The 137,719-nt window shown below is 36.0% G+C and overlaps 3 protein-coding genes, 2 long non-coding RNA genes and 2 pseudogenes across 5 annotated transcripts; 3 read left to right on the forward strand and 4 right to left on the reverse strand.

Annotated features, from left to right (window-relative positions):
• Nucleotides 1–3,483: 3,483 nt before the first annotated feature.
• Nucleotides 3,484–3,849, forward strand: LOC126705061 (secreted RxLR effector protein 161-like). Its single transcript, XM_050404017.1, has one exon. The coding sequence runs from the start codon at nt 3,484–3,486 to the stop codon at nt 3,847–3,849; it is 366 nt and encodes a 121-aa protein (XP_050259974.1).
• A 17,716-nt stretch (nt 3,850–21,565) lies between these two features.
• On the reverse strand, nt 21,566–32,826 carry LOC126705062 (ruvB-like helicase 2). The gene is made up of 16 exons (XM_050404018.1): nt 32,557–32,826; nt 32,142–32,263; nt 31,915–32,005; nt 31,437–31,743; nt 30,110–30,271; nt 28,963–29,035; nt 28,792–28,858; nt 28,346–28,495; nt 27,292–27,447; nt 26,347–26,481; nt 25,849–25,914; nt 25,651–25,757; nt 22,501–22,600; nt 22,303–22,394; nt 22,152–22,221; nt 21,566–22,032 (listed from the first exon to the last, which is right to left on the reverse strand). Exons 1-16 carry the CDS (start codon nt 32,824–32,826, stop codon nt 21,943–21,945), a joined length of 2,058 nt encoding a protein of 685 aa, XP_050259975.1. The 3' UTR covers nt 21,566–21,942.
• A 15-nt stretch (nt 32,827–32,841) lies between these two features.
• On the forward strand, nt 32,842–37,022 carry LOC126705063 (SART-1 family protein DOT2-like). Its single transcript, XM_050404020.1, has 9 exons — nt 32,842–32,852; nt 33,909–34,050; nt 34,145–34,199; nt 34,562–34,675; nt 34,769–34,865; nt 34,957–35,023; nt 35,164–35,223; nt 35,543–36,158; nt 36,514–37,022. Exons 1-9 carry the CDS (start codon nt 32,842–32,844, stop codon nt 37,005–37,007), a joined length of 1,656 nt encoding a protein of 551 aa, XP_050259977.1. The 3' UTR covers nt 37,008–37,022.
• Nucleotides 37,023–39,786: 2,764 nt separating this feature from the next.
• LOC126705064 (transcription termination factor MTEF1, chloroplastic-like) lies at nt 39,787–42,800 on the forward strand (annotated as a pseudogene).
• A 6,137-nt stretch (nt 42,801–48,937) lies between these two features.
• LOC126705065 (uncharacterized) lies at nt 48,938–112,381 on the reverse strand (annotated as a pseudogene).
• LOC126706528 (uncharacterized) lies at nt 55,209–62,163 on the reverse strand. Its single transcript, XR_007648637.1, has 3 exons — nt 62,100–62,163; nt 56,078–56,166; nt 55,209–55,282 (listed from the first exon to the last, which is right to left on the reverse strand). It is a non-coding gene; the product is annotated as an uncharacterized LOC126706528 (long non-coding RNA).
• On the reverse strand, nt 101,648–108,488 carry LOC126706527 (uncharacterized). The gene is made up of 4 exons (XR_007648636.1): nt 108,425–108,488; nt 104,016–104,085; nt 102,797–102,947; nt 101,648–101,795 (listed from the first exon to the last, which is right to left on the reverse strand). It is a non-coding gene; the product is annotated as an uncharacterized LOC126706527 (long non-coding RNA).
• Nucleotides 112,382–137,719: the final 25,338 nt, after the last annotated feature.

The raw sequence follows: 137,719 nt of genomic DNA on the forward strand, positions 1-137,719 counted from the left end.
TTTCAGAATTCAAATATGATTTTCTTGGGATCCGTGAATATGTCTTTGGGCCTTCTTTTCTCCTAACCCTAGACATATAAAAGGATTGTTTTAAGAGCCGTCAAACAGTTCACAAGTTGCACAAGTTTTGAGCAAACTCTGTTCAAGAAAATTGTGACTGGAGACAAAGTTCTTGCCCTAGTTCATCTCTTTCTCTTGAAGAAATTGTTGTGTATGTGCACCATAGGGTTTTGTGACCAAGCATCTTCTTGATCTTCATCGTGTGGATGAACTGAAGAACTTTGCAACCAACAACCTTCTTAGTTGGTGATTGAAGTCGCATACTGGGATCCGTGCAATTGGTTAGTCACGTACTTGGGAATCGTGCATCTGAAAGGGGAACTGTCACTACAGAACAAGTCCAATTGGGTAGTAGGGTAAGGGTTCAACTGTAGGTTGGTAAGGTACTTGAGATTCCTTTACTTGTAACCACTTGTTGTGATAATAGTGGAGTTTCGGGAGTGGTGACCTGAAAATCACCCAGTGGGGTTTTGTCATTAGGTTTTCTCCATTCGTAAACAAATCACCGTGTTATTTATTTTTCATTGCATTATTAGTTTATTGGTAATTTGTTTGTACTGCCAGGCGTTTGCATGATAAATTGATTAATTAATAAGTTGGCTAATTAATTAATTAATTTCTATCACAAGGGGTCATTCAGTTTTGTGGCCTATCAAGTGGTATCAGAGTAGGCACACTCTGATTAGGGTTTAATCTTTGCTGTGTTGATCCATTGACCCCTGTTGTCATGGCTGTAACCAGCTTGAAGAGATCTTTGTTTTCAAATACATCTTGTTTTTCTAATTTCTTTTTGATTGAGTGTTTCAGAAAATACAAGTCTAAAAGTTATTTGAATTCTCTTATGATGACTATTGAAAAAGATCTCAGTTTGGCTAAGAAGAAACTAGACTGTCTTAGAATGAAAATGTGCAAAGGAGTTCGTTTGAGAAGAGTAAAAGTTAAAGGCTTAGCTTGAAAAAGGCAGATGAGAGAAAGCACCATTCCCACTGATCTGTCATCTAAACATGAAGTGTGTTTTATGATGAATTTCGCATTTAAAGTTATGGACACATGTTTGTGGTACCTCGACAACGGTTGCTCAAGACACATGACTGGAGACATATCTCTCTTCAAGACTTTTGAGTCTAAAAAAGGGTGGCAATGTCACTTTTGGTGATGGGAGCAAATCTCAAATTAAAGGAAATGGAATTATTTCTCTACTTGGACTGCCAGACATTGCAAATGTCCTCTATGTAGAAGGTCTAAGGGTGAACCTGTTAAGCATAAGTCAGATATGTGATCAAGACTTCATGGTACTATTCTCAAAGGGAAAATGTCTTTTTATGGATGAGTCTGGAAAGAACCTTATAAGTGGTGTTCGCACTTTAGACAACTATTATGGATTGGTTCCTGATGCTGATATTGTGTGCAACAACATTCATTTGACAGATGAAGATTTATGGCATCAACGGATGGGACATACTAGTTACAAACATTTTTCTAGTGTATCTAGGCATGAATCAGTCTTGGGAATACCAAAGTTTAGTAGAATGAACAATGTGGTGTGTGGACCATGTCAGCTTGGGAAATAGACAAAAGCTAAGCATCCAAGCACTCAGACATTAGCAACATCTAGGCCATTGGAGCTTCTACATTTGGATCTTATGGGTCCAACTAGAATCGAGTCTCTTGGTGGTAAGAGATACATCATAGTTGTGGTAGACAACTTCACTAGGTATACTTGGGTCATTCTCTTACGATCCAAGTCTGATGCTCTTGAGCACATTGAAGCCTTATGCACAAGATTGCAGAATGAGAAGAACCTGAAGATTGATCAAATTTGAAGTGACCATGGTAAAGAATTCGAGAACTCATATATGGAGTCCTTTTGCCAAAGATCAGACATATCTCAAGAATTCTCCGCTCCTATTACTCCTCAGCAAAAAAGTGTGGTAGAAAGAAAGAACAGAGTTATTTAGGAGATGGCTAGAGCCATGTTGTACAACAAGGATTTGGCTAGAAACTTGTGGGGAGAAGCTGTTAACACTTCTTGTCATACAGTTAATAGGGTGTACTTCAAACCCAATACCAAGAAGACTCCATATGAGTTATGGAAAGGAAGGAAGCCGAATGTGAAGTACTTCAAGATCTTTGGAAGCACCTGTTTCATCCTCAAGGTTAGAGAGAATGTTGGAAAGTTTGACTCTGATGAAGGTATATTTTTGGGCTACTCCTCTACAAGCAAGGCCTATCGGGTATACAACAAGAGAACTATGAAGGTAATGGAGACAGTGAATGTTGTTATTGATGAGTCTTCAGATTCTGGTTCTCAGAAAGGAATTGAGGAGTTACCCAAAGAAATTCTTCCTCCTGAGCCTAATGAAGTTCAAGAACTTATTGAACAAGAACCTGCATCTCCAAATGCTCCTAGTACTCCAGTGTTTTGGAAGATTCTATAGACATACCCACTTCACCAAATTCTGAATCTCATGAAGAGAAAAGACCTTCATCCAGGGTTAAATTAAATCATCCTCTAGAAGTTATTGTGGGAAATATGAATGAACTTATATTGAGGAAATGAACTGTTGATAAATGCGTTGCTAACTTTGCGTCTTACTCTTGTTATCTATCTCAAGTTGAACCCACAAAAGTTGAGGAAGCTTTTCAGGGTGAAAGTTGGGTCGAAGCAATGCATGATGAACTTCTTCAGTTTCAGAGGAATGATGTTTGGACCTTGGTACCTAGACCGGAGGGTAAACACATCATTGGTACAAAGTGGATATTTCGCAATAAGATTAATGAGGAGGGCAATGTGATCCGCAACAAGGCTCGGCTTGTAGCTCAAGGATACTCGCAAATGGAAGGAGTAGACTATGATGAAACATTTGCTCCGGTTGCCGTATGGAGTCCATCAGAATTCTCCTTGCACTAGCTTGTCAATTAAAGTTCAAGTATTATCAGATGGATGTGAAGACTGCTTTCTTAAATGGATTGCTTAAAGAAGACATTTATGTGGCTCAACCAAAAGGATTTATTGATCCACACTTTCCAGATCATGTACTGTACCTTAAGAAGGCACTCTATGGGTTAAAGCAAGCTTCCAGAGCTTGGTATGACCGGCTTACACAATACTTGGTGTCACATGGATTCATAAGAGGAAAGGTTGATCAGACTCTTTTCATCAAAAGAGAAGATAGTGAGCTGATAGTTGCCCAAGTCTATGTTGATGACATCATCTTTGGATAGACTAAGGATGAACTTGCTCATGGTTTCTCAAAACTCATGCAGGCCGAGTTTGAGATGAGCATGATTGTAGAGCTGACTCACTTCCTTGGATTGTAGATTCGTTAACAAGATTCAGGTATATTCCTATCTCAATCTAAATATGCTAAGAATCTTGTGAAAAAGTTTGGTTTAGAATCTGCTAGTTCTGTCAAAACCCCTATGAGCCCAAATGTTAAACTCACTGTTGACTTGTTAGGTAAAAGTGTTGATCCTTCTCTATATAGAAGCATGATAGATAGTCTTCTTTACCTTACTGCTAGCAGACCTGACATTAGTTACAGTGTTGGAGTGTGTGTTAGATATCAGGCTAATCCCAAAGAGTCTCATATGACTGCTTTAAAGAGAATCATAAAGTATGTTAAAACCATTGCTGAGTTTGGTGTGTGGTACAGCAAGGACACAAGTGATGTCCTAGCTGGGTACTTTGATGCTGATTGGGCTGGGAATGCTGATGATAGAAAGAGTACTTCAGGGGGTTGTTTCTATGTGGGTAATAATCTTGTCTTTTGGATGAGTAAAAAGTAGAACTCCATCTCATTATCCACTGCAAAAGCTGAGTACATTGCTACTGGTAGCTGTTGCATCCAACTCCTATGTATGCAAAAACTCCTCCATGATTATGGTATCTATCAAGATCATCTCACTATCTATTGTAACAATACCAGTGCCATTAACATCTCTAAGAATCCAGTTCAACATTCTAGAACCAAACACATAAAGATTCGACATCACTTCATTAGGGAGCTTGTCGAAGATGGTACTCTCAATCTTAAGTTTATTCACACTGATGATCAGAAGGCTGACCTGTTTACCAAACCTCTTAACAGTAAACGCTTTGAATTCCTTCGTCAAAACATTGGTGTTATCTCCATGGGATGATTTTCCTCTCTTTTTCTTTCTTCCTCATGCATCTGCATCTAGTTTTTATGCTTTGGTTGTTTAACATGTTTTTGTTTGGTTATTTTTTTTTTTCAGTTTTGCTTTGTTTTTTTTTTTCAATAAAAATAAAAATAAAAAATTGAAAAATCAGAAAAATACAAAAAACAGTGTGTGTTTTGTGTACATTGGTACTTATGTACCTTGGATGGCCATTGAAACAAAATCTTCTAAACTTTGTATCTTTTGTAGCTTAGATGAGCATCTCTATGCACAACTAAGCAAGTGAGCTTTGTGGCTCTTGTTAGTGATAAGTAAGATTAAGTTATCTCTTATACTTAATACTCGTATCACTCTTTTTGACAGGAAGGACTAAAAAATCCTAAGAAAAAGACATTAATAACCATCTCACTACTGTTGCCCGCCAATCATAATATGACACCTGTATGCTTCGGCATAGCAAAAGTGCAGTGTCAATGACATTTGTGTGCTTATGCATAGCAAAATTGAAATGTCAAATATGATTGGGTATTTCTTTTCTCTCTCTAATATGCCCATGCATGATATGCTTAAAAGAAAAATATGCAAAAAAAAAATCAAAAGCAAAAAGATCAAAAATGCTTTAAAAATGATTGCAAGGGTGTATTCTAGAAGATGTGAGAGTTATAGGATGTATCTCGAAGATGATAGTCTCCATCAAACAGTTATGATTGTGTGTGAGTTAAAGCGATTTTCTCATATCTCAAATCGTCATAACATGTATACACTTATACAATCTTGCGATATTTTTCACACACAACACGCAATATTCTTTGCTATTCTTGATACATGTGTAGGTACAATGTGATTTGGTCATCACAAGGTTTTACATGTGTTAATGTATGCTCACTAAACTGTTGTGACTTGTTTTTGAAATATAAAATTGGTTAGACTTGTTTAGTGTGTGTGTGTGTGTTTTTCTTTTTGGAGATCCATGTGCTTAAAATTATTATTGAGAGATGATTTTGAGAGCTTAATATATTGAGTGGATCATTGGTTGAGTTGCTTGTTGGATTGCATTCATGTCTGTGTTTTTCACATCTCAAAAAACTGATTTTAAATGCTGGCTCGACACCTCCTCGATACCTCCTCGATACCTTGTTGTCTGTCGAGCTTGTTCAGCTTTTTCTAATCGCAACCCCGACAGCTTCTCGATACTTGGTGGATCGATCGAGAATGGTTCTGCATCCTCGATAGCTTCGCGATACCTGGTGGATCGATCGAGCCTCTGTTCTTGGTTCTGTTGGATTGTTCCTCGACACCTCCTTGGTTGTCGACGACCATTTTTCTCGACACCTCCTCGACAGATATCTCGATACCTTTCGATACCTGCATCTGTTGAGATTTACTACCGGTACTATTTAAATATCCTGTGCGATCCGTCTCTCGTTTCACTCGATCTCTCTTTCGATACTTCTCTGATTTCACTCCCAAATTCTCTCATCTCACTCCCATAATTGTTCCTCAAGGTTTCTTCAAGCTTTTTCAAGTTTTTCTTCACTTGGTAAGCTTCTAATCCTTTCACATTCATGCATTTCATGTTTTGAAACCTAGGTTTTAGGGTTTTTTGAAAAAATTTTGGGGTTTTTCAAAATTGATGAGTTTTTATTGAAATTTTGGGATGGGTTTTCACTTAAATGAGTTTAAAACCTCATACATTGCATCACATTAGCATTATAATGGTATTGTCATGCATTTAGATGTGTGTTATCTATTTGTGTGCTGATAGGTTTAGATTGGGCTGAGCCCATGATGCAATTTCTTTTGCATGTCACATGTTCATGCATTTCCTATGCATACATTCTCTTTTTCAATATACTTGTTATACTTGAAATTGCTTGGGAATTTTCTGATTGTCTTTCTTTCTCTCCTTCTCCTTCTGTTTATGTTAGTCGTGTCTATGGCATCTAAGCATAAATCCACTCCAACCCAAACCCTCTTCGTTCTGAAGCTTCTTCATCGTCTGATCCTACTCTATCTCATATTTGGTTCTGTGATGATGATGCCTTTAAGGCGTTTTCAGAGAGCTTTTCTAGACGAGGCATTCATTCGGAATGCCAAGTCATTCTGTCGGACTTTGCAGACACTGACCTTCCCACTGTCATTCACAGTAGGTGATGGGAGTCACTGTGTGACGTCCCAGTCACCTATCCTCTTGTGCTTATCCAGGAGTTTTACTCCAACATGCACGGGATTGATCGTTCAGTACCTATTTTCTTCACTCGCGTTCGAGGTACGTGCATTCCTATCACACCGCAACTTGTTGCGAATGTGCTTCGGGTCCTTAGGATAGAGTTTCCTGACTATCCTAGTTGTGAGCATCTGAGGACTGTGTCCAGGGATGAGCTTATGTCTGCTTTTTGTGAGCGCCCTTCTGCTTGGGGTGAGCGTTTGTTTACACCATGTTGACCTTTTGCTAAAGGTCCTATATTCATGAACATGGTGATGACCTTTGTTTTGCATCCACTCTCTCACTATAACTCCATTATTGAGCCTCGTGCTCGATTTTTGTTGTTGCTTCTCAGGCATTTTACTATAGATTTCCCTTCTCATTTCATTCTATCTATTATAGATGTTCATCTAGATTCGGCGTCTCGTGATAAGCTCATCTTTCCTTCCGCTATCACGAGGATCTTACGCCATTTTTCTATTCCTTTTCCCCCTTCCGACCATTTCACCGTCATGTGTGCAATAGATTACACTACTATTAAACATAGCGAGGCCCAGCTTTGGTCGCAGTAGTCGGGTTCAGCAGCTCCTCCCTCTCGTTCAGCTCCATCCCATTTTGCTCCATCCACATCCGCTCCTCCCTCTTCTTTGGGCGATGTGACTTTAGGAGACATCATGGCGCAGCTGTAGTGCATGGATGCTCGCCTAGATACACTCTCTACGGAGTTGTATCAGGTGATTGTTCGTGTCGGTCGTATTGCACGGCGATAGGCCTCCATGGGTGGTTTTGCTCCTGAGGCTACTCCTTCACCACCTTCTCCCGTGGCTTCTGATTCTGAGGATGGGGATGATGCTGATGGTGATGACGATGATGCTTCGGATGATGCTGATGGAGATGCTAGCTCTACCGATGAGATGTCTACTTGACACTCTTACCCTTTGTCACTCGTGACAAAAAGGGGGAGTAGTTTAGATATGAGAGTAGTCAGTCTTAGGGAGAGAGTTAGTATATGACCATTTTGATAGGGGGAGTGTTGATACATTTTGAGGGATGTAGTGAGAATAGTATGTATCTTCTCTTTTCTTTCATTTTAGATACATTACTCTTGTACATGAGGTCTTGTGACCATTTATAGACATACATTGTACTTATCTCTTTCTTGTTATTGATGTATGTTTTTATTTCACCTACCCCTTTATGTGTTGTTTCTTTTCTCCCTTAATACACATGTTTCTTATACTTGTATGCAATCTATTATTTTTGTTTCACACAAAGATGCCTTGATGAGTTTTGTTTTAAAGTGTTTCAGAAATACAGGTTGTCAAAGTCTACTTGCCATAAAGTCTCTTCTTGCAAAATTTTTCAAGAGTTTGTGTTAGGATAGATTTTATTGTATTTAACAAGTGAATATGAGTTGAGTGATTTATGACTTCTCTCATATGTTCATTTGTTTATTGTGGTTTTGTCACGGATTGCTAAAGGGGGAGATTGTTAGGACATATGTGTTTCACATGTTAAGAACCTATGTCATGATTTTATGTAATTGACTTATCCTTTGACAAAACACACTTTACTTGTATTTGGGTAGATTTAGGATGTGTTTAAATACTTCAAGAAACCATATTTCAAGATCAAGTGTTGAAGTCTTCAAGTCTGTCCAAGAAAACAAGTTGATAGTGCAAATTCATTAAAACTCGACAGTTGTATCTATCGAGCTTAAGAAAGCTATTCAAAGTTTGGTGTGCTCGACACTTGCTCGACAGTTGCTCAACACCTCCTATTTGTCGAGGTTTAAGATTTTCAGATTTCAAATATGATTTTCTTGGGATATGTGAATATGTCTTTGGGCCTTCTTTTCTCATAACCCTAGACATATAAAAGGATTGTTTTAAGGGCCGTCAAATAGTTCACAAGTTGCACAAGCTTTGAGTAAACTCTGCTCAAACAAATTGTGACCGAAGACGAAGTTCTTACCTTAGTTAATCTCTTTCTCTGGAAGAAGATGTTGTGTATGTGCACCATAGGGTTTTGTGATCAAGCATCTTCTCGATCTTCATCGTGTGGATGAACTGAAGAACTTTGCAACCAACAACCTTCTTAGTTGGTGATTGAATTCGCATACTGGGATTCACGCAATTGGTTAGTCACGTACTTGGGAGTTGTGCATCTGAAAGGGGAACTATCACTACAGAACAAGTCCAATTAGGAATTGGGAAAAGGGTTCAACTGTAGGTTGGTAAGGTACTTGGGATTCCTTTACTTGTAACCGTTTTTTGTGATAATAATGAAGTTTCGAGAGTGGTGACCTGAAAATTACCCGGTGGGGTTTTTGCCGTTAGATTTTCCCCATTCGTAAACAAATCACCGTGTTATTTATTTTCCGTTGCATTATTAGTTTATTGGTGATTTGTTTGTGCTACCACGCATTTGCATGATAAATTGATTAATTAATAACTTGGCAAATTAATTAATTAATTTCTATCACAAGGGGTCATTCAGTTTGTGGCCTATCAGATCGGTCGATATATCCACGTGAAGTGGAACCGGTTGCTTCATCCCAAAATGACGAAAGACCCACTCGGGATGATGCCTCTCCACAATCCAAAAGTATATCAATGGCACCTCGGCCATCCAAATATGCTACCTGGCGGTGCAATAAGCAGGCAGGGAGTCCAGTGTATGCGTGTACGGCTCCTATACAATCTGCATAAGTGGATTATGTTTGTGATAGTGAGACATTATACTAATTTAAGATTATGTTTGTGATATTTAATATGGAAAGCATAGAATTTCTTACTTCTATTCGTACACAAAATCTTCAGGAATTGTTGGGAAGAAAGTCAAATAACGGCATTAAAGAGTATGATGAGAGACTAAAGAGTTCTAGTTTATTTCTTAATAATAATGCTAAAAGGAATCCAAACCAATACTGAAGTTTTTGGTGGATCAAATAGAAGAGGTTTGCGACGGTCTTTATTCACTATGGCCAGATTTTTTTTTTTTTTTTTTTTTTTTTTTTTTGGGGCTAAGTTTTGGGATAGATTTTTGGGGAATTCCTCTATAGCCAAACAAAGAATTTTAAAAATGATGGGGATGTAAATCCCATCATTTTAAACTTCTTAGTATTTAATTAATTCTTCATCCAAACATACACTTAAGGAGCTTGTTATCAAAAATTTTAAAATCACCCATAAAATCATGTAAAACATCATCACAAGCATGAGAATAATCATAAATAGAGTCAATAGAATCACAATATGCAAAAAAGCACATAAAACTTTATCCATGACAAATAGGAGGCTAAGGATCACACGAAGGAATTTAATCCACAAAACTAAGCCCACCATGCTTTAATTCAAATTGTGAGATAAACCTAATCCAGCCTAGATATTGATTTACACCCCAAATTGTAAGTTACAACTTATTCAATTTTAGACTTATCTAACAATTTGCACCAAAGTATAAGTTATTAGTAAGTTGAAGGACTACTCCAAGAAATTAAAAACACAATAATGAGGATAATATCGGATGTGTTATCAAAGAGAAAATCCAAGAACAAGTTGAAAAACGGATCTCTCTACAGCAAACCATCCAAGTCTAGTGCTATCTATATACTCAAGCCCTCCAAGCTATCGCTATCAACCAATTTCACCGAGTCCTTTCTTCAATCTAGTTGTCAAATCTACAATTGAGCTCCAATTATCCAATTACAATTTCCAAGTCTCATTGGCTGAATTGTTGTGGCTCCAATGGTTCCCTTGTCTTAAACAACACAAAATCTTTGAAGTATGTTTTCTGTGTGAAGGATCCAATCTCCGCTCAAAGTGTAAGGCTTAAAAGGAGGGAGAAAGCAGAGAAAAAATGGGTATATACGCTAGGGTTTTTCTTGACTATTTAACACTTCAATTCAGAATTTTTGGGAGTCAAATTTTGAATAAAATGAAGCTTGAATAGATGGGTAAAAGGCTGGCATAGCAGGTAACAAATTTCCCATAGGTTCTAACACTTTCACTTGACAAAGTTGAAAAGCATTCTCTTTTTAACTACAACTTGAACCCAATACAAAAATACAACTCATTCAAGAATTAAAATACAAATCAATTGATTAAAAATTACATAGAAATTTGTCATGGAACTAGCCAACAATTTAAAGATACTAGTGTCTACATTCAAAGCAATCCAAATTAAAGACGACAATGGGGCAAGGCGGGATCGAAGGATGGGGTCTTCACATCTGTCCCGCATGGTTTTTTCTTGCCCCATCTTTGCCCCTTAAGGCCCTACAAAGCCCCACCCCACCCCTTAAAACTCTGTTTCTTATTAATTTACCCCACAATTATTACAAATTTTTTTAATAAAAATCTGTTTTTCATTATAAAAATTTATTTGAAATCACAATTAAATTTATCTTATCAAATCAAACTAATTTCACCAAAAACTAAATAATATTATCTAAGTGTTTAACAAAACAATATCACAATAAAAACAAAAATCTCATAGTATAACACATAAGAAAATAATCGAAACTCCTAATACATAACAAAATAAAAATTATCTAGTTCTTCAGAAATAATTTCCACAGATAAAGTAAGTTAAAATTCATATATTTGTTTTAATAATAGAATTTAGGTTATGAAAAAATTACAATTATAACCCTATCAATGTGGGGTGAGTGGGTCTAAAAAGCATAAACTCATCCCAACCCTGTCTTATGGTGCGAGTTTAAAATTTCACTACATCTCTACCTCATCACCTTTGCATAATAGGAAAAACCCATGCACAATTGTTATCCATAGTGCACACGAAAATGAGAAAACACAATATAAGAACTAATTGCGCAATAACTGCAAAAGCTGCTCTGAGCATGGGCCTGGGCCTACGCCTGGGTGTAGGAGGAGACGTGGCAGTCTCGGGTCTTGGGCCAGCTGGGCGTTTGGGAATGGACTTTTGAGAATTTGGGTCCAAATCTTTTGCTTCTTTTCCCTCTGATCCAATTCCATATAGAGGAACTAACTTGTGTTCCTCAATGATAGCCTCACAAACTGGGCATCCCCGGAATTTCGTGTGAAAATGTAGCCATCTGTATAGACAAGGCCAGCAATATAGGAGGCCACACTGTGTGACAATGGGGTCTTTAGCTAATTGCCAGCAAATGTTGCAATTAAACAAATTGCTAGCTCTTTCTCTTTCAGTGCTATTTTTTGAACAAGAGCTGGACTCACTCTCAATATCCATATCCAATTAGGAATACCACCAAGTTCCTGCATATCATGTTAATATCAAATTACCAATTATCAAACATAACAATATCGATCCAATATGGCTAATGCAAAATTATATAACCGAGCTATAGACTCCACAATGTAAACATAAAGATCAGGAATATATGAAAGGCAGGATATATGAATATATTGAAGAAAAAAACTCAAAATCAAGCCAGAAATACGATTCACGAACGTACATACAGTACTATAGTGTACTATATATATATATATATATATAATTAAGTGCATTTTCAAATGAAACACTAGGGGCTATTCAGCCAAAAAGAAACACTGTTGAATTTAATTGAATTGAAGAATACGAAAAAAAAATGAGAGAGAGAGAGAGAGAGAGAGAGAGAGAGAGAGAGAGCAATAACTCATCTTTAGGAAAAAATTGAAGCTTGGATGACCATTTGTGATGGTATAAGGAGAAGTGTTAATCATGTTTGCACTATAGCCACTAATCTATTCATCACAATTAAGATTCTTTATAGTTGTTTATAAATTTAGGACTTAGAAGTTTTTTATGAAAAAAGAAAAAAGCAATTAATTGTTTTGACAGTTTTTTATTTTTCACATAAAAGTGATATCAAATTTTTTTAAAATTTATTTTAATAATTACCTTAAGGGTACCCAGGACCCTATATTATTATTCTATACATTGAACGGAAAAGTCAAGAAAAAATTCTAAAAATACAAAAACACGAAATTAAAAATTAAAAAAAAAAAAAAAAATTCATGATTGTGCATACAAATTATATTTATGTATGTATAATATATTTGTGGGGCTAGAACCAGTACCCCCGCTTGTAAGTCCACACAGCGAGTTAGATAGGGTCTAAGACTTAGCCAAAAAAGTGGAGGGGGGGGGGGGGATCTAAGGGCGTCTAAGAACATAATCTGATAGACTTGGCTTTTGAAATCAATCAATCAATCAATATATATATAAAAGAAGAGACCTCATGTGGAAAAGCATGAAGTTCTGTCAAGTGGCATATTGTATGACATTTTTTTCATTTAGGTTTTCATCTTATCTAAATTTAGCATTTATGTCAAACTATTAAATAATGGCAAATGCATTTATTTCAATGTATTAATAAAATTCAAAGAATTAGTATACATTTATAACTTTACATGCTTTGAATTGATAGGATGGATCTAAAAAGTCATGAGAAAAGTAAAAATAAAAAAAATAAAAAAACTTTTCAATTTTCTATATAAGACTAACTTCAATATAGAATTGCAAGAGTCGGATTCAATGAATTGGATAAATACTATTTGTCTCCACATTTGTCCAATATAAATCCTCATTTCCATTGGACTTAAAAATTAAACTTCCATAATATTCTCACAATATCTTTGTTTTTCCTTCTGAGAGGTATGTTAATTTTCAAAATATTACATTCGTCTTAAATATTTTGTTTAGATTTTATGTATACGTTTTTATTTATGTAGCATTGTAATTTATTTAGTCTTGTTTTTTCATATTATGTGCCAATTTATTTTTTTGGTTTTCTGTATGATGTGTATACTTGATAAGGATCTATTTTTGGCTACTTTTAGTTCAATTAAAATTTGGAGGTTAAATTGTGATATTATTGCATCACTATGACATTATTTTTTCTGTTGTTGTATCATGAAATTCTAGAAGTTTTAATAACTAATTGATATATAAAATATAAATAATACAAGAAAGACACCTAGGAACCAACAGGTTTATAGGTGACAATATGAACTATGATTTGGTAACATTTCTTGGTTGCATAAATTAGAAGAATTTTCCTCCTAATGTATTTAGTTTGAATTTAGTTTTAGTAGAAAACCTCATAAATTAAGTGTGACTAACAATAATAGCATTCATGAAATCAATGGATCATAAATAATTTCTTACAAATTTATCAAAATGCACTGCACATTGCGCGGAATATCGGCTAGTTGATTACAAAAACACAGAGAGGAGAGAGTTGGCAAACCTTTTGATCAATCACTTGGTGGGGTTGAACGCGCGATACTTCTTTTGCTCTCTTTATAAAAATGCTGTCTTCGGTTGAAATTAGTCAAGGAATTCCATAATTTATAGCAGCCAAGTATTTTAATCAAATTAGTATTGTAGTAGTGTGTTGACTCCCACTCCAAATCAGTATACTATTTTATCCAAATCAGTATCTTATGTTAATCAAACTAGTAAGTTGCCCGTGCGATGCACGGATAATGTTGTAATGGTTTATGCAATTTTTTATGAAGAATATTGTACATATATTATGACATATTTGTTATAAAACTTTGTTAGTACTGAGTTTATCATAAAAAGTAACAATTATAAATTGCAGACACATATTCATTATAATTATTTTTTTGAAGTAATTACGAAAAAAGAATCAGCTTTAGAGTAATATTGTGTTGATCATTGATGAAATGGCACTGGAAGATTCTTGGCTGGATCTTAAAAAACTTTCTGCTAGTAGATTTGTTGTCGCTAAGATTTTGCATAGGTATCTGCATTCATATTAAATTTGAGCATGTTATTTACATCAGTATAGTGTAGCAAAAGAAATAATATAACATACTGGCTTGTGTTTTTTTTTTCTTCTATACCTTTTTCTCATTTGAAGGTGCATCAAAAATCTTAGCAACTGTGTAATTTTCAAAACCATCCTTCAGATTGAATTCATTCAAGCGAAGTAGAAAAATGTATTTTCTTCCAAAAATTTTCTTAAGATCACGTGGGATTCCTTCTTCAATATCAATTTGCATATTAGGAATTTTAATTTATATTATAATCAATAGTTTCACAATAAATTTAATAATTTAAATAAGTTGTACCCCAGTTTGTTTTTTAGCAAGGTCTCTTGTAGATTTATTTAGGATTTTCTCAGCATCTCAATCAAATATGACAAAAGTTGTCTTGTTAGTTGAATCAAAAACTTCAATTTGAATCTAGTATTTTGCAATTGTATAGTAATTATAGTAAGATGAATATGTTTATAAAAAAAAATTGCAAACTTTGTAGTTAATGTGTGTGCCACTAACCTTGGGATAGGCAGATTTGTTTTTGTTTCACATTTTGTGCACCAAAACGATCCTGATTACGATTTGACCTTCTTTCCACATAACACACATGAAATATAATACCAACCCATTGTTGTATCAATGCTGCTTATTGTTGCAACACAATAGCAGTTAACATCCTACAATGAACTTTGAAGTTAATATGCTTTTTTTTTTTTTTTTTTTTTTAACTAAATGATGTATTATTATATTTTCATGTAAATGATGAGTCTACTTTGAAATGATTAACAAACCTATTTCGTAGGATCTCATTCAATGCATTTGAGCTCTGGTATTGTCTTCATATTGTTTGAAGATAAATCCTCCTTTGAAAACTGTTTTGCATGTATTTTTGGTATTTCTTATATAGGATCATGTTTTTTAACATTCCTATCATTGAATTTTTAAAAAGGAAAAGAGAATGTAAATGGTATTTTGTGAGATAAAAAATGTTGTTTATCATATTTTTTTTTTTTTTGTTATTAATAATTTAAAAAATATGCACCTGTCAATTATTTCAGCAATCTCGAGAATCTCAAGATTTAGATATACTTTTGTTGCACTGGTCGATGACAAAGAGGATTTGCCTGCAAAAATTGCAAAATACATTATAATAACCAAAATCGTATTGAATTGAAATTGAGAAAAAAGAAGACATGTTTTAATGAGAATGAGATTCTCTAAAAGTATCATTAGATTGATTTGAAAATGAATAAGTTTGAGTACAAAAAATTTATAATTAGTGATTACATTTCTCAATGTAAAATTTATGGCCTAAGATTAGTAACCAATATACTTATTAACTTGATAGCAGTACTAAGTACATTAAAATTGATAGTTGGAAACATTATTTAGTTATACTTACCTCCAAATGATTTGACAATAGTCGGAGTTGCAATTAAGACAAAAGGTCTTGGATTGTTCTTATATACATCTTCATCGATTTGCCAGACACTTGTTCCCCATAATGAAAGCCTAATTTCTTTTCCCATGGTATAGTTTAAATCATTGAGGATATTTTTTGTTATTAGTAATTTTTTTTTATTTATAATTTATTTTTCTATATAAACATATAATGACATCAATATCACATCAAAAATTGTCTTACTCTTTCAAAAGCAATTTTAGGTTGCGCAATTTTCTTGGTGTGCCATTAACTTGAGGCTCTACACACAAAACTCTTAGCATTTTAATTCACTATTTTCACCTCTTGCATTTCTAAAAGTAGTTCCAAACTATTGATTGGCTTTTGTTCACTAATATTAATATGTGAGATTGAAATTGTATAGTTCTTAAGCATTTCTAGGAGACCATACCATATTATAAATTTAATATTAAAAATAATATGTAGAAAAATTGGAACTAAATCGCAATTACAGTATGCAAAATAAGGTATAATGAAAATACTTACTTTCCAAATTGATGGTATACCATTCTCTTTAATTAGCTTTGTTAGAGTATCCGTGCAATTATCCTCAATGTTCATATTCAAAATATTTTTAGTATTTAATAGATTTGTGAAGCAAGCTCCCAACTATTCAAATATAGTATAAGGAAATTCAGCCAAAAAAAAACATATAGTATAAGGAAAATTGCAAAAGAAAAAAGAAAAAAAATCTAAAAGATTTCGTACGATTTTTTAAATTCATATAAAATAACTTAATGTTAACTATTAACATATTTTCTCAAATCTATTAAATTATAAACCTCATCCATAATTTTAAATACAATTCAAATAGTACACACTAATAAGGGAAAAAAAAATTATTTCATTTATGCGTATGCAATAAAACTAAAAAAATACAAAAAAAAAAAAAAAAAGACTAACATAGAGAATAAGGTTTTTTTTTTTTTTTTTTTTTAAGTGAAATAAGGGTTGAAGGTTGACAGAATAGTTTACAGTGACATATATATCTATCAAATCAAAAGTCTCAAAGCCCATAAAACATTCTTTGTGGCTTCAGCCTGTTACCAAAAATCCAGTCACACATCATCGTAAACCCAATACAAAAGCTCTAACACTAAAAATCTCAAACAACCAAAGACCCATATCCAATCACAACCCTCACAAAACCCACAATGACCTTTGACCTCTGCATCAAAATCACAAGTTGTTTACATCATTTCTAGTTTGGAGAATCTCATATGTGCATTTGAGGTGTTAAGGAACCTCATGGTTTTTGAAAAGGAATTTGAAATTAATTGTAAATACTTCCTTTGATTTGTTTTATTTGTGTTTTCTTTTTTTTGGTTCAACAAACAAATCAATATTGTTTCTGTGGGTTAACAACTATTGAATTATAAATAGTTTTCAAAGATGGCTAAACTAAATAAACAACAAATCAATAAACAAACTATTGAACATAAACATGAAATTAACAATGAATGTGAAATGAGATGTAAGATTATAGTGGCATAACAACGAACATAGTATTTTGGGAGTCAAAAAAAATTAATAAACGAACTATTTAAGAGGAACATAAAATTAAGAAAGTAAACATACCTCTCTGAAATGAATTGTGAGAAATTATAGTGGCATAAGTTTTGAGGCATAAGGAGACGGAGATATATAAAAGAACAAATTTTACAACATGCAAAGCAAACATTAAATGAAACTAACTCTTTAATTTCATAAATCAGGTGGCATTTACCTGGTGTTAATTGCATTGTATAATTGGTTGGAAGTGGCTGCATTGAAGCCCAAAATACTAAACGCTGAAATCTTTTAAGCTAGCTCCTTCATTTATGTCTTCAAATAATCACCGAGTCAGAGTGGAAACCGTTGTTTTTTTTTAGAAGTTGAAGAGTGTTTGTACAGATAATCATTGAGTTGGAATGGAAATCGTTGTTTTCTTAGAAGTTGAAGAGTTTTTTAGAGAGAAACAGAGGTTGAAAGTGGCTGAATTTCTTGGCTGGGCTTCATCTACAGGTGGGAGGAAGAAGAGGGTTTGTGTGTAAAAATTTAGGCTTTCATCTACTAAACTGTGGGGTGGGTCAGCCTTGGTGTGGGTTAGCCTTTGAGCTACACGTTGGTGGGGAATTCAAATGGTAGCCATTGAGCTACACGTTGGTGGGGTGTTTAGACTTGGCATGGGTTAGCCTTTGAGGTACACGTTGGTGGGGAATTCAGATTGTAGCCTTTGAGCTACACATTGGTGGGGGTTCAAAGTTGGGGTGGGTCAAAAATTGTAGCCTTTCAGCTACATGTTGGTGGGGAATTCATATTTGGGTCAATATTTATGTGCTTGGGCTTTTCATCTACTTTGAGAATGTAGTTATTTTTTTAAAAGATTACAATTGTTTGATCATTGTCAACCTCAGCCCATATATGTGACAGTAAAAATAAGTTACTATAAATTATTGGGTTACAGTGAAAAAATTTAATGTGGAAAAAGGTTAAAAAGACTAAATGGAAGCTTAGAGTGCCACATGGCAAGACCTCATGCATTCCCGCATGAGGTCTCTGCTTTTATATATATATTGATTAGTATTTTTGTACATTGTTCACTTTCACTCCAAAGCAGTATTCTATTTTATCCAAATCAGTATTCTATTTTATTCAAATTAGTATTCTAGTAAATTGCTGATTCCGACCCCCAAATCAATATTGTAGCGTATTTTAACTACCATGCTTAACCAGTTAAGTTAAGTTACAACATATAACTTCTAAGAATTGTATTTGTATCTACAAATTTTTTTTTTTTTAATGAGTTGTATCTACAACTTTTTACATTCTTTTAGAACATGAAAATGTGACTTAAAAAAAGTTTCTGTTGTATGAGAATATGATAACTCTTATCTCCATTAAAAAATTAAAAATAAAATAATAATAAATAAAATAAATAAATAAATAACGTATTCAAATTTGCACTGACCATTGTTTCGAGTATGGCCCCACCAATCATCTTCCATATCCTCCTCAAAACAGAAGGACAACCACAAAACACAAAGTCCTTTCCTTTCGAGGGAATGGGCAGACTAACATTGTTCAGCTTTTCTATGTAGTAAGTTAGGCAACGTTTGAAAGAATAAAGGAAAATAGCACCTCGAGTTTTAGAAAATCGAGATCCACTTTAAAACTCGACCATAAAACACTTGCTTTCCATTATTTTCTATTGGGTGAGGTGGACAAAATTGCCACCTGGATCTCGAGTCTTTAAGACTCGAGATCCTTGTATTTTTAACCAAATTTATTTTGTGCACATGAAGTCGGTTTTATTTATTTTATGGATCCCAAGTCTTAAAGTCTCGAGATCCACAAAATAAAAATAGACAACTTCACGTGCACAAAATAAATTTGGTTAAAAATACAAGGATCTCGAGTCTTAAAGACTTGAGATCCTCAAAATAAGATCAACAAAATAAAGATACAGGACTTCACGTGCACAAAATAAATTTGGTTAAAAATACAAGTAACTCGAGTCTTATAGACTCGAGTTCCATTGGGGAAAATTATAAAAACATAACACTCTTAACACTCAGCCCGCATAACACAAGTGCTAACGCTCTACATAGCCTTCTCACCCAAAAACAGAGCATCCTCACTAAGTCTCTCAGCCTCACTAACTCTTACCCTCACTAACTCTCACTCACCCATAACTCCTACACCACATTGCCTCTCACTCTCACTCATCACACTGCCTCTCTCACTGCTCTTCCCTCTCAACAAATTGATATCTCAGTAAGGGTTTGCATAATTTGATTGTCATTGTAGTTGGGTATTAGTTGTCTATGGGTGTGGGTTAAAGAGTTTGACTAATTATTTTGTACATAGTTGACATAACTTAGTTAATTTATGTGAGTTGTAGAAGTTTGTTTTGTTAGTGTTAATTTTTTGAGTATTTATTTGCCCATTTTGTTATGAAAATTTTATTCATCATTTCTAGGCTTTTATTTTTATCATGATCTTACAAGTTTTTTTGACTTTATTCATCATTATTTTGGGTATGAAATGATTAGTGATTGAATGGAATGAATGGGTATCATAATCATACTCCTGAAAGTAATTCTTAAAATGTAGTAACCTACAATATATGACTGTATAAGGAATTGATCATTATAAAAAAAAAAAAAAAAAAAAAAAAAAAAAAAAAAAAGTATAAGAATTGGTCATTTTGGAAACAATTTGGAATTTGGTAATGACATTTAAGCCTTAAGGATATGGAATACTCTGGTCTTGTTAGTTTATATGTTTTGTTAATGCTACATCATCTTTGTAAAGTCTCCTCTCGTTCTATCTATTCTTTAAATATATATATTTTCCTTACCTTTTATTTTTCGGGGTTGCTCCACTGGATATGTTTCAAATTTGCTTCTGAAGCCAAACTTAGGACCATGGGTACCACAAGTTACATAATGGCTATAAAACTAGTAATTACCTATGAAAATTCTGACTTGAATATGTTCAGCCTTAAGATCGCATTACTTTTTTCCCCCACTTTACAACTATATGATTTAACTAACTAACATAGTAACTTGACTTGAACAGGTTTACAATGCCTGAAATTGATATAATCTTATACCACGATGATCCGCTTAAGAATGTCAATGCGAACAAGGGATTGCCATTTGAAGGGCCGGGTATAAAGATGTATTATACCCAAATTGATCGTAGGTTGAAGACCCTTGACGAATTGAAGAAGATTGTCATGGAAGAGTTGTGTGAGAATCCTGTTATACACAACATACAAATTACTTATCGTATACCAAACGAAATCTTGAAGCACCGAATTAATTACAAGTATATGGTGATAGAAACAAACATGTAAAGATCATGTTTGACAAGTTGGAGAGAATAGCTGAAGTAACTAACATTGAGTTGTACATATAGTTGGAGCCACGTGCAGTTTGGGAAGAGGATATCCAACAAACAACCACAAGCTTACAGGTTACGGTTCTGGATGCTCAATATGAGTATTCTACACATGTAGAGGATGATGATGTTCATGCCGATGGTGATGTTCATGCTTATGGTGATGATGATGATGATGATGACGACGACGACTATGTTGATGAGACTACTGCCATTAACAATGATGATGGCAATGATGATGACGACGACTATGTTGATGAGACTACTGCCATTAACAATGATGATGACGACTATGTTGATAAGAATATTGCCATTAACAGTGAAGATTTTGTGGATAGAGATGAGTATGAAGACATGATTGGCAGAGACCTTGGGGACTTTGAGAGGGATATTGATGACGATGAGACATTGGATGGTAGCGAACCTTATGCAGACAATGTTATTAGTGTCCAAAATATTACGAATACAATCCCTGCCTACACACTTCTTGCATTGTCATTCTTTGCAAATACTTGGGAAAATATGGTTGATCATTCACATATTGATATGTCATTTGTGTCTCCTTGGAGAAAGGGGATGAATTTGTGCAAAGGGTTGACTTTTGCTAATAAAAAGGAGGTAAAGCGCGTATTAACAATTTGTGCCCTCAAAGAAAACAAACATTTTACCATCATTAGGTCGACGACGAAAAAACTGTGCGAAATGCGTGCATGAGTCATGCAAGTGGTATGTCTACGCAGTTATGAAGCCCGATCTTCACCAACTATAGATGGTCACCATGTATGTGGGTCCTCACACGTGTATACCGACTGGGGTGCGAAATGATGGTAGAATGATGAGTTGTAATTTTATTGCATTAGACATCCATCAGAAATTATGTGAGGATCACACTACCCCAGTTAAGCATTTCAGATCTATGATAGAGACGAAATATAATGGCCAGAAGCACAGGAGTCAGGAAGAAAATATAAAGTAATGGCTACTTCCTTGCTGTAAATAAAGCTCACACAAATTCGCATAAAAATTGTTAAATAAAGTAAAGAATTAGTGATCATCACTTAACTGGGTTAGTAATTTTCCAGGGTAAATATGAAGTGTATTTGAAAGCTTAGTTCCATACACCAATGCATTCATTAACAGAATGGTGCAACAACTAGAGTTTCACCACTTGCATCGCTGCTGACAGCATAACCATGACACTACTCATGTGACAAATACAAATTTCCCGTAGCTTGGAACACTTCTGAAACATTTCGCCTTTACACACATTAATTATCAACGAAGCCAAAGTCTTTGACCAAAACCTCCTGCTCTTTCAAAACTCACGACAGAGAAGCTAACCGAACCTAAATAATGCTACTTCCAAATTCAGACTATCTTTGACATTCAGGGAAAATTGTTTAGAATTTTCATGAAATGTATTTTTCCTGCTGCGCTTGAAGAAGTCTTGCTGAAGACTTTGCATCCATATAGAGAGCTTTCACTTCCTCAATATCCACCTATAAATCATATAAATTGAAACAAAATTACTAATGTAGTTGATGGAAGAAGAATAGAACAATATTTTAAATCATCTTCAATCACATTGATTACAAATTAATCCAAATCATATTATTACCTTGCAGATATTGTCACGGCCATTCATTTTTGCCATAATACTGGAGGGCGATAACAGCTGAACTGCATGCCTGAAGAGATGACAGAAGCGTCACTAAATATCTTTTGAGGGATGGGACTCAGAAACAGCAAATCTAAAGATTAAGCCAAACCTTAAGGATGCTTGTAGACCAATGTCACCCAGGTAAGCCAAACTTTCGTCATCTATTACGAGGTCCTCCACATTTGCACGGAGAGCCAAAATCTGACAGTAACAAAGACCACAAATATCAGTATGTGGACAATGATAATATGGTTAGGATTTGAAGAGAAATTGTAGGCAGTGAGAGAAAACAAAATTTGGGTTGAACCTTTATCATGTCAGCAACATCATAAGTTTGTGTTCGGATAATAACTAACCGGTCCAACAAGTCGACAGGTATGCTATGAGGACGGTTCATATCAGTCCCTCTGCATGAAAACAGATTCATATTCAGAAATTTTTATAAGATTCATGTTCAGAATTTAAAACATCAAAGTAACTTAAGTCAAGGTTCCTAGACAACTATGAGGTAAGGCCCAGATGACAAAAGCATTATTGTTTGTAGACCACTAAAAACACAAAAGATCAAAGTAATTAAAGCATCACATACAAGAATTAATATATATATATATATATATATATATAAGCAACCGCTGTCACACATGCCACCAACCTCCACCACTTGCACAAAATCAATTTAACCACCATTTTCATCGAAGTAGGTAAACCCCCACCACTGAGCCCATCTACAACAGAACTTGTCCACTTAGCCCAACACACAATTGCTCAATAAGATTGCTAAAAAAACCCAATAATATTTTTGATAAGTAAATTAGAATTCTATTGAATGAGACTACTTCATGCACATGGAAAAGTACACAAAGGAGTCTAAAGAATTACAAGATGTTATGTACAGAAGTATAATGATTCTAAAAACTTCAGAATGCAGTTACAATTAGTAAAACCCCCTACCCGATACCAATCAAACCAATAAAATAAAATAAAATAAAACAATTCTATCAAATGTGTCCTTGAAATTCCCAAATACTCAAGGTTACGCTCCTACGATAGAGTCCACATCAAACATAATAGAGTCAGATTACAAATATGTGAAAAACGCTCGCCTATTCAATTCCACCATCCAAACAAAATCCACAGCTTGAATGCAACATTACAGTGTAACAAAAGATGCTCCACAATCTCCCCACTATGTTGCTTACAACACCACCCTAATAGCATGAATACTCTCTTAATGAGATTATCGCAAGGATCCTCCCCTATGCTACCGTCCAAACAAAGAAAGAAATTTTCCTGGGGCCTTGACACATGAAATACTTTTCCCAGGAAAACTCTTAGAACAGGGACCCCTTAAGGCATCATAAACAGAACGCACATCAAAATCTACATTCCCTTTCAATTGCCAAATCAATCTATCTCTACTCTCTCGATGAGGGATATTGGAATAAAGGAGATTCAAGAAGGAGGGTACTGCCTCTATCTCCCAATCAATAGTCATGCTCAAATATGACACCCTTATGTTCCCTTCTGTCTCCCCGGCAAGGAGCCAATAAAGGCATCTCTAACTAATGAACAATCATATAAATCCGGAACAATCATCCTCAATTGTTGGTCACCACACCACTTGTAATGTCAAAACCAAACACAACTACCCTCCCCTATATCAAAGCAGGTATATATACTGTAGAAACCCTTCCCACCCATGCTTATGCTTTTCCATAAGCCACAACCATGAGTTCCTCGAACAGACTTTGTGCACCAACCTCCCCACTCCTCTCCATATTCCATGGCTACCACGTCTCCATAGAAGCATTTCCCAGTGCCGGCTCATGGCCTAGGCAACTTAGGCCTAGGCCTAAGGCCCCACAACAAATACAAAATTTTCCTACTAAAAAAAGGCCCCATCTCCCTTAGTAAAATGCCCAAAATTTTATAAAAATATAATTTTTTTTAAATAATTAGTATTTTTTTTAAAGAGTGATACTAAGGATATCACAAATTTTACTATAGATTTAACTGACATATCACCAATCACATAAAAAAGTAATTCAAACACAAATAAATTAAGTTGTTGAAATTCATCAATTACACTCATAATCACATTTATTGTGAACATTTTGTAATATTTTTAGTATTTTTCTTTTTCATTTCTAACAAGGCTTTTAAAATAGGAGACCAATAAAAATTTAACCTAATTGAAACCTTAAGATGTTTCAAATAAAATGCTGCAAATATGATAAATCATCAATGATGACTAATCTCCTACTAAACCACACACCAAATAATATCTATCTATCTCATTCTCTTAAAAAGAATATATAAAATTAAAATTTAGATTACAACTATACTTAAGTATACATAGTCATATATCCAAGTTAAAGTAAATTCCTTTTGATTCAACTATAATATTCAATCTTCTATATGAAATTCACTTTAGTTTAGCTAGTATTATTCATCAATTTTTGTATTTACATCAAATTAGTCTTAATTTAACTAGTATTATATAATTTTATTTAATTAATGTTTACATATAAAAAGGCCTCATATAAAATTTTTGCCTTAGGCCCCAAATTTTGTTAGGCCAGCCCTGGCATTTCCTTCAACCCAAAATGCCATAACCATTTACCCAAAATGTTCTCGTTAAAGGTCACTTACTTTTTTTCAACTAATCCACCATTAGCAATTGAGGTGCAAACTGTATCCTACCCCACCAAATGCAGCTTTAAGATCATCAACCAATCCAAATATTTGACATTTTACTACATTGAGAAATGTGGAACCACCATGGCATCATCCCAGGAAAAGGCCTAGTTAATCATGGACAGACTACAGAAGCCATGAAGACCATATTTTTTTTAACTTTGTGTTTACATTAGCAGATCAAATGAAATGAATAAACAATATAAAAGCTCTACATATCAGATTGACAAAGTTCCTAGGTATGGATCCTCTAGCAGTGGGCAGCATGGTTTAAAATATTTCACAAACCCATGTCCCACAAAACACATACAATACCTAGTTGTTAAACTCTTTGTTACTTAGGCATTAGCACAGCTTCACTTTCTTATCCCCTGACCACCTTGCAAGCCAAAGAAAACGTCTCCAAGTTGCTCCAGTTATAAGCCATAAAGGAAAAATAGTGCTCAAAAGAAGTTTGTGATGCACTCATTTGTATGGCTTAAGTATCAGGGCTGATGCTTTAACAATGCAATACAGATGGCAAATTTATTGGTTAAGGCCTGAATGATGATAACACCGACCATAATAATAACACATTAAGAGAAGTATATCATGCGTATCTATTAATCAATTACAAAAGCATTCAATTTCTACTTTAAGATTTATGACTTGTCAACTGGCAACAGTGACTTTCATATGTAACAAATTGCTTATCAAGGTTAAAAAGATGGTCAAGGAAGAAGCACTCCAAAATTTATTAAGGTGCACAAGAATTTCATACCTCACATTGCAAAACCCTCTGTTTGTGGCAAAGATTACTATTGGAGACAGTGAGCTCTCTAAAGCACGATTCAAGTATGAAAAGCATTCCATATCCAGCATATGTACCTGCAAATAATGATAGATACACAAATAAATAAATAATAAAAAGCAACCATGAAACATTTAAAACATGGACAGACATAATAGAGAAAAGAACCTCATCAATGAATAGAACTCCAGGGACAAGTTCTGCTACACCTTCATCAATGTACCGGTTAACAACCTGTCATGAAAAAATTTTTAAAAAAAGTTACCTCCAAAGCTAGACAAAAACATAAATTTGGGAACAAATATACACCATCTCATCTTTAATGCATCATAGTGGGATAAAGACAAAGTATAGAATGATTTTTTTTATGTATTATTGGTGAAAAGAAGAATGGACTGTGTCAATGTCTTGGAATTTTCAACTTAATCAGAGAACTGTTAAGAAAAATAATAACAACTTAAGAAAAGGATTTCCCAAAATAATTGCAGAAATTTTTAAGAAACTTCGTATGACTTGCTGACCATGACTTATGCTTCTATCAAAAGAAAATAATACGTTGAAATTAATATCTGACATAAATTTATGAAGTAGATTAGTTTATTTACTTTATTATTAATTCTTATAAAAAAATAATAATAATATATATATATATATATGATGTAGTACCTTATTAATTTCTTGTCTTAACTTGTCAGTGATTTCTGTTTTCCTAGGCTTCATCATCTGCCCCATTAGTGACAGAATATCTTGCCCACCTTGAGGCCGTGCATTTGCAGCATCCAGATCATGTAGTGTCACATCCTGTTAGAGATTGGATAAGCAAACAGAAAACTGAACATCAAAATAGGAAGCCCATTACATCACAAAAAAGATCAGTTTATGAGTCTTCTGATTAGTATAAACTTCCAGTACCAATAGTCAACATCAACATAATCTAAGAAAACAAAAAGAAAATTCAGAAGCACAACAATATATATATATATATATATATATATATGAACCAAAAGCAATGCTTATATACATTAAGCTCAGTCTCACTCTTTCTCTCTCTGCTAGTTCTCTTTTCTTTCCCTTTTTTTCTTTGGCTGAGCAAAATATGATTGTATGAACCACCCAACTCCACCCCCCACTTTACCACTTAGAACAGGCCTAATGGTTACAAATCCTATAAGAAGCTCAACAACTTACTAAGCCAGCAAGAGTCACAAGCTGATAAGTTCAACCAACTTAAGAGGCATTAAATTCTAGCTATGTCATCCTTGGGTCGGCTGCAGTCATAAGAGAAATTCAAGCAACTTCAAGAGTCAGTTACGTCTTGTCAGATAATTTCTGTAATGCATTTCCCTCATAGGTCAAACAAATATGCAGCTTAAATTCTTTATATTTTGATGGCACACTATGTCGATATGGCATTTATGAAAGAAATGCTGCAATTACTAACTACACTAACAGTCAAAAAATTGAAATGCGCAACTATCTTGAATCCTGATCTCATATGGAACACACATAGTCAGGAAATGTCCAACACTATTATTATAAATTAGTATGTCACTTATGAATTTAAGAATATGCAACATACACAAAAAAACTAGTAGCTAAATGAAAACAAACCTGAACTATCTCCTTCTTTTTGTGAACCTCTCCTTTAGGAAGTGGAACATATTCATCTGCTTCAAGGTCAAATTCTGTAGCGAAAGCGTCACTTCTGCCCACCCTCTTTACTGCTCCACTATTTGCTTCAATATATATAACATCACCAACAGCCACCTGCAACATTGTATCAGGTAAAGCAAAAAAGGATCAAACTATAATCAATTTTTTAATTAGATGCTCCTTTTGAGCACACCAAACCCTGGGTTAAAAGTTTTAAAATAAATAAATAAAAACAGCAGGAAAATGAAGAACAGGAATCAAAGTGACATGACATCAGATTGAGTTGCCTGTCCTACGTTTAAAAGAAAATTAAAATTAAAAATAAAACAGAAATTAGCCCCAAAAACAAACGACCTGGCATACTCAAGCACATGTTGCAACACTAGTAATACTGAATTTTTTATTAGGAAAAAAAGGGACGTAAAGTATACAGAAGATGTGTACAAAGGTTCACCCAAAGACCACATTTAAGATTCATCTTGTCTAGAAAATCTATTTATAAACCCAAAAAATGAGGATGCAGCCAAAAGCAAGCAAGCAAACATTCACTCATACTGCTATCATTTTGTTCTCTACAAATCACCCATGTTATATGTAGAGTAGCATTCCATATTGATCCGTTACTTTGCCCTCCAAACATAAGGAACAAATCAGTAACCTTTGAAGGTATCACCCACTCAAAATAAAGAAAAGGTAAAAGACCACAAATCTCTAGCAATAAAACGATAAAGCCTTAGATATTCAACTAATTTGCCACTAGCTAAATACAACACCAATCCACAAGGATCGTATTCCTTTTGATGGAAGAACATTTTGCAAGGTGACAATAATAAATGAACATAGTCATTGAAAATTTTGCATATAACAGCCTCACACACACTCCATGGATAAGAAGGATGAGTAAATTTAAAATACTTCACAAAGAGATTATACAAAGTAAATGAATATATCAAAAAAGCAAATATATTTCTATCATTGTAAAAATAACAGCAAATGAATAAAAGGAGCCTACCTTCTCCTTGATCAAGGCATCATAAATGGTTGGGTCCAACTTCAGTTGCTTGGTTCCTTTCACAGTTTTTAATCCAATGATCACATGGCTAATACTTTTATCATAGCCACCTGTCACACTCTCAGCTTCTTCCAGGGAAAGTTCAGTAACCTATGACAAGAACAGCAACATATCAAGAAATTATGAAGTAAAGATAAAAATAACACAAAGAGATTATGGTCACATCAGACTAATATGAAAGAAGCATTAGTAACTTGCCTCTCCTTCATAGATAGGAAAAGGTGTAAACAAGCCTGAAGATTGAAATGCATGTTTTAATGTAACTCAATAACCCTATAAAGATAATGAGAGAAAAATGCAAGGGAAAAGAAAGAACAGAAAGAAACTCTGACATTGTATGTTCAAGTACAGAGTAGAAGGGGTGGGGGGGGAGGAATGCTACTCACATATAGTGCTTCAAAGAGAATGGGATCAATTTGACCAGCCAAGATGGTAGGTGCTACAGCACAATATCTGAAAAGCCACCATATTAAGGAAGAGGTTGACCATATTTTTGGTATTCCAGAATGCAAATTCAAGACAAATCCAAAATACTATACTGAAAGCAAGAAGGATACATTAATGCCCTGATCCATGTTGAGGCACCCAAAGGTTGAGAATAATAGTAGATTATGGCAACTAAAATTATAGCTGCAACAGACAAGCAGAAGAGGAAGCTGTTAGATCCTTTAAAAATTGATATCAGCTTTTCTCATTGCGATAGTAATCTCATTGAAGGGGTCCAATAGAGCAAACCAGAAGCCACGTTTTTGCCTGAGTAGAATTCAAGCAAAATAACTTCTTAAATATGTCAACTTAGGTCAGTTTCTAATGCATCCACTCCACACCACAAGACAATAGAACTAGCATAAAACAATTTTGGGAGAGAACGTAAGGCAGCAAGATATAGTATGTAACTACAAGATACTAAAGACACAAAAAAGTAAAATATATTTTATGAGTAATATATTAGGGACAAACTATTAATACTAATAATGTAATAGAATTAACATTTTTTTTTATGATAGGTAAGAGAAGTTTATTGAAAGAGAAAGAAAGAGACTACTTCATTAAAAGGATGAAACAGCAAGTATGGTATCATAGCCAACGTATTCCTTAAACTGCCGCCCATCATAATTGACCACCCTCAACCACCATGCATCAAGCATTCAAGCCCTCTAATATTCTGTCTGCCACCACACCTAAACTGCCTCATCTCCAATCATTGGCAATCATATTTTACCACCATCACATGCAATTCCAACATTACGTAACCCTGGCAACCAACAAATTGAGTCACCTGACGCGGGGTGACATTGTTCCCAGTTCAAAACACGTAAGCCATTGTTGGCCCCCACCATAACCATGACTCCACAGAAACCCAAATTCAGCAGCCACTGATCACGCGTGACTTGTTATAACTCCTAGGGTGTCAATTCAACCTTTTATTGGTAAGTTACACACTCACAATGGGTATTAAACGCAAGCCTTCACCCTCCAACCATTCTTGCAGGAGGAAGAAGCGTCATTTGCGCCAAAGTCATTAGCTATGCGGGATCAAGTCTATGGGCTAGACAAGAACACATACAGTTCTACACGCACTCATGATGCAAGCACAGCCCATTACACCCACCCAACTCACAAGCATGACTTTGTACTTTGTTTTCAACACCTGCATTACTACAATGCTTTAGATAGAAAGCAAACATAGAATCGCCGACATACCTTGGACCAAAAGAAACGCCAACTCCCCAAAAGCTGAAAAGGGAAGCCCTTGGTGGAGACAATACGCTAGTGCAATGGTGTAGCCGACTACTTCAAGCTCAAAGGCCACAACACTAAGGCCTCTCACACTTCCATTCTTCAAAATTTTCAATATCTGCAAATCTCAAAACAAAAACCACCATATCACTACCGACATCAAATCAATCAACCAAAATCGTTTCTTATAACATGTTACATCAGCAATCCATTCAATTCCTACGCCGCAATAATTGGAAAAAAAAAAATTGATAAGTTCTCCAAATTGCTTTTCATTATTAAAAATTATCAATGCAGTAGGATTTGAACCTATTGTCTCAAAACATGGGACTTAGGATTCAACTACAAGAGACTTAAGCAGTTGAGTTAACTTTAAACCATAAAATGAGTTGTTGGTCATACAATTGATGAAAATTGATATCATACAATTAAGGTCCAATTCTATGACTTTAGCACTTACTCAAGGTTCACCAATTTTGCGTTTTTTAGATGTTTGGGCAGGGGAGGAGGCTGCGGGGCATCATCCTTAGGCTCATCATCATGCTGCAAATTCCATTAGATGCATGCAATCAATATTCGGTATAATGATAAGAATAAAGTGAACTACAAAATATATCATTACATTCTAATTAATGTTATCATACCATAGAGCTGCCTCGGTGTCCTACTTTATGTCCACCTGTCCCACAAGTGGGTGCTCTTCTAGTGCGCTGCGGTCTACCTTGTGGGGGTGAGGGCTGATGAGGGGGATGCTCGTCCGGTACATCAGTAGGTGGCTGTAGAGTGTCAATCCCAACCGGAGGTCCTAGAGGGTCAGATGAGGATGCGGTAGGTGGGTAATGATGCTCTATGTAGAGGCCAGGAGTGTGCAGTAGTGCTAGTGGGTGGGTAAGAGGGTGTCTTGTGGAGTATAGGAGGGGTCAAATTTTGATCAATATTGAGATCAAAATTGGGCTGCGAAGGTGGGCTAGGTGAAGGGACCTCGGGCTAATAAGATGCATCTGGGATGGGTAGAGGGACCTCAGGCTGAGGAGATGAGTGCTGGATGGGTGCAGGCATCTAAGGACTAGTTACAACCCGAGGGGTTGTTGCACGCCGACCACGGCCCTTGGTTGTACTTGTGCTTGGGCTTGCTGTAGTAGGCATACCACGGCCCCTGGTTGCACTTGTGCTTGGGCTTGCTGTAGCAGGCCAACCACGGCCCCTAGTTGCGCTTGTGCTTGGGCTTGCAATAGCACGCTGACCAGAGGTTCGTGTACTTACGGGTGCTGCTGATCGCGGGGCATCTCACCAATCTGAGGAGGTGCATGACAAACTTGTTGTCGTCTCATTTCCCATGAAATGATATACGGTCCATTCTCCTCCCTCCAATTCTTTTCGACCTTCCCATGTAAGTCTATTTTATGCAGTCTATCATCATAGACAACATCGTCAGGCCGCTGCTGCGCCAACCCAAACTGTCGAAGGACACGGTCCGGGTGGTGTCTCTCTACTCTGCAAAAACACACAAGCGGCACCCTTGCTGTCCATGTATCCCTCCCTGCAACGCAGAATTCAGGAAGGTGGCCGAAGTCTGCCTCGTATGGCTGCCACACAATCTACAATAGAAACAAACAACAATTAGCATAGCATCTTAAAATGTGAAACAAGGGAGAATACATAGATAAAGGGAAAAACAAAAATTTTAACAAAAGATATGTTAAAGGATGAAGCAATCATATTCTTAAGGATAATTATTATAACCAAACCGAATTTTTGAATATTATTACTTGGTCTAGCTGCATTGTCACTAATTGCTCGCGATAGTGGACCAAGGCCGTGCCGGATGGCCTACTCTTCGGGCTTGGCACCCGCACCCACCTACAATTACGAGCGAATAATATAAGAACGATAATACAATTTAGTTATTTAGAAGAGTACATTGCATAACACACTAAATATTAGGAAAAGACTTACTTAAATGCAAGTGGAGCATATGACCATGGGTCATAATCACATCCAAGTGGGGGCTCTATCCTTAGGCACAAGAATGGCAACCTTGCCCATGCCCAATACTGGACCAAGGTGCACGCCCCACCAATCTGCGATGCCCCTTTCTCGCTTGCCCGACACAACTCCCTGTACAACCAGGCCAGGCAACCACTACCCCAACTATACTGTCGCGGATCACGAAGGTTGCGCATGAAGTTCAGGAACATAAGATGCACCCTATCTCTTGACTTGTCCATGAAAAGTTTATCCCTTACTAGTGCTAACATATAGCACCGAACATACTGGTGTATCTGAATCTTCGTTGCATCATGAGGCAGTGGCGCTGCAATGGCCTCAACAAGTCAACTGATGAGAATTCTTTGCCCCACCAAAGTTTTATTGTCATTCAGCGGAGTAAAACCAAGCAACTCCCCACACACTTGACTCCAATCCCCATCCTCCATAGCAGTAGGCCCAACCAAGACCTCACCGTCTATAGGAAGTCCGAAAATCACCCCCACATCTTGTAGGGTGATTGACATCTCACCATGTGGAAGATGGAACGTATGAGTCTCCGGCCGCCATCGCTCAACTAGGGCCGATATTAGGCAATGATCTATCTCTCTAGAAGGGGCTCTAAACAATCCTTCCAGCCTTAGCAATTTGATAATGTCAATCACCCGATTATCTTGCATCTGAACGTTTGACATCTCCTTAGTGCGACCATGGCAAATAAGTGGGCTCGGGTCCTACAAAATCAATAAAAATTATAGCGGTTGTTAGAATTAGAAATACAACTTTGAAAGAACTTGCTAACGAAAAGTCAAAGCCAACGTAAAAATTAAAGCAGTTGTTAGAACTAGAAATTTCACCTCGCCATTCCAAATGGCCTCTGATCAATGATATAGTTGTCGCGTCAACACTGACCTCTGAAGCAGACCGGGGTCCAAGATCTCTAGCTCCTCATCGATCCGAGGCTCCATACTACAAAGAGTATAGACAATTAAAAAGGTTATGAAAACCCCAATTTCTCTGTGCCAATGTCTAATAAGAGTTCATATATTTTCATTCCATCACCTTCAAAATTATATATATATATATATAGAAGATTCAAATGACAGTTAAACATTACAAGTGCATACAAACTAGATAAGAACATGTAGGTAAATAAAAGTTTACACTTGTTGGAACCATAAATTTGAAGTGAAAACGAAAGAGTTACAGAAACATTCAAGCTTCAAGAGCATCAGCAAAATGTGACCAACTGACCATGCAAGAGGATGGCCTTTAACATAAAATTTGTAGGCCTTCTACATTCCTATTCTAAACTTATTTTCGTAAGTAAATAAGATTATATTTTTTTAAATTATTCTTTCTTTTGTGCATTTCCTAACTCCTAACTCCTTTCAGTCTTTACATTGGTTGCCACCAAACAATCATGCTTTACAAATGATACTTTCCTACATAATACATGTTGACCATACTTTCCTGCTATCTTGGTTGTGCTTGTGTTTTGCCAGTAGCTGCTTTGTACTTAGCACTGTATTAGTTATTATTTAAGTTACTTGTTTTTCCAGCATTCCCTTGGATTTTTGTGTCTAAATTAGTTTAGCTGAATGGTGATTATTTGGTATAGTGATTTATATCGTATTTATCTCTTCTACTTTTTTTTTTGCATTCTATGTTGGCAGTGTGACAATTCTTCCAGAACTTTAAAAAGCCATTTTTCCAAAACATGTTTGATGTAATGTGAATATGTTTCTTTACACCTTTTTTTAACCTTTTTGTTCAGGAAAAGAGAAGAAAGATTGAACAAAAATTCTGAAAGTGTTTCTGAAGTTTTGTCATGGGTCAATCGGAGCCGTAAGCTCAAGGAGAAAAGGATTGCTGAAAAGGAGAAAGCATTGCGGCTCTCAAAGATTTTTCTGGAACAGGTTGCGTTTTAATTGTGTTTCTTTGTATTATTTTTCTCAAATGATTGATTTCAGGCAGGATCTTTTATTAATATCACAGTGTGAATTTTCTCAGGACAATGTTGGTCAAGGAGATAGTGAAGATGAGGAAGAAAGCCACAGTACTGCGCGTAAGGGTTCTTACTCATGATTTGTCTTGTAAAATCGTATTGATGTTGTGACATGATTTTGAATCAGTCCATTCTGCATTTTATTAGATTTTGAGTGCATAGATTGGACTGATTCAAATACCATACTCATCAAGTTCTATTGAGTAGTCATGAAATTTCCTAATGATATCCAAGCTCCATAATAGAACTAAAATTGTGTGTGTGACTGTAGTTAATTATTCTGATGAGTTTACACCAGTTTATGATTTATGGCCCACAAGTTTGTTCTTCTAGAACCTAATCTGTAAGCAAGTGGTTTTGTTTGATGTGTTCCTACATCACTGATCAATACTGATATTGTTTCTATTTTGAATACTTTATAGATGATCTGGCAGGAGTTAAAGTTCTTCATGGCATTGACAAAGTAGTGGAAGGTGGGGCAGTTGTTTTAACACTAAAAGATCAGAATATACTTGCAGATGGTGACATCAATGAAGGTAAACTATTTTGGGGATACTTTTTGTTTGTCAAGGCCTTTTAAGATGAGTTGACACATTTATATAATAGAGGTTTTTGTTTTGGTGTGACAGAGATTGATATGCTTGAGAATGTTGAACTTGGAGAACAAAAGCAGCGAGATGAGGTTTACAAGGCTGCAAAGAAGAAAACAGGGATCTATGAGGATAAGTAAGATGGAAACTTATATAATTTGTTAATTATACCCATAATTATATGAAAAAAAAATGATTGACATATGTTTTGCATTCTGATGTTTTAGGTTTAATGATGATCCCAGTGCAGAGAAGAAAATGTTGCCACAGTATGATGACCCCACTGCAGATGAGGTTTGATTTATGGTTTTTCCCATCACTCTTTCTTAAAATTTTAGTCTAAGAAATTGCTTTTCCTTTTTCAATTATAACAAGAAATGTTGTGCATGGGGATTGGTCATGAAATTTTTCACTTAATTTATTTTTCTTTCCAGGGGTTAGCTTTGGATGAAAGAGGACGTTTCTCTGGCGAAGCAGAGAAAAAACTTCAAGAGGTAATTCTTTCTCCAAATTAAAAAAAATAAAAAATAAAACCTGGAAAATGTAGGAGAAGAATGGTTGTGTTTGAGGATGAGGAACTGTGTGCGTAGTCATTTCATTCTTCAAATTATTGTTTGTTGTGACTTCCTATTTATTCAAGTTGTAGTCCCATTCTTTCTACTTTCTGCTCTTATTTTATTGTACTGAATTTATAGGGTTAGGATTTTCCCTTTTGAAATGAATTTTCGCTTTTGTTGGTGTTTGAATGCATTTTAATTACTTAACTAGTTTTTTTCCCCCTAGCTTACAAACATTTTTTCCCCTTATTGCCAGCTTCGTAAAAGGTTAGAGGGTGCTTCCAATAACATTCACTTTGAAGATCTCAATGCAATTGGGAAGATCACATCAGATTACTATACTCAAGAAGAAATGCTTAACCTTAAAAAGCCCAAGAAAAAGAAATCCTTGCGGAAGAAAGAGAAGTTGGATTTGGATGTGCTTGAAGCAGAAGCTCTCTCTTCAGGCTTGAGAGTTGAGGATCTTGGCTCTTGGAATGATGCAAGGAGGCAAGCCATCAAAGAGGAGCAAGAAAGAGTAGAGGCTGACTTGAGAAAAAATGCATACCAGTCAGCTTATGCTAAAGCCGATGAGGCATCAAAATCACTGCAGATGGAACAAATTCTTCCTGTTAAATTAGAGGAAGATGAGAATCCTGTTTTTGCAGATGAAGATGATGATCTTTATAAATCTTTAGAAAGAGCAAGGAAATTGGCTCTTAAAAAGCAAGAGGAGGAGGCAGCATCTGGTCCTCAAGCAATTGCACGTCTTGCCACTACTGCCAGCAGTCAAACTACAGAAGATATAAACCCCACAACTGGAAAGTCGCAAGAAAACAAGGTTGTCTTTACAGAGATGGAGGAGTTTGTTTGGGGTCTCCAGCTTGATGAAGGTATTTTTCTTTTAACGTTTGTTCATGTGTTTACATAGAATTGAAATTTGAGCTGGCTGTGCCCTGCTTGAATTGAGATTTCTTCATATTTAATATTTTTGACTGCTTTACTATTTTTGGCCATTCAATATCTTGTGGTCAGTTGATATCCATCTTTTTATCTGGTCAAATTCAAGTTTAACAATGACCATTTTTCTTTGGAAGTTTTCCTGATCTTGTGCCTATCGATTTCCTGGAGCTTTCATTTGTACCCCATTAAACTACAATTTCATGTCTTAATTTGCTACAGGTTTTCAATTCCTCCAATGGTTTTATAAAAATAGAAATAACTTGTATTTTTGTGCTCTTTCAAAAGCCCGTAAGCCTGAAAATGAAGATGTTTTTATGCAAGAAGATGAAGAGCCAAGAGTTTCCGATGAAGAAGTAAAAGATGAGGCTGGTGGATGGACTGAAGTTAAAGATGTCAGTAAAGATGAGCACCTTGCGGATGAGGACATGGAGGAGATAGTTCCAGATGAAGCTATCCATGAAGTTGCAATAGGGAAATGGTTATCAGGTGCGCTGAAGCTGCTTAAAGATCGAGGAACACTTAAAGAAAGCATCGAGTGGGGTGGTAGAAACATGGACAAGAAGAAGAGCAAACTCGTGGGTATTGTAGATGATGATGAACCAAAGGAGCCTCGTTCATCCGCTCTAGTCGATTTTAAAAAGGAGATTCGCATTGAGCGGACAGATGAATTTGAGCGAATTGTAAGTGCTTCACTTAACCAGCCAATCATTTCTTATTTTTTTTCTTTAGCACAAATGGCCTCTCCCTCCCACACACATATACAGATGTCAGTTACATAAACAAGAGCATTATGGTTCAGTTACATTCTCTATTTAATGGTTTAACATGACATCTGCTTGTGGGACCTCATATTCTGCTGGTTAATGAGGGAAATTATCAGAAAAGGAAAGCGCAATTAAGGGCACAAGCCTAGTGCACAGAAAGTATACTAGAGAAACACCCCAAAACAAAAGCTAACGTCTCCCACAAATTTGAGATGGAAAAGTAATTTGCATATGATGTTCAATTATAGTGAGAACCTACAAAATAGAAATTTCAACTGCATCAAGGGAAATCCACGTCCCTCAAAATTCTTCACATTCCTCTCTCCAAATATACCATTTGATACAAAAGGGAACTACTTTCCAAATTTCACCATTACCATGTCCTCCAAATTGTCCGTTCTAACATGCTGACAATATTTTCTATAGCTAAAGAGGTTTCGCCATATAAACACATTGAACTGGTCAATTGATATGGGGGATTTTGAGCATAGTTGGTGATATATTCATCTGACCTGTCCACTTGGGGGTCCAAGGATATACATACATAGGCACACACTGCTGCCTGCATGTATGAATATTTACTCTAACAAATTCCTAGTTGGTTCTGCAGTAATTGATACAGATTTGAAACATTATATCCTGAAGTTATTCTAAGTTGGTGCTGATATAATTTAAAGGTTCTAGTGGGGCCAATGTTTAATTTGCAATTTCACATGAGCACGTAGTTAAGAAAATTGGCCTTGTCAATTTGTTTACAAGAAGTCTTCCTATCAGGATAATGCTGGTTGGACCTGCTATCACTTTGCAATGGTTATTCTATGACACCATCAAAGTTCTAAGTGGATTGTAAGTGCATTTTGTCCCCTTTCCCCTCCCCAAAAAAAAAAAAAATTAATAATAAGAACCCAATATGATTATCTACTTTTTTATTTTCTTGGAAAGATTTATGTTGCTAAAAAAAAAAAATATTTCTGTCATATGTTGATTCTTGCATGAGTTCATGTATATTTTAGGCCTTAGTGTCTGAAAGTTCTATAGGTCTGCTACTCATGACTTGCGTCATGAGTGCCTTTGAGGTATGAATTTATGTCTGATAGGGGATTGTGGCATTTGGGTCAAGTGTTGGCACTTTTTTTTATCCACCACTCATGATCATGGTGTGAGCTACTGTTTCGTATTTTAAGTGCTTGTCACAATGACAGAAATTCAAAGTACAAGATTTCTAGTGTTTTGCAATTAAGGTGCTTGTTAAAGAAACTATGATATGCCAAACAGGACAGCATAGATAGGCAATATCTTTGGTTAGGAGAGAAAAGCATAGACACAGTCTAGAACTAAGGCTGCGCTGGATGCAGTCAAGTCTTCGATATATTTCTTGTAAGACGTGTAGTTGTGTTCAATAGTTGTAGTTCTACGACTACAAGATTTTATTCTTCCACGGACCTACAACTAAAGAATTTTATTTTGTTCCACGAAATTTGCACAATTCTAGAGTCCTACAATTAAGACTTCTAATCTTATGTATTTTTTTCTTACCATTATATTCCCCAAATTTCATTTTTAAGCATTCCAAGATGCCAAGATTTATAACCCTGCTCTCAAAATCCCCTTCTTCATAAAAAATCTACAAATTAGCAGAGAAAGTCTTTGCAAGTACCATTGAACTAAAATTTCAACATAAGCTAACAAAAAACAGGTTTATTTCTTTCTAATATAAGGGTACTATGTGAAATGAAATTCAATATCTTAGCCTTGCATTGATGATAAATCAAAGTTATCTTACATTCTCATATCTAGAATTGCATGTTCAGTGTGCTCTTTAGAAATTACATTCTTTCAACATGCTTTTCCATAACCATCTGTTTGTATAATTCCTAAAACTTTAGAACATGGGTGCTCGTTCCCAAGTGGTCATTGCTGGAAATAAAGCACTGGGTTTCCTTTAAACAATATTTCAGCAAAGCATTTGCCTCAAAAGTGAATCAAAGTTCCAAAATGCCATCTTTGAATCAAATCCAAAAATGGGTACTTCGGTTTCCTTTAAATACCACATTTAAATTTTTTTTTTTTTCAATTCTAACAATCACAAAAAACTAATGTCACTGCCAAAACCTAACCATATTCTCAGAACACCAACAAAAAAAAAACACAAAAAACAAAAAAAAAACCCAGAAAGATCCGAAAAACCCTAGGTCAAATCATGAAATTCCAAAATCTAAAATTGGATAAAGAGAGACAGAGGAATCTAAGAAGCAAAAACGAGAAAGCATTCAGAAGAAAGAGAGAGTACCTTCGGCACGGTGGGCTACGAACGGCGTTAAGAATGAGCTCCGATTGCTTGAGAGACTACCTTTGTGACAGTGGCTACGAATTTGCTTCAGATTAGGGCCACGAATTTGCTTTATGAATGAATCAGTGAGTGAGTGAGAGTGAGTGAGTTTGAGAGGGCGGAGAGAAAGGGTGTGAGTGAGTGAGTGTGTGTTTGAACATTCAGATTTTGAAATGAGACGTTGAAAGAGCTGTGTATCTGCTATATTTCAGCATATCTCAAGTCTTATAAACTCAATATCTACGTGGCTCCACCTGGCAATTTTGTCCAGGTAAGGTTAGCATAAAACACTTAACTCGAGTTTCTAAAACTCGAGTTCCAATTGAATCTCGAGTTTTAGAAACTCGAGATGCTATTTTCATATATTATTTCGGAACAGGGCAACTAACACAATTGTTAAAATATTATTGTTATTTAGCAAGAGTGTTCCTTTCCTTTCCCCATAATACATTCATTACATTTGCCTCTAAAACCCCAAAACACACACATACATACACAAATGACAAAACACAATGCTTCACACTCTCTCACTCCCAACCGCTTCTTGCTCCTCCATTACTACCAAAACCTCAAAACCCAACAAAACCCCTTCATATCCTCTATACATCAAGTTTCATACATCCCACCGTAATAACCTCCGCTACCTTAAAGCCCTTGGCATCATTCACAACAAGAAGTGTAACGCCCCAAAATCATAGGCAATAAAAGTCTATTTAATCTGAATAATCCATAAAAATATTAAATAAAAGAAACTAGCAACCTTGAAACTGATTACAAAAGTCAGAGCTCTAATTCACCAAATACAAAACATCCTCAAAATAATTCTCCAATACAAAGTTTAATGCCATAAAATAATAAAAAAATCCTTAGTTCCACAAAAATAATTTGTAACTTCTGTCTTCCAAGAATCTCTACTCCAATAATTCACCTAATGTATCTGTAATGGGAAATAAAGGGAGGTGAGATAACTCAATAAGTGGAATTCACTAACATTGGGGTGTGGGAACAAACCTTTCAAATAAATAATTCTTTCAACAGATTCACAACTTATAATTCACCAATATTTTGTCATCAACTATTTCATTAAAAGAAAATAATATCTTTATATTGTGAGCCATCATAATATATATATTGATACCATCACATAAACAATTCCCTAGGCTTTTCTCGTGGTCAACGTTTACGCCCCGTTGACAGGGTTGTGCTGTCCCCTTTTTGGGACTGGAACCTCCTTTCATCCCATTTCTCAAGGATGGCTCGTTTGGAACCTAAAGGTACACTCCCTTGCTAAGGACCTTCCTTTTGGATCCTCAATAGTATGCTCCCTTCCTAAGGAGCTATCAAATGTGCACTGTCCCCTTTTGGGACCGTCCCTTGCTAAGGACTAGCTGCAGCATGATTGTCCCTTGCTAAGTACTAAATATCATACTGAGCTTCTAATCACGACTTGCCATAGGTTTTCAAAACATATTCAATATGCTCACAAAATAATCCATTCATACTTCTCAAAATATAAAGACATATTCACACATACAAGTTTAAATAAAATTAGGTTGTCCCACAAGTTTTTCATAAAACGAATAGCCAATGTGCACATCAACATTTGTAAAATATTCATTTATATATAGAATATCAACATATTCTTTCATATAAAATAGTTTAATAATTAACACTTTTTTGGGAAAACCTCCAAAATTAGTAAACACCACTTACCTCTTAGTTGCAAAAATAAAGGAAATCAACCTCCCTTGAATCACAACAATTCAGTAGAATTAGAACCTAGCAATACCAAAAATAGGTTCATCCATACACAATTTCCCACTTCAAAATTTATTTTCACACTTAAATGGTTTTATCCTAAACAATATTAATATATCCAAAATCCTCCATTTATTCACTTAACTATCAAATTTACTATTGGAAGTCACGTATTGTCTTAATTTGTTGCTTAGCATTCCCTCTTGATGCCACTAGATGTCCATTGACTCTAACCATTATGTATATAACTATATAAATTCAACTTAGCATTGAAGGCCACGCGAGATTGCTTTAATCCATCAATCTAGTGCTAGAATGCTCTCTTGATGCCGCTAGGCATCTACTGACCTTAATATTATATATATATATATATATATATATATATATATTAAACCAAAGTGAAAGCTACGTAAACAATCAAGCTTGGACCATGCTTAGTAAGGAATAGCATGGCAATACTTGAGGTAGCATGTGTAGCATGGCAAACGGTCAGGGTTTATTTATTATTCTTAGTTTTTCAGCCGCAATGTTGGACTTAGAACTACTAGATCAGTGCAGCTATGTAAACAATTGCTAATATAATATTGAAATCATCACTCCAAGGACCCAAAATCTATTACACGTTGAACTAGTGTGAATGCAAAATAACCGGTCAACAATTGTGGCTTAGTGTGAATGCAATAACATAAGCATTCTTTTCACTTTAACATGGTGACCAAGTCCACACTTATTACTCTATTTGGCTCAATTTCAAGTCTGTATCTCTGCCTGACATATTGACCAAGTCTTTATCTAATATAATACAATTATAGGAAACCCTTTTCTATTAGTATAATGATAGTCTAGGTTCCAATCAATTGCAAGCTATTGACCATACAAACTTTTTAAATCTTGAGCTTGAGAAAAATCATACCTGAAGACTCCCACCAACGCCACAGTGGAGAAAGGCAGAAATTCAATTGTCGGCTGAAGCAAAAAGAAATCCCATCAGAAAAACACGTGTGACATAAGGGGGGTCTTGCATTCCATGGAATCCCCACATCGCCTAGGGAAGCACATGGCAATGTGTTTATAAGGAATGACCTCCCTTCAATGTGTAGAGGCCTTTTCCCCAGCGCAATCTGGGGAAGAACAAAACCATGAGGAGTATGGGCTCCAAAGTGGACAATATCTACACAGTTGGGGCGGGGTCGTTACAAGAAGCCCCCCTCAATCAACACAGACACTAACACCATCGACCATGTCCTTGCCACAGTTGAGTTCTTCAAATCCAAGGGCTTCACAGAGCCTGACTTCCCTAGACTCACTTACCTTTGCCCACAACTCTTCACTACAAACTGTGACCCCACTGACTTCGCTCCAGTTTTTGATTTCCTAGCCACCAAGTTACCTGCCACCACCGAAGAATCACGTAGCTTAATCCTCCATTGCCCTCGCCTTCCCTTTTTAGATGTCGATTCTGTCTCCAGCCCACTCTGGATTATCTAAGGCAGCTGGGGATGGAGAATTTGAGCTCGCCTAGTAGTCTTAACGCGCATCTTTTGAACACGCGAGCTAATAAGCTGAGAGAAAAGATTGGGTTCTTGAGGAGCATTGGTTTTTCTCAAGAGGAGGTTGAAAGGGCTTGTGTTAGATTCCCTACGATGTTTGGTTATAGAATTGATAATAACTTGTGGCCAAAGTTTAAGTATTTGGTGGATAAGACACTACAACAAACTTGAGTTTTTTCAACATTTTTTTTATCTATGGGTACCAAAAAATGTTAATAAAACCCCTAAATTTCTACAGTTGTACTCAAGTGTTGATCAAAATAAGGAATTAGCCTACTTATTTCCACAATTGGCAAAACTGTTGACACGAGTGTAAAAAAAAAAAAATTAAGTAAAAGTTTTATCCACAGGCTTGATGAATGTAGAAGATAAACTACATCTTTTATCTACGGTTGTCAGTGTTGAAAATTAGAAACATGGAACTTATATAAATTTACAGAACAAATCAAAGTTTTATAGTTAGCTCTCACAATTTCTCATTTTCTCACTAGTAGCTCAAATCTCTCTCACACAAAACCTAGAAATTTCAAAGCCAATTCATAGCTCTCAATCATGGAAATTTCGAAGCTCTAGGTCATGGCAATTGTATAGCTATTGGTCTCTCAATGTGGTGGCTCTGTCTCATCGTCACTCACAAAATCGAAGTCAAAGTCTTTTGTCAACTCCTCTACTCTGCGCCTACCTCATCTAATCTCCCCCAATTTTCTAGGGTTTCAAGCTCAATCGCCATTGTGACACGAAGATCATTTAATTTGCCTGATTTGTCTCGATTCTTCAATGGACGAAAATTCGGTGCGTTTTCATGTTTTGTTTATAAATTGTAATGTTTGGTTCCTGGGAAAATTTGAGGGTGAATACTTAAATTCTCTCTCACTTCCTCTCTCTCCCCAAAACCCCAAGGTTCCCTCTCTCTCTCTCCCTCTTCCTATGTATATGCCTATATATAGGTTTTTGCATCTTTCTTAGATGGCTTTGTGTTTTGTTTCAGAGTCTACTACAAAGGATGGTCAAGCTAATAAAGTAAGTTTCTTCTAATTTTTGTTCTTTGTTCCATAACCAATACTAAGTTTCAATTATTCTCATTATTATTAATTGGAATTCTATAGCGTTCACTTATTTTCTGCCAAATTAGTGATCATAGTAGTTATTTGTTGTTGCTAATTTATAGTGATTGGTTGATATTGGGGTGTGCTTTATGGCTTGTTTTTGTTCCCATCAAATGTGCTTTAATAATGAATTTTGTTAATTTTTATGAAATAATTCTTGAGATTGAATATGTGCATAAGTGCAATATATGGTACTGAGAATTGAGAATGAAACTGACTTGCATTTTTTATATTAGATACTCTGTTTTTTGTTGGCTGAATCACTCAGTGCAATATATGGTACTCACTTGCATCATTGACGTAATGATGCTACTTTGATTGTTTTTTAGCAGGTGAGATTGAATTTATTAATGTAATTGTTCCAGCAGTTTTTTCACTATTTGTGGGATTGAAAGCTAGAACGTTTGTGAGTTCAAATTACAAGTGCTTGGTAAGTTCATTTGCCTTTTAATTTGTGTTATGTCTCTTTGCCATCATCACATGAAATGGGTTTTGATGTTATGATTGAATTTAAGTGGGTATTAGCTTGTTTTAGTTTTCATTTCTTGAATGTGCGTTGTAGCTGTCAATATATTTAAACACAATCAACAACTCTAGCATAGGTAGTTCTATAAATGGTCTTACCAATACCAAAACCAAAGAATTTGGATAAGAAAACAAGAACAAGGAGAAAAGCCTTAACAGTTCTCTGTCAGTTTGCCACTTAGCACCTTATTACTCAAATTCTGTTTCTTCTTATCCTTCTTTTTTTTTTAAATGAATATCAAAATTCGATTTTCCCCCTTTTCATTATCATGTTTTGGGCAGTAATCTGCTCACCTAATTTTGGTTATTTTTTTTCACTAACGAAATAGAAGATGAAAACTTTGATGAGATCTCCTTTGAACTTTTAAATGGTTGAAAGTTTTGTTTTCATTTTCATCTTTGGTTTTTAACTATCATAAAAATGGTTGAAAGAACTGGAGATGATAATGGATGGATTGAAGCTAATGAACAAGATGAATGACTTTAATGTTGTAAAAAGAAAAAAAGAAAGCATGGATGGCTTAATTTATAGAATATGGCCGAAAAAATGTACTATTAAATTTAACGTGATTAGAAAGTTTACCATTGGCATTAACTCCTCAACTTGCAATTTCAGTTGTTACATTTCCAAGTAATATATAATCAATGCTATACTTATCAAATAAAAACATAGAGTCAATTGTCAATGGCATGGTAAACTGCCCCAAGCTATTGTTGAAGAATTTTATGCTTTTGGAATTCTCTACCATGTTGTAGGGGATATTCAATTTGTCTTTTGTGATGTTGCCATCAACACAATTTAGTAATTAGTTGTCAAATTTGCTTTATGGTATGTGATACTATAATAAAACATGCTCATTAAATAAATGTATTTAAATTGTGGATGTTTTGATTGATGTGCAGTATGTCAAGACAGTGCATATGACTGTGGCTTTTACTTATTAGTTCTATTTTAAATTTTGGTACTCATCTCGTTTTTTAAAATGGGATCTTACTTTTTCATAGGCCCCTTCTTACAATTGATATTTATCTTACTTTATAAATATCAAAAATTAGAAAATATTTTTTTTGACGGTTTTTAATACTTTTTTCGATGGTTTCAACCATTGAAAATAGTCAAGTTTCTTGTAGTGAGATGGAAAGGAGCGTGGACGAATTGAAGAAGTTTCTGTAGTATTTTGGGTTTAGTTTGGAGAAGTGGGTAGTGCCGAGGCATTTGCATTTGAAGGAGAGGAATGTTTAGATTCCATTGAATAGAATGTTGTTATGGAGTGACCAAAAATTTTATGCCAAGTGGAAATGAAATTTTGGCATGGTTCTTTATGATTCCCTTCTTTTGGGTTTGCTAAACTTATGGTCTGTGTTTTATTAACAAGAAAGGCTTTGCATGTAAATATGTAAACCACACATTTTAACAAAGATTTAGTTTGTTATCTGTTGTATTCTAAAAAATTAGAAAGAAGAAAAGTTGTTTGTAGAATTTATGTTATACGGTTGATCAATTAGACAATTAGCGTACCCTTTAGGAAAGTAAGTTATTGTTCAAACTTTGATATTTCCAAATAATGCTATAGACACAAACTATTTTACAATATTTTTACAAACTATGGATGTGATTTTAGTAATTTTCAAATAATTATTGTTAAACATAAATGTGATATTAGTAGTAAATCCATATTATAATTAATAAAAATTTGTCACATCAATAGTTTGTAAAAATATTGTAAAACAATTTGTGACTCTTTCAGTACTATTAAATTCAGTGAACAAGTAGAAAACGTAAAACAGAGCCTCAAGTGCTCTGTCCCTCCCAATAACCTGGGTGCACTATCTTCTACATATCTTTTTTCTTAAAAAGTTACCTATGTACTGAGCAAGTCGGTGGTAGTGTCGAACTATAAAGCCCGTGTGGACATTTTATACTACTTCATTCACTAAACTAACTTGCATAGACTATGCAAAATAATCTGCTAATCTATTTTTAATGAAGCAAATTCAATGCAGCAAGCAAAATAGTAAGTAAACATGTTTAAGCTTATTTAACTGTGTTGAATGACAAGTTACTCTATGGTGGTGGTAATCATTTCGTGCTTAAATTTTAACCTACTAATGGAAACATCAACTTTCCTGCTACCCATTACATCTTCACTATGATTACTTCTACAAAGAGAGCACAACCACACATACATAAAGAACAGGCCATAGATATCCAGAAATGCCGGCCATTTAGCTACATTTTTTTTAATGGCAATTTAGCTACATTCTCTATCTATTTGAAAAATGTTCCATCTATGGTCAACAAATATGGTACAACTGGGGCCCCGGAACACAAGAAAAAACAATTGCTGCACCATTTGGTACCATAAAGAAATTCCTTGTGGCAAACACAAATTGTTAACTAAATTTTGACTTTCAAGTCATGTTTTTTTTTTCCTTACCAACCCAAGAAAAAATTATCCTTGCATCTTCATCGATCAAAGGATCCTTTTTGGCATGTTAATATTCCGCGTATGCACCCAGTAGACAGAGGCCTGGTTCTTCACTGTGATTTCTGTGAACTTAGGTCCAATCAACCTTCCAGAATGTTCATCTTCTATGTTAGATTCACTTCAAGCTGTCATTATTTATTCAAACTTGGGGAAAGAGGAAAATTAAGAATCATCAACATATACTAAACTTAACATAATAGGCTTTTAAGTTAAATCCCAAATTAGTTGGGGTTGGCCTCAAGAATTCCTCTCCACCATTTTTATCTATATACGACCATCTTATTCATTCAATCATAGCCACATAGACCATGTATGACTCTGCGTACATTTTGACAGTAGTGTTATTGTAGGAAGCTTCCAACAAAATCCCTCAGAAATAGTTAAACATCTTAAGTTTCTAAGTTTTTTCCATCCCCATTCTATTATTGTACATTAAGTTACAGAATGGCTTGCCAACACAGGGTGGGGGTGTATTGCATCTTATCATGTTCAACTGACACTTAGATCAGTTCATGCAATTGATAATACAGTCTGCGTATGACAAAATCACAAAAAGCTAGAGACCATCATAAATTGCTAAGCATCGTGTAAAGTTGTGATTTACAAATTTGTATTGTGCTGGCTTTTATTCCGTGCCAAATTTGATTGTAATTTTATTCAATCTTTTGTACCTTGTATTTGTTGTGGGAATTTATTGTAAGGGTTGTGTGATAGTGAGAGAGAGTGTGAAGACTCAAGCTACTAAAGAATGAAGTGTTTTCGTGGGTAGCTCGTGATTTAGCATCCCGCAAAGTAACTTATGTGCCCTGCACATGCTGGAATGTGAAGAGTCAAGCCAGATGGAGACAGCTGTGTCTCGCGAGTATCTCGTGGGTAAGGCCTTCCTGCGAGACACCTGTAAGACATTTTGTTCTGCCAACCTGTCCAGTTTGATACACACTTTCTGTGCCTACACTATTTATACTCACATTACCCACAAATGTAATAGAGAGCTTCTGAGGGAAAACCCTAGCTAAAACATTTGAGAGTTAGAAATTGTTGATCCAACAATTCTCTACACCTTTGTTTGTGGATTTTCCTTATCTCCTACCTCTCCATTTCTATACCATTGAGAGATCAATAGCCCAAACACTTACCACACCCTTTGAGAGTGTCCAGTGAGATTTTGGTGCTGTTGGAAAACATTGGAAAAAGCCAAGGATGGCAGATGCAACATGGAGCTTGTTGCGGGATCCGGAGAGCTAGACAAAACACGGTTCCGAGAAGCCTTGTTGGAGTAAGAGCTTGGAGGGCTTAGGTACAGAGGGTAGATTAGGCTTGAAGGGTCTCTTGCTTACCCATGTATCCCAACTGATTGTCTAGTGGATCGATTTCCGCTTGGAGGGCGGCGGAGAGGTTTTTTGCTGAGTTCTTCGGTTTTCTCTTCGAAAACACGTCTCGGTGTTATCTGTGTTTGCATCTTTCTTCCCTACTCTTGTTCATTTCATTTTACTGTTGTGTTGCTTTAAATATGAATTAGAGTAGCTCTCTTGCATGTTTGCTTGCGTTTACACTATTCCGCATTTAGTATTAAGTTAGTGTAAAAACAACCAAGCAGTAATTTGAATTGGGGGTCTAAAGGAGCTCTAGTGTTTTCACACATTTCGAGCTTTCACATCGCACTTTAAAAATTGCTAGAATCACACTATTAGAGAAGATGAAATACAAGAAACCACATAGTGGAAGCTACCTAATTGATACCCATATAGGTAGAACTCACTCTTGAAAACTAGCTTGCAAGAAAACCAGCTTGCAAGAGGAGGGTGCCCAAGAGCTACACATGGTTAAGCTTACACTTAATTAATGTGGGACATTAGGATCATAACACTATCCAATGGAATTGTGTGTGTTCATCATTTTTTGTGGGCTTGTATATCACACACATGCACACTAATGCATCTACCAGTCTACTTACATGCAATATGCATTTCAAATTTTTTTTTTTTTAACACTAAAATAAAATTTTCACTTATAAAAAGAAAATGGGGCAAGGCCCAAGTACACTAGGTGTACACTACACCTATAGGACACTTAACAAAAATTTATATTAAAAAAAAAAAGATAAAAGATAAAATAAACGTGTCAACAAAGATTAAAAATAAATAAATTAAAAAAAATTATAGGTAATAAGACTTTTATTGAAAGAACTGTACATCGTGTTCACGATGGTGAACACTTTGAACAAGCAACAAAGATACAAAATATCCAGAGAAAATTGTTTAGTTACCACGGACTTGAGAGATTCAACTCTGTTTAGTTAACAGTTCAATGTCAGCCCCAACTTCAGCAATTTTGGCGTCTTTAGAGGCCTTTGCTGCTTTGGCAATGTCCTCAACATCAAGGTCCAAGGCAATTTTTCTCACAAGACCATCAAGCATCTGTATTATGAAACACAGCAATTAAATTACTAATTAATCCAATTGGCCAGTTCAAAGGTAAAATATTATACAAATACATATTTGATACCAAAAATTTATTTCAGTGCAGTAAGTCTATGCTTCAGTCAAGTTTGTTGAGTCTTTCTCACTAAATTCCAAACCCTTACCCAGTTCGTGCTTAACATCATATCCAGCTTAATGAACCCATGACATCATATACACTAATATATTTTGTTTTACATTTCCTCTTGCATGCATACGAAACTTTGCTCAGGGCAATGAGTTTTTGTGTTTCCAAAAAAAGGAGTTATATTTCCCAGATCCTCGTTTCAAGCATGACACCAATATTTCACCAGCAATTATGAGATGAAGAAAAGAGAAAAATAAATAAATATAAAATCTTGGCCCACTCCTTCAGTGATTACACTTTATCTAACATAATGGTTAGGCTTGGACAGAAGATTTTTATAAAGCAGTGAGTGACCATCGATGGACTATTTTTGTTAATTTTTTCACAATTGTTTTAGCTTTCACAAAAAGAATTATGAAATGCCAGCACAAAACTTTGGTTTCAATGTACAGCTCAAGCTTTATCTAGCATACTCAAAATTACAAGTTTGACCATTTTCAAGTGAGAAATATCAAATCATTTTCCCTCTGGACCAATCAATTCATATATAAAAAATATCTGTATTCCAAAAATGAAAGCATACTTTTAAAAGTCTAAAAATTATATGGCCAAATCTCCAGTGAATTGACTTACTATTCAGCATAAACATAAACAGATCAACCAACAGATACGAGTGAACAAGAACAAAATAAAAAGAAACCAGCGAACCAATGGCAACTAAAACACGGAATTTCGAATCAACTTCTAGATTTTCCTCTTCCACAATCTGTTAAAAGAAAAAGTACTATGATGCATGAATATGAAGATTGACATTTCTTGAGAACATCAAGAAACAATGTAATCCATCTAAAACAAAATGCTAAGCATTTGGCTGGTAATGTAATCAAAACATACCACAAGAGCTGCTGAAAGAACTTGAGATTGACCTTCTTGATCCTTCTTTTCAATTAAAAGCACAGCGTAACTGTCAAGCTCACCAGAGAACTAAATGTTAGGCAACTTGACTAACAAGGTAGTTTAAAAATATATGCCTAACTTCTACCTTCCTTTACTGTTTGAATGACTATAATACTACAATATGCATAAAAAAGACCTTTGATTTGTGACAAAGGTGTTAAATGATCTACTCTATCAAAGGTGAGGGCAGTCCCACGTGGAGAAAAAATCCTCTCCTTTTACTCATGATCACACCTGCTTGACCCAATCATAACGTGAAAGGAGGGGACCTTTTCAAAGTCAGACCAAGCTGGTTGAACAGAAAGAGAATCAGTAAATGATAGTGCAGTATTGTTTCCATAATTTTTGTAAGCGGATGGAAAAACACATAAATTCTCTCAATACTGAAAACTGGAGTAACAAGATAATAAGCGGTTGTAGTACAACAATAAGGAGATAATAAATTAACTGTGAAAACATAAATTCCAGGAATCACAAAACAAATTCTAAAGAGCCTTTGACCAACTCCACTTTTCACTGTTGCTCAAGAATCCACTAAAAGAAACACTATGCTGGCAAATTTACAGTAAAACAATTACTTACTTGAGTATTAAAGTGGAGTAAGACAACTGCAAATTCTTATTTGGAGATGAATAACAACTTGAAAACGCATCAAGAATCTGCAAAATCAGTTAAATAAATAAACAAATACAAGAAGCAATTGAATATACAAACCGAAAACATGCTCAGTGTGTCAAGCTGTGCAGATATTTCCTTAACAATCATCCAAGTAAAAGGCCAGAAAAAAGGGAAATGTTTTCTCTAACTGACTTATCAAGTACCCATTACATTTCCACCCAACAAGAGATGTGTAACAAAATACTCCAGGGATTTTTTTTTTAATAATAATAATAATGAAATTATCAAAGAAAAAATATTTGGTACAAGCTAGTATTCTTATTGAAGAAAAGGTCAAAGCCAGTTATAAAACATGAGATTTCCAATGTAATCCTGAGAAAGGCTTCAAGGGAACAATAAATTAGCACATAAAGTATAAAAAGCACAGGTAAAAACTATATTATGTAGAACACATTAAGTGCTTGTCAGCAACAGTGTTAATACCATATATCCATACCATATCTAATAGACACATACACCAACACCCACCCACTGCACATAGAGAGCACACAGTGCTCAAAACCACATTCAAACTAAGGCCATTGCTTGGCATGCACGATCAAACTCAGAAAATAACAATGAAGAAGCGAGTCCCAACCTCACTACGATGCTTTTGTAACCAGTTGTAGAAACATGAATTTTTGAATAGATTAGTTACAGCACGGATGCTCGTTAAGAGGTTTGCAGGAACAGATGGATTTGTTGTGACTTTCTTGATTATTTCCGATAGTACACCTGTGTTGAGCACACAAGGTCAACAGTCAAGATAGAATTTGGTAAAGAACTATCCATAAAGAAAGGAGCATGCCACATAACAAAAGCTTTGCCTGTAAGCCTCAACAACCAGTTCATTTAGGATTTCAGGATTATAAATTTTTTAATATATATATATATATATATATATATAAAATTTGAGGATATTTCCTCAGATGATGTAAGTAAATAGGAAATTAAGAATGATCAGATATATTTTCAGAAATAAAAAATATTTAGGTCACATCTTTAACTTCAATACCATTTTCAGCTTCAACATGCTTGAGAAGTACGGTCGCCCCATCTGGGTGCAGGACAGTCATCCTCAAAATATCAATAACTGCAAATTGACAGTATAACATTAACCAAGTGAGCGAAACTATTTTCCTGGAACCGTAATGGTACTCATTTTTTTTAAAAGAAAAAAAGCATGATACTGTAAAATCAGACTCCAATACAATCCAAGAATAAGTGAAAATCAAAGCATTCAGAATTTACATAAACAGCATATTCATTTATTAATAAAACTAAATAGTACCTACAGTTAGTGTGCCACAATTGCATCTGAGTACAGAACTCGGTACAGCATTAATACAAGGAGCACAACCAAAGTTATTTTGAAATTTAGTATTCAGATTTTCATTTGTCTTATGGAATTGGATTAGTTCAAATTTTTTATTTTTCTATTTTGGATTCAGACAGGGATAAGATTTCAGATTATTTTTTAGCTGAGAGTTCTATGGGATGTAAACTTTTGTAATCCTAGAAGCAATATAAAAAAAATAGAAGCACTATAAAAATGATACAGGTGGTTTTTTTATATTATTGAATAAAATTGTCTTAGTGAGAAATTTCTTTATCTGCTTGTTGCCGTTGTTGGTGATTCCAAGCAACCCCAAGGAGGTGAAGCCTAAGGTCTTCAAGCTGCTATAGGTGGTGAAGCCTAGACTGTCCTGCATCAAGCATAGAGCTCTATAATATACATATAAGTTTTGGCCCCAAGGGGACCTCTTTAATTCTTATACAAAAGTAAATTCCATGGCACTTCAAAGCTTAAATCTCATAAAATTGAAAAGATCTTTTTATTGATAAGTAACAGATGTTCTAAGAACAAAACAGGAATACCCCTAAACATCAGATAATTCAGGAATCAAATAATTCATTAAAAGAAAATGTCGTCTCTGGGAGACGTTAAGATATATTGGGAAAAGATTAAAACAGATCTAAGAAAACCTTTTTTGGTAGGTAAAGAAGAACCAGAGAACAGCCATTAATATCATTTAGAAAGCTCCTCCCTAAGTTTTAAATTACCAATATGATACTAATGGGAATCCTGTAATTTATGCAGAAGCTTGAGAATTTTGGCATGCTGACCTGGAAATATCATTGCCAGAGGCCATGATTTTAGCAATTTCAGTAACAAAGCAATATCAACATCTGCTAATTTGCTACTATGATAGTGTGACGTGTCCTTCATAACTTTAATAATGGCACCAAGTCGGGAAAACTCAAGCTCTGTCAAAGATAAATTCTTATTTTCCTACAACAGATTGTCAATAAATCCAAGTTAATCAGGAGTTTACTTCGTGGTAGAGTAGAACTTAATCAGGAGCTCAGTCAAAGATAAGTTCTTTTTCTGACAAAGTAGAATTTACTTTGTGATTTATCCTTCAAGATGAACATACCGGGTCAGAGAGTAGAGCATTGTTAAACTCTAATCTTTTTGAGGATCCCATCAAACTGTGCCATATAAAAAACAAGCACTCTGGAAACAAAATGATAGACAAAGAATGACAGGGTGAAAAGAGACACCCAAGTACTTGAGAGAGGTAAATGCGTCTTTTGAAGCCACCCTATTGACGAACCCAATCAGCAATATATCAGATACTCAAATAATGATCCCTATATAGATATAAAACTAACAGTCAAAATATCAAAATACACTGGAATATCAAAACTAACAGTCCTGGAATACATAATTAGCATATCAAAATACACTGCCCAAAATGCTCAAGGGGGTAAAACTCACCTCAAAACAGCCAGAGCCCAATTACATGACATATCTACCAAACAACGAACAGCAAAAAAAATTTGTATGGAAGAATGAAAACACAATCAGCACAGTGAGAAACTTCTATAGACAACAACAACAACAACAAAAAACCCTCATAATTCCCTTGTACAACTGAGGATTAATACCAAAGAGAAAAGTTTCATAAAATACCAGAGGGTATAAATACAAGCATAACATTCTAACAGAAATACAAGAAAAAGAATAATAAACATAAAATTATTTAAGAGGAAAATACAAGCCCAGAAGTAATTAAAAAAGCAGTCTACAACTCTAAGTGAAAAGGTGTCAATCCCAACCACAATGGAGTAGAGCCATAATAGTCAAGTAGGGAAGCCAAAGAGCCTCTTTTGGCTGGAGAATTACGGAAAACAATTCTAAAAAGGTACATTGCATTCACTAGGTAATATTTCACGTGAAACAAATAAAATATAATACATGAGCTTTTACAATCACTCAATATATACTTTTTTACAAGTTCCCTAAGAATGGACATGCAATTCCTGGAAATGCATCTTAAACCCCTTGACTGATATATCCAAACCTATTAACACTACACTGTAACAGCATACCTTAGGAATGTGCTTGAAAGTGGGTTTTGCTGAAACAGCTGCTAAATAAACAAGAATATGAAAAAACATTAGAGCCATAGTCTTATATTGGAGGTTGTGAAGTAAGTCAGGCATTCAATACATATTAGCATATGCAAGAGAAAGTAACATACAGTAACAGCAATTTTTAATTTTTAACTAATACAAATACAAATACGTACCAGACATACTGGAAGTTGCTCCAGGTATATAAGCACTAGCTGAAATGAAAAAAAGAAAACAATAGACAAGCAAAAAGGAAGCGACTACATCAATTATCTCAGACATTCACGTCATAGTTCCATAAAAATATTGTACTTACAGCCAGTAAAGGGATCACGAAATGATGAATCCAGGGTGAAGTCCTTTTGTCCAGAATTTTGGAGTATAAACTCTACAATTTGTTGCCGACAGGAAAGAGGTAGGTTCACCTTTATTTGTCAGCAGTAGCATAAGGATTATCTGAAATATCAAATTTTATGTCATTATTTTTTGAATTAACAATTACATTCATGATTCATTAGATGTCAATGATGTAGTAAGTTAAACAAACACCAATTGAGGCCTAAACTAAACTAAGGTGGAGGGTGAAGTCATGGTTCAAGACCCATCAGGTGTGTGTGTAAGGTGGAAAGGAAAATGAAGAGCAACAGATATTGCAATTATAATCAACCACAGGAAAAAAGGACCAAGAAAAAAATACCTGATCGATTGTAGGGCAACTTACGAATAGGCTCCCCATCTCCAATATCGACATCAAATACTGAGTAACAACAGAATAAAAGACTGAATCGTTACTTATTACCAAAAAAAAATAGTAATAAATAAATGATATAGACAAATGGTCAACCATATTAAAGTAGTCAAAGAACATAAGATTCTGAACATAGTCATATTCAATCCCATCAAGAACAGGACGCCTCAGGTTATCATCCGGTCCATCAACAACTTCACCAATCTTAAAAAAAATATAAATAAAAATAAAAACATAAGACTAATTAAAAATTTTCAAATATTAGAGAAAGAGAGAACTAAAGTGCAAACAAAAACGGCGAATGTAAAGGTACTCAGAAAACAAACTAAATGCACTAACATGCAAAATTAAATGCATAAATCTTTAATGGTCCAGCTCAAAACTCATTCCAAATGTCAATTTAAACATGAGTTAAAAGAGGGGAATTCAACATAAATAAGTAGAATAGGAATAAGGACAATATTAAAGCCATTTGCATGAAAGTGCAGGACACCTCACTCAACAATTATAAGTCAAGACTACTAGATAGAGCACATTTTTAGAATCCCGCAGTCTCAGAGATTGCATTAAAAAGCCTCCCCATAAACTTCACTACCATCCATAAAATTAAGTAAATGGGTGATGAAAATACAAACACCATAAAAAAAGTCAGAGATAGGGTGGAAATTTTGGTGAAGACGGACATAGGCTGTGGCTGTAAATATCACACAGCAAACTGGACCTGTTACCTTTCTATCCACTTCCTAGTTTTTATTCACAATTGAGGGGGAAAAAACAAAAAATTTCCTGTCACATCATCTGCTATACAAGAGATTAAAATTTTTTTTAAAAATGAACAAACTTGCAGAGCATAGGATTCTAAGAAACACCACAAAAAAGAAAGGAAGAAAAGGAAAGGAGTATATCAAGCGCCAGAGAGGCAACCACTTAATGTTGCATTGCACATAAAACCATAAATCTAACTGTTGATATAGTTGTTAGAATGGAATTGTAAATTACCTTATCCCACTTCTATTCCCTCAAGTTCCAAGCATATGCCACACCATTGTCCCCCTCTCTGATGACTTTTGTCTGCCCATCACTCATCCCTGATATGGAAGAAAAGAAAATACAATTCATGTTAAGCAGCATACAACAGTGTAAAGAAACAGAGAAACTAAATAGAATTGGGAGAATTTCATTTATTGAAAATGAATTACAATGAAATGAATTGAATGAATAAACATCTATCCATTACTCTGTTTATATACACAGAAAAATAACTAACTCAACTATTGGCGCCAAAATCAGTTATTTGAATTTTCTGGTGGCTGTACACGTGGCAAGCCTAAGTAACTAACTCCTAGATTTGTGGAACTAACTTCTTCAATGATCCTGGATGAAGAACTCATGATGTGGCATGGACTCAACCATTTCCAAGATTGCTGAGTTGATCTTGTCTTTTGATGCTAGCTTGGTAGTCTGATCAGTGCACACCTCATCAGCAAATGCTGCATTGACTGCTGCTCTTGTGGCTGAGCTAGTGCTTCCTTCATCAGTCCCAGCTGCACCACTAGCTAGCTGTGTGGCTTGAGATATGCAACACTTCTGTGCATTCTTAATACTCCCCCTCAAGAGTACAGCTCTTGCCTTTTGATCTTCCATACCAGTATGAGGATATTCCACATGAGAAGCAAAAATATTTATAACACTTAGTCTTCTAATTAGCCTTAAAAAACTCTCCACTCCCAAGGCCTTGGTAAACACATCTGCCAACTGATTCTTAGTCGAAACATGGAAGGTTTTGAGTGCACCCTCAAGAATCTTATTCCTTACAACATGGCAGTCAGCTTCTATGTGTTTTGACCTCTCATGGAACACTGGATTAGCTGCTATATGGATTGCTGCCTGGTTGTCACAGTACATCAGCACAGGTTGATCATGCTGGACATGTAAATCTTGTAGCAGATGCAAAATCCAAGTCAATTCACAGGTGGTATTAGCCATAGCTCTATATTCAGCTTCTGCACTAGACCTAGACACTATGCTTTGCTTCTTAGATCTCCAAGACACTAAGGCATCACCAAGGAACACACAATAGCCTGTTAGAGACTTTCTTGTGTCAGGACACCCTGCCCAATCAGCATCACAGTATGCTTTTAGGTGTAGATCAGATTTAGTGGGAAAGAAAACACCTTGACCAGGTGTTCCTTTTATGTATTGAAGTATTCTAGAAGCTGCTTTCATGTGTGGTGCTCTAGGCTGTGCTAAGAACTGGCTGAGTCTATGAACTGCATATGTGATATCTGGTCTGCTCAAGGTCAAGTACATAAGCTTCCCAATAAGCCTTCTATACTGTCCTGGATTAGTAAGTAAGTCTCCACTGCCTTTAGACAACTTCAGTTGCTGTTCCATTGGGGTTTGGACTGGTTTACACCCTGTCATACCAGTTTCTTCAAGCACTTCCAAGGCATACTTCCTCTGTGTTAAGCTGATCCCACTCTTATTCCTTGCAATCTCTAAACCCAAGAAATACTTGAGTGATCCCAAGTCCTTAATACCAAACTTTTGATCAAGAATGGACTTGAGAGAGACAACACAGGCATGATCATTGCCAGTGATCACCATATCATCAACATAGACCAATAGAGCAGTGAACAAGGACCCTTTGCTATGCACAAATAGGGAATGATCAGCCTAAGATTGAACAAAACCAAGCTCCTTTATTGTTGTTGATAGCTTAGTGTACCATTGCCTTGAAGCTTGTCTCAACCCATAAAGAGATTTAACTAATTTGCACACCCTAGGAGCAGTGGAAGAATCTGAAACACACTCCCCCTTACTGTGAAAACCAGGTGGCAATGTCATATAAACCTCTTCATCCAAATCTCCATGCAAAAAAGCATTGTTGATGTCCAATTGGTGCAAAGGCCATTGCTTGGCAGCAGCAAGAGCAATCAAGACCCTTACTGAAACTGTTTTAGCAACAGGAGAGAAGGTTTCAAGAAAATCAAGACCTTCCCTTTGAGTATACCCCTTTGCAACCAGCCTAGCTTTAAACCTTTCAACACTACCATCCGGGTTAAGCTTGACTTTATAAACCCATTTGCAGCCAATGGGGAGCTTACCAGGAGGCACTGAAGGCACTGAAGCAACTGGTGGTGATGAAGAAAGGACTGCATCAGAATGATACATCTGTGTAGGACTAGAAGAAGAGATAGGATTAGAAGACAAGACAATTGGAACATGCTGATGAGAAGAAGAAGGTGGATCAGTAAAATCCATGGAAGATGGTTCAGAAATGCTGACAGGAGTAACAAAATCAGCAACACCAGCTGAACAAGAAGCTTCCACAGCAGATGATAGGAAAGGATCTGCATGATGAGGTGAAATAGAAGCAAAAGGGAAAGAATTTTCATGGAAAACCACATCTCTAGAAAGGAACACCTTGTTAGTAGACAAATCAAGAACCTTGTACCCTTTAACCCCAAAAGGATATCCCAAGAAGACACACCTAACAGCTCTAGGGGCAAATTTAGACCTATGATTTGAAAGAGTGGAAGCAAAACATAAGCAACCAAACACTTTAAGATGTGCATAGCTAGGTGGATGACCAAATAAAACTTCATAAGGAATCTGATTTGACAAAACAGATGAAGGGATTCTGTTGATTAAGTACACAGCAGCTAGTATAGCATGACCCCACAAATGCAAAGGTAAATGGGATTGAAACATGAGAGCTCTTGCCACATTTAAGATGTGTTGGTGCTTCCTCTCAACAATAGCATTTTGTTGAGGGGTTTCAACACAACTCAAATGATGCAAGATGCCCTTTTTTGCAAAAAAATCTTTCATGATGAATTCAGTCCCATTGTCAGACCTTAAAGTTTTAATTTTCTTACAAAATTGGGTCTCCACCATAGTGCAAAATTGTTCTAAAACAGATTGTGTTTGAGACTTATGTTTTAACAGATAAACCCAAGTGGTTCTAGAATAGTCATCAACAATGGTTAAAAAGTACTTGCAATGATCAATGGTAGAAACCGAGAAGGGTCCCCACAAATCACAATGAATCAAGTCAAAACAAGATTTAGACAAATGAGAGCTTTTATTAAAGGGTAAACGTTTTTGTTTTGCAAGGGGGCAAATGTTACAATCAAGGGTCTCAGCAGAAATGAAACTAGGTACATCACTTGATTTTATTGAAGCCAATTTGGCATTTGACAGGTGGCCTAATCTGGAGTGCCAGATGTGAACCTGAGGACTATGTACAGAAGCAGCAACAGATGGTGAAGGAGTGTAGCTCTTGTCCAGCAAGTAAAGTCCATTGCTTTCTCTACCCAGACCAAGTGTGCTCCAATGAGCAAGGTCCTGGATAAAGCAAGAATGTCCAAGGAAAATAAGGCAACAAGCAGTGGACTTAACTAATTGACTGACAGAGATGAGATTGAAACTAAAAGATGGGACACAAAGAACATTGTGAAGTATAAGGTGTTCTGATATCTTCACAATGCCAACATGAGTAACAGAAGCAACTTCACCATTTGGTAAATTGACAAAGGTGTTTAGGGTAGCAGTGATAGTGGTGAAATATGTAATAGAATGGACCATATGATCTGTAGCCCCTGTGTCTATGACCCAATCAGTGGCACAAAAGACTTCCCTATCAACTACTTTAGCAGAAAAAATTGAATGCTTCAAGGAAGGAGAAAAATGAAGCAAAGGATTGATACCTGACATGGTGTCAACAAAGGTAGATTGAGCATAATCTGAAGATGTCATAGATGTGGAAGGCATACCAGTTGCAGCAGGTGAACCAGTAGCTCCAGAAAGCATGCTAGAGACAGCAGCACTTGTACTAACACTTGCAACATGGTGATTAGCACCTTGATCAGTCCCAGAATTGAATAGAGCAAGTAATTGTTCACACTGTGCCTTAGAAATAGGACACTGAACAGATGCATTAGAAGAAACCTCAACAGCTTGACCTTGAGGATATGAAACTTGGTTAGCATTGGAATTAGGCTTTCCTTTGTGCTTGTAACCTGGTGGATACCCGTGGAGCTTGTAACACTTGTCCATAGTATGTCCAAGCATGTTACAATGGGTACACAAAGGTCTTTCCTTCTTGAAGCCACCTTTATTTCCTGAATATCCCCTGGTATTGGCATACATTGCCACTGAATCAGGCTTAGGTGTGAAGGTAGAGCCATGGCCAATGCCTTTGTGAGATTCTTCTTGGAGAACCAGAGCATATACCTTGCTCATTGAAGGAAATGGTTCAAGCATGAGAATGTGACTCCTCACTGTCTCGAAACTCTCACTGAGTCCCATCAAGAACCTCATCACATATGATTTCTCATGTGCAATGCTCAGAGTTTTCATTGCTCCACAAGAACAGGCTGGTAAAGGTTCATAATGAATCAATTGATCCCAAAGCTTCTTGAATTTAGAATAGTACTCAGTCACTGATAATTGCCCCTGAGTTATCTGTGAAATCTCTTGCTGAAGATTATAAACCTTTGGTCCATTTCCTTGTGAAAACACACGCTGTAACTCCAGCCACATCTCCCTTGCAGTCTCACAGTACATGATGCCACTTGAAACATCATCATGCATAGAGTTGATCAACCAAGAAAGCACCATTGTGTTACAACTTTCCCAATCTTCATACAGAGGAGAATCATCTTCAGGCTTTACAATCTTGCCATTCACGAATCCTATCTTTTTCTTGGCAGTCAATGCTAGAACCATAGCCCTAGACCAAGATTGATAGTTCCTCATCCCCAAGAGTGGTTGAGTGACTAAGATATTTCCAGGATTCTCACTTGCACTAAGAAAGAAACGATTGGGAGAATTGATTTCTGTGTTAGACTGAGGAGCTTGGTGTGTGGATTGATTGTGCGTAGGATCAGAATCACTTCCTTCAGCAGAAGCCATTGATGATTTTCACGAAGCTTGAATGAAACTTCTAATGAAATTGGAAATGGAAGCGAGAGACAAGAGATGAATTAAGATCTTGCAAATCAGAATTCAAGGAAACTCTTGAAGTAATCTCTGTTTGGCAAGCAAGAAAAGTTTGTAACAAGAAGCGAAGCTAGCACATGCTAGTGCTCTGATACCATGTAAAGAAACAGAGAAACTAATTAGAATTGGGAGAATTTCATTGATTGAAAATGAATTACAATGAAATGAATTGAATGAATAAACATCTATCCATTACTCTGTTTATATACACAGAAAAATAACTAACTCAACTATTGGCGCCAAAATCAGTTATTTGAATTTTCTGGTGGCTGTACACGTGGCAAGCCTAAGTAACTAACTCCTAGATTTGTGGAACTAACTTCTTCAATGATCCTGGATGAAGAACTCATGATGTGGCATGGACTCAACCATTTCCAAGATTGCTGAGTTGATCTTGTCTTTTGATGCTAGCTTGGTAGTCTGATCAGTGCACACCTCATCAGCAAATGCTGCATTGACTGCTGCTCTTGTGGCTGAGCTAGTGCTTCCTTCATCAGTCCCAGCTGCACCACTAGCTAGCTGTGTGGCTTGAGATATGCAACACTTCTGTGCATTCTTAATAAACAGCAATCAGGTGCAACATATCAATCCTGTATGAACATCCGAACACTGATTTTTTTAATACATATGGGGAAAAAGGAGTCAACATGGCAATATTCATGGAAGCTCATTTTCTTCTTATTGTGTACATTAAATATATATATTTCAGAAACTCCGAAAAGAAAATGGCGAAGGCAAAGCCCAGTCACAAGCAAACTACACAAGTAATAAATGTTTCCTATTCTTTACTGACAGCATTTTATTTTTGGCTGAAGAAAATCAGACTTTGAATCAAACAATACGACTCACACTGAAAACGTATTTGAAAAGGAGAAATCTCTGATACAACAATTATAATAGAAGAAAACTTGTCAGCCACAACTTGAAATGGAAAATAACTGAGAAACTGAACTGAAAGATATTTAGTAAATTTAACTAAGATACCATGCACCTAAATGTACAATTAGAATCACACCTGGAACCTGTAAAGCCTCCAGCCCTGGTAAATCATCCAGTTTTAATCCTCCAACCCTCTTCCTAACACAAACAAGTCCCAACATGAAAAGAAGTCAAAGTTGACAAGTAATGTTGATCCAAGTGGAAATTACAGGTGATAAATCATAAAATCCATCCAAAGAATTTCTGGAAATCAGAAATATATTCATAATTAGGAATAAGTCGAGAACTTCAGAATTCAAACAAAATTTAAGATAATCATGTAATGAGATTTCAAGTGGGAAAAAGAAGTGAAGAGGTCCATTGTATAGGACATATTACATGGCAAGAACCAAAATTTAACATACCCAAATATGAAGCTTTTGCTAATCCTTTGTCCCTTAGACAAGAATGTTTACAATCCACAATAGAAGTCATCACATGACATCCACGTCTTTTTTTTTTTTTTTTTTTTTTTTATTGGTAGACATCCACGTCTTTTAATGTTAAGAAATTCCATATCCGTAAAATGTATAAATGGACATTTAATATTGAAAGTGAAGAAAATGAACAAAAATTACTGAAGTTTCCTCTTTTCTTTTCTTACATTTTTTTTTTTTTTGGTGGGGGTGGGTGGGGTGTGGGGGTGATGAAGGGGGAGTGAATTTGAAATGTAAGAAATAGTATGGGCCAAAACAGCGAATCTGAAAAGGTTCTCCCAAAACTCTATAAATGCACAGAATAAATCTGAGCCAGACAACAACACGGATCAATTACTATTTCAGCTTGAACAAGAATCAAATGTGAGAATCCAAGCACAAATAACTTCTCCGAAAAGAGGATGAAAACCAGAAATAACTACCTTTCCATATCTTTGCAAAACAATCTTCACTACCACTGACAATAAGTCCAGAGACATGTGAATCAACTGAATAGACAATGGAAGTATGACCAACCATCTCCATTAATACCTCACCACTTAATGCCCATAATCTTATGGAACTGTAGCAATGAAAACAAATTAAAAATTAGGGATGCCTATTACACAAAACAAATGTGGGCAAGATTAATTTGAAAATTCAAATGAGGAATTGAAAAGAATAAAAAAATTTTAAGTAAAAAATTAAATAAGAACAAAATTTCCAAGAGACAACAAAGAAGCTTGTGTTATCAACAAATATCTGCAACCAGTTGAAACACCAAGTATGACATCTAGTTAATATCTAGAAGTTTGGTTAAGTGTGGGGAAGGTGTTAGGCACCCCACAACGTCTATCCAAGGACAATCTTTTGTTTTAATAAAACCTTAATTTTTGAAGATTGGCAGTAAAAAACATGATTTTGGCACTGGCTTTCAGGGCTTTGCTTACATGGGGGCTTTGAGGTTTTGGCTTTTGAATGGGTGTGGTCCCAATCTATGCTTTCCTAAGGCATTCAGGCAAAGTACCAGATTTCCATGGTGAAAATCCGGCGACATGTCACCTTACTTTCGCAGCGGAAATTGGGCATCTCTTTGCTTTAGGTGACATGGACTGTGACAATCACACTGGAAAGGGCGAGCAGGTATATATACATACATCATGCACAATGCAAGCACACAGAGCACGAAAGTGAATGCGTACACCCCTAAAGCATAACCCAAAATATAGGTGTAGAAAAGTAAACAAGGGTCACCATATTCTAGAGATGAGGACAAATGATACAGGACATGATATACCTAATACAACCCATCCAAGAGAGAAATGAGGGAGGAGGGAAGGGGGTTTAAAAGAGTACATAACCAAATGGGAAAAGCTAAACCCCTAAACTTACTGAACATAACCACTTGGCTTATATCCACATGCTCACATCCTCGCCCTTTTTGCTTACGCCTGGGAGACTGTGCCCTAGCTCCATGTGTCTGCGCTCCATACGTGTACATGCAAAGGCAAAGACAAGAAACCAATAGACAAGCAATGGAAGGAAAAAATGCAAATAGTATATGAAAGAGGCATAAAGCTTATAAGCATGATAGGCATGACAAGCAAAGGAACAAGAAAGCAAGCAAACAAGTGAAAAGGCAAACAAGTAAGAAAGCAAACAAAGGGTGGTGTCTGCGAGGGACAAATGTAGGTTTGGATCTAATGTCCATAACTTCATTGTGTTAAAGCATGGACGACACACTAGCAAGCAAGACTTATGCATGGACATGTGAGCAAGCGTGTAAAGATGCATAGAAAGCCAATGGGTGGCATAAACAAGCATGGTAAGCATAGCATCGCGTGGAGCGAAAAAGGGAAGGGTACATAAGGAGCAACCCGGCATCCGGAGATGCCTCTCAAATGGTTACATCCGAATAAGGCCTCGTGGGCATCGGATGTAACCACACAAGGTCAAGCTCGCGAAGGGCGCCAAACATGGCAAAGCCTAGAACTAAAAAGGCTAACACAAGTATAAAGCATAGAAGCAAGCAAGCATAGACATGCAAATAGGAATGATCCAAACCCTTTTGATATGGGCCTTTGTGTATGGACGATGACAAAGACCATAGGGTCTAGATCGGGTCCTAACCATTAAGCCAAAACACAAGAAAATGCAATAAAAGGAACAAAAGGGGTACAATAGCACATGGTAGGACAAAAAAGGTCTAGGCCTAAGCACATAAACATGGCATGAAACACGCAAGCACATAGATGATGGCATAAAGCATGTACAGAACATCAATCTAAGCATGTAAACCCACCGATCTACACATATAAGCATGGAAATATGCATGTAGGCATGTAAATGTACATCTAAGCATGTGGATGTAAGCATAAAGGCATGGAAGAACACAAATCCAAGCATACAAGCATGTGAAGGCATAGACATAGGCATAGGAACATAGAACATGCATATAAACATGTAGATCTAAGCAAGGCATGGTGGGAGACATGATATCAAGCATGTAAGCATGTAGACCCAAACATCAACACATGGGAAAGAGAAGATCTAAGCATCTAAAGCATGACATAAAGCATAAAACATATAGAAGAGGCAGCTAAAACATGGACAAACATGGAAGCATATGGAAATAAACCAAAAACAAGCTAGAAGCAAAATAAAGCAAAGAGCATGCTAGATAAAGCAACAAATCATGTTATCAAGGCAAAAAAAGCAAAATAAATGCTAGAAAAAAATTTAGAATGTTAGGGGTGTGGATAGTAGCTAAAAAGATACATTCACACCCCTAAACCCCAAATCCAAAGTGCAGAACCAAGGAGAAGAAGATTGGGTATAAGAACAATACCTTGTATTTTTGGTGACAAAAGAAGAATCAAGAGGCTCGAATATGTTTTTTGTGTGTTTTTATGTGTAAAAGTGTGTTTGAGAGAGAAGAAAAATGTGTAGTAAACAACCAGGCAAAGAGCAAAACCTAGAAAAGTCTTTCTTTCTTTCTTTTTTTTTTCTTTCTTTTTTTCTCTCTCTCTAGTCTGGAGGTGCCTGGGACCTTTTATAGCCTTGGCATGCTTTACAAGGCAGTGGCCTTTATAGGCGGCCAACAGCCCTTCAAGGGCAACCACCTTCAAATGACCTCGGATCTGGTTGATCTTGACACCTTTGGAAAGATCTTGACTTCTTGTCTCTAAAAAGGTATGGAACCTGAAAATCCAACAGTCGAATCAAAAGTTATGGCTCCTAGAAGTTAGTAGTGCATCAATCGGTGCGTTAACCCGGTTTTCATGATATCTCGACTGTTCTAACTCCAATTTCGACCCATCAATAGTCATTGGATTGAGAATTTGATAATCTTTGCAATTTTATTGGTTTCAACCCATTCTGACAGCCGAATCAAATTTAGGGTTTCTAGGACCCACCGAGAGTCGCCTCCGGATCAAACTTGGTCAAAGTTGCCAAAAATGTCCGAGAAGCTTGGGTATGATGAAAAGTGATATTTTGCGTGGATTTTGACTTTGTTTGACTTTCGGTCAACCTAGGGTTGACTAGGGGCGTTTTGGTCATTTTGGTTGAAAGAGGCATTTTGAGTGCTCCAATGTCCGAACGGGTTACGCCATGTCATTCTAGATGTTCTTGTGGCCCCATGGAGAGAAGATGATTTTTGGATTTTTTGAGGTCCGACACGCAAATCGAGGATGGACAAAATACGGTATCAACACCGAGCACATCTAGTGTAGGGTTAACTTCCTTTGTCCTACCTTCCTCTACTCCTTTCTTGTATACTTTTCCTTTACTGTATCTATTATTTATCACATAAGCTTTTTCTTGTTTTTGTTGACTTTCATTTGTATCGACCTTGTCTTTGATTTATCATGCATTTTTCAAGTGCTTCAAACCCGATCTCAACTTCGTTCATGTAAGAGACCCAAACTTTGTTCTATGATCCGAGATCTTCATGCATTTTGACGGGCAGCTCAGGGCATTACACCTGATCCTTGGCTGTGTCCCTTCCTATACCAGCTACCAGCACCCCATATCTGCTCTAACGGTTGGCAGCCCTCTACTGTCGTACATTGGCATTCACTTGCCTAAATTCTTGCCAAGAGGCCTTATGGTGGGTGAAGCTCGAGAGAAAGGGTCTCGATTTGTAAGAGAAGGCTCCTTAGTCTTCCACATTAGAGCCGAACACGTCCCTGTTGAAGATCCAGCCATTCTAGAACCAGCCAATGACATGGTTCAAAGGCGCAACATGAACATCGAGCATTGGTTTCTAGGCGCCCAACTTGTCGGGGTTCAATTAGTCCCGCAACAAACTCCTCAATTGACCACTCCCTCATTCTTTTCATTCTTGTTTCTTTACTTCTTGACATAAATTTTCACTTGATATTCAGAGCATCTACATTGTACTTCAAGGGATAACACAATCCACCAGTTATTCAAATTCTGAATTTCACATAATACATCTCTTAATACTTTAAGGTACACAACTTTCTTTAGATCCTAAAATACACAATACCACAAAGCTAAAAATCAAATTGCTAATTTGGGATCTATGCTTTTCAAACTAAAACTAGCCCATTCCAAAACTCGACTAAGGCCCCATCTGTTCCAGAATAAAACCAGTTGACCAAAAGACTGGAAGGGGTGAGCTACACAGCTTAGTAAGGGTAAGATACACGAGAATTTAATAAGAATGCATATAAATCAAATCATTTCATTTTATGAATATTCAGATAGGAAAACATCTTTTCATGCATATTATTTTATACTATTCATAATAATAACTTATATGCTTTTCATAGGAAAATAATTGTTCTCCTTTTTCTTATCGGAATAATATTACCAAAACCTTTCAGACTAAATTTCTTTTATTTCTTACAAAGTCACCAAATATAATATTATTTTTTTTAACTTAAATCAGATAATTGGTAACTTTGTCTTAAATTAGAAACATCTTAAAGAATAACAAACTTTTCTTCATAAACTTCTTCTCATAAAATATTATAACTTTCATAGTCACAAAACTTAATATTTTATAAAGAATGGATATCTGATTACTTTTAACATAAACATATACAAACTTCAGAAACTTTTATTTTTAAAGGACAGCTTTTCTTTTCATCAGAAACTTCTTCTGTTCATGAGAGCTTTTAGCTTTTCACAATGCATTTAAACAAAATCATTCTCTCATGATCCATAAAATAATATTGTTGTTCATAAGTAACATATTAGTTAGTCCATATCTGATAAGTCTGTACAAAATTAGGAGGCTTCTAGCATCATTGTCCCAAGCATCCAGCATTCCCCACAGTGCTAGGGATTCCCAGGATCATATCATAATACATATCTTCAACCATAAGGGTTGGTTAGCATCCTCCATAAGTTGGCCGTTCCTAATAAGGGTGGGTATAACAGAGTCCTCACTACTTTTAATGGCCAATTAGATAACATTTTCCATAAAAAAAACCAGTAATTTAACCCCTACTGATCGAGTTCAGATCACTAAAAGACATAACTCGAAAACATTTCACACTTATACATCATATTGAAATTCATAGTTTGCATAAAATTTCATAATAATAGCATTTCCATTATTTTCTTTAAATATCATGTTTGTGGAATTAATAATAGCATCAATATGCTTAAATAATATACATAAGGTTTTGAAAGTTCACAAACATATCTTTGTCTAAAACATAATTATATGTCATATCTAAAATAAAAAACCTTTAATGCATAATACGCTTTAAAATAACCTCATGACTTATCAAATGCCCATATAACTTATCCTAACCTGAAAGTAGAGGAATTGAGAGCCTATAATTGAAGGAGCTCAAACTTGGGTACTGGTAACACTTAAACCAAATATCGAAGCTTATTACTATCAATTATATCTTAGAAGAAACTTACACATTCATTTCAAAGCATATCTCTTAAAATCAAGGAAATCCTAATCCTACCTCAACGAGGTTCCCACAAACATATTATGCATATATCAACAAATGATGTACCAAACTAAAGAAAAACCATCATTCTCATATTTATATCATATCTCCAAAGGAGCCAACTTCATTTCAAAATGTGCTTGAGATTTGGGCAATAATGCATGCATAAATATAAAATCCATTAAGCATAGTCGTATATCCATATACACCCATATAGCAACATACAACACATTTAACAAAATAGCAACATGAAAAAGTAGTAGAATGGTTTAGAACCCTTCCTTTGAGTATTAAACCTTGAATCAAGGTATTCAAAATTTATCTATGATCTAGACATACCAAATGATGAGCATATTAATTTATAGCTCAAATCATTCAACCTAACTTTATAATTAAATCCTCAAAGTTAGGTATGTCACTTACTATTCACTATTTATTCCAGCAGCATATACTTCACCTATGGATGTCTAGTAGATTCTATATCATTTTCAGAGCCAAATCATAAAACCATGATTTACTAAAAATCATACAAGACAACATACTCAAATCTATCCTAACAGAACTTCAATTGGCTTACAAGTTGCACTATTATTTTTGTATTGATCCGATTGCTGTGAGACCAATTCAATAATAACCACAAGTGTCTTAGCTTTCATAGAAAATATCCCTAGCATCCAAATTCACTTTATACAATTTAATACATAATTTATCATGCATAAACATAGAATTTGTCATAGTGGCAGCTTTGCAACATTTTCTTGTAAAATCACAAACAATTATCAAAAGATGGTATTTTCATATGAAATTCAATACACACATACTGGACATATTATATAATAATCTCCAACAAACCTTTAACCATAGTTGTCCTAGAAATATACAGGATACACAATGACCAAATAGGTTAACCAATGAGTGCAACTCTTAACAAGTTTATGAAGCGCCTAATAACTAACTCTCAATAAGCTTCAATTACTGAATCAACTACACATTTAGCACCTCAATTAGCAATTCCATAAGTTTATCTAGCTATTTTAGTCATTTTAACACTTACTCATAACGGATTTTATCTTAGTCTATCATCTAGGAGCACATATAAGCATAAACAATGACTCAATTCATATTCGGGCGATCAACAGTCTCTAGAATCCAACACATCCATATACAAATTCATATAACTATCACTTAAGTTTAAATGGATAATAGATTAAAAGAATTAGATTTTCCCCTTATCCTAGACATTTGTCTTGGAATGATAGAGCTAGAATCACTCTAGCTTTAAGTTGGGAACAAGAGCTTGAGAAGAATTGAAATAAACTTCCTTGTTGCTGCTGGACCCGTAGGTGTGAGAGGGAGAGAAGAGCTTAGAGTTTTTCTTTCTTTTGATGTTGGACCCATGGGTATAAAAGGGAAAGAGTTTCTTAATTGTTCTAGTTGCTTTGAGAGAGTAGAAAGAAGAATGAGGTATTGCATGGCCAGCTAGGTGTAGGTCTTTGGGTCAAAAGAAGATAACATATGTCACCATGCATGATACTTTGGCATTACATGTGATGAATTTTACTTGGTTATATGTGTAGGTGGAATTTCCACTATATTCTTCTCTTGACTACCTATTTGCAACCTTAACTATGTTATAACATCTCATGCATCATATCTAAATAAAACACCAACTATGTATCTAATAACTTAAACCACTTAATATAGTATTGTGCATACTTAGTATATATTCATAATACAATTTAGCCATTCAATTATTTATAATATTTACAATTCTTATTCAATGGCATTAAAAATTATATGTCTATTAAATACTCTTCTATTAATTATAGAAAGAAAGTGGCTTAAAATAATAATTAACCACACAAACACATAGTTTAACTATAAAGTTGGGTTGGGATGTTACATGAGGGCTCTCTTACTGAACCTTGGCCGGCCCTTTAAGTGTGGTGGGACATGCCCTACACATGATTTCGTCTGGAACCCCTTGTAGATGCATGAGGGTTTTGAATGATTCTAGGTGGTTGAGATCTATAGTACACCTTTACTTGTAGCATCTTAAACTTGGTTGGGAGGGGGAAAAAGGTTAATGGTGCTGTGAAGGGTGAGTCGGTTTAATAGACCTATTTGTCTAGGTTGGTAGACACTCGTTCCCTCAAGGCGTTCATCATCATGTCCATCTTTTCCTTCATCATCTGCATGTCTTGCACCATGCGCATCGCACTGCTTTCCAGCTCAGAGGGATGGCTAGTGTCCTTTGGCTGCTCCTGCCTACTGGCAACATTGCTTTCTTCCGGATCTTCTCTCTCCTAACGATCGCCTGTCGAGGGACGGTAGTCATTGTGCTCACCACTGTCTTGTTTGTCATGCTAATCGTTTTGTTGTCGTTCATTCCTCTGATCCAACTGCCACTCCAACTCATGATTACACTGGGTGAGCTGCTCAACTGCCGTAGTGAGGGTTTGCACTTGTCTTTCCAAGGCGTTAGGACGGTTCCCAGTCTCCTGGTTGATGGTAACAATTGATCGTGTCTGGACCATGCAACTCTTTGTCTTGGAAGTGGTGATATGGCTTATTCACTTGAAATTCCCACAGAAGATGCCAACTGATGATGCACAAAAGTCATCAATGAGCTGATTGTCCACATGTACACCAATGAGGGTACTTGTAGAATAAGAAAATAGAGAACCAACAGAGAGCACCAGTGGGGTGTCGGTCAAAAACCCTCCAAAGATTAAGTTAGTGATTGGAAAACCTCTGAGAACTCAATAGAGTCAGACTTAGGGATTTTTTTGTACCTTGAAGAATAGGAGTTTTGGTGCTCATATAGTGGCGCAGTATTGACCTAGATCCCTTGGATGAAGGAGCTTTCCTTGTAGAGAAGATTCAGAATTAAGTCCCCGAGATCTTAGGGCTTATCTTCCCAAATAGGGAAGATATAAGCTAGTAATGAGGTCTTTGGACGTGTTGTACAAGATATTTCCATGTTTGGACTTGAGAGTGCAGAACACATAAAAATTCCTTGGGGTCTAAGCCACTCGACTATCTTTGAGAGGGTCCATTCGTCGGTATTGGAGCGAGACCACAGTAGGGTATGCATGTGACCTACTCGACGGGTCCTCAAGGAAGTGGTACTTCAGACCGTCAAGCTTCAAGGACATCAAGTAGGAGGCTCGTCCCAACGGGTCCCTGACGATAGATAAGATTTGGGACGAGCCGCCTTTTCTAACGAATCAAATGGTAACCTCTTAGCCAATATTGTAATGCTCACAATATTCTTTAATTGTTCTTCATTATTTTATGTGAGGTTAGGAGTCTCATTTTCATTAACGTCATCATCATCATTTGAAGAAGACGAGTAAGCAAAAGTATCACCTAACCCCTCAGGTGTCTCAAGATCATTAGGTAACACTCCTGAAGTGGGAAGTGGGGGCCCATGCTAACTCTCTCATGGCTGCAGTGTCCTTAAACATAATGTCTAATAAGTCAACATTCTCCAAACCTTTCTCTCGAAATTTTGTAGCTTTAGGAACCTCCAACAATTTTGAATATTTTCATTAATAACTCAAATTAGCATGGTTTATCTACTAATACAAAATACGTACAAGGGGTTATACAAAACATACCATTAGTTTCCTCTCCCATCACTCATCAGCTGCAGCTATTGTTCCTTTGGTTGCATCCCATCCTAATTTGGTTTCACTTCCCTTCAACTTATTCCAAAGTACCCAATCTTTATTCAATCCATCCCACTTATGCTTATACTTTGACCTAGGATATTCCTTTCCAGTTTTCTTTTCAAAAGATGCTATAATATTTGTCCGACCCTTTTTACTAAAGTGGGTATTAAACCGATTACCCTTAAATACCTAATCCACACAAGCTTCACAAAAGATAGTCGTTACTCTTGATGGCCATTGAACTCTAACATTTGAGCTATTTTGGGATTGTTTAGTGTTGGGATTTGAAGTCTCCTTGTTCTTAACCATCTAAACAAAATATAGATTTTTTAATAATAATGTTCAACCAAATACATAATTGACCATCAATTTATAAAAAGAGTTTACACCATAATTGACCAATTATAAAAATATATATTCCTTGCTTAGTTCAAATTGACTTTTACAATTTGGAAGGCTAATGCCCAAATCAAACAAAACAAATCTGGAAACTCCATTATATGCATGATCAACTCAAACTTCTTAGTACAGTCAAAAACCTTTTATTCATAGGATCTAGTGTACCCTTGTAGAAAATATGATTAAATCCACTTTCAAAGAGTTGCATCAATTCTTGGAAAAGAACTTGGTACACTTCTAAAGCTACAAAAACTCTGCTGTTATAGAGGCTAAAGTCTAAGTAATACAACAAAGCCTAATTAGTTGAAGGATTTCATAGAGCACTAAGCTTGGGTTCAACTCATTCAGTTTTTCAATCCAACAACAATCAATTAAAATACACATTTCTTTTAGATAAGCTTCTTTATGTATATATAACTAAATATGTAAAAATTTCAATGCTCTTACAAGCAATACTTTGTTATAGATAATACAATTTCACATGTAATAAACTAGCAATACATTTTAGTTCAGATTTAGTAAAAGGCAGAACTAGTAACAAAATTAGTTTAGCTTAACGCTCTGTTTGTATCAGCATTAATGTTTTCTGGAAAATAGGTCATTTTCCAGAAAACATTTTTTGGAAAACTATCTCATTTTCTAGTGTTTGGTAACAACCTTGAAAATGGGCTTGAGAATGTTTTCTAGTGTTTGGTAGGTACAAACATTTTTTGGAAAACTATCTTATTTTTTTGAAAAACTATCTTATTTTTTTAGAAAACTTTTACCATCCCACACCTTTGTAGCAGATAGCTTTCTTGGCTTCTTGTCATGATTGAGCATGGCACTTACACTATTAACCACCAAAATTATGCAATCAATATCCACTAGTAACAATAGCAAACCAATCATTCCATATTAAAATAATTTTTAGCCAACAAAAGGACTAAAAGTTGCTTCCAAATCCACATGCCCATGAAACAAAAGGACTAAAAGTTGCAAACCAATACCCATTATAATGATCTCAAAACCTACAAACTAGACGCCAAATAGTCTGATAAATACCAAAATGCCAAATTGTCCAAATAGAAAAGCATAAATTCTAACAAAAATGCACCTACATAATCAAAATTGGCTTAAATAGTTGTCAAAGAAGTTTTGCAGCCATTGTCTACGGAGCTTGTCATTTTTCAACATGAATGACCTTGCTTGTTTTTCATCCCCATTCAAATGGTCAAATGCAGATGCAAGCATATTTTCTTCAAATCCATCCATCTTCATAACTTCTTCATAAAGACTACCAAAATTTAGCTGATTTTCAGAAATCTTTTCTATTGCAGAAGCAACCTTACCAAGTTGTATGGACAAATCTTGGTAAACAGCATCTTCAATCATAGTAGCATGACTTCGTTTCCTGTGAGACCTTGTTTCATTTGAGGCCACATGTGAGGGATCAACTTGCTTCTTTTTGGATATGTCATCAACATCAGCATCAACAAGCGGAGGTGAGTCATCCAATGCTTCTACACCTATATCACCTACTCCCTTGGAAAAACCTCCTGTAGCCATATCCTTACCCACAACCAAAGCCATCTCATCAAACATCTCAATTTTCTTGTTTAGAAATTGTGCATGATTTGGATGTGCCTGTGTAAAGAAAGGAAAAGAAACAATAAAAAAAAAGAAAAAAGAAAGGAATAGAGCCAAAAACTAATATGAGAGCAATAAGAATAATGAAAAATTTTAAACTTTACAATGATACAGACTAAAAATTTTCTACCTATAAAATAAAAATAATAAAAGTTTCTTACCTCGACTTCTTCATCATACACTGTCCTATCACAGGTGATCATTTTCAAATCATCATTCCATCCAAACCCACTTTTCTTATTACGAAGTAATGCAATTGTATTCCAATTGGTTTTAAGTGTTTTAAAGCGATGTTCCACATGCTTTGGAGTACATTCAGTCATAAATTTCTCAGTAATTGCTTCAGCTACTTTAACATATGATGCATGTTTAAATGTGTTGGATTGCTTGTTTCCATGAAGAGCCTCATCTGCAAGTATCTCAAGTAATAAATTCTGCATTGGTTGTGACCACCTGAAGTTGGTCTTGGTGTCCTTGACCTTCTGAGTATCCTTTTTATTTCCCATTGCAATTCTATTACAATGATATTCACAAGAAAAATGAGACAAAATGAAAGAAGAATATAAATAATATTCAATACAAAATATGAACTAGGGTTGTGCATGCCAAACAAAAATAATTGTAACATAAAAGTCTTGATAATATGAAACCAAAAAAAAATCCAATACACAACCAACTAATATAAAAAGTATGAAATCACTCCATAGCATTATAATCCTCCCACATATTACGACAGATATCATCTCGTATTTGAACCCATTCTCTATTTTCTTCTTGGACTTCCCTTTGTGATTGTTGGACTCTTCTACTTGTACTGTCATTTGCAAGTGGACTACCACGAAGCCCATTGTTCATAATTGAGTCTAAAGGGTCAACTCCTATGATATGATTGTGAATTATGCAACAAGCTAAGACTACATCCACTTGTGTTGGGAATGACCAAAAAGGTTTTGTATCTAACACACGGAAACGTTTCTTCAAAACCCCAAAACAACGCTCAATGCTAGTGCGTAAAGAAGAATGGCGAAGATTGAATAATTCTTTGTCATTTCTTGGCGGGTTATCACTAAACTCTTTCAAATGGTAACGAACACCACGATAAGGGGATATAATTCCTTTCCGAACTCCATAACCAGCATCACCAAGATAATATTTACCTACACGTTCATAATCAGAAGGAAAAAAAATCACTCCTAAAGCTATTATCCATAATAAAATCACTTTCTATTCCTATAATACCTTCAGGAATTTTTAATCCTCTTGGCCTAGAGAGTGCATCATTTAAGACATGTGAATCATGGGCACTTCCTTCCCAACCAGCTAATACATAAGTGAATTTTAAGCCAAAGGTAGCAGCAGCGAGGACATTTTGTGTTGTTCCATCCTTTCTGCCGCGAAACCTTCCTTGTATTTGAATTGGAACAGATGCACGAACATGAGTTCCATCAATAGCTCCCACACAATCCTAATTACGACCAATATAAGTTACATTTATCTTATATCTTTATATGTATATAAAAAAAAGAGGAAAATAAAAGCCTATGGAATTTACCTTAAAATAGGAGTTAAACCTGCTGCTATTTCTTATCTCCAAGGGTGTATCTTTGTCAGGCTCTCTAATCATGTGTTTGTATAATTGCAAAATAGCTCTAAGGACATGCCTAAAGTTTCGGTGCACTGTCTCAACTGATCTATAAAACCTCCCACCAACAACTCGAAACCTCACATCATGTCCAATAGTGTGTAAAAAAATTAACACTTGTTCTTTAATGGACATATGAATGGTCTCTTGAAGTAGATTATTCTCACTCAAAATTTTGCATAGCGCATAAAAAACAATAGGTCTCATCCTTATATGATGGAGACAACGCATATCACCTCTACAAAGAATATCATTCATATATGTCTCTCTTTCATACTCTCGATTAACATGAGGTTCTCTAGGCATAATTCTTCTAGATCTTAGTCCTTTCAAAAGAACAACACCCAAAGCAATAACAGATGTAGCTGCCCCCATTATGGCAGCAGGAAGTGATGGGTTATCCATCTATATTTCCCCAAAAAAAAAAAAAAATGATGAGTATGAATTAAATGTGTACTTAAAGAAAGCATTCATATATATAGGTACATCGAGAAATCACTTCATAAAAAAAATTAACACTTTAAGTTTGATGAGACAAAACTATAAGGTAACAACATTATCACTCCATAAATACTAGAAACCAATGGCGGCTCTAGGAATTTTTTCTAGGGAGGTCATTGAGAAACTTAAATTAAACAATCGTTTAATTTATAAAAAAAAAATTGAATATATTGAATTATTGAAAACAAAAACACACAAATACATAAAATTTTACAATTTTTTTCTATGAGTTTTTATATTTTAAAATCATCTCATTATAGTTCTATTATCAGTTCCCATTATCTATTGTCAATATAAGTATGACCATGTTATTTTGTTAAATTTGTATAATATTTTTGTTTTTATGCAATTGTGGTTATATATTTATCATTTTTTTTATAAAAATATTTTAAACTAAATAAAAAAAAAAAACTCAATTCCACTTACACTATATAACTATTAACTTACACAACCACACTCATCCTTTCATAAATAATACAATAAGTTGTTGTTTGATTGTGAGATAAACTGATATGGGATCAGAATGTGTAAGATTTAAAACAAAGTGTGCAAAAATAATTTTAAAAGTATTAATTTAGTAAAGCAATATATTATATATATATATATATACATTTTTTTTTTCAGGTCAGGGGGTTCATTTGAACCCCCTGAAATGTATGTGCAGCCGCCCCTGCTAGTAGAAACAATAACTATTGAGTTTGTTATTAAAGGCTAAAAATTGACAAGGTAATAGATGGTGAAGGAGGGACGTTTGCCCTTAAAAACAATCTATTTCTGGACCACGTTTTGACTGGCTTACAAACACTCTGTTTCTGGACCGAGAAACAGAGCATTGCTCCTAACGAAAACAACAACAACAACTGGCTTACAAGCACTCTGTTTCTGGACCGAGAAACAGAGCATTGCTCCTAACGAAAACAACAACAACAACAACAACAACAACAACAAAATCTTTAATAATTTTAATTCCCTACACATTGAGAGAGGATTCTAATGTGACTAACATGAAAATATATATGGACAAAACCTCCTCTTCTATATCTCTATCATGGCTGGACACATAGGCCTGAATATATAGAAAAGATACGTGCCAAGAGCCAAATAGTCATTAAATCACAGATTTATTTCCAACGTGATTTTTGATGTTTTTGTATACAAAACGTTTGACAATAATCACAGTGACATATAATTGAATAATGGCTACCATTGAAGATCTGGATAGTAAACCGTGTGAGCATAATTGAAATCAAGAACCTTACCGTGGGAATACTGCAAGGAACAGTTGTTGACCGTGGGAGACAGATAGAGAGAGATCTATGAAAACTGAAAAGAGGAGAGACCAGAGGGGGAGAGACAGTGAGAATATGAGAGGAGAGAAAAAGCAAAGAGAAGGGAGAAAACTGAGAGCTTACCGTGAGACTGTGAGACAGAGGCGCCAAAATAGTTGTTTCCCGCGGCTGCAGAGGGTAAAGAAAAAAATAATATTTATAGGAGATGTGATGCGTGAGAGAGAGATTGTTTTCCAAAAAAAAAAATTGGAAAACATCCCATAGAAAATAAGCCTTGTTTTTATTAGGGTTTTCCATTGACTAAAGATAGTTTTCCGTTGACTAATTTTTTTTTATGCTACCAAACACTGGAAAAAAGACAAAAATTACACAAAACCTATTCAATTTGATGAAAGAAATTAGAGTAAACAAATATAAAAAAAAATTTGTGTAAACAAATACATACCTGTAAGGTTGTAAGCAGAAGAAGAGAAGAAAAAAAAATCATATAGTTGGTATTTATTATGAATTATTTGATATATATACACTATAGATTGAAGAAGTTGATATGAACAAAAAATCTAATGTTAGTCTAATTTGTGAACATATGAATTATAGGAAAAGAAGATAAGAAAAAAATATTATATCTTTTTTTTTTTGGAAAATCTAAAAAATATGAACTAATAATGCAAAAAATTTTAAGTTGATTTTAACGAATATATACGACATAATTTATGTTTTTTTTTTTAAATAAAAAAATCTAAAAAATACCAATAACATTGCTGTTTTTAGATGTGTAGTAATATAATTTAGGGTAAACTACGTTTTTGGTCCTTATCTTATACACCATATTTCAATTTGGTTTCTAACCTTTCAATTGTGTGAATTTGGCCCTTAACCTTTTAGTACCGTGTCAATTTAGTCCTTATTGTTATCTTTTGGATGAAAATTGATGACATGTCTAATGGCCAAAATAAAAATTAGCTTCCGTTGATGTGAGAATAAACTAAAATTTTATTTTGGCCGTTTTCCATGTCATTAATTTTCATACAAGATATAATAGTAGGGACTAAATTGACACGAGACTGAAAAGTTAGGGACTAAATTGATACAATTGAAAGGTTAGGAACTAAATTGAAATATGGTGTAAAAGATAGGGATCAAATATGTACTTTACCCTATAATTTATGTAAAAAAAAAAAAAAAAAAGGATTAGATGAAGAATCACATGTAACTTAAACAAAAGATAGCAATTACAATTTTGTGTCTATCCATGAGGTGTTTTAAAAAAATAAAAAATAAAATAAAAGGTTGATATTAGTAGTTGTATACAGGTACTATGATATATATATATATATATATATATTTTTTTTTTTGATTATTAGCTCTTTGTCTTTGGTTGTCAAGGAATTCCACAATTTATAGCATCCAAGTATTTTAATCAAATGAATATTGTGGACAACTAAATTTCTAGTTTGAAATAAATCAAACAAGTAAAATAGTTTCACAAATATGGATTTGTATTGATGAATATATGGTACAATTCTCTGAAATTACAAAAGTGTGATCCTCTGATTCGATCTCTTTGAAAGACTTGTTAATTGGAATTATAATAATGTGTTTTTGACTCGAACACCAAATAACCTTCAATTTGTCTGAAGGATGGATCAAAGACCCTTGAAATAGAATTACAATGAATCTCTGGCTATAAGCTTGTTAGAAATTCTTTATTCTTCGTGTTCTTCGCGTGCACTTCGAGGGTTTTGTGGTGGGAGTTCTTTGAGGCTTTTGAGGCTTGAATCTGTATAGCTTCATTGATTTACAATTTCTTGAAGTTTTTGGAGGCTTTTGAGCTAGATTCCAACAAACTTTAAGATCTAGGAAGGTAGTTTGGATAGTTCTGCTTTGAATATTCTTTGATTTTGAGGTTGAAGTTCTTTAAGGCATTGAAGCTTGATTCCTATAGAGTTTCTGTACTTCTGAGTGCTTCTGAATCTTCTTTGTTGCTACTTATGCTCTGGACGACTTGCTGTGTCCCAAGATGTCTTAGTATGTGTCCCAAGATGTGTTGGTGTGTCCAAATGCCTTAGAAGGCTTCTGTGCTATAGGAGTTTGGGGATGGGTGAGTGACATGTGGCGAAGTCTCGGTGACATGTGTCACAGTCTGATTGGAGGAGGTTTAATACTTTTTCTCCAAGACATGTGGCATCTTTTGAATGGCCGAAATGTCTTGATTTTCAAGGTGACACATGTCAGCACCCGATTGGATTGCGTATGTCATTGCTTACATGCGACGGGCTGCTTATGTCACTGCTTACACACGCTGATGTGTGATTGGTTTTTTGCATGCTTTCTATGCTTTTATTTCAACGACACTTGGCAAATTTCTATTGGGTTCTAGATAGTGATAGCAAAACCTAGGGTTGTCCACGGGTCGGGCTAGGTCGGGTTTGTGCCCAACCCAGACTCAACCCGACATTATCGGGTAGGGAAGATTTCAACCCACAATCGACCCAAATGAAGTTTCAGATCAACCGGGTTGAGTCGTATTGGTTTTCGGATGTGAATAGGTCAGTTTCGAGTTTTCCGATATTGCCGGATTTTGGCTGAAATCTAGCCAGATCTAGTCAAATTTGGTTGGATCTAATGAGATTTGGCCGATATTCCTTTGAATCTATGAAAATTTAGCCAAGATTTGGTCGAGATCTAACAAGATTTGGCCAAGTTAGAGTCGGGCTAATCAGAGTTTTGGCAAAGTTTGAGTAGATCTGGGCTAGATTCGTCGAATTTAAGCATATCTAAGTGAGGAAGAGAGTAGATTTGGGCCAAATTTGAGCAGACCTGAGTAAAGGAAGGCCAAATGTGGCCAGATTAGAGCTGAGAAGCGCTAGATCGTCGCCGGATCTAGGTAACTTTCGGCCTTTTTTGAGTTTTTGTTAGGTGGCTCAGGTTTTTGAGGATGAAACCTACCACTCGACCTGCCGGAGTCGGGTTCTGAGGGTTGAGGCTCGTCACCGACCCGTCGGAGGTGTCAGTCCAACCGTGACAGGTCAGTTCCAGCCAGGTTGGTTGGTTCCGGCAAGTCTTCAGTTTGCATGGACACCCCTAGCAGAACCTAGTAGCAGTACATGACGCTTTGTAATTGGCCGTACTTTGTGGACTTTGTAGTATGAAGTTTCAACTTGTGATAGGTTAGGAATTTTCCCTCTCTACAAGTATTCTAGTATATTGTTGACTCCACTCCAAATCAATATACTATTTTATCCTAATCAGTATCTTATGTTAATCAAATTAGCATTTTTGTACATTGTTCACTCTCGCTCTAAAATAGTATTCTATTTTATCCAAATCAGTATTCTATTTTAATCAAATTAGTGTTCTACTAAATTTTTAATTCCCACACCCAAATCAGTATACTATTTTATCCATATCAGTATTCTAGTATATTTTAACTAGCAAGCTTAACCAGTTAAGTTACAACATATTACTTCTAAGAATTGTATTTGTATCTACAATTTTTTTTTTTTTTTTTTTAATGAGTTGTATCTACAACTTTTTACATTCTTTTAGAACATGAAAATTTGACTTTAAAATGTTTATAAGTTGTATGAGAATATGATAACTAATAAGCTGGATAAGATGGAACGAGTGTGGAGGGATTGAAGAAGTTTCCGTAGTATTTTGGGTTTAGTTTGGAGAAGTGGATAGTGCGAGGCATTTGCATTTGAAGGAGAGGATGTTCAGATTCCATTGAATAGAATGTTGTTATGGAGTGACCAAAAGTTTATGCCAAGTGGAAATGAAATTTTGGCATGGTTCTTTATGATTCCCTTCTTTTGGGTTTGCTAAACTTATGGTCTGTGTTTTATTAACAAGAAAGGCTTTGCATGTACAAATGTAAACCACACATTTTAACATAGATACACTTTGTTCTCTTTTGTATTCTAAAAAGTTAGAAAGAAGAAAAGTTGATTGTGGAATGTTATGTTATATCATTGATCAATTAGACGATTAGTGTACCCTTTTGGAACGTTAAGTTCTTGTTCAAACTTTGATATTTCAGTACTATTAAATTCAGTGAACAAGTAGAAAATGTAAAATGGAGCCTCAAGTGCTCCGTCCCTCCCCATAACCTAGGTGCACTATCTTCTGCATATCTTTTTTCTTTAAAAAATTACCAATGTACTGAGCAAGTGGGTGGTAGTGTGGAACTATAATGCCCGTGTGGACATTCTATACTGCTTCATTCACAACACTGACTTGCATAGACTATGCAAAATAATTTGAAAATCTATTTTTAATGAAGCAAATTCAATGCAGCAAGCAAACCAGTAAGTAAACATGTTTAAGCTCATTTAACCGTGCTGAATGACAGGTTACTCTATGGTGGTGGTAATCCTTTCATGCTTAAATTTTAAGCTACTAAAGGAAATATCAACTTTCCTGCTACCCGTTACATCTTCACTATGATTACATCTACAAAGCGAGCACAACCACACATACATAAAGAACAGGCCATGAATATCCAGGAATGCCGGCCATTTAGCTACATTCTCCATCTATTTGAAAAACGTTCCATTAATGGTCAACAAATATGGACTGGGGCCCCGGAACACAAGAAAAAAACATTGCTGCACAATTTGGTACCATTAAGAAATTCCTTGGGCCCGACACAAAATTGTTAACTAAATTTAGACTTTCATGTTTTTTTTTTTTTTACCAACCCAAGAAAAAAGTATCCCTGTATCTTCATCGATCGGGGGATCCTTTTTGGCATGTTAGTATTCAGCGTATGCACCAAGTAGACAGAGGCCCGTTTCTTCACTGTAATTTCTGTGAACTCTAAGGTCCAATCAACCTTCCAGAATGTTCATCTTCTATTTTAGATTCAAAACAATGCAGAAAGTTATTCAAAACAATGTGCAGTGCAGGTTTTTTGAGACATTTTATCAAACACACATCATGCATTATTATTATAGCAAATCCATCTGTTGGCTAGGTTGGGCATGCCTATCCGCCCATCTGATTGAGAATCTCGAATCTGTTTAGCCTTGCTATCATCTGCTGGTCATCGCTTTCATTCAATCTAATGGTAACTAGAATAAAAAATATGATGGGGCAATGAGGAAAGATTTTGAAGGAGATTGTCAAATTTCGGGAGGCATGATGATAGAGATGGTCAGATTTTATTTTATTTTATTTTTATCCGATTTTAGAAATAGAAAATCAAAATTTTTGTATATAAAATCTGAATTTTTGTTTTTTTATTTTTGTTTTCTGAGTTTTTCAACCAAATAGAGAGAAATTGTTTCAAAATTGTGCATAGGAAATACATTTTACAAGAGAGTGAGAGAAAGAAAGGTAGAGAGGAGCGTATAGGGAGGGAGATCATTTTTTTTTTTTTTGGAGAAAGCAGTGCTTGATTTTTTATTTTTTTTAATATATATAGTCTTTTATGGGTAGGAATATGAAACGGGTTTGTAGCGGCTACCCAACAGTTCAAAACGTTGTATTTTTTTTTCTTTGAGAGGAACTTAATTTTTTTTTGAGAAACTTTTAAGATGAAGAACGTTGTATCTAATGAATTAGAAAATAGTAGCCACGTGGAGTAAAGAGGAGTGGTCAATAAAAAGTTAAACGTTTCAGCTAAAAGTGGTCAACAAAAAGTCAAATATTTTGACTATTAATTATTATATAGATAAAGATCTAGATCTAGATATAGATATAATCATCATATATATATAGATAAGAGCATCCACAGCAGGTGTGGCAAATGTGTCAAATGCCAAATATTTGGCACATTTGCCACACCAAACACCAAAAATGCCCCTTTATCAGATGTGTTAAATGTGCTAAACTTTTACAACATGCTATAGTACCATCACAATTTTGGCACGGTACGGACAGATGTTGCATAATATATATAATTATTTTATTCTCGTTTTCTCTCTCCTCATCACAGATATCACTCTCTCTCCGTCTTATCATCTCTGTATTCTCTCTCATCTCTGTCTTCTCTATTCATCTTCCACAACACGCCGATCACCAATGGCTGCCACTCAACGCCGTCGATCTCACCAAAGACCACCACTCGATGCCGTCGTTCATTTGTCTTCTCTATTCTGCTTCGGGTTCTTTTTTTTTTTTTTTCCCTTTTTTCTTTTTTCCGTTCACCTTTTTTGGCTGTGGTTTGATGGGTGGGTTCGGATGGGCAGATTGGCGGTGGGTGGGTTCAGGTTGTGGGTTATGGCGGTGGGTGGGTTGAGATGGGCAGATCGATGGTGGGTGGGTTCGGGTTGTGGGTTATGGCGGTAGACGAATCGGTGGTAGTGGGTGGGTCGGCTGGTGGGCGAATCGGTGGTGGTGCCGATCTCTATTCTGATCTGTTTTTGTCTTTGTTTTTCTGTTTTGGTGGTGGATTCGGCGGTGGTTGATTTTGGTGGTTGTGGTTGTGGTTTTTTTTTTTTTTTTTTTTTTTTTTTTTTCTGGTGATTGTGGCCGCAACAATTTTTCTGGTTGTTGTTGTTGTTGTTGTTGCAGTGGTGGTTGATGATGATGATGATTTCTGATCTGTTTTTGTCTTTGTTTTTTTATTTTGGTGGTGGATTCGGCAGCGGTTGTGGTTTTTTTTTTTTTTTTCCTGGTGATTGTGGCGCAACAATTTTTCTGGTTGTTGTTGTTGTTGCGGTGGTGGTTGATGATGATGAGGGGAGGAATTTAATATATTATTTTAATATGTTGTAAATATTATTTTAATGTATAAATTGAAGGATAAAACATATGATAAATGAGATGTTGTAAAATAATAAAGTAGGGTTTTGATGTTTCAAAATGACATTTTTTTTACAACGTCTGCTGTGGATGTTCTAAGTCACGTACGTAAGTTTTTTTAATAAGTAGTAAGATCAGATGACTTGTAAGTGTTTTGATAAGTAGTAAGATGAGATGGCCTTGCCGTACAGTAAAAAATTTAGAGGTTGTGATTTATTCAGGGACGGATCCAGGAATAAAGTGAAGATTTTTTTTTTCCCTATTATTTTCAAAAACAAACAAGTGAAAAATATTTAATCTTTGCTAACTATTTGGTATTTTGCACGAGTTAGCTACTATTTTTTTTTTCTTTTTTTTTTTACGTAACAATAATTTTACTACTTATTCAGTTATTTGTTCTGATCGTTGATTAATATTTCCTCTTTCATACAGAACAAGTCCTCTCGTGCAATAGCCAATAAGTTTGTATAAAATTTATGTCTTTTACAAAACAAAAGACTACTAATAGATTATGGCATCTGTGTGTGTCAAACCAATTGGATTACTAACTTTAATTCATTACGGCGTAGTACAATCAGAGTTATTAACCTTTGATTTTGATTTTTTTTTTTTGTGATTATTAGCAAACAAAAACTTCATTAATTAGAAAAAGTTATAAATACATCATGGAGAAGAGCCTGTATAATCAAAGTTATTAACCTTTGATTTTAGTTTCTCAAAAAAAAAAAAAAAAAAACCTTTGATTTTGAGATTTCATCATGGCATTTGTGGTGCAGATGAATTGTTGTTTAATATATTATTTATTGAATTGTTGTTATCAAATTTTTAGTAAAAGATTTTTTAATGAGAAAATTTTCTTTTGTAGCCAGGATTTTGTTCATATCAATAATTCTCTCTTTAGTTAAAAATTGAATTGAAAATCTGTGGTTGCACTAAATTATAAATTGAAATAATTTTTTAAAGACGAAATTCTCTGTTGTTTTAACACTTTTTTTTTTTATTATAAATGTTTCATATTTGATTTTTAATTAAACATTATTTTTCGTATCAACTTCTTCTTTTCATTATTATTATTATTTTGTCGCATTTGAGAGGTAAACTTTTTTTTTTTTTTTTTTTTTCATATCAACTTTATGAAATTTTTACATCTCGTTCCTTCTAAAAATAACAATGTTATTTTTATCTTATCAATTTTTCCTCCACGGCTTTATCAATTCTGTAGATAGACACAAAAGTTTAATTAATTTTATCTTATCAAATTTAATTCTTTAGATATATTTTCTCAAACCAAATTGATTTATGGATAATTTTTAAGTTACATAAAAACTCTATCATCTATCAAAAAGTTCAGAATTCTATTTGTTTATCTTCACACACGTCTCTCTCCCTCACGTCTCTTCCTCTCGACAGAAATCCTATTCGTTTGCCTATAAAGAGAAAATCCACGCACACATCTCTCCCACAAAATTCTCTCTTAGTGGGTTTAGACTATAGACTCCTAATCTCTTACTAAGGAAGTCATCTCTATAATTTTCATAGTTTGCGCTATCACTACCAAGAAAATCATAATTTTCAGTTTGCGCTATTGCTACCGCGCTATTGCTACCAAGAAAACCATAACAATGTGAGTAATCCTTCATTCTTCCTCTTCTTCTATTTTTTTTTTTTTAATGAAGAATATTATAAATTATGCCACATGAGTACATAACAATGTGAGTAAATCCTTCATTCTTCCTCTTCTTCTATTTTTTTTTAAAAAAAAAATTATTGAAGAATATTATAAATTAAGCCATGTGAGTAATCCTTCATTCTTCCTCTTCTTCTATTATTTATTTAATTTTTTTTAATGAAGAATATTATAAATTATGCCACGTGATATATAGACTAATAATTATTTACAAGATATTAGTTTTAGTTTGTGATGGGCTGCTTTAGGGTTGAGATTGGCTACTATGGCTTGAAAAAGAAGGATCTATTAGGATCAAAAAGCAGTAGATTTGGGAGCAAGTGAGAGTCTATCCCCTAGTCTCTATAGTAGCCAACCATACAAACTCCCATTCGTGGACAAAGGTAACTATATAAAACTCCTTCCACAGGGCTGTATATTATTGTCTTCCCCAACAGTGACAGTGAATCATGCAGACGTTTGCCCTCCATCTATTATACCATTTGGTTGGTTCGTGTTAGAAAGTCTAGAAAACTAATTTCACATAAAACTAAACCGCATATTTTTATGTATGTTTGCGTTTGCAGGTTTCAGGACCCGAAGGAATTTGATGAGGGAAGCAGCATATCTTTTGATATAGGGAACAATCAAGCCTATGAAGGTATATAATTCTGAAATTTTGTGTTTCAATTTGAACAGTCAAGTCTATAATTTAATTTATTTTACTAATTAGTTTATTTATTTTTTTTATAGTGCCTAAAGAAGATCCTGCTATTGCTAATACACAAAACAAACGAAAGAATCGTTCTCGCGTAGAGGATGCTGCTAGATTGGTTATGTTGATGGAAGACGCGCATCGTTCCCGAGTAGAGGAGGCTGCTAGATTGGTTATGTTGATGGAGGGCGTGCAGCGTGCCACGCTTTGTTTACATGAAGACGTGGGTCAATTGCGAGAGGACATGCAGCGATTGCGAGAGGACGTGGAGCGAGACATGGATCAATTGCGAGAGGACATGCAGCGATTGCGAGAGGACGTGGAGCGAGACATGGATCAATTGCGCGAGGACATGGATCAATTGCGCGAGGACATGGATCGATTGCGGGAGAACGTGCAGCGAGACATGGATCGATTGCGGGAGAACGTGCAGCGAGACATGGGTCGATTGCGTGGCAATGTGAGTCGTGGGTTGCGCACCATGACGTGGTTATCGTAAGCTAGGTGTGGTTTCGAGCTCACTCTTTGAACAAGTCCATAAAACTTCCAACCTTTTAATTTTGGGAAAAACTTGTTTTTTATTATGAGAATTATATTTTGGATGCTTTGGGATAATAGGAGTAGAGACCATCTGTTTGTGTTTGTGTGTGTGTGTGTGTTTTTTTTTTTGGTTGTTGGAAATATGTAAAAAAGGGGTGTGTGAAAGAACATTTACCGATTTTCGAATAGAATATTGGATCCATCCATGCTAAGATTTCTAGTGCTTCATCGATTGGAGGATCCTTTTTGGCATGTTAGTATTCAGCGCATGCACCAAGTAGACAGAGGCCCGGTTCTTCACTGTGATTTCTGTGAACTCTAAGATCCAATTAACCTACCAGAATGTTCATCTTCTATTTTAGATTCAATTCAAGCTGTCATTATTTATTCCAACCTGGGGAAAGAGGAAAATTAAGAATCATCAACATATACTTAACATAAAAGGCTTTTAAGTTAAATCCCAAATTAGTCAGGGTTGGCCTCAAGAATTCCTCTCCGCCATTTTGGCCTACATATGACCATCTTATTCATTCAATCATAGCCACATAGACCATGTATGACTGTGCATACATGTGCGTATATAGAGAGAGTAGTGCTATCGTAGGAAGCTTCCAACAAAATCCTCCAATAATAGTTAAATACCTTATGGCTCTGAGTTTCTTCAATTCCCATTCTATTATTGTACATTCAGTTGTTAAACAGAATGGCTTGCCAACACAGGGTGGTGATATATTGCATCTTATCATGTTTAGCTGACACTCAGATCAGTTGATGCAAATGATAATACATGTCTGCGTATGACAAAATGCTGAGACCATCATAAATTGCTAAGCGTCACGCTACTAGAGAAGATGAATCCAAGAAACCACACGGTGGAAGCTATCTAATAGATACCTATGGGTAGAACTCACCCATGAACACCAACTTGCAAGGGAAGGGATTACACTTAATCAATGTAGAACACTAAGATCATAACACTATTCAATGGAATTGTGTGTTCAGCATTTTTTGTGTGCTTGTATATCACACACATGCACACTAATGCATCTCTCAGTCTACTTACATGTGATTTGCATTACAAAAATATTTTGTTTTTAACACTAAAATAAAATTTTCACTTCTAAAAAGAAAATGAGGTGAGGCCCAAGTACACTGGGAGTACACTACGCCTATGGGACACTTAACAAAAATTTATATTAAAAAAAAAAAAGATAAAAGATAAAACAAACATGTCGACAAAGATACCCAAAAAAAAAAAAAAAATTATAGGTAATAAGACTTTTATTGAAATAACTGAACATCGTGTTCATGATGGTGAACACTTTGAACAGGCAACAAAGATACAAAATATACAGAGAAAACTGTTTAGTTACCAGGGACTTGAGAGATTCAACTCTGTTTAGTTAACAGTTCAATGTCAGCCACAACTTCAGCAATTTGGGCGTCTTTAGAGGCCTTTGCTGCTTTGGCAATGTCCTCAACATCTTTTTTTTTTTTTTTTGGTCAAGAGGCTGAATTATATTAGATTAACTAGTTACAAAAGGCAGCGTATTGGCAGTGGGCCTTAAAGAGTATAGACCGTGAACATCAGAGCTCAAAATTACATCAAGATCAAGGGAAGGGGGAGCATTTAATAGAACAAAATCGTTAACAACATCATTAACCAAGTCACAAGCTTTCTTGGCAAGGCAGTCCGTTCCTCTGTTGGCCTCCCTATATACGTGTCTGATCTTGGTCCACTGAAACTGATTGAGTAGGTACCTGCAATCATTTAAGAGTGAAGTGTATGAACTGTTAGGGGTTTTACTTGATAAAACAAGATCTACAATCACTTTGGCATCCAATTCCACGGCCAAATGTGTGATTCCCATCTGTGAGGCAAGCCTGAGACCATCTCTAAGAGCCCAGAATTCAGCATTGATACTGGTAATGTCCTCAACATCAATGTCCAAGGCAATTTTTTTCACAAGACCATCAAGCATCTGTATTATGAAACACAGCAATTAAATTACTAATTAATCCAATTGGCCAGATCAAAGGTAAAATATTATACAAATATATATTACATCACTGCTTACACTTGTTGATGTGTGATTGGTTTTTTACATGCTTTTTATACTTTTATTTTAATGCCACTTGGCAAATTTCTCTTGGTTTTTGGATAGTAATAGCAGAACCTAGTAGCAATACGTGGCACTTTGTAATTGACCATACTTTGTGGACTTGGTAGACGTCAGTGCCATTATACTTGAGGGCGTGATCTTAGGCATGGCAGCGTGCATGATATTCAGGGAGGCAGAGAGAGTGAGCGGGCGCGAGAGGGCAAGGTAGAGAGGCGTGCATGAGCAGTGAGAGGCGTGAGACGGTGAGACTTGAGAGTTGAGAGGCGTGAGCATAGACGGAGCCATTCATGGACTAGGGGGGGCAATGGCCCCCCCTAATTTTTTTTAAAAAAATAATAGAACTATATAACTATATATTTAGATACTAATTTTAGCAACTTCGTTCAATAAAATTACATTTTGTCTAACTTATTGATCATTATAAGAGAAATGATACAGCAACAAACTTTTTTACAACATTTTTACAGACTATTGAGGTAACAAATTCTTACTGGTTTGCATCTGGATCCACCACTTGCATCACCTTTTTACTTACTAATAACCACTAATCACAAAAAAAAAATTGTAGATCTAGTATTTTCCTCCTTTTAAAGTCATAAAAAAATTTATAGATCTTAAAAAAAAAAAAAAATTTGAGACTAATCAACAAATTTTACCAAAAATAAACAACTTAGCCCTTTAAAAAACTTTAAACAAAATAATTTTGTTCTTACCAACAAAAGACACACTCTACACACACATAAAAATAAAAAAAAATAAAAAAAAATAAAAAAAAAGAAAACCTTTGCTGGCTAAGCAATAGAGCCGAAAGCCGAAGCCACTGCATAAAACTAACAATAAAACTGCCCCCTCTAACTCCAAGTCCTAACTCCGTCCCTGGGCGTAAGAGAAGTTAAAGAACATTGAAAGTGAGAAGTGAGAACTAAGATGAGAGTGTGAGAGTGTTAGGCTTAGGACTTAGGGTTAGGGGTTAAATGATGTAGTTTTAGGTGGGAAAGGACAAAAAATGACAAACTGGTCAGTAACTGGTTCGATCACGCCGGTTTCTGATTCTCAGGTTGAACCGGTTGGTTTTCACTATTTACCGGTTTTTAGGCTATTTTCGATTTTCTGCCATAATTGGACTGGATTAAAGGCTGGTTCCCTGTTGAACCGGTTGGACCGACTGGTTCGGTCCGATTTTTAAAACTATGGTTGCATGTCGAGTTCGTGTTTGGTTGAGCTGTGAGTATTATGTTACATGAACCAAATAAAACTTAATAAATTTAGGTTAAAAAAAAAAGAAAAAAATTACACAAAACCTATTCAATTTGATGAAAGAAAATAAAGTAAACAAATATATAAAAAATTAGCGTAAACAAACACATACCTGTAAGGTTGTAAGCAGAAGAAGAGAAGAACAAAAAATCATATAGTAGGTATTTATTATGAATTATTTGATATATATACACTATACATTGAAGAAGTTGATATGAACAAAAAGTCTAATGCCAGTCTAATTTGTGGACGTATGAATTATAGGAAAAGAACATAAGAACAAAATATTATATCTTTTTTTTTTTTTTTTTGAAAATCTAAAAAATATGAACTAATAATGCAAAAAATTTTAAGTTGATTTTAACGTATATATACGACATAATTTATGTTTTTTTTAAGATTACAATATAATTAATGTTTTTTTTTTGAAAATCTAAAAAATACAAATAATATTGCTGTTTTTGGATGTGTAGTAATATAATTTATGTAAAAATAAAAAAGGATTAGATGAAGAATCATGTGTAACTTAAACAAAAGATAGCAATTACAATTTTGTGTCTATCCATGAGGTGTTCTAAAAAATTAAAAAATAAAATTAAAGGTTGATATAAGTAGTTGTATACACGTACTATGATTTAAAAAAAATAATAATAATAATGATGACGTGAACAATTAGTGTAAAACCAAAATTCTAATCTCCTAGAATGCTAGAACTCATAAATCATAAATGAAGTAGATCTTCTATTGCTAATTAAATAAATCACTTAGAAATTATAGATAAATTAATAATATAATAATTAGATGAAGAATTTGAATTGTATTCAAATTGAAATTTTTATAAACTTAGAAATTATAGGAGAAGACGATAAGAACAAAAAAAATTATATATATATATATATATATATAAATCTAACAAAATTTCTACAATTTGGTGAAGTCACGTGGTGCAACTACGGCTTTTAAGTCCAACTTTTATTATATAGCATATGATGTATAATATATTTGTGGGGGTTAGAACCAGTTCCCCAGCTTGCAAGTCCACACAGTTGGTTATATAAGGTTGAAGACTTGGCTAAAAAAAAATCTAAGGGCGACTAAGAACATAATCTGATAGACTTGGCTTTTGAAATTGATTGCAAAAACAAAGTGAGGAGAGAATTGACAAACCTTTTGATCAATCACTTGGTGGGGTTGAATGCGCGAGACTTCTTTTGCTTTCTTTATAAAAATGCTCTTTGTCGATTTTGGTTGAAATCAGTCAAGGAATTCCACAATTTATAGCAGCCAAGTATTTTAATCAAATGAATATTGTGGACAACTAAAATTTTAGTTTGAAATAAATTAAACAAGTAAAATAGTTTCACAAATATGGATTTGTATTGACGAATATATGGTATAATTCTCTGAAATTACAAAAGAGTGATCTTCTGATTCGATCTCCTTGAAAGACTTGTTGATTGGAATTGTAATAATGTGATTTTGACTCGAACACCAAATATCCTTCAATTTGGCTGAAGGATGGATCAAAGACCCTTCAAATAGAATTACAATGAATCTTTGGCTATAAGCTTGTTAGAAATTCTTTGTTCTTCATGTTCTTTGTCTTCGAAGGTTTTGTGGTGGGAGTACTTCGAGGCTTTTGAGGCTTGAATCTGTATAGCTTCACTGATTTACGATTTCTTGAGGGTTTTGGAGGCTTTTGAGCTTGATTCCAACGAACTTTAAGATCTAGGAAGATAGTTTGGATGGTTCTGCTTTGAATGTTTTTCGATTTTGAGGTTGAAGTTCTTAAAGGCTTTGAGGCTTGATTCCTACAGAGTTTTTGTACTTTTGAGTGCTTCTGAATCTTCTTTGATGCTACTTATGCTCTGGATGCCTTGGTGTGTCCCAAGATGTCTTAGTATGTGTCCCAAGATGTGTTGGTGTGTCCAAATGCCTTAGGAGGCTTCTGTTTATAGAAGTTTGGGGATGGGTGAGCAACATGTGGTGAAGTCTTATTGGTGACATGTGTCACAATCTGATTGGAGGAGGTTTAATACTTTTTCTCCAAGACACATGGCATCTTTTGAATGGCCGAAATGTCTTGATTTTCAAGGTGACACATGTCAGCACCCGATTGGATTGCTTATGTCATTGCTTACACGCAACGGGCGGCTTACGTCACTGCTTACACATGCTAATGTATGATTAGTTTTTTGCATGCTTTTTATGCTTTTATTTCAACGACACTTGGGAAATTTCTATTGGGTTCTGGATAGTGATAGGAAAACCTAGGGCTGTCCACAGGTTGAACAAATTTCTATTATTGTACATTTAATTGTTAAACAGAATGGCTTGCCAACACAGGATGGGGATATATTGCATCTTATCATGTTCAGCTGACACTCAGATCAGTTGATGCAAATGATAATACATGTTTGCGTATGACAAAATGCTGAGACCATCATAAATTGCTAAGCATCAAATTGCTAAGCATCACATTACTAGAGAAGATGAATACAAGAAACCACATGGTGGAAGCTATCTAATAGATACCCATGGGTAGAACTCACCCATGAAAACCAACTTGCAAGGGAAGGGTGCCCAAGAGCTACACATGGTTAAGCTTACACTTAATCAATGTGGGACACTAGGATCATAACACCATCCAATGGAACTGCGTGAGCATTTTTTTTTTTGTGCTTGTATATCACACACATGCACACTAATGCGTCTCCTAGTCTACTTACATGTGATATGCATTTCAAAATTATTTTGTTTTAACACTTAAATAAAATTTTCACTTATAAAAAGAAAATGAGGTGAGGCCCAAGTACACTGGGAGTACACTATGCCTATGGGACACTTAACAAAAATTTATATTAAAAAAAAAAAAAAAGATAAAAGATAAAACAAACATGTCAACAAAGTTACCCAAATATATATATATATATATATATTATAGGTAATAAGACTTTTATTGAAATAATTGAACATCGTGTTCATGATGGGTGGACACTCCGAACAAGCAACAAAGATACAAAATATCCAGTGAAAACTGTTTAGTTACCAGGGACTTGAGAGATTCAACTTTGTTTAGTTAACAGTTCAATGTCAACCCCAACTTCAGCAATTTGGGCGTCTTTAGAGGCCTTTGCTGCTTTGGCAATGCCCTCAACATCAATGTCCAAGGCAATTTTTCTCATTAAGACCATCAAGCATCTGTATTATGAAACACATCAATTAAATTACTAATTAATCCAATTGGCTAGATCAAAGGTAAAATATTATGCAAATATATAATACATCATTGCTTACATGTGCCGATGTGTGATTGGTTTTTTGCATACTTTTTATGCTTTTATTTCAATGCCACTTGGCAAATTTCTATTGGTTTTTGGATAGTAATAGCGGAACCTAGTAACAATACGTGGCGCTTTATAATTGGCCGAATTTTGTGAACTTGGTAGTATGATGTGTCGGCTTGTGATAGGTCGAGAATTTTCACTTCTACAAGTATTCTAGTAGATTGTTGACTCCACTCCGAATCAGTATACTATTTTATCCAAATCAGTATCTTATGTTAATCAAATTAGTATCTTTGTACATTGTTCACTCTCACTCCAAAGTAGTATTCTATTTTATCCAAATCGGTATTCTAATTTAATCAAATTAGTATTCTAGTAAATTGTTAATTCCCACCGCCAAATCAATATACTATTTTATCCAAATCAGTATTCTAGTATATTTTAACTAGCATGCTTAACCAGTTAAGTTACAACATATTACTTCTAAAAATTGTATTTGTATCTACAATTTTTTTTTAATTTTTTTTTTATGAGTTGTATCTACAACTTTTTACATTCTTTTAGAGCATGAAAATTTGACTTTAAAAAGTCTATAAGTTGTATGAGAATACGATAACTATTTTCTTCATTAAATAAATTTTTTTTTTAAATGTATTCAAATTTGCTAACCAGTGACCATTGTTTAGAGTATGGCCCCACCAATCATCTTCCTTATCCTCCTCAAAACAAAAGAACAACCACAAAACACAAACTCCTATCCCTTCCCCATAACACGTTTATTACATTTGCCTCTAAAACCCCAAAACACACGCATACATACATAAATGACAAAACACAGTGCTTCACACTCTCTCACTCCCAACCCTTTCTTGCTCCTCCATTCCTACCAAAACCTCAAAACCCAACAAAACCCCTTCATCTCCTCTATACATCATGTTCCATACATCCCACCATGACAACCTCCGCTACCTTAAAGCCCTTGGCATCATTCACAACAAGAAGCCCCCCTCAACCAACACAGACACTAAACACCTAGACTCGCTTACTTTTGTGCAGATAGCACCCCAGGACTTAAATCAATAACAGTAAATAAGCGGAAATCAAATAACAAGTACACACAAAGAACACAAGAATTTACGTGATTCAGCAAACTGCCTACCTCCACGGAGATGACGGAGAAATTTCACTATAAAAAAATAGGGAGATAAAATAGTACTGTACAAGAACACTCTCAAGAAACCCAAATCCCAATACACCCTAACTCTCTCTCATCCACAAGACAAGAAAACACTATTCTTTCTTCTTATGCGGCTGCTGCTAGGTTTTTAGGAATTACTCTCTCAACTTGCCCTATAACACAAATCTAATATATATATATATATATATATATATGTCACAGGTCGGCTATTACAAGGAGTTACAATCCAACTTGTATTCGGTTTCCTAATACTGCTTGTATTTGGTTTATAAGAACGAATTGGGCTTGGTAATTCAAACCACACGGGGCCCAACATCAACAAATCTCCACCTTGGCTTGAATTGATCAAGCTACACTAGCAAACTCCTCCATCGCCTCCACCTTAGCCCTTAAGGGCTTACAAGCTGCAAACATCAACCAAGTCCAAGTAGCTCTTGAACTTATCTGTTGGAATTGGCTTTGTCAACATACTAGAGGATTCCTAAGTCTTATTCTTCTATAGTGACCCCATCTCTTCTACATCCCTGTAAGACAATGGATCTCCACTGCTAGTTATGAGAGCAAAGCTAACCATGTCTTCAAACCCATATCTCTGTGGTGCTTTGTGAACCCGCTTTTCTCTACCATTAGCAATTGAATAAGACTCTTCTTGCTGCTGCTATGGATTAATCTCAACATCACCCATATCACTGGGTGAATTATTCTCGTCAAACTCCACCTCAACAGTTAATTTCTCATGTGGACTATCATCATATGTCTCTGCTTCATTCTGTTTCAACATAAAGGCATCATCAAATATGACATCTTGTTGGTCACCGTTTTCTTTGAGTTTGGATCCCAAAGCCTGTAGCCTTTAACACCTTTTTCAAAACCAATAAATATGCATTTTCTTGACCTTGAATCCAATTTAGAACGCTCTCCAATCTGCACATGCACATAAGCTGGACAACCAAAGATTTTTAGACTCGAATAATCAACAGGTCTACCTGACCATACCTCTTCTAGAATCTTGAAATCTATGGCTGAAGATGGAGATCTATTAATAATGAAGCTTGCCGTGTTAACTGTCTCTACCCAGAACACCTTAGGAAACCCTGCATTCAATCTTATGCCTCTGGCTCTTTCTGCTAAGGTTCTGTTCATTCTCTCTGCAACCCCATTTTGCTGTGGAGTTCCTTTAACTATGAAGTGACGAGTAATGCCTTCTAATTCACAAAATCTTATGAATTCTTTATCTCTATACTCTAGTCCATTATCTGTTCTAAGGTATTTTATTTTCCTGCTAGTCTGATTCTCAACTTGTGCTTTCCACTTTTTAAATATGCCAAACACATCAGACTTATACTTCATAAAATAAATCCATACCTTTCTAGAGTAGTCATCAATGAAACTGACGAAATATTGAGCACCACTATGTGAAGAAACTAATACTGGACCCCAAACATCTGAATGAATGTAGTCAAGAACACTCTTACTTGTATGAGAGCCTATCTTGAAATTGACTCTATGCTGCTTCCCAAATACACAGTACTTGCAGAAGTCTAGCTTGCATGTCTTCACCCCTTTCAATAAATTTCTCTTGTGCAGCTCTAACATACCACGTTCACCAATATGGCCAAGTCACATATGCCATAATTTTGTGTCGTCAGTGTTGGACTCCATCGGAGTGGTAATTGCAACTCTTTCTACAACTGTGTTCCCAATCAATCTGTAAAGTGTGCTTATTTTCTGTCCCTTCATCACCATTAAAGCACCTTTGGTAATCTTCATGATTCCACCCTTTGATGAGTACAAATAGCCCAAATCATCCAACACTCCTAAAGAAATTAAATTCTTTCTAAGATCTGGAACATGTCTGACATTACTACGAACTCTCACAACTCCATCAAACAAGAACTCTCACAACTCCATCAAACATCTTGATCTTCACGGTACCAATTCCAATAACCGGGCATGTAGCATTATTACCCATTTGGACCATACCACCGTTGTAAGGCTTATACGTGTAAAACAAATCTTTCTTTGGAGTCATATGATATGAGCATGCTGAATCTAATACCCAAGATTCTAGTAGAACATTGTTACTGGATGAGACTGAAAGTAAATCTGCACCAACTTCACTGTCATCTGATGTTTCTTCAGCAACACTAGCTGATTCTAGGGGCTTCTTTCCATTCTTCTTCTCCTCTAAATGCTCTTTCAACTCTTTACACTGATTCTTATAATGCCCTTTCTTGTGACAATAAAAGCACTCTACATCTTTCTTTGCACGTGATTTAGACTGTGATATGTTCCTATTGGAGTTCCGTCCTCTTGACCTACTTCTACACCTATTGCTCGACTCAGACTTTACAATAAGTCCATCAACCTGAGAACCATCACTATCTTGCTTCATCTTTATGTGTGACAAGAGAGCACTAGTCACCTCCTCGAGTACTATAATCTCTTTCCCGTACATCAACGTAGTCACGAGATGATCAAAAGAAGTAGGAAGCGACGCTAATAAGAGTAACGCTTTATCTTCATCCTCAAAAGTCACCCCAGAACTGGGTGTTCAACATGTTAAACGTATTCAGATGCTCCAACAGATCTGAACCTTCCTTCATATGCAAACTATACAGTTGCTTCTTCACGTACAACTTGTTCGTCAGATTCTTTCTCATATAAAGACCTTCTAGTTTTTCCCAAACCTCCTTTGCGGTCTTTGCTTCTAGGATGTTGTGAATGACCTCATCACCTAGGTTGAGACGAATAGCGCTAGCTGCTTTCTCATCCATCTCTACCCATTCTACATCCTTCATCGTTTCCGGTTTCTTCTCCTTCCCAAGCAAGGCCTTGTGAACTCTTTGTTGAATTAGGAGATCCTTCATTCGCCTTTGCCAAAGTGAAAAATTTCCCTTACCACAAAACTTCTCTACATCATACTTTGTGCTTGACATCTTTACTGTATTCAAAGGATTGAATCCTAACCTGGCTCTGATACCACTTGTTGTGCAGATAGCACCCCAGGACTTAAATCAATAACAGTAAATAAGTGGAAATCAAATAACAGGCACACACAAAGAGCACAAGAACTTACGTGGTTCGACAAACTGCCTATCTTCATGGAGACGACGGAGAAATTTCACTATAAAAAAATAGGGAGATAAAATAGTGCACAAGAACACTCTCAAGAAACTCAAATCCCAATACACCCTAACTCTCTCTCACCCACAAGACAAGAAAACACTATTCTTTCTTCTTATGTGGCTGTTGCTAGGTTTTTAGGAATTACTCTCTCAACTTGCCCTATAACACAATCCTAATATATATATATATATATATATATATGCCATAGGTCAGCTATTACAAGGAGTTAGAGCATTTGCAGCAGTGGAGCTAAAAAGCTATAATGCTATTTTAGCTCCACCAATATTGCAAAACAAGCTCACAGCAGTGGAGCCAAAGCCATAATATTTGGCTGATTTGCTACAGTGCACATCTATCTATAGATGTGCACTGTAGCACTCATCTAAAAAAAAAAAGTAATTTTTCTCTCACCGTGGACTTCTCTCATCTCCCAGCTCTCATCTCTCTCAAGCTCTCCGTCTTAGCCGTCCCAGCCCACGCCGTCGCCGTCCCAGCCGTCCCCAGCCCACGCCGTCGCCGTCGCTCCTCACCACCATTCTTCCTTTGTTCACGTCCTCGCCTCCGGCGAACGACACCGCAAGAACACGAACCGGCTAAACGGCGTCGAACTGGTGAAGAGAATCCACTCCCCGACATCGGAATCGCCTCGATGTCTCAGCCGATCCTTGGAGTGGCGGTGGAGAGTGAAACCGCCGGCGAAACCGAGCGCCGGAGCGATGAATTCGCGTCGTTTGCTTGAGCCTTGATTTGGGTTTTTTTTTTTTTTTTTTTTTTCTCTGCTGTGGACTGGTGTTTGCTTGAGCCTTGATTTGGGTTTTGTTTTGTTTTTTTTTTTTTTTTTCTCTGCCGTGGACTGGTGGTGGTGGTGGTGGATGTTTGTGCTGTGTGGGGGGTGGTGGAGGAAGATGTTTGTGCTGTGCGGTGGTGGTGATATGTTATTTTATTAAAGTAGAGATATTATTATTTTATTGTAGTAGAAATATTATTTTATTGTGATGAATATATTATTTTATTGTGTTGAAAGCTAAAATAGATCCACTGCTGGAGCATGTGTGTAGGTAAAATAGATAAAGTAACTTTTAGTGGAGCTAAATTGCTAAAAATTTAGCTCCACTGCTGTGGATGCTCTTACAATCCTACTTGTATTCGGTTTCCTACTACTGCTTGTATTTGGTTTATAAGAACGAATTGGGCTTGGTAATTCAAGCCACATGGGGCCCAACATCAACACTTACCTTTGCCCACAACTCTTCACCACAAACTGTGACCCCACTGACTTCGCTCCAGTTTTTGATTTCCTGGCCACCAAGTTACCTGCCACCACCGAAGAATCACGCAGCTTAATCCTCCACTGCACTCACCTTCTCTTTTCAGACATTGACTTCTGTCTCTAGCCCACTCTGGATTATCTAAGGCAGCTGGGGATGGAGAATTTGAGCTCCCCGAGTAGTTTTAATGCGCATCTTTTGAACACACGAGCTAATAAGCTGAGAGAAAAAATTGGGTTCGTGAGGAGCATTGGTTTCTCTCAGGAGGAAGCTGAAAGGGCTTGTGTTAGATTGCCTGCCATGTTTGGTTATATATTGATAATAACTTGTGGCCAAAGTTCAAGTATTTGGTGGATAAGATGGAAAGGAGTGTGGAGGAATTGAAGAAGTTTCCGTAGCATTTTGGGTTTAGTTTGGAGAAGCGGATAGTGCCAAGGCATTTGCATTTGAAGGAGAGAAAAGTTCAGATTCCATTGAATAGAATGTTGTTATGGAGTGACCAAAAGTTTTATGCCAAGTGGAAATAAAATTTGGCATGGTTCTTTATGATTCCCTTCTTTTGGGTTTGCTAAACTTATGGCCTGTGTTTCATTAACAAGAAAGGCTTTGTATGTAAATATGTAAACCACACATTTTAACAAAATTTAGTCTGTTTTCTGTTGTATTCTAAAAAATTATAAAGAAGAAAAGTTACTTTGTGGAACGCTATGTTATATGATTGATCAATTAGACAATTAGTGTACCCTTTTTGAACGTTAAGTTCTTGTGCAAACTTTGATATTCCAGTACTATTAAATTCAGTGAATAAGTAGAAAATGTAAAATTTGCTTCATTAAGTTATTGTTCATAAAAAAAAGTACAAAATGTAAATTGGAGCCTCAAGTGCTCCGTCCCTCCCTATAACCTACGTGCACTATCTTCTGCATATCTTTTTTCTTAAAAAATTACCGATGTACTGAGCAGGTTGGTGGTAGCGTGGAACTATAAAGCCTGTGTGGACACTTTATACTGCTTCATTCACTACACTGACTTGCATAGACTATGCAAAATAATCTGCTAATCTATTTTAATGAAGCAAATTCAGCAAATTCAATGCCACAAGCAAAACAGTAAGTAAACATGTTTAAGCTTATTTAACCATGCTGAATGACAGGTTACTCTATGGTGGTGGTAATCCTTTCGTGCTTAAATTTTAACCTACTAAGAGCATCCACATTGGTAGAGCTATTGTTTTAATTATTTGGTATCACAAAAAGCTACTTTATCTATTTTTCCTATTCACTTTATAAAACATCTAGCATCAGTGGATCTATTTTAGTTTTCAACACAATAAAATAATATAAACATCACAATAAAATAATATATCTACTACATTATTTTATTAATTTCTTTCTTTCTCTCTATCTTTACGCCATGCCTCTCTCCACTCTCACTTCTCACTTCTCTCCCTTCATTTCCCAACAAGTCTCGTCTCCACTCTCTCTTTCCCACCCATCACCATCCCGAAACCTTCCTCGCAAACGCTAGAGTTGAACTCGTCGAGCTCTCAAGGATCCTGTCATGGATGAGGGCCTCTTGGGCCGCTGAGAACGCCGGCATTCTTCGATCGAGGTCGCGGGTTTGTGGGTTGTGTCGTGGGTTCGTGATCCTTTTCTCTACTCTAACCGATTTGCCGTAGATTTGTGATTTGTGATGTGGGTTTGTGTTTTGTGGTGGTTGTAGTTATGGTTGTGAGTTGGATTGTTTTTGTTTATAACGGAGGTGATGTAGTGTGGATTACTTACCGGATCATTGGGTTAATTCGGTGGCATAAGGTAGGGGAGTTAGGCTGATGAGGAGTGGCAGAGTGGGTTAATGCGATGAGCGTGGTTGATGGTGGAGCGTGGGTTGACAGTGATGGCTGATTGAAGTGTGGGTTAGCGGCAATGGATTTGTGCCGGCTAGGCTCGTGCAGATCGGCATGGTGGAAGATAGAAGCAGATGGAGAGAGAGTGAGGAGAGAGACAAGAAGAAGAAATGAATAAAATAATCAAAAGTAGTGTGAACGCACAAATAAAATAAAAAAATTACCTTTCAGCTATTTATGGCTATGCACTGTAACTGTGGAGCCAAAAAATATAGATTTGGCTCCACCATTGTAGGACACATTTTGGTATTTGGTGGTGCTAAAGTAGCAATATAGCTATTTACTGCTACCAGTGTGGATGCTCTAAAGGAAACATCAACTTTCCTGCTACCAGTGTGGATGCTCTAAGGTTCATCTTCTATTTTAGATTCACTTTAAGCTGTCATTATTTATTCAAACCTGGGGAAAGAGGAAAATTAAGAATCATCAACATATACTAAACTCAGCATAATAGGCTTTTAAGTAAAATCCCAAATTAGTTGGGGTTGGCCTCAAGAATCCCTCTCCGCCATTTTGATCTATATATGACCATCTTATTCATTCAATCGTAGCAACATAGATCATGTATGACATTGCATACATATAGAGAGTAGTGTTATCGTAGGAAGCTTCCAACAAAATCCCCCAAAAATAGTTAAATAACTTAAGGCTCTCTTCCATCCCCATTCTATTATTGTATATTAAGTTGTTAAACAGAATGTCTTGCCAACACAGGGAGGGGTGTATTGCATCTTATCATGTTCAGCTGACACTTAGATCAGTTGATACAATTGATAATACATGTCTGCGTATGACAAAATCACAAAAAGCTAGAGACCATCATAAATTGCTAAACATCGCACTTTAAAAATTGCTAAGCATCACACTATTAGACAAGATGAAATACAAGAAACCACATGGTGGAAGCTACCTAATAGATACCCATGGGTAGAACTCACCCTTGAAAATCAGCTTGCAAGGGAAGGGTGCCCAAGAGCTACACATTGTTAAGTTTATATTTAATCAATGTGAGACTCTAGAATCATAGCACTATCCAATGGAACTGTGCGTGTTCAGCATTTTTTTGTGCTTGTATATCACACACATGCACACTAATGCATCTCCCAGACTACTTACGTGTGATATGCATTTCAAATTATTTTTTTAACACTAAAATAAAATTTTCACTTATAAAAAGAAAATGGGGCGAGGCCCAAGTACACTACGCCTATGGGACACTTAACAAAAATTTATATTAAAAAAAAAAAAAGTGATAAAATAAACATGTCAACAAAGATTAAATAAAAAAAATTATAGGTAATAAGACTTTTATTGAAAGAACTAAACATCGTGTTCACGATGGTGAACACTCTGAACAAGCAACAAAGATACAAAATATCCAGAGAAAACTGTTTAGTTACCAGGGACTTGAGAGATTCAGCTCTGTTTAGTTAACAGTTCAATGTCAACCCCAACTTCAGCAATTTTGGCGTCTTTAGAGGCCTTTGCCGCTTTGGCAATGTCCTCAACATCAAGGTCCAAGGCAATTTTTCTCACAAGACCATCAAGCATCTGTATTATGAAACACAGCAATTAAATTACTAATTAAGCCAATTGGCCAATTCAATGGTAAAATATTATACAAAAACATATTTGATACCAAAAATTTATTTCAGTGCAGTAAGTCTATGCTTCAGTTAAGTTTGTTGAGTCTTTCTCACTAAATTCCAAACCCTTACCCAGTTCGTGCTTAACATCACATCCAGCTTAATGAACCCATGACATCATATACAATATTATATACTGCTTTACACTTCCTCTTGCATGCATATGAAACTTTGCTCAGGGCAATGAGTTTTTGTGTTTCCAAAAAAAGGTGTTATATTTCCCAGATCTCACAACATATTAGTGTGCACCATTGAGCATCCTTGTTTCAAGCATGACCCCAATATTTCACCAACAAATATGAGATGAAGAAAAGAGAAAAATAAATAAATAAAAAATCTTGGCCTACTCCTTCAGTGATTACATTTTATCTAACATAATGGTTAGGCTAGGACAGAAGATTTTTATAAAGCAGTGAGTGACCATCGATGGCCTATTTTTGTTAATTTTTTCACAATTGTTTTAGCATTCACAAAAAGAATTATGAAGTGCCAGCACAGAACTTTGGTTTCAATGTACAGCTCAAGCTTTATCTAGCACACTCAAAATTACAAGTTTGACCATTTTCAAGTGAGAAATATCAAATCATTTTCCCTCTGGACCAATCAATTCATATATAAAAAATATCTGTATTCCAAAAATGAAAGCATACTTTTTAAAAGTCTAAAAATTATATGGCTAAATCTCCAGTGAATTGACCTACTATTCAGCATAAACATAAACAGATTAATCAACAGATACAAGCGAACAAGACCAAAATAAAAAGATACCAGAGATCCATTGGCAACTAAAACACGGAATTTCGAATCAACTTCTAGATTTTCCTCTTTCACAATCTGTTAAAAGAAAAGGAAAAAAAAAAGTACTATGATGCATGAATATGAAGATTGACATTTCTTGAGAACATCAAGAAACAATGTAATCCATCTAAAACAAAAGGCTAAGCATTTGGCTGGTAATGTAACCAAAACATACCACAAGAGCTGCTGAAAGAACTTGAGATTGACCTTCTTGATCCTTCTTTTCAATTAAAAGCACAGCGTAACTGTCAAGCTCACCAGAGAACTAAAAGTTAGGCAACTTAACTAACAAGGTAGTTTAAAAATGACACACAAAATGTTTATATATATATATATATATATAATTACTCTTAGTATAAAAATATATGCCTAACTTCTACCTTTCTTTACTCTTTGAATGACTATAATCTATATCTATATAATAACTAATAGCCGAAACGTTTAACTTTTTGTTGTTCTTACCTCATTGCACCATGTGGCTACATAAATTAATGTCACGTCTACCATTAAAAAAAGTAGAACAATGTATCTTTTCGGTGGTGACTTATTTAGTTTCAGTGGGTAACTACTTATTATTGTTTATATACGCTGATTATGTTGTGTTTTCTTCTTTCCGTTTTTCCGTTTTCTGTTTTTTTTTTTCCCTGCTGCAAGAACAAACTCAGCGAACGTTGTGAACCAAAAACAGAGTGTCCTTGATGCTACTGCTATTGGTAATTCTTTTCTTCACAAACATTAGTTGGTCTTGCTTACTCTTGCATTAGTTGGTCTAACTCTTTCAAACCCACACCGTTTCAGTGGGTAACTACTTACAGCAAAGATTGTGGAGAAAAAACAGAGTAACCCAGCACAGGTTGTGGAGAAAAAACAGAGTAACCCACAAAATCCCTACGGTAACCTTCCACTAATTTGGTAGAAATATTGTTTTTCCATTATATGTTTTGATTTATACAACTTTAGTCAATTTTCTAAATTACGCCATGTTTGCTTTGGCGATAGAAAAAAAAACAATGTTTCCAGACTCCGATTTTGATGTTCTTAGTGTCCATGAAAGATTTCACAAGATAATTTCCATAGGTTCCAGCCTTGCATCATTTGGAGTACTGTGCTGAAAGTTATCGGTCTAAATTAAATTTTATATTGTACTCATATTTGTAATGCATTAAAGATATAAAGCAAATGGTTGTTCCTAGGCAGATCAAATGAACATGAATGGATTTGGGTGAACATGGCTTATAATTTGGGTGAACAAACCTCTTCTTCTCTTTTTATTTTTTTTATTTTTTATTTTTTATTTTTATAAAAAAAACTATCATTATTCTGTGATTTTGGATAAAACTTGGTAACTTCATCAACTTTTGATTTCATGAAAGTATCTGTGTGTAAGCAATTAGCATTGTGGGTTTAAAGATTTTGTCTTGATTCATTGTTATTAACATCTTTGTGTTTGTCCTCTATGTGTTTGTTTAAATTCCCCAGTGAATAATTTGATTTAGATTAACTTTTTTCTCTTCTCTCTGAATCTTGGGTTTTCCTTTTTCAGGTTTTAGGACTCAATTTCTGAATAAAATTTTGTTATTGAAATTTAATCTTCTCTACTTATTCAACACAGTAAATTCTCTCTAACCTCCACTACCAATTGAGTTTGGTCTTGTGCTATATTATTGCTTTAGTTTATGTTTTCATTGCTGCATTTGAATTTGGAACATGATATAATCAAGGAGAATAAAGTTGTAATGGGATTGAAATAAGTTGTATATATTTTTTAATCTGTACATGCATGGTATTTGGAGGTTGAGTTGCATTGCCTTATTGTGTGTTTGCTCTTCTTGCATATATGGTAGTTGGCAAAGAACATTTTTTTTTTTTTTAAAGTTGCGAAAGAACTTGGTTCAAACAAAACATTTTTCATATTCTAAAAGTGACAAACTTCTGTTTCCATGGATTTTAAAAAGATGAAATTTAGTTATATTTGCATTTGTGTTCTTAGTTTGATGTATTGATTTTGCATGGTCTGCTTTATTGAACACAAAGACATTCGTTGGATCCTTTTGGTTGGACTTTGGATATAGCTATGAACACAACCACAGTATTGCCTCCAGGTTTCTAAGGCCCACATGGCAAAACAATATTGAACCTTTCAATACTAGAAGATTTCAATGAATATCATATATTTAACTGTTAAGTTGATATAATAATAATAATAATAATAATAATAATAATAATAATAATATATAGTTTAATAAATGTTTGAAACGTATAGCTGTTAGCAAATGTTTTAACTACATGATTTTATTTTACAAATTCAATTTTGGTGTTGTAGTAAAATAAACCAAAATTAAATTTTATATTGTACTCAATATCTTTCCCGTGCATTGCACGGGTTAGCGACTAGTAATAACTAATAGCCGAAGCGTTTAACTTTTTGTTGACCGCTCCTCATTGTGCCATGTGGCTACATAAATTTATGCCACATGCCTACATTTAGAAACCTAACAGTTGTATCTTTTCATTTGGTGGATTAAACAAACTGTTTCAATACAATTTTACTACCGTTACTATATCTTTTAACTCTCTCTTTGCGCATTTACATTCACTTCTTATTTCTCCCAGTTTCTTTTCTGCCAGAGGAGTACAGAAATAAGAAAACAACATTATTGGCGCTATATTCCCTTGATGAAAAGGTTAGAAACTAATTTGGTCAACCGTGATTGAGAAATTGCTCTAAGTATTGATCATGATGTTATACTATTCTTTTTTTTTATTTAGAAGATGGTGTTATACTATTCGGTTACATACTTTTTGCCTTACTTTGTGTGCCAAAGTTATACAACATATATATTGTTATTTGTGTAACGTTTGACTCTGTAAAATGAGTTTAAATTCGTATTTTTTTGGCTTAATGGCTTTGATTATTTATTTAAGCATATTTGGTTATTGGAGTTATTGTTTTGTATTTCCTCATCTCCATTCGAATTTTAACATTTGGGTTTGAATCGGGTAGTTGCAATGGAGATTTGGTTTAAAGCAGTATTACAAGTTGTTTTAATATTTTCTTATGGCCATAATATAGAGTGAGATTGTATTATAATTTATGAAATGGCCATGACTTCGACACTATAATCAAGAAGTAGATACCTCTTTATACTGATACTTTAATTGTTGGCCATTGTAAAAAATTGAATCTTGCGCATTTGCTTTATGTTAATATTTTGCTCAAAGAATGGTATCGTGTATTGTTATTGGTTGAAACGTTGTCTTCAATATTATTATATACCCTATTAACTATTCTGTGTTGTTGGCAGTTTTATCAGTTTTATTACTTGTGTTCTAATTTGTATAAGATTGTATTACCATGCTTGGAATGGCCAGACTTTGGTGGTAAAATCAAGGTATAACAGCAGTTAAAAACAAACATGTGGCATTAAATGTGTGTTTGGCATATTTGCACTTCACAATTTATTCTTCTTATTGTTTCATCGTTGACTATTGTAATAAAAATATTTTTATGTTTTAGTTGAAATTTATTTTGAGTTTGAATTAGATTTTCGCACCATATTAATTTATAGTTTATATATAACTGGTTCTTAGTCCAATTATATTTTTTGGCTTTTTATGTGCAATGGTGTATGGGCACAAAATTCTCCCCATGACACAACCAAATTTATTGGGTTCTACAAATAGCAATTTTGAAAAAAGTCCACAAGTTTCTTGTGTTTTTAAAAAAGATGAAAAAGAAGAAGTTGAGAAAAAATTACCAAATGAATATGAACTACTATTCATACCGAAATGTTTATGACTCTTCAATATGCACATTTTCATTCAGTATGCATATTTTCAGTCAATAGACACATTTTTATTTAATAGACACATTTTCATTCAATTTGCACATTTTTATTTAATAGGAATATTTTCGTTAAATAGACACCTTTAATATATATCTAATATAAAGAGTTATGACCTTCCAATAGACACATTTCGATATATCTAATATGAAAGGTTATGACTTTTTTTTTTCCTGAAATCATCTGGTAATTATTCCCGTGCATCGCACGGGTTAGTGACTAGTACTACAATATGCATAAAAAAGACCACCTATGCGGCTATGCCACTTGAACCAATAGGTCAAAAATGATTTGTGACAAAGGCGTTAAATGATCTACTCTATCAAAGGTGAGGGCTGTCCCACGTGGAGAAAAAATCCTCTCCTTTTACTCATGATCACACCTGCTTGACCCAATCATGACGTGAAAGGACGGGACCTTTTCAAAGTCAGACCAAGCTGGTTGAACAGAGAGAGAATCTGTAAATGATAGTGCAGTTTGTTTCCATAATTTTTGTAAGTGGATGGAAAAACACATAAATTCTCTCAATACTGAAAACTGGACTAACAAGATAATAAGTGGTTGTAGTGAAAAGTACAACGATAGGGAGATGACAATAAATTAACTGTGAAAACATAAATTCCAGGAATCACAAAACAAATTCTACAGAACCTTTGACCAACTCCACTTTTCACTGTTGCTCAAGAATCCACTAAAAGAAACACTATGCTGGCAAATTTACAGTAAAACAATTACTTACTTGAGTATTAAAGTGGAGTAAGACAACTGCAAATTCTTACTTGGCGATGAATAACAACTTGAAATCAGTTAAATAAATAAATACGAGAAGCAATTGAATATACGAACCAAAAACATGCTCAGTGTGACAAGCTGTGCAGTTATTGCCTTAACAATCATCCAAGTAAAAGGTCTGAAAAAAGGGAAATGTTTTCTCTAACTGATTTATCGAGTACCCATTGCATTTCTACCCAACAAAAGATCTGTAACAAAATACTCCAGGTATTTTTTAAACCTAAGTGAGTATATCTTTTTTTTTTTAATAATAATAATGATAAAGAAATTATCAAAGAAAAAATATTTGGAACATCAATATACAAGCTAGTATTCTTCTAGAAACAAGAAGGTTTAGTGAAGAAAAGGTCAAAGCCAGTTATAAAACATGAGATTTCCAATGTAATCCTGAGAAAGGTTTCAAGGGAACAATAAATTAGCACATAAAGTATAAAAAGCACAGGTAAAAACTATATTATGTAGAACACATTAAGTGCTTGTCAGCAACAGTGTTAATACCATATATCCATACCATATCTAATAGACACATACACCAACACCCACCCACTGCACATAGAGAGCACACAGTGCTCAAAACCACATTCAAACAAAGGCCATTGCTTGGCATGCACGATCAAACTCAGAAAATAACAATGAAGAAGCGAGTCCCAACCTCACTACGATGCTTTTGTAACCAGTTGTAGAAACATGAATTTTTGAATAGATTAGTTACAGTACGGATACTCGTTAAAAGGTTTGCAGGAATAGCTGGGTTTGTTGTGACTTTCTTGATTATTTCCGATAGTACACCTGTGTTGAGCACACAAGGTCAACAGTCAAGATAGAATTTGGTAAAAAACTATCCATAAAGAAAGAAGCATGCCTCATAACAAAAGCTTTGCCTGTAAGCCTCAACAACCAGTTCATTTAAGAATTCAGGATTATAACTCTTTTAATATATATATATATATATATATATATAATTTGAGGATATTTCCTCATATGATCTAAGTAAATAGGAAATTAAAAATGATCAGATATATTTTCAGAAATAAAAAATATTTAGGTCTCATCTTTAACTTCAATACCATTTTCAGCTTCAACATGCTTGAGAAGCATGGTCGCCCCATCTGGGTGCAGGACAGTCATCCTCAAAATATCAATAACTGCAAATTGACAGTATAACATTAACCAAGTGAGCGAAACTATTTTCCTGGAACCGTAATGTTACTCATTTTTTTTAAAAGAAAAAAAGCATGATACTGTAAAATCACACTCCAATACAATCCAAGAATAAGTGAAAATCAAAGCATTCAGAATTTACATAAAGAGCATATTCATTTATCAATAAAACTAAATAGTACCTACAGTTAGTGTGCCACAATTGCATGCAAGTACAGAACTCAGTATAGCATTGATGCAAGGAGCACAACCAAAGTTATTTTGAAATTTAGTATTCAGATTTTCATTTGTCTAATGGGATTGGATTATTTCAAAATTTTCATTTTTTTTATATTTTGGATTAAGATAGGGATAAGATTTCAGATTATTTTTTAGTTGAGAGTTTTATGGGATGTAAACTTTTGTAATCCTAGAAGCACTATTAAAATGATAAAGGTGGTTTTTTTTTTTATATTATTGAATAAAATTTTCTTTGTGAGAAATTTCTTTGTCTGCTTGTTGGTGATTCCAAGCAACCCCAAGGATGTGAAGCCTAAGGATTTCAAGCTGCTATAGGTGGAGAAGCCTAGACTGTCCTGCATCAAGCATAGAGCTCTGTAATATACATATAAGTTTTGGCCCCAAGGGGACCTCTTTAATTCTTATACAAAAGTAAATTCCATGGCACTTCAAAGCTTAAATCTCATAAAATTGAAAAGATCTTTTTATTGATAAGTAACAGATGTTCTAAGAACAAAACAGGAATACCCTTATACATCAGATAATTCAGCCATCAAATAATTCATTAAGAGAAATGTCGTCTCTGGGAGACATTAAGATATATTGGGAAAAGATTAAAACAGATCTAAGAAAACCTTTATTGGTAGGTAAATAAGAACCAGGAAACAGCCATTAATATCATTTAGAAAGCTCCTTACTAAGTTTTAAATTACAAATATGATACTAATGGGAATCCAGAATCCTATAATTTATGCAGAAGCCTGAGAATTTTGGCATGCTAACCTGGAAATATCATTGCCAGAGGCCATGAATTTAGCAATTTCAGTAACAAAGCTATATCAACATCTGCTAATTTACTACTATGATAGTGTGACGTGTCCTTCGGAACTTTAATAATGGCACCAAGTCTGGAAAACTCAAGCTCTGTCAAAGATAAATTTTTATTTTCCTACAACAGATTGTCAATAAATCCAAGTTAATCAGGAGTTTACTTCGTGGTAGAGTAGAAATTAATCAGGAGCTCAGTCAAAGATAAGTTCTCCTTTTCCTGACAAAGTAGAATTTACTTTGTCATTTACTTTGTCATTGTTAGACTCTAATCTTTTTGAGGATCCCATCAAACTGTGCCACATCAAAAACAAGCACTCCTTTCTGGAAACAAAATGATAGACAAAGAATGACAAGTAAATGACAGGGTGAAAAGAGACACCAAAGTACTTGAGAGATGTAAAGAAGGAGCATGCATCTTTTAAAGTCGCCCAATTGACAAACCCAACCAGCAATATATCAGATACTCAAACAACGACCCCTATAGATATATAGTCCTGGAATACAGAAATAGAATATCAAAATACACAGCCCAAAATGCTGAAGGGGGTAAAACTCGCCTCAAAACAGCCATAGAGCCCAATTACATGACATATCTACCAAACAACGAACAGCGAAAAAAATGTGTGAAAGAATGAAAACACAATCAGCACAGTGAGAAACTTCTATAGACAACCAAAAAAGAAAAAGGAAAAAAACCCTCATAACTCCCTCGTACAACTGAGGATCAATACCAAAGAGAAAAGTTTCATAAAATACCAGAGGGTATAAATACAAGCATAACATTCTAACAGAAATACAATAAAAAGAGTAATAAACATATAATTATTTAAGAGGAAAATAAAAACCTAGAATCTACAACTCTAAGTGAAAAGGTGTCAATCCCAACCATAATGGAGTAGAGCCATAATAGTCAAGTAGGGAAGCCAAAGAGCCTCTTTTGGCTGGAGGATTACAGAAAAAAAATTCTAAAAAAGTACATTGCATTCACTAGGTAATGTTTCATGTGAAACAAATAAAATATAATACATGAGCTTTTACAATCACTCAATATATACTTTTTTACAAGTTCCCTAAGAATGGACATGCAATTCCTAGAAATGCATCTTAAACCCCTTGACTGATATATCCAAACCTATTAACACTACACTGTAACAGCATACCTTAGGAATGTGCTTGAAAGTGGGTTTTGCTGAAACAGCTGCTATATAAACAAGAATATGAAAAAACATTAGAGCCATAGTCTTATATTGGAGGTTGTGAAGTAAGTCAGGCATTCAATACATATTAGCATATGCAAGAGAAAGTAACATACAGTGACAACAATTTTTAATTTTTAACTAATACAAATACGTACCAGACATACTGGAAGTTGCTCCAGGTATATAAGCACTAGCTGAAATGAAAAACAGAAAACATTAGACAAGCAAAAAGCAAGCAACTACATCAATTATCTCAGATGTTCATGTCATAGTTCCATAAAAATATTGTACTTACAGCCAGTAAAGGGATCACGAAATGATGAATCCAGGGTGAAGTCCTTTTGTCCAGAATTTTGGAGTATAAACTCTACCATTTGTTGTCGATAGGAAAGAGGTAGATTCTCCTTGAGAAGCCATTTGTCAGCAGTAGCATAAGGATTATCTGAAATATCAAATTTTATGTCATTGTTTTTTGAATTAACAATTACATTCATGATTCATTAGATGTCAATGATGTAGTAAGTTAAACAAACAACAATTGAGGCCTAATATCATCAAGGGAGATGAGTGCCTTCATTTATTTGATACTAGAGTAAGACATGAACATCATACCGAGTAGAGAGAGAATACTGAGAGAAATTGGGACCACAAAATTATAATTATAATGCAACAAGGTGGAAAGCCAGTGAACTCTTCTAGCTCAAGTGCCATTCCCTTGTAAAACTAAACTAAGGTGGAGGGTGAAGTCATGGTTCAAGACCCATCAGGTGTATGTGTAAGGTGGAAAGGAAAATGAAGAGCAACAGATATTGCAATTATAATCAACCACAGGAAAACAGGACCAAGAAAAAAAATACCTGATCGATTGTAGGGCAACTTACGAATAGGCTCCCCATCTCCAATATCGACATCAAATACTGAGTAACAACAGAATAAAAGACTGAATCGTTACTTATTACCAAAAAAATAAATAAATGATATAGACAAATGGTCAACCATATTAAAGTTGTCAAAGAACATAATTAAGATTCTGACCATAGTTATATTCAATCCCATCAAGAACAGGACGCCTCAGGTTATCATCCGGTCCGTCAACAACTTCACCAATCTGGAAAAAAAAAAAAAAAAAAAAAAAAAAAAAAAAAAAAAAAAAAAAAAAAAAAAAAAAAACATAAGACTAATTTTAAAAATTCAAATATTAGAGAAAGGGAGAACTAAAGTGCAAACAAAAACCGCAAATGTAAAGGTACTCGGAAAACAAACTAAATGCACTAACATATAAAATTAAATGCATAAATCTTTAATGGTCCAGCTCAAAACTCATTCCAAATGTCAATTTAAACGTGTGTTAAAAGAGGGGAATTCAACATAAATAAGTAGAATAGGAATATGGACAATCTTAAAGCCATTTGCATGAAAGTGCAAGACACCTCACTCAACAAGTATAAGTCAAGACTACTAGATAGAGCACATTTTTAGAATCCCGCAGCAATCTGAGAGATTGCATTAAAAAGACTCCCCATAAACTTCACTACCATCCATAAAATTAAGTAAATGGGTGATGAAAATACAAACACCATAACTAAGTCATAGATAGGGGGGAAATTTTGGTGAAGAGGGACATAGGCAGTGGCTGTAAATATCACACAGCAAACTGGACCTGTAACCTTTCTATCCACTTCTTAGTTTTTTATTCACAATTGAGGGGAAAAAAACAAAAAATTTGCTGTCACAGTCATCTGCTAAACAAGAGATTAAAATTTTGAAGAAAAATGAACAAACTTGCAAAGCATAGGATTCTAAGAAACACCACAAAAAAGAAAGGAAGAAAAGGAAAGAGTATATCAAGCGCCAGAGAGGCAACCACTTAATGTTGCATTGCAAATAAAACCATAAATCTAACTGTTGATATAGTTGTTAGAATGGAATTGTAAATTACCTTATCCCACTTCTGTTCCCTCAAGTTCCAAGCATATGCCACACCATTGTCCCCTCTCTGACAACTTTTGTCTGCCCATCACTCGTCCCTGATATGGAAGAAAAGAAAATACAATTCATATCAAGCAGCATACAACAGCAATCAGGTGCAACATATCAATCCTCTAGAACTTGAAACTCTAGGGAGACAAATTGTGAAAAGTGTCATGGTTTACCGCTTGCAATTGTGGTATTGGGCGGTCTTTTTGAAAGTTCAAAAACGTGTACAAAAACACTTTTGAACGTTTAGACTCCCAAAAACCAAATTAACCAACACAAGCAATATGTCAAACAACTAGTGTGCGGAAACTTAACATATGCTATAATATGGAATTGGTTAAACAACTATCTAAGCCATAACAAAATAAACCACAGCAGATAAAGTAAAGGCAGAGATAGAGAGGAAGGAAGATGCAAACACAGAGATAACACCAGATGTGTTATCGAAGAGGAAACCGAAGACCTCGGCGAAAAACCTCTCCGCCGCCCTCCAAGCGGTAATCAATCCACTAGAAAATACAGTTGGGATACAAGGACAGCAATAGACCCTCCAAGCCTAATCTACCCAATGCACCTAAGCCCTCCAAGCTTCTTGCTCCAACGAGGTTGCGCCGAACCTTTTTCTTTTCTAGCTTTCCAGATTCCGCTACTACACCGTAGCATCAACCAATGAAGATTGGCTCCTTCCTAACTGCTTCCCTAGAACTCCAAACGTCTGTCTCACAGAGATGATAATGGTGAGAACCAGGTTTGGTATAATGCCTCTCAAGGATTTGACAATGGAGAGGAAGAGAGTGAGGGAATTTGATGAGACTCTAAGGTAGAGATTGTGGGTGAAACAATCTGGTTTTTCTTTAGGGTTTCTCTCTCAAAATTCTCTCTGGAAGCTCTTTTTCAATCGTGGGTTAAAAGGGTATTTATACTGGAGTGAAGAGGAATGCGAAACGTCAGGTTTTTCCAAAACAGGGGTGGCTCGCGGCTTGACCTCGCTGCTTGACCAAGTCGCGAGATCCAGTCGCGAGTTAACCGTATGGCCAGTTGTCCTGTTTTGTCCTGTAGTGCTCCAGCTAGCATGACTGTTCATCTTCCAGCATGCTTGGCACGTGTGCATCTTCTGGCGGGTTGAAGCCGCGAGTCCCAGCCACGACACTCTGTTTTCTTGCACACTCTTGAGCAATCTTCACTCTATCTCACTCACTACCCTTACAACAATCCCACCTAAATACAGGGTTTCTAAATGCTGAATTACAAGCAAATTTGGCACGGAATAAAGCCAATTAGATGGTTGAATAAATTCAACCTTAAAATCTCCCCCTTTGACTATTCCGTGACAAAACCCTAAAACAGACTCTAGACTTAACATGTGAGTTGGGAACAGTTGAACAAAACTCACTCACACCTAACTCTAGAAGCTGTGAAGCACTTGAATCATATGAACATAAACTCCTGAAACACAACAATACACCATGATCATTGTAAGCAGAAAATTATAAATGCATATGAAACAGGCAATATGTGATCAAGCAAAGATGGAGTTAATAAACCAACCATGGCTTGATCAACCAAGTGAACACCACAAGGTAGTGATCACAGTGCTCATTCACACTTGGAATGAACACAAGGTCATACAAGTTAACAAGCACAAGGCAAGACACTTGTATGCTCAACACTCAACCAATGCATAGCACACAAGGCATATGCATCTAGGAACAATCCTACAAGGGCACAAGAGTGACAGTACATAAACCAAAATGCAGAACATTTAGATTAAAGTACTGATTTCAACATAGCATAAAGGCTGCACTTAAGCAAGGTACATACCATAAAGCCTACAAACTATGCATAAAACAATAACCCTAAAAGCTTACATAAGCATATGGGTACAAACAAACAAATACCTGAATAACAGTTTTACAAACCACAATATATCAACTTAAAGAGAAGAAAGAAACAAAAAATTAAAGACACTCCCCCTTAGATAGTGACACTCCCCCTTAGGGTAATATCCTCCCCCTTGATTATGCCTATCACTCCCCCTTTTTGTCATGGAATAGGCTAGTCATCCTCTTCTAGCTTTCTCTGAATTTGATCCAACTGAGTCTGAAGAGAAGTAAACTTCATATCCCATCGGTTGCTTTGATGGTGTAGAGAAGCAGTGAGTCCAGACATCTTTGTATTCAACTCATGGACAGAGGAAACAATGCGATCAAGTTTCTCATCGAGGGAGTGATTGCTGAACTGAGAGTCACTGTGAGATGCAGAAGTTTCTGGTTTGGCTCTCTTCCGACTATGTCCAACACTTGCATTGTATGTACGCATGTTGATCGGACTCGGTTTGGGGATAGGAGACTCATCAGCCGTTGGATAAATTCCCTTGAGCTTCAAGATCCGTGAAATGAGACTGCAGAAAGGAATGCAGATCCGAGACTCACTTCGAAGAACCGTTTTACGCAGAACATGAAAGATATGAGCACAAATGTCGATTTCTTCATCAGAGATTAGATCATGAAGAAACAAAGAACGTCCGAGATTCATATACCCAGTACTTGATAAAGGGTACAAATTGTGAAACATCACAATTGTAAGCACTCGCAGTTTCGGAGAAAGGGAGGAAACACTGATGGATTTGCCATTGGGTGAGAACTCCAAGTCTTGACCAAGACTTTGTTTGAGAAGCTCCTCATCAGGACATAGATCATCATAGACCGGTGAATGACGAAAAATGGGTCTGTTGATGTGAAGAATTTCTGCCAGGTATGTAGGAGAGACAGAAAAGCTCTTTTGTCGAACCCAGCACTTAAGTTCATCTCCTTCCACAATTGCGTTAGCATAAAATTCTTTAACCAACTCTTCATACACGATATCTGGATCAGAGAGAAGGTAATTCCAATCCTTGTGAGCAAAACATATCGGAATGTCAGTGTTATGAAGTGAGGGCAGATCCACAGCTCTCTCTAATAATGGTGTGGCATGAAGAAAAAAATTCTCATATGACTGATAGGCTGAATAGGATCTGAACTTATTGGGATCGAATCGCTGTGATGAAGAGCGAGTCACTTTCGGGAGAGGTGTGTCTTCATCAACATCAATTACGGGTTCCTTCCCTTTGGAAGAACCTCCTTTCACAGCAGCCTTTTTGAATGGAGACATGACCAGTCTGTATTATAAACAAGGGAAATGATAGAACACACTCCAACAGACTATATCAGCAATGGGTTAGTGAAAATTTAGGAACAATGAAGAAACCCTAACAGCTGGATGAGTATGGTCAGAAAGTAACAATGAGGGACACCAAAAGCCCAAATTAGAACTACACAGTATAGAGAGATCAAATATAACCACATAAACAGCTGAAAAAGGGCCAAAATCAACACCACATCAACAAGATACCACACAAGATCAAAGTGAAACATGATAGCAACAGCAGATCAGACAAAAATTAGCTAACCCTAGCTAAGCACAAGATGAAGAACACAACCAACAAAAAAAAATTAGCTCAAAACCAGAAGCACAGGCTACCATAAGCTAAGAAAGGACAACGATGACAGCACAAAACCCATCACAAAACCCATCACAAAACCATACGCAAAAATGAATAATCCAGAGGGAAAACCAAGACATTAGGAAAATTCGAGTGCAAGACAGAAAACCATACCTGTTAGTCGACGATTTTTAGCTGAGAAGAAGCAAACAATGGAGATCGACAATGGAGGCACGGTGTGAAAGGGAAAGTGCAGAAGAAAAAGACAATGAACAGTCACAAAAAGATCGAGGGAAAACAGAAAATTTTAAAAACTGCCCCTGTATACCCAAAACACGCGATTTTCGCGACTGAAACAAGTCGCCACACAGTCTCCAGATTAAGCCGCCAAAGAACACAAAAACAAAATTTTGAAAAATTTTTCTAAGTGTTTTTCGCGACTGGAAGGTCTACCCGCGAGTGAGTCGCGAGCTGAGCCGCGAAAATCTCTGAGTGAATCTCGCGACTGGACCTTCCACTCGCGAACAAGTCGCCAAAACTGACCAGCGAAGATGCGACTGAGTCTCGCGACTTGACATACCCGCGACTGAGCCGCCAAAACAGGGCAAAACTGTATTTTTGAAATTTTCAGATTTTTCCAACAAAACACTTTCCAAAAACACCTAAAACACTCAAAAATCTTTTTGTGCTTGAATTAACAAAGATTGAGCATGTGAAAACACATTTTATCAAGTACAATCACACAAATGAATATGGCATTTATTGAACATAAACTTGTGTGTTGTGTGTGGATATCAACAATGAGATAGTCCTTTGTCTAATGTGAAGCTTCAATGATCAATTCAACCAAGGCATACACAATTAGCACTAGATCATGTGACCAATCTCAATTATAGAAATATGAATATATGACCTCCCACACAACTTGATAACATAACTTGGAGTTTTTCATTTGACTCCACTTTCAATCATAACATTTGATCTTTTTGATCTTTTTGAGACAATCATCTCTCATTGTGAGAGGGATATGTAACATTTCTCTTTGAAGAACAGGCCTTTGGCCTTTTTGAATGAAATTTCACTTTTAATATAAGGTCGCTTACCCTTTTTCCTAGTCAAATACTAGAATGTGCGACAGGCTTTTGCAGCTCAATATCTCTTTTCATTTGGAGATTTACATTTGGTGAGCTCTTTTTAGCAAAAAAAATAAAAAGTGGGAAGAGATATAGACACAAGTCTATGCATGTTTCAAGATCAACATAACCATTCACTAATCATTCATGACAAGTTTGAAGATCTATTTACAACAATCACTTAGATTTCAAGATTTTTCCCATAGTGATATGAGTGCATGAAAACAAGCAATGCTCGAAAATGCACAAAGCCATTAGCACAAAGGTACAAGGCAAAACGAGTTTTAAGACAAAAACTCAATAAAGTCAATCAAGCTTTTTGATTTTCAAATTTTTTATGTATTTTTTGGATTTTTTGACTCAAGAAACAAAAAGATTGATAAAACACAATTAAGAAATATTCACAAGAAGAATAATCAAGCAACCAAGAACAAAAAAAAAAAAAAAAAAAAAAAAAAAAAAACAGCAAACATACCACACAAACATAGTCACAAAGCATAGGAAGTATTAATGCATGGACATGTTGTAGTGCTTATGCATGAGTACCCCTTTTCACCCACACGTCACTTGCGTTTGGGGTGATTTCCTTAAAGGATTGGGTACGGGAGTTAGGGCTTTCAAACCTTCGTGAGAAGCTTTCCAAGCAGTTGGTGAATGCACCAATCATCTTCATCACGTTCATCATTCCGGGATCTCCATTTTGCTCTCTAGGTTGATCACCTGCCCAAGTTCTCCTATCAATTCTTGGTCCTCCTAACCTTTGAGGAGTTGCACTGTTCTTTGCTCTCAGCTTTTGGCAATTTGGTCGAGTGTGCCCTTGAAGTCCGCAATAGTGGCACACATACATTCCTCTAGGACCTCTTTGTGGTCGTGGACGTGACTTGGCACGAGATTCAGACCTGCCCACAGACTGATTACGATGATTCAGCATCCGTTGGTCCACCACATTCTTCTTTTCCTCCACCTCGAGCTTCACACCAGTAGGGTCAGCTACAACTGGATCTTTGGCCTTCACAAACTTCACTTCTTTAGTGACATTTCCAGTTGAGCTACTTCCTCCGGTATATCCCAGTCCGGATTTGTCTGAAAAGCTCTTTTGAGATGATATAACATCATCTAGCTTCTTGGTGGTGACCCTCTCTATTTTTGCATTTGCTTGCACAATCTCATTCTCAAGAAATCTTACTTTAGTGTAAGCTTCAGACAGCTCACCATTCAGAGTTTCAATCTCGCATTTGGCCTCCCTATACCGGATTAGGAGACTTTTGTAGCCTTCCTCAGCCTTCTTCATCTTTCTCACAGCAGCCTTGGCCACCCTTGTGTATTCACCCGACTTCTCCAAGAGTGAGTTATAATTCTCTTGAAGAGTTGCTGTGCTTTCTTCTTCTTCAGCTTCAGACTCTTCAACAATTCCTAGTGAGTCATCATCACTATGTTCTCCAAGGTCTTGAACAAGCAAATTCAATTCATCCGAAGACTCAACATGAGCAATAGTCATGAAAGCTGAATAGTTCCCTTCTCCATCACAGCTCTCTTCAGATTCTGAGTCGGACGAGTCTGAATCACTCAAGGTCGTGGCATACACCTTGCCTTTCGATTTCAAATAATTAGGACATTCCTTCTTGAAGTGTCCATGCCCGTTGCATTCAAAACAAGTGACACCTTGTGTGGATTGGGATTCTTTTCCATCTTTCTTTTTGAAATCCCTCTTCTCCCTTCCAGAATTTTGGAATTTTCTCTTATCATCAAATTTTCCATTGTTTTTGAATTTCAAAAACTTTCTGAAATTTTTAACAAGATAGGCTACATCTTTGTCCACCATATCTTCTCCCGATGAGCCTTGATCTTCCACCTTCTCATTAATGGTCTTTAGAGCAAGGGATTTGCTCTTCCGTTGATTTGGCAGCGACATCTCATAGGTCTGCAGAGAACCAACCAGCTCCTGTACTCTGATGTCGTCAAGATCCTTGCTCTCTTCAATGGCTGTCACTTTAGCACGAAAACTTTCCGGCAATGATCGAAGGATCTTCCTTACAATCTTTGAGTCCTCCATTTTCTCCCCCAAGTTAAACTTACTGACAACCACTTCGTTTAGCTTCCCATAGAAAGAGTCGAAAGACTCATCCTCACTCATCTTGAGCTCCTCAAACCGAGTGGTCAGCATTTGTAACTTGGTATCTTTCACTTTCTTCGTGCCTTCATAAGTTGTTTCCAGAATCTCCCATGCATCTTTGGCAATGGTAATGTGAGAAATCCTGTGAAATTCATCTGGAGACACACCACAGAAAATAGCATTTAGTGCTTTACTGTTAGCATTAGATGCAGCAAGTGCTGCCTTATCCCATGTGGATTTGGCTGCCTCAGGTTTGGTCCAACCAATCTCAACAGCATCCCACACGGATTCATCAATAGAGCATAAAAAAGCTCTCATACGAACCTTCCAAAATGCATAATTACTTCCATCAAAATATGGAGGTGCATTAAGGGATTGAGACCTATCCATCTCAAAAAGGGAGTCAAGGATCACACAATGGTAATGAAACCAAACAGCTGTGTACCTGCTCTGATACCAATTGAAAGTTCAAAAACGTGTACAAAAACACTTTTGAACGTTTAGACCCCCAAAAACCAAATTAACCAACACAAGCAATATGTCAAACAACTAGTGTGCGGAAACTTAACATATGCTATAATATGGAATTGGTTAAACAACTATCTAAGCCATAACAAAATAAACCACAGCAGATAAAGTAAGGGTAGAGATAGAGAGGAAGGAAGATGCAAACACAGAGATAACACCAGATGTGTTATCGAAGAGGAAACCGAAGACCTCGGCGAAAAACCTCTCCGCCGCCCTCCAAGCGGTAATCAATCCACTAGAAAATACAGTTGGGATACAAGGACAGCAATAGACCCTCCAAGCCTAATCTACCCAATGCACCTAAGCCCTCCAAGCTTCTTGCTCCAACGAGGTTGCGCCGAACCTTTTTCTTTTCTAGCTTTCCGGATTCCGCTACTACACCGTAACATCAACCAATGAAGATTGGCTCCTTCCTAACTGCTTCCCTAGAACTCCAAACGTCTGTCTCACAGAGATGATAATGGTGAGAACCAGGTTTGGTATAATGCCTCTCAAGGATTTGACAATGGAGAGGAAGAGAGTGAGGGAATTTGATGAGACTCTAAGGTAGAGATTGTGGATGAAACAATCTGGTTTTTCTTTAGGGTTTCTCTCTCAAAATTCTCTCTGGAAGCTCTCTTTCAATCGTGGGTTAAAAGGGTATTTATACTGGAGTGAAGAGGAATGCGAAACGTCAGGTTTTTCCAAAACAGGGGTGGCTCGCGGCTTGACCTCGCGGCTTGACCAAGTCGCGAGATCCAGTCGCGAGTTAACCGTATGGCCAGTTGTCCTGTTTTGTCCTGTAGTGCTCCAGCTAGCATGACTGTTCATCTTCCAGCATGCTTGGCACGTGTGCATCTTCTGGCGGGTTGAAGCTGCGAGTCCACCCGCGAGTCCCAGCCGCGACACTCTGTTTTCTTGCACACTCTTGAGCAATCTTCACTCTATCTCACTCACTACCCTTACAACAATCCCACCTAAATACAGGGTTTCTAAATGCTGAATTACAAGCAAATTTGGCACGGAATAAAGCCAATTAGATGGTTGAATAAATTCAACCTTACACTTTTGGCCAATAAGGAGAAAACACATCGAACATGGTCAAAATATGTTGGCCATGTCAATTCGTATTTGACTGAGGATGGATCAAGTTGCATGGACATATTGGCTCTAAGCTACAATCACTTACCTGACGCTTGAAACCGTGCTTTCTATATTTTGGTATCTACCCAGAAGACTTTGAGATACTAGTGAGGCAACTTCTCCAACTTTGGATAGCTGAGGGATTCATTCGACAAATCGGGAATAGAAATATAGAGGATGTTGCTGAAGACTACTTGGAGGAACTTATTGATTGGAGCTTGATTCAAGTGGCAACAAAAAGGCTAGACGGAGGAGTCAAAACATGTCGAATCCATGATCTTTTACGAGACCTTTGTATATCGGAAAGTGCTGAAGAGAAGTTTCTTGAGGCTACTACTTGAAATGCCTATGTAAAGTAACAAGTTGGTCCGGGTGGTAGAGCTTAGTAATATGGCCATTTGTTGCGTAATCCCCAAAAAGGATTGAAAACCTGGTTCTTCTGAGGTACTTGAGCATTTCTTCTGGTGTGCGTCATGTCATTCTAAATTCTATATGCAACCTTTGGAATCTTGAGACGTTGGATATGAGAAATTTTAAATTAAATGCTTGCCCAAGGGGATATGGAAGTTACAAAATTTGAGATATTTATACTTAAATGGGCCAACATCTCTACCTAGAACTGACAATAAAGCGGGTTTACCCAATCTTCAAGTCCTAACTGGTATAGATTTAAATCTCAACAGTATGCGTCTCTTTGCCAGGGCCAGATTTCCTAACCTAAGAAAATTAGGATTGCGTCCCTCAGCCTCAAGAGGGTTTATATGTAGGGAATTACACCGAAATCCCAACCCGTGACAAACAAAACAAATAGAGAAAGCACACGCCAAAGAAAAAACAATTACATGCACAAGACAATATTTACGTGGTTCGGCAATTTACCTACGTCCACGGAGTTGCAGGGATTTCACTATTATCAGGGAAAATAGAATAGTGTAGAAGAACACTCTCAAGAAATCCAATTCCCATTTACACCCTGACTCTCTCACATGGCTGCACTTACTAGGTTATTGGGAATCATTACTATTGCTCATGGCTTGCACTACATCTCAAACCTAATATATATATATATATATATGTCAAAGTTGGCTGTTACTAGGAATTGTTATTCCTAGTTAAATTCGGTCAATAGTGACCGACTTAGGTAGACTTGGGCTTGTGGCAATTCAAGCCACACACACAGCCCACTTCAACAAATCTCCACCTTGGCTTGAATTGATCAAGCTACATGAGCAAACTCCTCCGTCGCCTCCACCTTAGCCCTTAAGGGCTCACAAGCTGCAAACATCAACCACAATCCTCCATAACATAATCCCTCATCCCTGCAACTCATCCTCTTGTCCTCAAGCTAGAATGCCAACTGAAGTTGCACACAGCTTCAGCTTTTCAATAGTGACACCCTTAGTCAATATGTCTGTCGGGTTCTTAGATCCACAAATCTTCTCAGTTATTATCAACTTATCTTCAACAAGATAACGGATAAAGTGGTATTTTGTCTGTATGTGCTTCGACTTTGAATGAAAAGCCGAATTTTTGGCAAGAAAGATTGCACTCTGACTGTCACTGTGTAGAATGCCCATCTCCTGCTTCTTACCCAATTTATCTAAGAAACCATGTAGCCAAATCATCTCCTTTCCAGCTTCAATTGCTGCAACATACTCAGCTTCTGTAGTAGACAAAGTGACAATCTTTTGCAGATTTGAAGCCCATGATATAGCTGTACCACCCAGAGTAAAAACAAACCCAGTAGTACTCTTTCTACTATCAATATCACTAGCAAAATCAGCATCTACATAATCCTGCAGTTTCAAACTTGCACCTGTGAAGCAAAGACATGTATCCACTTGACTGCCTCCCAATGCTGCTTTCCAGGCCTACTCATGAATCTGCTCACAACTCCCACTGCATGTGCAATATCTGGCCTTGTACACACCATAGCATACATCAAGCTGCCAATAGGAATGGCAACGAGACGGGTTCGGGCCGGGTTTTTCCAAACCCGGACAACTCGCGGGGCAAGGCCCGTAACTCGGACTCGGCCCGTTTAGGGTACCGGGTTTTTTTTCGGGGCCTGGGCTCGCCCCAACCGGGCCCCGTTTAGGGATTGGGCCCAATTCGTGGCCCAATCAACAAAAAAAATTAAACCCAAATTTATTTTTCCCTACATTAAGCCTGCATTTTTGGGCCCAATCAAAAAAAAAAAAAAAAAAAATTAAGCCCAAATTTATTTTTGCCTACATTAAGCCTGCATTTTTAGGCCCAATCCAAAAAAAAAAAAAATTTAAGCCCAAATTTATTTTTGCCTACATTAAGCCTGCATATTCTAATGCAATTCAAGCCTAAATAATATGCCCCAAATGCCAATAAATAACATGGCTCAAATGCCAAATCATAGGCTACTAATAATAAATCAATAAATCACCTGTTAATTATAAATCAATAAACCAATAAACTATAACTAATATCATAATCATAATCACTAGCTAAACATAAAAATAAAATAAATCCAACAAGTTTAAGAAATGAGTATCAAAAGTCCAACGAGTCCAAGAAATTAAAAAGCTACAAAATAAATCCCACAAGACCACAAGTTTAGAATAATTACAAACCAACAAATTAATTCAACAAGTCCAAGAAATTAAAAAAACTACTAAATTAATACAAAATATTTAATCTTCATCAATTGTGATGCAACTCCCATCAATTGTGGCACAACTCCCATCATCTTCATTTGGCTCCCCATCATTAAGAATGGATTGAAATGTACTATCTCCAGGTATAATTGAAGAACCTACAACAACAATGAATTAAAAAATGTAATAAATCTCATCAAATTGTAACTAGCAAATATAAAAACACAATTTTGATTTTATAAATAAAAATTAGACAATTGCTAACCGTTGATTTCACTCCATAACCAATTCTGAGCACACATCATTGCCTCTATAGTCTTGGGATGTAGCCTACTGCGGTGTGGACTTAAAAGTCTCCCACTAGTGCTAAAGGCAGCTTCTGAAGCAACAGTTGTGACGAGAATGGCTAAAATATCTCTTGCAATCCTTTGTAAAGTAGGATACTTGAGACCATTACTTTTCCACCATGCCAAAATATCGAAGTCTTCGCTCCTCTTCAACACTCCCTCATCAATGAAATGATCAAATTCCATTCTACCACTCCCATGTTTCTTTGAACTACTTGAACTATTGTTCACAAACCCATCAAACCTTGACATTGACCCAATCAACCTAAATTTTATTTGTGCCACTTGATTTGAAGTACTTGCAGGCATATGAGAACTTCCTTCATTATCTACAGGAGACTCATCTACGTCTCCATACTCATCAAGCAAATCATAACAAAGATTCTTAATTTTTTCAATCTCCAAATCAGAATTAACACCATAAATGCTAGGATAATAAAACTCCAATAACTTCATCTTATATCTTGGATCTAAGATAACAGAAACAGCCATAACAACACTAACATTAGCCCAATAAGAATTAAATTTAGCAAGCATGCTTTCGGCCATCGTACTTATCATCTCACTTGAAGACAAACTCCATTCATTCAATGCAATTTTCAACTCACACACCAAAGAAAAATACATATTAGTTGTGGGGTACTTACGACCAGAGAAAAACTCAGTCACACTATAAAACAACTCCAACCTCCCACAAATATCTTTGGCTACCTCCTAATCATGATCATATGGCAAACAAGTATAAGATGTTTCATGTTTAGCCAAACGCGAGAAAACATCTTTATAAATCAACGCAGTAGAAAGCATTAAGTAAGTTGAATTCAAACGAGGTTTAAAATCTAAAACTAACTCTTTGGTGCATTGAAAACGCAATTGACGTGCATTTTCTTCAAATTTTTGTCTCCTCTTTGGTGATCCAGTCCAATAAATCACACTATCACGAATCCTTTCAATACCATCACCAATAAGAGACAACCCATCTTGAACAATCAAATTCAAAATATGTGCAGCACATCTCATATGCAACATAGACCCACCCAACATAAGAGAACTAGTATCAAGCTTATTCAAGAGAAGTCTTATCATGGCATCATTAGTACTACAATTATCTACGGTTATTATGGACAACTTCCTATCAATATTCTACTCTAGAAAGCAATCAACAAGGACATCGGCAAGAACATCTTTCGTGTGTGGAGAAGGAACATAAACAAACCTAGAAAAATAATAGGAATAATTATAACATAACTAAATAAACATTCAATTTAACATAACTCAATAAACATTCTAAATGTAAAATCTTTAACATTCAATTTATAGATAAAAAAATTACCTTAAAACCCAGCTTTGCAACGTCCAAGCTTGATCAATGAAATGAGCGGTAATGACCATAAACCCTCTTTTTTTGTTACTTGAAGTCCACATATCAGTTGTAATTGCCATCCTACTTCCATTCTTGTCCGTGATCTTCAAAGCTTTCTCCCTCTCATTATCATAGATTTTAAAAATGTCACTCTTCAAAGTATTTCTTGTGACAAGTTTAAACATCGGTTGAAGATCCGTCACAAATTCTCTAAACCCAATGTGATCAACCATTGAAAGGGGATATTCATGTAGGATGACCATTCGAGCAAGCTTATTCCTAACTCTAGCTTGATCAAATTGATAATTACTTAAACTCATAGTTCCATCCACCTTATTTTGTTGTTTAATTAAGACTTGTTGTCTTATATCTTTAAACTTCATCCGTGGACATCTTGCTAGATGATTACGCAAATGGGTTGTACCTTGGCTTGAATCACCCAAGTAAAGTTTGCCACAATGATGGCATTGGGCTTTAACTTTTCCTTCAGCTTTCTTCCTGGTAAAATGAGTCCAAACATCTGAAGTGGTCTTTCTTTTTTTACTTGTATCCAAGTCCTCATTTGTAGGCTCTTGCTCTCTCTCTCCTCTGTCCCTGGACTTCCTTGACTCCCTTCTTGTTCCTCTACCTCTAAGTCCACCATCGGGGATTTCGGACTCCTAATTGGTTCAGAAGTTTGGAGGTTAGAATCAAAACAAATTTATTATTACACATACTCATTAATTAACAGGTACAAATTCATAATTACACAAATTCACAAATTAAACATGATTAACAACAAATTCAAACACTTACTCGTTGTTTAATGGACATAAAGGTGATGGTGATCCTGAAGGTGAGCTGCCAGGCGACAATGGTAAGGGTGATCGTGAAAATGGCGAAGGAGACCACATAGTTTGCAAGGGACAACGTCCGGTTCTTAAAGGAGAGCCACTTGGCGAGGAAGAATCAGATTTGTTTGTGTTTATGTTTGTGTCTTCCATCTCTGTTTTAGGCTCTACATTCCCAACAAACACAAAAAACAGTATTTCACTACCATATTTCACACTTAGTTTCACAAGAAATGCAAGCTAACAACGTTAATTTGAAAATAAACTTTGTTGAAACCTTGATTTGTACCAGACTAAAACCACCCAAACTGATGCAACCTTGGTCACCACACGGTAATCCAATTGTCTACCCAAAGCACCACAGTTTCTCTTGTCCAGTTGCAAGTTCTAACTTTCCATACTTACCAAGTTTCTCAGCAACTTGGGGAAAGAAATGTTCACCCAATGGTAATTCAAGTAGCATGGTATCAAAAGTTTCAATGCAATCTAAAGCATCACTATAACAGCCACGGAAAACAGAGCAAGCTCAACTATTACAAATCCATGAAATCAAATACACGCAATTTGCATAAACAAAGCAATAATCAACACCAACTGCCGCAACCTCTCCAAAGCATAATAATAAGAATGACACATCAGTTCTGATCCAAAGGAACCAAAACCACAAACTAAATATTTGATTCTATTTTTTGGATAATTCAACATTTGCTTTACTAAATCAAAAATCACAAGTTAATCCAAAGCAACAAAATATTCAATTGCAATGTCCATAATAACATTTTTTAAATGTTTAAACTAAAATTAGCAAGATTAAACAGAAACCATTAATTTCCATTAGTGCAAATGACTACACTACTAAACATTCATGGCTTCAAATGCAGCCTCAACTGCGTTCAAACAAGACCATAACATAGACCAAGGTTGTTGAAACGTAGGGCTGATCATATCAATATCATACACAACAAACACATTATGGAAATTACAAAATGCAAACACAATTCGAAGCAAAATAGAAGAGGAAAAAAAAAGAATTTGAATAGAAAGAAAGGAAATAGAGTGGCATTGTTATGTGGAAGGACGAACCTTCTTGCAGGTGATTGCTTCAAATCCAAGATCCTCAGTGATTGCGGTTGGAGTAGGTGATGAAACCGAAAGTCCAAGATCACTCCCGTCCAGATCGGCGATCTTGAAGCAGGTGACGACGTTCGGATCGGTTCCAAAGACGCCGACGGTACCAGAGACGCGAACGGCTGCCGTAACCAGGAGTAGAGGGAGGGTAGCTGGAGCCGGAGGCTGTGAGGGTTGGACTGAGGTACTGAGGGACGGACGGTACCAGAGACGCTGAGGGACGGAGTGTGGGAGTGAGGGTTGTGAGGGTCGGACTGAGGGACGGCGGCGTGAGGGAGTGTCGGAGTGTGGTGTGGGAGTGAGGGTGATGGACTGTCGGACTGAGTAGGGAGGGACGTTGCTGAAGAGTGAAAGAGTGAAGAAAGTTAGGGTTAGATTAATGTGTATATATATATGGGGGTAGTTTTGTAATTTTAAGTTCCGGGTTTTTACACGGGTCGAGTCTCGGGTTTTTTAATTAAAACCCGGACCCGACCCAAACCCGCTTCGGATTTTTTTTTTTGAAACCCATACCCGACCCTATTTCTAATCGGACCGGGTAAAATCCGGCCCATTAGGGTCGGGCTGGGCCGGGTACCCACGGATAGGGCAAAAATTGCCATCCCTAGCTGCCAATAGTTGAGGCATAGGGCACCTTGCTCATATGGTCCCTTTCTTCCTCTGTCTTCGGTGACTGTTTTTTACTTAGTTTGAAATGACTACCCAATGGTGTGCTCACTGGTTTAGCTTCATTCATGTTGAACCTGCTGAGAACTTTCTTCACATTCTCTGACTGTGAAAGCTTCAATGTACCATTAGCCTTGTCTCTAATGATTCTCATACCAAGGATTTGCTTTGCAGCTCCCAAATCCTTCATTGCAAACTGTTTGGACAATTGCTTCTTTAGATTATTAATCTCCTCAATACTAGACTCTGCAATAAGCATATCATCCACATACAACAGTAATATGATATAAGAATTGTCAGAAAACTTAACATAGCAACAGTGATCAGCTTCACATCTCTTGAACCCAATTCTATGCATAAAACTGTGAAATTTCTTGTACCACTGTCTTGGAGCTTGTTTTAGGCCATACAAGCTCTTTCTTAGTTTGCAAACTAGATTCTCTTATCCCTAAACAATGAACCCTTCTGACTGAATCATGCAAAGGTCTTCCTCCAAGTCACCATGAAGGAATGCTGTCTTCACATCTAACTGCTCAAGATGTAAGTTTTCTGCAGCCACCATTCCCAGTACCAGTCTGATTGTTGACATCTTCACAACTGGAGAAAATATCTCTGTGTAGTCAATGCCCTCCTTCTGCTAGAACCCTTTAACAACTAATCTGGCCTTGTAACGTTTGCTACCATCATGCTCATTCTTTATTCTGTATACCTATTTGTTGTGCAAAACCTTCTTTTCTACTGGCAATTCAGTCAGTTCCCATGTTTGATTCCCCAACAAGGAATCCATCTCATTCTTCATGGTTAACTCTCACTTGCTTGAATTCTCATCTTGCAAGGCTTCATCATAACATTCTGGCTCACCACCATCAGTTAACAGCAGATAATTTAGAGTGGGTGAATAACGTTGTGGAGGTCTAATGTTCCTGGAAGATCTACGGACTTCAGCTACAGGTGTACTCAGATCTACCTATGAATTTACATTCTCCTTATCTTCTTCACCCCTATCTGGACAGTACCTTCAGTCAATTCATCTAAGTTGACAAACTCAGATTTCTTTTGATCTATCTCTGTAACATCTGATACTACAGTTGACATGTCCTTGTACATAACCTGTTCATTAAATATCACATTTCTACTTCTGATGATTTTCCTGTTTTGTTCATCCCAAAACCTATAGCCAAATTTCTCATCACCATAGCCAATGAAAAAACATATTTTAGACTTTGCATCAAATTTACTACGAGCATTAGAATCAATATGAACATAAGAAACACAACCAAAAACTTTTAAATGTGAAAACTTTACCTCTTTACCACTACAAACCTCCTTAGAAAGTCTAAACTCCATGGGAACTGATGGTCCTCGGTTTATCAGGTAAGCTGCAGTGTTAATAGCGTCAGCCTAAAAAGTTTTTGGTAGTCCAGTATGGAACCTCATACTCCTAGCGCGCTCATTGAGAGTTCTGTTCATGCGCTCAGCCTCACTATTCTGCTGTGGTGTCCCAGGAATGGTCTTCTCCATCCTAATTCCCTGTGCAGCACAATACTCACTAAACCCTCCATGTACTCTCCTCCATCATCTGACCTCAAACATTTTACTTCAAACCTATTTCTGTCTCAACCATGGCCTTCCACTTCTTAAAAGTTTCAAATACATCAGATTTATTTTTCAGAAAATAAACTCATACCTTTCTGCTTGAGTCATCAATGAAAGTGATGTAGTACCTTGAACCTCCAAGGGATGCAACCGGAGAAGGCCCCCACAAATCAGTGTGTACTAACTCCAATTTTTCAGCCTTCGGTGTCCTGCCAGTTTTCAAGAACCTCACTTTTTTCTGCTTTCCTAAGATGCAACTTTCACACATGTCAAAATCAATGGACTTCAATTCTGGTAATTTTCCTTTTGATAACAGCATCTTCATCCCTTTCTCACTCATGTGACCAAGTCTGCGATGCCATAGGCTTGTATCAGTACTTGCATCAACAACTGCAATTGTGTCTCTTGGACTTGAGGTCATGTACAGAGTACCAGTTTTCTTTCCACGAGCCAATACCCTAGCTCCCTTTGTAACCTTCCAAGTACCACCAACAAATAGTATTGCATGCCCTTCATCATTAAGTTGTCCAACAAAAATCAGATTCCTCCTTAAGTCAAGAATATGTCAAACCTTCTCCAGTAACCAAACAGATCCATTGGGCAATAATATTCGGACGTCTCCCATACCTACAACATCCAAGGCTGAACCATCAACCAAATACACCTTACCAAAATCACTTGCAACATAATCCTGTATGATTTCTCGTTGTGGAGTGGTATGAAACGAAGCTCCTGAATCCAAAACCCAATCATCAAGTGGACTGTCTACTGCAAGAAGCAATGCATCCTGTACCTCTTCTGTTACAGCATTAGCAGAATCATCTCCATTCTTCTTCTTAGGACTTTTGCATTGGTTCCTAAAGTGACTTGTTTTCCCACAATTCCAACATTGTACTTGTTGGTCTGATCTAGATTTATTTCTGCTTCAATTAGAATTTCTGTATTTTGATCTGACTCGATTTGAATTTCTGTTATTACCTCTGCCTCTTGTCTCAAGGTTTACGGTAGAACCAGATCCTGAGGTTTCACCTGCATCTCTTCTGTGAATCTCCTCAGCCAGAATTAAATCTCGTATATCATTGTACTTGAGCTTTTCTTTTCCTGTAGAATTACTTACTACCATCCTCATTGCCTCCCAACTGTTTGGCAAAGAAGCCAAAATGATCAGTGCATGGATCTCATCATCAAAATCAATTTCTACAGACGATAATTGATTTGTGATAGTGTTAAATTCGTTCAGATGTTGTGCTACTGATGCATTCTCTGCCATCTTCAGATTGAACAGTTTCTTCATCAAGTGCACCTTATTGTTTGCTAACGGCTTTTCATACATACCAGACAAAGCCTTCATCAGATCTGCTGTGGTTTTCTCCTTTACAACATTGTGTGCAACAGACCTAGACAGAGTTAACCTGATAACTCCTAGTACCTGTCTGTCAAGAAGAGCCCATTCCTCAGCCTTCATAGCCTCAGGTTTTGTCCCCAAAAGAGGCAGATGCAATTTCCTCCCATAGAGATAATCTTCAATCTGCATCCTCCAATATGCAAAGTCTGTGCCATCAAACTTTTCTATTCCAGACGCCTTTCCTGCTTCCTCTGCCATTGCTCCCACTCAAACCTAACCCTAGGCTCTGATACCCGTTGTAGGGAATTACACCGAAATCTCAACCTGTGAGAAACAAAACAAATAGAGAAAACACATGCCAAAGAAAAAATAATCACACGCACAAGACAATATTTACGTGGTTTGGAAATTTGCCTACGTCCACGGAGTTGCATGAATTTCACTATTATCAGGGAAAATACAATAGTGTAGAAGAACACTCTCAAGAAACCCAATTCCCAATCACACCCTGACTCTCTCACACGGCTGCACTTACTAGGTTATTGGGAATCATTACTATTGCTCACGACTTGCACTACATCTCAAACCTAATATATATATATATATATATATGTCAAAGTCGGCTATTACTAGGAATTGTTATTCCTAGTTAAATTCTGTCAATAGTGACCGACTTAGGTAGACTTGGGCTTGTGGCCAATTCAAGCCACACACACGGCCCACTTCAACATTTTAGACATAGACTCAGTGGTTTTGTCATTGTCAAGCATCCATCCCTTGCGTCATCTACAGACTTTGAAGCTTTGTGAATTTATTATTGTTCTCTCAAATAAAATTTCACTCCAATTAACAAAGATAACCTTGCTAGATTTAAAAGGTTGTGCGCCATCTCCTGGGGAGTGTTGGGCAGCCTTACCAGCCTTCGGATACTCAAAGTAGTTGGATGTGGCAGGCTCACATTCGATTGCAATGAAAGTAGTTTTTGTCGACTTGAAGTCCTCAAAATGGCAGAAGTAACTGATTCAGAATGGACTATGGAGAAAGGTGCAATGCCAAGGCTACAACGTTTGGTCATCGAGCGTTGCAACTTTAAAACGATGCCCCTGGATGAACTATGGTGCTTGAGTGCTTTGAGGGATGTAGAAGTTTTACATCCCGATCCAGAATTGGCAAATATGCTTCGATAGTTGCTGATGAGGGATGGATGTAATTGAGATAAGTAGTTGATCCACCTCTGAATCCATTCCCAACAACTAACTGTTGTGCTATGCTTTGGCCTGAGTGGTCATTGTTTCTCTCTTCCCTGATCATCCTAGCTGTTTAAGCCTTTACTGTTTCGTTTTGTTTTTTTGTTTTTTTTTTTTTTTTGGTCTATGGACCTATGGTGATAAATCCGTTTTGGTTTGGGGGAAGGTATAATCTTGAGACTGGGACAATACTATATTGAATAGCATAATTAATCTGTGTTTGAATTCAATTATGTTATATTAATTTCCTTTTTTTTCCTCAGATAGATTTCCGTCTTTTTTTATTTTATTTTTTACATCAAGTAGGAAAGGAAAGTTGAATCCAAGTAATAAAAATTGGTTCTGAAATAATGGGCACTGAACCTTCTGTGCCAAAGTTTAGCTCAATTGGGATGGAGTGGTGTCCTTAATTTGTGCGCCGGACGTCAGATTGTATTCAAGCCACCTCTCTGCTATACTTCAAAGTTTAAAATTGCATCTTTCATCTAAATGCAATTTTAAACTTTATCAGGCTCCTTGGAACGAGATGATTCAACCATTTCTGGAACCCGATCAGGTAAGCGGTTCATCTCCTCTAGAAATTCTCGATTAGTTTTTCCTCCAACGAAAATCATAGTTCCATCTTGTAAGGCCCAAATCTTTTGGATGTTCAAGAAAGAAAATAGTGGAACAGATGAGTATGTATTAAATTGGAATCATAGTTTCAACAATGGCAATATCAAACCAAAATGAAATTATTAATTGAAAAGAAAATGAGCAATTTAACACATCTGTGCACCCTTACAGTGTAAAAGTACCGATGCTGGAAATACGCTTCGTTAATTTTTATAACCATTCTTAAGTCCAGAACCTCAGTAAACAATTTTGAAAATTATTAAAGACGTCATTTTTTAAATGTAAAAGCGAAAGACATGATTGTTATAATAGGTGCTAGAACGTAAATTACCTTTAGTGAGAATAGCAAGATCAGTTACTCAGTATGACCAAATATAACATTATTATGAATATTGATCATAATTCAGGTATATGTTTGTTTGTTTGTTTTTTTTTTTTTTTTTTTTTTTTTTTTTGAAAACTCATAATTCAGATATAGAGGTACAGCCAACCTCTATCAAGGAAAAAAAACAGTTATACCTGTGAATGAGATAGAAATGAAAACTGATGCAAGTTGTGAACATTAGAGAACCAAATCCAGCATAAACAATCAGCACACCGGGATCAGTCTGGGAAAAAACCATGATTAGTTCCAACACTAACAAAAATAAGCAGTCAAAGAAAATCCTATATTTTATTAGTAAAGCTGTTATTTTTAGTCATCACCTTCAGGTCAAGGCCACTGAGGCCTTTTCCATCTACAATAACTTGTACCATCTGTGTCATTTGGGTGTTTAGTGACAATTTATTATAGATCACAAGCAAGCAATGATCTGGATTTCCAAATGGAAAAGTGAAAAGGAAATTAGAAAGGAAAAACACACTTAAATAGTGACATGTCTTTTTCCTTATCCTCCTCGTTGGCCGTCCTACAATACCTTCAAGGAAAGCAAAAGAAACTACAAGTCGTGTAGCCAACTGGGTATTTACGACATGTCATTCATCTTCTCACAAGAACTGGAGCTGTGCTACAAGTTGTTACATTTAGTCTTTGATCTCCACCGTGTCATTTTTTGTATGGAGTATAGACAAGAGTTTTTTTTTTTTTTTTAGAGAAACGATAGAGGGTAGACAGAGTTAGTTGGTTTACCACGTGTACCTATTTGATTAGGAAAAATGCTATGTCCAAACATTTTCATCATACTTCAACAACAAATCTTAAGCCCCAAGTTTTTATTAACTATTACTAGTGGACAAAAAAATTAATTCAATGGTGTGTTTAAATTAGAACCAATAGCAACTTACTATCTTAAATTTGTAGTGAAAATATTGTGAAGGTAGTGCTTCTCATTTGATTAATTAGTTAGGAGGTTAGTGTTGTTAGTTGTTAGTTGGTAATCTTTCAGCACTGTATATCAATGTAATCAAGAGTTAATAAGAAACCTCAGTGTCTCCTTCATTCTCATAGCGTGCCTTTACTTTTAGCGCGGGTCTGCAATTAGTTTCAACTTTCAACCATTGTGAAACAAAATCATAGCAAATTGCGTCTCTATCATAAGCAAATTGGTCCCACAGGTGACAGGACATAATTGAATTTGCACCACAAAATGTTCCTGCCAAGAATTTTCATCTTCACTCCAACCCTTCATTTCCAACTTCGAAGTCCACATGACATTGAGTCAACATGAATAAAACACTTTCCTTCACCCTTCGGATTATCCCCCTAAGAAAAAAATCTGTAACTCTTGTTCAAGTTCTAGTGTTTTACTCACAAAGAAACGAAATAAGCAGATATGGCAGACGCTGTTGTGACTTTCCTATTGCAGAACCTGACTCAGTTGCTTTCCCAAGAATCAAACTTGCTAGCTGGAGTAGATGATCAAGTCAAATTACTTAAGAATGAGCTGTCTCTGGTTAACGTCTTCCCCCAAAATACTGAAGGGAAGCGGCATGACAGTGGCTTGGTGAAGGAGTTGGTCAACCAAATCAGGGGCGTAGCCTATGAGGCTGAGGATGTTATTGATACATTCATCATAACAATGACCAAGCACAGGAAAAGATGCAAGCCGAGGAAGGTAATCCATTTCTTTGACAAAGCAATCGCACTTCATGAGGTAGCACACAAGATAGAGAGCATCAAGAACTTGATCAAGGAAACTTACAACAATAGGAGCAAGTATGGCATAGAAATAGTTGAATCATCTGGAGGAGATGCAGAAGCTGAGGAGATACTGCACAGGCGTAGGAGATATGTAGAGGAAGATCATGTGGTGGGCTTTGGTCATGACACAGAGGCATTGGTGAAGCAGCTTATTGAAGGGAATTTGCAACATAACGTTGTTTCAATCATTGGCATGGGGGGTCTAGGTAAGACCACTCTTGCTAGGAAGATCTACAACTGTAAGGTTGAATCTTATCAACCATCTTGTTGGTTTTATTCCGTGCCAAATTTGTTTGTATTTTAACAATTAGTAACCCTGTATTTATGTGGGAATCATATAAGGGTAGTGTGTGAGAGAGTGTAAAAAAATATTCAAGATTGTGCAAAGAAGCAGAGACTCGCGACTAGATCTTGCGGGTGGCTCACGTCTTGCAAGCTGCTAGAAAGTTGCACATGTGCCAAGCATGCCAGAAGCTGAAGAGTCGCGCCAGTTGTTGCACTACAGGACAAATGTCCCAGGCTGGCTAGGTCGTTAGCTCGCGGCTTGAACTCGTGACTCAACCCAGTTGCGAGGTCAAGTCACCAGAACACCTTGTTTAGGAAAAAACTGACCTTTCACATTCCTTCTCAACCTACTATATATATTATATATACCCTTATACCCATGATATTGAGAGAGCTTTCAGAGAGAATTTTGAGAGAGAAACCCTAAAGAAAAACAAGATTAATTCATCCACAATCTTCACATAGAGACTCTTCAAATTCCTCCACTCTCTTCCTTTCCATTGTTAAATCCTTGAGAGGTACATTACCAAAACATTTTCTCACCATACCCATATCTATGAGGAGGCCATTTGGTGTTTAGGAAGCAGTTAAGAAGGGACCAATTTCATATTTGTAGATGTTATGGTCAAGTAACGAAATTTGGCAAGATAAAGAAGAAATAGGTTGGGCGTAACCTCATTGGAGTAGGAGCTTGGAGGGCTTAGGTATATTGGGTAGATTAGGCTTGGAGGGTCTTCTGTTGTTCATGTATCCCAACTATATTTTTTAGTGGATTGTTTATTGCTTAGAGGGCGGCGGAGAGGTTTTACGCCGAAGGCTTCGGTTTCCTTTTTGATAATACATCGAGTGTTGTCCTTGTATTTGCATCTCTCTTCCCTTAATCTTTTCCACTTAATTTCTGCTGTGGATATGATTTTATTTGGTTTAAATTATTTATCAATTCTGTTTTAAGTTTATGTTCATGTTCCACACATTAATTGTTTGACATTAAGCTTGAATTGGTAATTTGTAATTTGGGGGTCTAAACGTTCTTAGTGTTTTATACACTTACTGAACTTTCAATTGGTATCAGAGCGAGTACACTCTTATTGGTTTCATTACTATAGTGTGATCCTTGACCCTATATTAAGATGGACTGGTCTCAATCTTTAAATGCTCCACCATATTTTGATGGTAGCAACTATGCCTTTTGGAAGGTAAGGATGAGAGCATTTTTGTGTTCTATAGATGAGGCTGTTTGGGATACTGTTGAAATAGGATGGACAAAGCCAAAGGCAGCCAAATCC

This window comes from Quercus robur, chromosome 11 (assembly GCF_932294415.1).
Source record: "Quercus robur chromosome 11, dhQueRobu3.1, whole genome shotgun sequence".
Lineage (NCBI taxonomy): Eukaryota > Viridiplantae > Streptophyta > Magnoliopsida > Fagales > Fagaceae > Quercus > Quercus robur.

What these genes read in the sequence shown, in the direction of transcription:
- LOC126705062 (XM_050404018.1), bottom strand. Translation starts at nt 32,826, where the DNA reads ATGTCAAACGTTCAGATGCAAGATAATCGGGTGATTGACATTATCAAA. An exon ending in GGCGTTTCTTTTGGTCCAAG is followed by an intron (nt 29,036 to 30,109) that starts GTATGTCGGCGA and finishes TGTCTGTTGCAG; the next exon opens with CTATAATTTTAGTTGCCATA. An exon ending in ATGCCTTGATCAAGGAGAAG is followed by an intron (nt 27,448 to 28,345) that starts GTAGGCTCCTTT and finishes ACAATGTTGCAG; the next exon opens with GTGGCTGTTGGTGATGTTAT.
- LOC126705063 (XM_050404020.1), top strand. An exon ending in ACAGGGATCTATGAGGATAA is followed by an intron (nt 34,866 to 34,956) that starts GTAAGATGGAAA and finishes CTGATGTTTTAG; the next exon opens with GTTTAATGATGATCCCAGTG. An exon ending in GGGTCTCCAGCTTGATGAAG is followed by an intron (nt 36,159 to 36,513) that starts GTATTTTTCTTT and finishes CTCTTTCAAAAG; the next exon opens with CCCGTAAGCCTGAAAATGAA.
- LOC126705061 (XM_050404017.1), top strand. Translation starts at nt 3,484, where the DNA reads ATGAGCCCAAATGTTAAACTCACTGTTGACTTGTTAGGTAAAAGTGTT.